A 144,179-nucleotide genomic window follows, 5' to 3' on the forward strand; every position below is an offset into this window, starting at 1 on the left:
GTGTAATCCCCTATTGGCCAGAGCTCACATACCTTACATTTCCAAGACCTTGTGTAACACCCTGATTAGCAGAAAGCCAAATATAAAGAAATCCTCCCACCTGACTACATGGCTTTCCCACCAAGCAGTGTCTTTCTGCTGGTTGGAGCCACCCTGGGGCTTCTCTCAATAAAACTTTTATTGTTGCCAGCCATTTGGCCTTGTCACCCACCTTTCTAAACAAACTATATTTGGTCCAGAAACCTGGGAATGTGAGGTAATACTTTCCTTTGCCATTTAAACATCAACACCAACCTCTTATCCAGCCTAGGGGTAAGCCATCTATTTAAGCCATGAATTTCTCTTCCATGCTGTACTTAAAATCCTAAGATGAGATAGAGAATGTAAGGTGGGAATGCCCCCTCATCCCAGATCCGTCCAGGAATAATTCTCTTCTTTGGACCTTGAGGGTGAGTCATAAGGATGTCTGTGTTGTTCATCTCATGTCCACTGAACTTAAAAGGTCATTCTTACCTTCAGGCTCCCCTCAGGTCTCCTTATGTGCAACACATCCTCCATCCCACCATGGAACACCCCCATAGGTTGCCTTGTAAATGCATGGGGTCAATGTTGTCTGGCCCAATACAAATTAAACAATATCTCTAAGTTGCCTGAAAATGGTCCCTTTGATTCCCAAATTCTCACTAACCTTGACAGATTCTGTCAACAGAATGGCAAATGAAATGAAGTTCCATATGTCCAAGTTACCACTGAGATAAGCCACTGACCCTCCCTCTACTCCTCCTGCTCCACCATCCAGATATTCTTCAATTTCCCCTTCCAAAACATTTCTCTTCTCTAAACCCCTCACCTGTTTCAAGCCCTCTTAAAAAACTCCTCAGTCTGTCCTCCCATTGCAAGAAGTGTTGGGACTACAGGGGCTCACTGGCATCCCTGCTCAATTCTCTCTTTCTGGCCTTTACCAAATTAAGAAATGCCTAGACTTGTACCCTACTGACCCTACTCAATTTCTTTAAAAAATTCAATAACTTACGTGTTTTATTACCTCACCTGGTGAGATCTCCATGTCATTCTCTCTACCTGTCTCACCCACAAGGAAAAAGAACAAGTATAGCTAGCAGCTCAGACTCATGCAGACAACTTAAATAGGCAGGACCCCAATAATAGCCCTGTTAAAGCCACCACAGTGCCTCAAGAGGGACCTGATTGGAATTATCAGGATGGAAACCTAGCAGTTTCACAACCTTATAACAACTTGCCTCACTAAGAGACTGCAGATGGCCATACATAAAGAAGTTAATTATAATAAACTGAAAAAAACTCCCAATAGAACAATGAAAATACAGCAGCTTCTCTGGCTAAACTTCAAAAAGCCCTACAATGCTATACTAACCTCAACCCAGACTAATAAAAAAATTTAATTGATGTAACCTATAAGGTCTTTAACAATAGAAATGTAAAAAGCCCAGCAGGAAACCATACCACCAAAGGGAGCTAATTGATGTGACCTTTAAGAACTTTCCTAAAGGAAAACACCACTGGGAGCCTGTTTTAAATGTAGACAGCCAGGGCACTGGCCAAGTAATTCCCAAATCCCCAACCCCCCTCCCAGGGCCATGCCCTTTCTATAAGCATGAGGGTCATTGGAAGTCTTACTGCCCCTGGGCCCCTCAAGGTATGGGAATATCAGTTACCCACTCAACTAAAGCCCCTGGCTTCAATCTCTCAGAGCTCTTGGGACTAGCAGCAGAAGACTGAAGGGACCAGGGGACCCCACAAGGCCCTGCAATGATCTCTCACACAAAACTTCAGGTAACTGCTTCAGTAGCAGACAAGCCAATTTCATTTCCTATACACACAGGGACCACTTACTCTGCTCTCCCTAAATATAAAGGTCCAACAAACCAATCTTCCCATCTGCTGGGAAGACCAGAAAGTGCAAGGGAATTTTAAGACTTCTCAGAACCTCTGCTAACCTTATCCCAGGCCAAACAGAGCTGCTCTACATCCCCTACAAGGGGAACAAGCTCTGTTTAATGAGAAATATGAATAACCCAACGTTTAAAGCAGTGCTTTAAATCCAACAAAGGTCTTGCTGGCTACTGAAAAATGGAATACCACTTGGAGCCAGCAGAACGGTTTTACATGAACACACAGATCTTACTATGGTGCCCAGCGCATAACCCCCAGAGGCAGACTGCTGTGGGTGCAGAGTTTTGGGGAGAGACTGTGGGGCAGACAAATCTGACATGTGGACAGCAAGGGAGACATATAGGCAGGGCAAGACCCAGAATAACAAGAGTCAAAAATTCTGATCAGTTAATCAGAAGCTATGTTAGAGGTCTAGAATATGTTAAGCTGAATGGCAAAGAACAGATAAAGAAAAAAAAAACAACCAACCAGAAAACCATAGGTAAAAGTGTGGAAACAACTTCTAGAATAAACTAATCAAGGAAACCAGATACCTGGAAAAAAATAATTATGAGTCACACTAAGAAAATTGTAGCTATGGCAGTAAAAGAACAAACTAACACTTCAAATGAGATACAGGAGTTGAAACAACTAATGAAAGATGTTCAAATGCAAATGATAAATCAATTCAAAACACAAATCAGGGAGTAGAGGGAAGATATCACAAAATAGATGAAGGAAATAAAGAAGACATTCATGACTGAAACTGTGGTACTGTGGACCATAAATTTCTTGGAGGTTATTAATGTGACAATTTTTTGATGCATGCTTTGAAAGTTGTAACTTTTTTGCATGTATGTTGTGTTATGCAGTGAGGAGGTAGATGAAACTGTGGGACTGTAACCCATACCATTCATCTAACTTTGCTTTCTGACTGCTTTTTGAAATGCACTTGGAAAGCTGTCAATTCCACAATAAAGAAGGATTAAAAAGTAATAATGAAAAGGTAATATTGGGCAAATATAAAGAAGAAATTGGATGTTTGAAAAAACAAAGGCAGAATTTTGGTAATGAAGTGCAAAATAGAAGAGATGAAAAACACAATGGAGACATATAACAGCAGATTTCAAGATGCAGAAGAAAAGATCAGTAAACCAGAGGACATGTCATCTGAAATCCTATCCATAAAGGAACGGAGAGAGAAAAGAATGGAAAAATATGAGCAGGGTCTCAGGGAATTGAATGATAACATAAAGTGCATGAACATGTATGAGGCATGGGTGTCCCAGAAGGAGAGGAGAAAGGAAAAGGAGCATAAGGAATAATGGAGTCAATATTAACTGAACATTTCTAATGCTTTTTGAAAGACATAAAATCACAGATCCAAGAAACACTGTAGAATACACCAAAGAGAATAGACAGTAATAGAACTACTCCAAAACACTAATTAGATTGTCAAATAACAAAGACCCAGAGATTTTAAAAGCAGCAAGAGAAAAGCAACCTATCAGATACAAAGGAAGCTTGATAAGGCTATGTACAGAAACCATGGAGGTGAGGAGTGATATGATATATTTAAGATAATGAAAGAGAAACACTGCCAACCCAAAATTCCATATCTTGTAAAACTCTCCTTCAAAAGTAAGAGAGAGTTGAAAATATTTTCAGGCAAACAGACACAGAGAGAGTTTGTGAGAAAAGAGACTTGCTTTACAAGAAATTCTAAAGGGATTGCTACAGGCTGATAAGACAGTACAAAAGAGAGATATGCAGAAGAGTGTAGAAATGAATGCTATCAGGAAGAGTAAAAGGACAGGGAGAAAAAAACGTATGACATATAAAATCCAAAACACAAAATGGAAGAAGAAAGTACTGCCCTTACAGTAATAACACTAAATGTTAATGGATTAAACTACCCAATAAAAAGACATGCACTGGCAGAATGAATTAAAAAGCAGGAACAATCTACATGCTGTCTACAAGAAACTCACTTTAGACACAACAAAAATAGGATGGAAATGAAAGGTTTGAAGAAGATATTTCATGCAAACAACAACCAGAAAAAAGCAGAAGTAGCTATATTAAAATCAGACAAATTAGACCTCAAAAGTAAAACAATTAAAAGTGCCAAAAAGGACACTATATATTAATAAAAGGGTCAATTTATCAAGAAAACATAACAATCATAAATATTTATAGACCTAGCCAGAGTACCCCAAAATGCATAAGAAAAACACTGAGAACACTGAAAGAAGTAGATACATCTACAATAATAGTTGGAGACTTCAATACACTGCTCTCAACAATGGACAGAACATCTAGACAGAGGATCAATAAGGAAACAGATGTTGAGTTGTACAATTAAGAAACAATCATGAAAGCAGAGAAACCAGCTTTTCAGACAAGGGCTCTCATCCCCTGGATTTGCATATGTGCCTGATTCTGTATGAGCCCTGCCCATCTCAGTATTATGTTCACTGGACCACCAAAAAGTCTCTGTTTCTATATTTTGGGTTTTTTTTTTTTCTTCTGTTTTTGCTAGCCTCATCTCCTGTCTGCCAGGCTGACTGTTCCCAGATTCTCTGGTGTCTGCTCTTAGTTTATCTGTGGCTGAAATTTTTGTTCAGGTGTCTGAGTTTGTTAATCAGTGCTGCCACGGCTGTTCTCCCTTCTGGTTCTGAGCACCAATGGTCCCTCCTTCCTTGGGATTGTACCTTGCAGGGAAGGGCATGGGCTCCCTGGCTGGGAGAATTTACAGATTTCACTAAGCTCAGCTGCTCCATGTGTTTGTGAGTGTTGTATGAAGTATTTCTAACTCAATTTCCTCTGCAATGTCTGGTCCACACAATTCCTGACTTTCTACCAACTGCCCTGGAGGAGTAACTAAAACACACACCTCGCCATCTGCCATTTGCCTCACCTGCTTCCATTGTATTTTGATTATTATGGCTTTGTAACATGATTTAAGATCAAGAAGTGTGAATTCTCCAAGTTTATTCCTATTTTCCAAGCTAGGAATTATTTATTTGGTTCCCCTTAATCTTCCAAATAATATTTATGATTGGCTTTTCCATTTCTGAAAAGAAGATTGTTGGAATTTTGATTGAGATTATATTCATAAATTGCTTCATGTAAAAGCAATAATGACATATAAAATCCAAAACACAAAATGGTAGAAGAAAGTACTGCCCTTACAGTAATAACACTAAATGTTATTGGATTAAACTATCCAATAGCATTTTAATGACTGTTTTAGATTGCAAAAGCAGCTGAAATGCATTAAATGATAAATGGGTTAACATTTACTATAGGGATTTTTTAACTTGCAAGCTTACAATTCTATGTCTGACAAAAATGTCCAAATCAAGATGACATAAAGTTAATACCTTCTCTCTGAAAGCAGGCTGCCAGCTGTCCTGGACTGCTCTGTCAGATGGCAAGGCATCTGGTGGCATCTTCTGGTCTCATCCTTCTCTTCCAGGTTGCATTCCTTCTAGCTTCTGGCTACAGTGGCTTCCTCTGTTTCTGTGGCTTTCTTTCCCAGTGTTGTGTCTTTTTTCTTTGTGTTACATCCTTTTATAAAGGACTCCAGTAAGAGAATAAAGAACCACCAGGATCATGTCTCATCTGAAATAATCTAACCAAAAGGGCCCATCCACAATAGGTTTACACCCACAGTAATGGATTAGCTTTAAGAACATGATTTTCTGGGGCCATTCAATTTCAAGCTACCACAACAATAGTTAGTCTTCCAAATTCATGAACATTGAATATCCTTTGATTTATTTATGTCTTCTTTGATTTCATGTAACAGTGTTCTGTAGTTGTCTGTGTACAAGTAATTTACACACTTGGTTAGATTTATCCTAGATATTTCATACTTGGGGTGGCTATTGTGAATGGAATTTTTTCTGGATTTCTTTATGATTGTCTATTCTTTGTTTATATAAACACTATGGACTTGTGTGTAGATCTTGTACCCTGTCACTTTGTTGAATTCATTTATTAGCTTTCAAGTTTTTGCTGTGGAGTTTTCAGGATTTTCTGTACATAGGATCATGTCATCTTCAACTTCTTCATTTTCAATTGGGTGCCTTTTATTACTTTTTCTTGCTTAGTTGCTTAAGCAAGAATTCCACTGCAATGTTGAACTATAGTAATGAGAGTAGACATCCTTGTTTGTTCCTGATAATGGATGGAAAGTTTTCAGTCTTTCATCATTAAGTAGAAAATTATCTGTAGAATTTTCATATATGGCCTTTATTATGATAAGGAAGATTCCTTCTATTCCTAGTATTCTAAGTGTTTTTATCCAGAAAGAATGCTGAACTTTGTCAAACAACTTCTCTGCATCTGTCAAGATGGTCATTTCTTTTCTCTTCATTGTGTTAATGTGGTGGGTCATATTAATGGAGTTTTTATGTTGAAACAACCTTGCCTACCAGGGAAAATACCACTTGATAATGGTGTATGATTTTTTTTTTAATATGCTGTTAGATTTAGTTTCCTAGAAATTTGTTGAGGATTATTGCATCTATATTCATAGGATATTGTTCTAGAATTTTTCTTTTCATCTGGTGTCTTTATCTAGTTTTGTTATGAATGTAATATTGACCTTGTAGAATAAATTATGAAGTCTTCAATCCTTTACAATTTTTTTTTTTTGGAAAGTTTGAGTAGAAAGAGTTTTGACTTCTTGGAAGTTTTGCTAGAATTCACCTGTGAATCCATTTGCTTCTGGGCTTTTCTTTGTTGGCAGGTATTCTAGTTTGCTAATACTGCTGGAATGCAAAACACCAGAAGTGGATTGGGTTTTATAGAATGGGGTTTATTTGGTTACAAAGTTACAGCTATAAAGTGTCCAAGGTAAGTCATCAACAGTTGGGTACCTTCACTGGAGGATGGCCAATGTTGTCTGGAAAACCTCTGTAGCTGGGAAAGCATGTGGTTGGCACCTCTCCAAAGTTCTGGTTTCAAAACAGCTTTCTCCCAGGACATTCCTTTTTAGGCTGCCATTCCTCAAAAATGTCAGTCATAGTTGCTCTTGGGGCATTTGTCCTCTCTTTGTTTCTCCAGAGCAAAAGTCTGCTTTCAGAGGCCATCTCCAAAATGTCTCTGAAGCTGAAGCTCCTCTCAGTTCCAGTGCATTCTTCCAAGTGCCCCTCTTGGCTGTAGCAAGCTCACTCCTTCTCTCTGAACTTATATACTTCTCAAGTAATCAATGCCCACACTGAGTGGGTGGGGCCACACCTCCATGGAAATTATCTCGAGTTACCACCTACAGTTTGGTGTGTCACCTCTCCATGGAAACACTCAAAGGATTCCATTCTAATCAGCACTTAAATGTCTGCCTCACCAACAAGATTGCATCAAAGAACATGACTTTTTCTGGGGGACATAATACATTCAAACTGGCACAGCAGGTTTTTGATTATTGAGTCAATCCTGTACTCATAATTGGTTTCTTGAGATCTTCTATTTCTTTTTGAGTCAATCTATTTAGTTTGCATGCTTTGAATAATCTGTGCAATTCATTGAGATTGTCTAAATTATTGGTGTACCTTTGCTCATACTATCATCTTATAGTCTTTTTTTTTCCAGCATGGTAAGTAGTATTGTTTCTCTTTTAATTTCTGATTTTCCTTATTTGTATCTTTTCTATTTTTTTTTTCTTTCTCAGTCTAGGTAAAGTTTTGATAATTTTATTCATCTTTACAAAGAACCAATGTTTGGTTTTGTTGATTCTATTGCTTTTTTTTTGTTTTGATGCTATTTTCTATTTCATTTTTCCTCTCTGTAATCTTTGTTATTGCCATTCTTCTGCTCACTTTGGGATTAGATTCCCTCAAAAAATTTCCTCATATCACTTGTGAATTCCTTTTTTACCTTATGATTGTTTAAGTGCATGTTATTTAATTTCCACATATTTGTTAATTTACCATTTCTATTTCTGTTATTGATTACTAGCTTCATTCCATTATTGTCAGAAAATTTACATTGTATGATTTCAATATTTTATTAATATATTGAGACATATTTTGTGACCTAAAAAAATGGTCTATCCAGGAGAGTGATTCATGCATACTTGAGAATAATATATATTATTTTCCCTGTTTTTTTGGCAAAGTGTTCTATATCTGTCTGTTAATTTCAGTTTGTTTAGGGTATCATCCAAGTTTGTATTTCATTATTGATTGACTAGATATCCTATATATTATGGACAGTGAGGAATTAAAATCTCCTACTATTAATACAGAACTGTCAATTTCTCCCTTCAAATCTATCAGTGTTTGCTTGATATATTTTGGGGATCTGCTGTTAGGTGCATTTATATTTATAATTGTTGCATCTTCTTTTTGAATTGACCCCTTTATTACTTTGTAATAACTGTCTTTGACCCTCATAATTTGTTATGACTTAAAGTATATTTTATCTGATATTACTGCAGCTATCCCAGCTCTTTTTTTTTGTTACTTCTTGCATGGCATATATTGTTCCATCAATACTCTTCAAATCTACTTGTGTCTTTGAATATAACTAATCTCTTAAATCCAGTATATAATTGGGTCCTGGTTTTCATCTATTCTACCAATCTCTGTCTTTTGACTAGATAGTTTAATACATTTAAATTTAAAGCCACTACTGATAATGCCAGACTCTCTTCTACCATATCAATACTTGGCATATTTGTGTCTTATAACATTTGTGTCCCCCAATTCTTCCATTAATGCCTATATTTTTATGTATTTTCTGTGATTTACCATTTTATAGTTAGGGTTCTCTATGGAAATAGAATCAACAAGAGATATCTAAATATATGTATTCTAGTTTGCTGATGCTACTGGGATGCAAAACACCAGAGATGGATTGGCTTCTATAAAAGGGGGTTTATTTGGTTACACAGTTACAGTCTTAAGGTCATAAAGTGTCCAAGGTAATGCATCATCAATCAGGTACCTTCTCTGAACGATGGCCAATGGTGTCCAGAAAACCTCTGTTAGCTGGGAAGGCACGTGGCTGGCATCTGCTCCAAAGTTCTGGTTTCAAAATGGCTTTGTCCCAGGATGGTCCTCTCTGGCAAGCTTGCTCCTCTTCAAAACGTCACTCACAGCTGCACTGAGTTCTTTCTCTTTGAGTCAGCTCATTTATATGGCTCCACTGATGAAGCCCCACCCTAAATGGGTGAGGCCATGCCTCCATGGGAATATCTCATCAGAGTCATCACCCACAGCTGGGTGGGGCACAGTCCAAGCAAATCAAATCAGCAACAAATTGTCTACCCCACAAGACTACATCAAAGATAATGGCATTTGGGGGACACAATACATTCAAACTGGCACAATATGATTTTATAAAAGTGTCTCACACAACTGTGGGGATGAGGAGTCCAAATTCCATAGAGCACACAATAAAATGGCAACCCTGATGAAGGCCTTCAGTGAACTCCTCAGGAAACACTTTGCTGGCTAGCCAAAGAAGAAGTGAAGGTCTTCTGTCTGTCTTGCTTAAAAGTCTTCAACTGATTGGATTAAATCTATCTGATTGAATTCTCTCATTGTGGAAGATGTGCCATACTTTGATGTAATTAGTCACAGCTGCAGCCAACTATCTGATGATTTAATAAACCAGCCTTTTGGTTTATTAACCAGCCACAAATGTCCTTACAGTAATGGTTAAGCCAGTTTTTGTGTGACCAGACACCTGGGTACCATCACCTGGCCAAGTTGACACATGAAACTAACCAGCACAGTCCTCCCATTGTCAACTTGGCAGTCAAACACATCAATTTAAGCCATACTTTATCTCTAACTAGAGAACAATAACAGATATATATTTCACCTAACAATACTCTGCTGTCCTACATACAACTGGAAACGTACTAAATCTCTCCAGAATAGGGTGCAAGTCCTTGGGTGATATTAACTATCAAAATTGACTTCCTTTAACATAAATATTGCAAAAAGAACAATACAGCTTATGTAATATGATAAGGGGATAAGATAGAGGAGAAAGCAAAGATATTTGTTTTACAGAAAATTAAAACATACTCATAACCAAACAAGGAGGAAATATTTATGCCATTATTGTCCTAATTTCTGTAACTGGTCACATGGTCATAGTTCATATTTATCACAACCTTCTTCTACTACCAATTCAATGTTCTCTTTACCTTCAGCAAGCACTTCAGCTGCCTGTGGTTCTTTGTGTGGTGGAGTGACCCAAACCTTCATTCCTGAAATTTCTTGGCCATTGGTAGTCCTGCCTGGATTGGGTTGTTTTACTTTTCCAATGACATTAATTACAGGGCATGGTAGTACTAACAGATGCCCTAGGGGATCTCTTGTGTTCTAGGAAATCTCTTCTTTACCAACATTGTATAGTTGCAATGCTATTTCCCCTTGATAGTCAGGATCAATCACCCCAGCCAGTGCAGTAATCCCTTTCCTTGCCTGTTGATTCAGAGACACAAGAAGCCAAAAATGGCCAGGTTGCAGTCTTAACTTCCAGTTCAATGGAATTATTGTAGTGTTTCCTGGTGGAAACACTTGTCCTTTTGGAACCAAGACTTGTAGACAAGCAGAGCTTAAGCTTGCAGGGGCAGGATGCAAAAATTATCTTAGTGGATCACTAGGAGTGATAGTGAGTAGTGCCACTCTTGTTTCCATCCCTTGATTTCTGGGCCCATGAAACCTGGATATGGGAGAACAGCACCATAGACCAGATGTTGATTCAGAGCATACACAGTCTCCTGGAGAACACTGACCCAGACCTACAAGTATGGCCACCTAGTTGGAATTGTAATTGAGTCTTCAACAGGCCATTCCACCATTCTATCAACCAAGCTGCCTCTGGATGATGGGGAACCTGGTAAGACCAGAGAATTCCATTAACATGTGCTTATTCCCTGTCATCATTTGCTGTGAAGTGGTTTCCTTGTTCAGAAGCAATGCTGTGTGGGATATCATGTTGGAGGCTAAGGCATTCTGAAGGCCAAGGATGGTAGTTTTGATAGAAGCATTTCATGCAGGGAAGGCAAACCCATATTTGGTGTATGTGTCTATTCCAGTAAGAAAAAATCACTGCCCAGTCCACGATGGAAATGGTGCAATGTAATCATCCAGCCCCAAGGTAGTAGGCTGATCACCTCTGAGAATGGTGCCATATTGGGGACTGAGGGTGGGTCTCTGCTACTGGCAGATTATACACTCAGCAGGGGCTGTACCCAGGTTGGCCTTGGTGAGTGGATGTACATGTTGTTGAACCCATGCATAACTTTCATCCCTACCACCAGGACCATTTTTTTCATAAGCCAATTGGGCAATGACTGGAGTGGCTAGAGAAAGAGGCTGATTGGTATCCACCAGACAGGTCATTGTATCCACTTGATTACTAAAAACTTCTGCTGAAGTCATTCTCTGGTGAGCATTCACATGAGACACAGATATCTTCACTTTTTTATGCCCACTCAGAAAGTTCTATCCACATACCTCTTCAGCAACCTTCTTTGTCACCAAATTTCCAATTATGTTCCTTCCAAGTCCAGCTAAACCATTAAGCAACAGCCCATGAATCAGTATACAAACACATCTCTGACCATTCTCCTTCAAGGCACAGAGAACAACCAGGCTCACTACTCAGAGATCAGACCATTGGAAGGATTTCCCTCACCACTGTCCTTCAGGAACATCCCAGAAAGGGGCTGCAGAGCTGCAGCTCTCCACATTTGGGTGGTGCCTGCATATCATGAAGAACAATCTTTAAACCAAGCCTGTGTTTTCTCTTCCTCAGTCAACTGATTGTAAGGAACTCCCCAAGATGCCATAGCTGTGGGCTGGGAAAGAAAAGGTAATGCAGCAGGAGTGGGGCAATGGGCATTTGGGCCACTTCCTCATGGAACTTAGCTGTGTCTTCAGGACCTGCTTGAGCTCTCATTTCATCTCATATATACCATTTCAATTTTATGATGCAGTGCTACTGTGCATGCCCAACTTTATGTCTTGGTGGGGTAGACAACACTCAGCTCATGATAGGTAACTCAGGTCTCATGGTAACTTGGTGGCCCACAGTTAAGTGTTCTGTCTCTTCTAAGGCACAGTAGCAGACCAAAAGATTTTTCTCAAAAGGAAAGTAGTTATCTATAGAGGATGGTAAGGCTTTACTCCAAAATCCTAATGAACTGTGTTGTGATTCTCTATAGAAGCCTGCCAAAAGCTCCAAACAGCATCTCTATTTGCTACTGACACTTCCAGCATAATTGGATCAGCTGTATCATACAGTCAAAGCAGCAGAGGAGCTTGCACAGCAGCCTGGACCTGTCAGAGAGCCTCAACTTCTTCTGGTCCCCACTGAAAACTAGAAACTTTTCTGGTCACTTGGTAAATGGGCTTGAGTAGCACACCCAAATGAGGAATATGTTGTCTCCAAAATCCAAACAGACCAACTAAGCATTGTGCTTCTTTTTTGGTTGTAGGAGGGGCCAGATGCAATAGCTTATCCTTCACCTTAGAAGGAATATCTAGACATGCTGCATACCACTGGACACCTAGAAATTTTACTGAGCTGAAAGTCCCCTGTATTTTTTTATTTACTTCCCATCCTCTGACACACAAATACCTTATCAACAAATCTAGAATAGTTGCTACTTCTTGCTCACTATGTCCAATCAACATGATGTCATCAATATAGTGGCCCAGTATGATGTCTTGGGAGGGAGAAATGATCAATAACTCTGCAGACAATGTTATGACATAGGGCTGGAGAGTTGATATACTCCAGAGGTAGCACAGTGAATGTATACTGCTGGCCTTGCCAGCTGAATGCAAAGTCTTTCTCATGGCCCTTACTAACAGCTATTGAGAAACAAGCATTTGCCAAATCAGTAGCTGCATATAGGGTAGCAGGGGTTTGGTTGATTTGCTCAAGCAATGATACCATATCTGGAACAGCAGCTGCAATTGGAGTCACCACCTATATAAGTTTATGATAATCCACTATCATCCTCCAAGACCCATCTGTTTTCTTCACAGCCTAACTAGGAGAGTTGAATGGGATGTGGTGGGACTCACCACCCCAGCATCCTTAAGTTACTTAAGAGTGGTATTAATTTCTGTAATCCCTCCAGGAATCTAGTATTGCTTCTGGTTTACTATTTTTCTAGGCAGGGGCAGTTCTAGTGGCTTCCACTGGGCCTTTCCCACCATAACAGCCCTCATTTCATAAGTCAGGGACACAATGTGAGGATTCTGCCAGTTGCTGAGTATGTCCATTCCAATTATGCATTCTCAAACTTGGGAAATAATCACCAAATGGGTCTGGGAACCACTGGACCCACTGTGAAATGGACCTGAGGTAAAACTCCATTGATCACCTGACCTCCATAATCCCCAAATCTGACTGGTAGACCAGAGTGACACTTTGGGTCTCCTGGAATTAATATCACTTCTGAATGAGTGTCTAATAATTCCCCAAATATCTGATCATTTCCTTTATCCCAATACACAGTTACCCTGGTAAAAGGCTATAGGTCCCCCTGGGGAAGTCTGGAGGAAGATTAACTGGATAAATTTTTGGAAGTATAACAGGGTCTTTCCCCAAGGGTACCTGGCCTTCACTTCATACCAAGGGCTCTGGAACTGTAAACTGTCTCAAGTCTGGAAATTGATTAAGGGGAATCAAGGTAGACCTAGAATTCTGCTGATTATACACTCAAGCAGGAATCTAGTTGACTGTCCAACTATTTTACTGCTAGGTACACCATGATCTACTAGCCAATGCCATAAGTCTCTGAAAGTCAGGTTATTTTGACTGCTGTCTTGAGCCTGTTTTCCATTATGGTAGCCATGCCCACCATGTCTTTGATAATTAACTGCTTCCACTTGGCTTCTGCTGACTCAGGATCCAACTACTCCATTGTGTTTAAGGATTCCAGCTCAGTGCCACCAGTTCCCACAGTAATATCTGGCCTACAGAGAATGGTGACTACAGAGTTCTTCAGAGATGATGGAGCTAGTCTGACAAACTTATTCCTCACATACCTGGTAAAAGGTGTGTCCTCTGGACATTCCAGGGTTGTTTGATCAGGTCTTCCATGATAAATCCATTCTAACATTCCAATCTCTCTAAGCCTTTGAATTCCCTCCTCTACATTATACCAGGGTAGTCCTGCCATTTCAACCTCAGGTAACAGCAGCCAACTTTTGATCCATGTTTCAGCCAACCACCCAAACAATTAATGCCCTTTCTAACACCTCAAGTTAAAACACTGAATGAAGAATCTCTGCTTAGTGAGCCCATAGCAATAAATTCAGCCTGATCCAACTTCATATTCCTTCAACCATTATCCCACACACTTAATATCCATTCCCATGCATATTCTCCTGATTTATGTCTGTTTAAATTGGAAAACACACAGTTCTTTTGGAGTGTACCATACTTCCTCATGGGCCACACTTTGTACCTCACCCTAGAGGGTCTGTTGGGACTTTAGTCTAGTTATAGGTCTTGAAGCAAATACTGATGGTGGGGGGGGGGTCATAAAAAGGATTAGAAGAATTCCTCAAGTTATTTAGTTCAGGACATTCCATGACAGTTTCATCTTGTGAAACAAGATTAATCTCTCCAGAGGAGTGAGAGCTGCTTCTTGAGGAGAGGCAATTATAGGTTTATAAGACACTGAAGGGTTAATCTCTTTAGATGGTGATTGAATGTCAGTCTCCTCAGGTCAGACTGGATGTTGGGTAGCAGTCTTCTCATGGCAGACTGGAGGTGGGGGTCTGTTTCCTCAGGATAGACCACTACAGGTATATCTAACAAAGACTCAGCAGAATGCAGGGTTCCAATGTCTTCACTGCCATTATTATCAATCCATATGTCCCAATCCCAAGTTTCAGGATCCCATTCTTTTCCAATCAATGCCTTTACTTTAGCAGACCCCCTGTAAGTTGAGATTTTAGTTTATGGTGTAAATCTGCTACTCACACAATGAGACTCTGGGTCTATTTTTCAAGAATCTCAAGTCTGCAGCCAAAAGAAATAGGATTCCCTTTCAGGTCACAAATATAAACATTTACATCTGTCATATGGCACTTAAGTTTCAAATTTGAAGCCTTTAGCTCATCCCTTTCTCTTATAAATTTAACCAGTGTATCTAACAGCAAACAGCCAACATCATTATGTTTCTTAACTCTGAAAAACTCTGTTAAGGTGTCAAAAACACTGTCACCCATAGCCTTGCTTCATACAGGAGTATGATTAGGAGAATCATAAGGTGATATTTTGCATATCTCCATTGCCAAGTCACATCGTGGGCTGTCAGTGCTATCTTGATTATTGAAAATGGTGTCATTACTGCCTTTGAATCTAATCAGAGAAGAAAACCAACAGTAAAATGTCATTTTAAGATTCTGTTTCTCAAGAACCACTCTTGGTACCAAGTTGTATTAGTTAAGATTCTCCAGAGAAATAGAATCAATAAGAGATATCTAAATATAAGATTTTATAAAAGTGTCCCATGCAACTGTGGGGAAGATGAATCCAAATTTCATAGGGCAGTTATCAAACTGGCAACTCCAAAGAAGGTGTTCAATGAATTCCTCAGGCAGTAAACTGGCAATTCTGATGAAGGTGTTCAATGAACTCCTAGGAAATGCTTCACTGGCTAGCTGAAGAAAAAGTGAAGGTCCTCCATCTGTCTTGCTTAAAAGTGTTCAGCTGTTTGGGTTAAATCTAGCTGATTGAATTCTCTCATTTTGGAAGGCACAACCTTCATTGATGTAATCAGCCACAACTGTGGCCAACTGACTGATTTAATAAATCAGCTGTTCCAGTTTGTTAATGCTGCCTTTTGGCAAAATATCAGAAATGGATTGGCTTTTATAAAGGTGGTTTGTTTGGTTGCACAATTACAGTCTTAAGGCCATAAAGAGCCCAAGGTAAGGCATCAAAATAGGGTACCTTCACTGGCAGATGGCCAATGGTGTCCTAAAAATGTCTGTTGACTGGTGTCTGCTTGCTACCAGGCTGCATTGCAAAATAGCATTCTACAAAGTGTTGCCTTTGGGATGTTTTGTCCTCTCTTCAATGCAGCTGCTCTTCAAAATGTCATTCTCAGTTGCTCTCCAAAATGTCACTCACATCTGCTCTCCAAAATGTCACTCTTAACTTCTCCAAGTTCCTTCTGTTTGTTAGCTATTTATGTGGCTCTAGTGACTTAATTCAGACCCTCCCTGAATGGACAGGGTAGCACCTCCATGGAAATTATGCAATCAAAATCTTGCCCACAGTTGGTTGAGGCACATCTCCTTGGAAACTCTCAATCAACAGGTTCCAAGCTAATCAACACTAATATATCTGCTCCCACAAGACTGCATCAAATATAATAGTGTTTTGGGGTCCATAATACATCCAACTGCCACATTCCACCCCCTGAGCCTGAAAATGACTGGATCTTTCCATATACAAATTACATTCATCCAATCACAATATCATAAAAACTTAAATCATTTCAGTAACAACAGGTAAGTACCAGATCCTAACAAAATCAGTTACAGTTGTGTTCTGTCCTAAAGTAAAATTCCCCTCTGGCTGTAGATGTGTGAAACTTAGAACAAGTAATCTGCTACCAATATTCAAGGTAGGAAAAATCATAGGGTAAACATTCTCATTGTCATAAGGAGGAAGTGAATGGAAAACAGGGTTCACAGTACAAAAATGGTTCCTAAAACACACAGGGCATATTTCATTTGATTTCAAAGTCTGAGAGTCATTTATTAAACCATGTTGTATCATTGGGGCTTGAGAGCACAGGAGTCCAATCCTTTCCAAGGGCCTTCATGGCAGCCCTTTTTTTCACTCGGGTGAGTGCTCCAACATATCCACACATTAGGGAAACCACCTTCTTCTTGGCTTCACTCTCCTCAAACATTGGGGTGTCAACCAGACTCTGCCTTTCCAGGGCAAAGGCTCTCCCTCTCTGAGCAGTGAGGTGGCAGCCAGGCTTTCCCCAATCCCCAGGGAATGTGCTCAATGCACTCTGGGGACTGGGGTGGAAGCACTCTTCCTGAACATTGAGGTGGAAGGCCTGACCTCTGCCTCTGGGGCAAATACTCTTTCCATCTGCATGGAACACTCCTCCACTCTCCCAGCCTTGGATCACTTGCCTCCAGACTTCAACTTCTATGGCTCTGTCTTTGAAGAAAATTTTCCTTCAATTTGTTCCTTATTCATTTCCTCCAGTCCAGACCAGAATAGTTCCATTCATCAAATTTGACAAAAATTCTATAGGCTTGGCATTTTACAAGTGTCAAAATCATCAGACAAAAGGACTTTCCAAAAATTCTTTCTGGATACCTCCATCTCCAATCCTGGCTTGTACTGAAATGATGGTTGAGTTCCATGTTTGGTTAAATCCTCACATGGGGCTGTAGCTTCTCAGGTCTCACTTTGCAGAAGCCCAGAATCTTCCAAACCACCAGTTTCTGGTTTATTTGTACCCAAGAGTTCAGATCTTAGCTTATCTCTCTCCACTCCCATTTTACTATAAGCTGCAAGGAGAAGCCGGGCCACACTCTCAATATTTAGTGTTGAAATCCCTTCAGCTAAGTACCTCAGGTTGTCATTTTCAAATTCTGCCTCCCTTACAACATGAGGATTCAATTTTGCAAAATTATCTGCCACTTTAAAATAAGGATCACCTTTCTTCCAGTTTGCAATGAAACATTCATCATTGCTGTTTGAGACCTCATCAGAAGTATCTTTAGAGTCCATATTCCCACCAACAGTCTCTTCAAAGTTGTCTAGGCCTTTTCTATCATGCTCCTCACAATTCTTCCAGAATCCTCTCCTAATCCATTTAAAAGCTGTGCCAACATGTTTGGTATTTGCAAACTCAGCAGCACCTCACTTCTCTGGTACCAAAATCTGTTCTCATTTGTTAATGCTGCCTTTTTGCCAAATACCAGAAATGGATTGGCTTTATAGAGGGGGTTTATTTGGTTTCACAGTTACAGTCTTAAGGCCATAAATTGTCCAAGGTAAGGCATCAACTGTTGGGTACCTTCAGTATGGAGGATGGCCAATGGTGGCCTGAAAATATCTGTTAGCTGGGAATGCAGGTGGCTGCCATCTGCTTGCTCTCAGATTGTGTTACAAAATGGCATTTTCCAAAGTGCTGCTCTTGGGGGCATTTTCTCCTCTCTTAACTGCAGCTGCTCTTCAAAATGACATTCTCTGTTGCTCTCCAAAATGTCACTCACATCTGCTCTCCAAAATGTCACCTGGCTGCTCTGAGTTCCTTGTGTTTGTCAGCTTTTTATGTGGCTCCAGTGATTTAATTCAGACCCACCCTGTATGGGCAGGGTAACACCTCCATGGAAGTTTTCCAATTAAAGTCTTGCCCATAATTGATTGAGTCACATGTCCATGGAAATAATTAATAGGTTCCAACCTAATCAACACTAATATGTCTGCTTCCACAGGATTGCACAAAGATAATGGCATTTTAGGGAACATAATCCAAACTGGCACATCAGTCTTCTGGTTTATTAACCAGCCACAAATGGCCTTGAAATAATGTTAGGCCAGTGCTCACTTGACCAGACACCTGGGCGCAACCACCTGGCCAAGTTGACACATGAACCTGTCACAACCATATTGAGTTGTTTCTTTTTCTATCTGGATACACTTTACCATCTATTTCCTTTGGGGTTACTAAGTGGTTTAAATTTGACATCCAGGTATATAACAATCATATTTATTTTGATACCCCCTTAACTTTAATGGCATACACATATAATTTACCTATACCCTTCTCTATTCACAGCTCTTCCTTTGTGCATGTTAGCACATATACCTTTTGTGCCAGTTTGAATGTCTTATGTCCCCCCAAATGCCATTATCTTTAATGTAATCTTCTGTGGGCAGACCTATCAGTGTTAATTAGATTGTAATTCTTTGAGTGATTCCATGGAGATGCACCCCACCCAACTATGGGTGGTAACTCTGATGAGATCATTTCCATGGAGGCATGGCCCCACCCAATTAGGTTGGGCCTTGATCAGTGGAGCCACATAAATGAGCTGACAAACAGAAGGAATTCAGTGCAGCTGTGAGTGACATTTTGAAGAGGAGCTACAGCCAAGAGGGACACTTTGAAGAAAGCACAGAAGCTGCAGATGAGAGACAGTTTGAAGACAGCCATTGAAATCAGACTCTTGCTCCAGAGAAGCTAAGAGAGGACAAATACCCCAAGTGCAACTAAGAGTGACATTTTTGAGGAACTGCTACTTAGAAAGGAACATCCTGGGAGAAAGCCATTTTGAAACCAGAACTTTGGAACAGATGCCATTCATGTGCATTCCCAGCTAACAGAGGTTTTCTGAATGCCAATGGCCATCTTCTAGTGAAGGTCCCCAATTGCTGATGTGTTACCTTGGACACTTTATGGCCTTAAGACTGTAACTGTGTCACTTTTATAAAAAGCCAATCCATCTCTGGTGTTTTGCATTCTGGCAGCATGAACAAACTAGAACATCTTTGTACTTTGTATATTGCAACCCATAGATTTATCATTACTTGTTATGTATTCATATTTTAGCACATGTAGGAAGTAAGAAATGGAGTTACAAACAAAAAAAATATACTGGCACCACAATTCTGGCATTATTCTTACCCAAATGTTTAATTTATCACAGGTATTCATTTCTTTGTGGCAGTTAATACCACTGCTTAGTATCTTTTCCTTCTCATGTGAAGAACCCCCTTTAGCACTGCTTGTGGGACACCTCTACTGGTGAGGAACACCTTCAGCTTTGGTTTATTTGGAAATGTCTTAATCTCTCCCTCCTTTTTGAAAGAAAGTTTCTCCTGACAGTTCTTTGTTGGCAACTGTTTTCTTTCAACACATTAAGAATTTCAGCTCACTCTCTTCATTCTTTCATGTTTCCTGATGAGAGATCATCAAGCAATCTTATTTGGATTCCCTTGGTCATAACTCATTGACATTTTCTTGAAGCTTTCAGAAGTCTCTTTTTGTCATTTGCATTCAACAATGTATTGATCACTAAATGAGTGTGTATTTCTCATTGTGACTCTCATGATTGGTATTCTCTGAGAGTCTTGGATGTGTATATTCATGCCTTTTGCTCAACTTAGGAAGTTCTCTCTCATTACTTCTTTGACTATTAATTCTGCCCCTTTCTTTTTTCTCCTTTTGGGACTTCTATGATTCATACATTGATACACTTAAAGTTGTCTCCATGATCTGTTAAGCAATTGTCACATTTTATAATTCTTTTCTTATGCTTGCTCCTCTGCCTGATTTATTTCAATTACCTTGTCTTTGTGTTCACTGATTCTTTCTTCTTCCAGTGCTAGTCTTCCATTGAAACCCTTCTGGAATATATGCATTATCATCTTCAGCTCCTGTACTTTTGTTTGGTTAGCTCCTTTCAAAATCTGTATCTTTGCTAAGATATTCATATTGCCTAATCATTGTTTTCCTGCAACCTTTAGTTCTTTCTTTGTATTTTCCTCCATCTCCTTGAGTACTTTAAGAACATTTTAAATGTTTCATTTGTTATGTCCACATTCTGGCTTCTTCATTATTGGCTTCTGAAATTTTATCCTTTTCCTTTGGATGGAATATCATTTCCTGTTTGTCTTGTACTCTTGTTGCACACTTCATATTTTAATATGTTAATTCTGGTATTTATTCCCTGAGGTGTCTGTTTCTTGTTTTTGTAACCAGTTGGTAATGAGACAGATTTTCATGAGCATTGGTCCTCTTATCAGGAATGCCTCCAGAGAGTGAATGCAGTGTGTATGGTTTTCCCTGTCTTTCTGTGATTGTGTCTTGTCCTGTTCTTTACTTGTTAGTTGTTTTGTAGTTCTCCTGTTTTCAGGAGTTTGTACCCTCTGTTTCCCAGAAGGCAGACATCCTGCTCCTAGGTATTTGAGGTCCACAAGCTATTGATTCATAATATCTGGCTCTATAGCTCTTACATGCCTTTCACTGCCTCAAGCTCCTATTGCAGCTGGGTTGAGAGGCACATTAAGGAGGACTTTCTTGTCAATCTTTTCTGCTGTAACAGGGCCAGTGACCCATGTAGGGTGTGCAGACCAGGTCCCAAATGTCCTGGTTTGAGAATCAGAAAGGGCATTGAAAGCTTCCTTCACTGTTCTGAAAGCTGAGCTCTATTGACCTGCCCAGAAAATGTATCCCTTCATCTAACTGTCTCCTGCAGCCCTGAGGAAGGGTAGTTTCTTCAACTCACCTCTTCCTCCCAGAGTGTGTTGAAATAATGGCTGCCACCATTACCTTTGTAAGTGTGGTTTGTGAGAGTAGTCACCCTTAGTACTGTGCTCCAGCAATCCAAAGTCATCAATCAAAAGCTGCAATCAGTTCTTTGCCATGCATTTCCTTGGTCTTGGGGAAGAGGATTTTTGTGTCCCCTTCTGTCACCAGAAATCTAGCTAGGGGTTGGGCCCCATGATGGAACATAGCAAGAGTGGGATAAGGGTGTCAGTAGCCACTTTTAGGGGAGAGTAATTTTCTGTTCTTTATTAAAATTAGTCAGCCACTTCCTTCTGCTCTTCCTGGATGCTGTACAGTGTTCTTCTGGCCTATGTAGATCCAAAATAGCTGTTTTAGATATTTCCTGTCTGTTAAATAGATTTTGTAGTGGAACAATTGAGTCTTGGAGCTCCCTATTCTGCCATCCTCACACAGTCTTCTGGTCACATGTACCTATTTTTGATCCAGCAATCTATCTTTTGCATGCTTGAGAATAATGAGTATCTAGGTCCATGAAACTCAAGCATAGCAATTTTAAAGAAAGTGTATTTTTCATAGTAGCTAAAACATGGTAACAAACAAAAGTCAACTATTAGGAGAATGAATATCTAAAATAAGAACAATACATCTGATGGAGCACTCCTAAAAATGTTCCATAAACTCACACTGAATAGCCTGATTTACAGATGGTGATCAAAAAAATCAGCTACAAAAGAATATATATAGTATATGATTCAATTTTAAAGAAGGTTGAATATTCATGGTATTCAGTGTTTAAGGTCAAAAGAAATATATATTCAGATGAACTAAAACAGAAGAATATCAAGACCAATAACATGTTGCTCTCTAAGTAAAGGATTTTTCATACATTTTTTCATTGAATACTCCATAAAAAAAATTATCTCTTGTCCTCCTAGTGTTTCCTTCCCCTGGTAAAGACCTTTCTGTCTAGTTTCCTGGTTTAGAAGCTATTCTTACTCTGGGCTGTGCTTGTATACATGAAGGCTGGAGCTCAGATGAAATCTACTATCGGTAATTACAGACATAGAGCTCCTCCCAGGACAGTGCAATCATGTTATTTAAGGATAGATTGTAAATAAAGGCATTTACACACTGATTACTTTGACAGAGAAGTACACTCAGGTGTAAGTTCTTTCATTTTTTAAAAGATCATACCTGTAGCTAAAGACTCTTCCAAATGCACATTTTTAATGAGTTCTTTGATGTTTCCTAATGGAAGAATTATATCTAAAGGTTTTCCCACATAGGTGGCAGACATATGGTTTCTCCCCAGTGTGACTTCTCTCATGTTGTGTAAGGTGAATATGTTGACTGAAGGATTTTCCACAAACATTGCAGACATATGGCTTCTCACCAGTGTGAGTTCTCTCATGTTGTCTAAGGCTACCACATGTACTGAATGATTTCCCACACAGAGGGCAGGCATACGGTTTTTCTCCAGTGTGAATTCTCCCATGTTGTCTGAGGGCAGAACTATCAGTGAAGCCTTTCCCACATTGATGGCAAAGATATGGTTTCTCCCCAGTGTGAGTTCTCTCATGTTGTATAAGGTGAATACGTTGACTGAAGGATTTTCCACAAACATCACAGACAAATGGTTTCTCCAAAGTGTGAGTTCTCTCATGCTGCCTAAGGTTACCACAAAGACTGAAAGATTTCCCACACAGAAGGCAGACATATGGTTTCTCTCCAGCATGATTTCTCTCATGTCTTTTGAGGGAAGAAATATCAGTGAAGTCTTTTTCACATAGATGGCAGACATATGGTTTCTCTCCAGTGTGAGTTCTCTCATGTAGCCTAAGGTGTTGATGTTGACTGAAGGATTTCCCGCATACATAGCACACATATGGTTTCTCTCCAGTGTGAGTTCTTTCATGTTGTCTGAGGGTAGAACTATTAGTGTAGTTTAGCCCACATAGATGGCAGACATATGGTTTCACCCCAGAGTGAGTTCTCTCATGTTGTCTAAGGTGAGCAAGCTGACTGAAGGATTTCCCACATAGATGGCAGACATATGGTTTCTCTCCAGTGTGTGTTCTCTCATGTTTTCTGAGTGTAGAACAATGAGTGTAGTCTTTCCCACATACATGACAGAGATATTTTTTCTCCCCAGTGTGAGTTCTCTCAAGTTGTCTGTGGGTAGAACCATCAGTGAAGTCTTTCCCTCGTAGATGGCAACCATATGGCTTCTCTCCAGTGTGTGTTTTCTCATGTTCTCTAAGGACAAAATTACCTCTGAAGACTTTTCCACATAGATGACTGTCATATGACTTATGTCCAGTATGAATTTGCTTATGTTGGCTAATGAATGAATGGTAATTGAAATTTTTTTGAAATTGTTTGTCCTCATAGGGTTTCTTTCCCTTGTAAGTCAATGTAGACAGAATGAAATCTCCTAAATCATTATTTTCAAAGTGATCCTCTCCAGTGTAAGAAATCTGCTGCTACAAATGAGAAGAGAGATGGTTAAAGGTATGATCACCTATATGAATTAATTCAATTCTCTAGCCTAGTCATTTATTGAGTCTCCAGTTAAAATTCACGTTAGTTACATGCACTTGCTGTGCTATATTTTTGTATGCAGAGATTTTCTCTTTTGTAGCATCTCAACAGCAGAGCTACCTAACTAATTTTGGAAACTTCATTATAATTCATAGAATAGGTCTACAAAACCCATTTATGCACTTGTGCTTTTATAATACTTCAGGTTATGGTTTTCAGCTCAAGTTAATTTTTCCCATAATTGAAACTGTCCAAAAGTATTTGATGGGGAAGTGTTTAATCCTGTCTTTAATTACAGTCAGATGATTTTTCTGAACTCCTAAATTATTCACCCCAGCTCTCTATCTGGAAGACCAATGTTCATAGTCATGAAACTCACCTTTGACTGGATGGTAGAAGTCTCCTTCTTGCAGATATGTTGCATGATTATCATTTCTTCCTTTTTATGGTCATTTTCCCTGCCTGAAATAATTTTAAAAACAAAGAGTGGCATTAGCAGAATGAAATATTTGAAAATAAACCGCCAGTGTTTATGTGCATATAGTCCAAATATTGCTACTTAGATGAGGAAAGAATGTAACATTAAGCTGTACTCTAGAAAGTAGCAACACCTTTCTAGAAACTGACAACTAAAATTTTTTCAGCATTAAAGTAAGGGAAAATTAAAAGATGTGATTTCAGGTAGTAAAGAGAGGGAAAATACTCAAAAAGGAAGACCAGAACAAGGGCCAAATATGAAAATTTAACTTCTAAAAGTATATGGGGGGGGCGGGGCAAGATGGCAGACTGGTGAGCTGTATGTTTTAGTTACTCCTCCAGTAAAGTAGGTAGAAAGCCAGGAACTGCGTGGACTGGACACCACAGAGCAATCTGACTTTGGGCATACTTCATACAACACTCATGAAAACGTGGAACTGCTGAGATCAGCGAAATCTGTAAGTTTTTGTGGCCAGGGGACCCGCGCCCCTCCCTGCCAGGCTCAGTCCCGGGGGAGGAGGGGCTGTCAGCTCCGGGAAGGAGAAGGGAGAACTGCAGTGGCAGCCCTTATCGGAAACTCATTCTACTGATTCAAACTCCAACCATAGATAGACTGAGACCAGACACCAGAGAATCTGAGAGCAGCCAGCCCAGCAGAGAGGAGACAGGCATAGAAAAAAAACAACATGAAAAACTCCAAAATAAAAGCGGAGGATTTTTGGAGTTCTGGTGAACATAGAAAGCGGAAGGGCCCTGAGGCGCATATGCAAATCCCGAAGAAAAGCTGATCTCTCTGCCCTGTGGACCTTTCCTTAATGGCCCTGGTTGCTTTGTCTCTTAGCATTTCAATAACCCATTAGATATCTGAGGAGGGCCCGTTTTATTTTTTTTTTTTAATCCTTTTTTCTTTTTCTAAAACAATTACTCTAAGAAGCCCAATACAGAAAGCTTCAAAGACTTGCTATTTGGGCAGGTCAAGTCAAGAGCAGAACTAGGAGAGCTCTGAGACAAAACACAATAATCCAGTGGCTGAGAAAATTCACTAAACACCACAACTTCCCAAGAAAAGGGGGGTGTCTGCTCACAGCCATCATCCTGGTGGACAGGAAACATTCCTGCCCATTGCCAGCCCCATAGCCCAGAACTGCCCCAGACAACCCAGTGTGACGGAAGTGCTTCAAATAACAGGCACACACCACAAAACTGGGCATGGACATTAGCCTTCCCTGCAACCTCAGCTGACTGTCCCAGAGTTGGGAAGGTGGAGCAGTGTGAATTAACAAAGCCCCATTCAGCCATCATTTCAGCAGACTGGGAGCCTCCATACACAGCCCAGCAGCCCAGAACTGCCCTGGGGGGATGGCACTCACCTGTGACATAGCACAGTCATCCCTCAACAGAGGACCTGGGGTGCACGGCCTGGAAGAGAGGCCCACTTGCAAGTCTCAGGAGCCATACGCCAATACCAAGGACTTGTGGGTCAGTGGCAGAGACAAACTGTGGCAGGACTGAACTGAAGGATTAGACTATTGCAGCAGCTTTAAAACTCTAGGATCACCAGGGAGATTTGATTGTTAGAGCCACCCCCCCTCCCTGACTGCCCAGAAACATGCCCCATATACAGGGCAGGCAACACCAACTACACACGCAAGCTTGGTACACCAATTGGACCCCACAAGACTCACTCCCCCACTCACCAAAAAGGCTAAGCAGGGGAGAACTGGCTTGTGGAGAACAGGTGGATCGTGGACGCCACCTGCTGGTTAGTTAGAGAAAGTGTACTCCACGAAGCTGTAGATCTCATAAATTAGAGATAAGGACTTCAATTGGTCTACAAATCCTAAAAGAACCCTATCAAGTTCAGCAAATGCCATGAGGCCAAAAACAACAGAAAATTATAAAGCATATGAAAAAACCAGACGATATGGATAACCCAAGCCCAAGCACCCAAATCCAAATACCAGAAGAGACACAGCACCTAGAGCAGCTACTGAAAGAACTAAAGATGAACAATGAGACCATAGTACGGGAGATAAAGGAAATCAAGAAGACCCTAGAAGAGCATAAAGAAGACATTGCAAGACTAAATAAAAAAATGGATGATCTTATGGAAATTAAAGAAACTGTTGACCAAATTAAAAAGATTCTGGACACTCATAGTACAAGACTAGAGGAAGTTGAACAACGAATCAGTGACCTGGAAGATGACAGAATGGAAAATGAAAGCATAAAAGAAAGAATGGGGAAAAAAATTGAAAAAATCGAAATGGACCTCAGGGATATGATAGATAATATGAAACGTCTAAATATAAGACTCATTGGTGTCCCAGAAGGGGAAGAAAAGGGTAAAGGTCTAGGAAGAGTATTCAAAGAAATTGTTGGGGAAAACTTCCCAAATCTTCTAAACAACATAAATACACAAATCATAAATGCTCAGTGAACTCCAAATAGAATAAATCCAAATAAACCCACTCCGAGACATATACTGATCACACTGTCAAACACAGAGAGAAGGAGCAAGTTCTGAAAGCAGCAAGAGAAAAGCAATTCACCACATACAAAGGAAACAGCATAAGACTAAGTAGTGACTACTCAGCAGCCACCATGGAGGCAAGAATGCAGTGGCACGATATATTTAAAATTCTGAGTGAGAAAAATTTCCAGCCAAGAATACTTTATCCAGCAAAGCTCTCCTTCAAATTTGAGGGAGAGCTTAAATTTTTCAGACAAACAAATGCTGAGAGAATTTGCTAACAAGAGACCTGCCCTACTGGAGATACTCAAGGAGCCCTACAGACAGAGAAACAAAGAAAGGACAGAGAGACTTGGAGAAAGGTTCAGTACTAAAGAGATTCGGTAGGGGTACAATAAAGGATATTAATAGACAGAGGGGAAAAATATGACAAACATAAACCAAAGGATAAGATGGCTGATTCAAGAAATGCCTTCACAGTTATAACGTTGAATGTAAATGGATTAAACTCCCCAATTAAAAGATATAGATTCGCAGAATGGATCAAATAAAAATGAACCATCAATATGTTGCATACAAGAGACTCATCTTAGACACAGGGACACAAAGAAACTGAAAGTGAAAGGATGGAAAAAAATATTTCATGCAAGCTACAGCCAAAAGAAAGCAGCTGTAGCAATATTAATCTCAGATAAAATGGACTTCAAATGCAGGGATGTTTTGAGAGACAAAGAAGGCCACTACGTACTAATAAAAGGGGCAATTCAGCAAGAAGAAATAACAATCGTAAATGTCTATGCACCCAATCAAGGTGCCACAAAATACATGAGAGAAACACTGGCAAAACTAAAGGAAGCAATTGATGTTTCCACAATAATTGTGGGAGACTTCAACACATCACTCTCTCCTATAGATAGATCAACCAGACAGAAGACCAATAAGGAAATTGAAAACCTAAACAATCTGATAAATGAATTAGATTTAACAGACATATACAGGACATTACATCCCAAATCACCAGGATACACATACTTTTCTAGTGCTCACGGAACTTTCTCCAGAACAGATCATATGCTGGGACATAAAACAAGCCTCAATAAATTTAAAAGGATTGAAATTATTCAAAGCACATTCTCTGACCACAATGGAATACAATTAGAAGTCAATAACCATCAGAGACTTAGAAAATTCACAAATACCTGGAGGTTAAACAACACACTCCTAAACAATCAGTGGGTTAAAGAAGAAATAGCAAGAGAAATTGCTAAATATATACAGACGAATGAAAATGAGAACACAACATACTAAAACCTATGGGATGCAGCAAAAGCAGTGCTAAGGGGGAAATTTATAGCACTAAACGCATGTATTAAAAAGGAAGAAAGAGCCAAAATCAAAGAACTAATGGATCAACTGAAGAAGCTAGAAAATGAACAGCAAACCAATCCTAAACCAAGTACAAGAAAAGAAATAACAAGGATTAAAGCAGAAATAAATGACATAGAGAACAAAAAAACAATAGAGAGGATAAATATCACCAAAAGTTGGTTCTTTGAGAAGATCAACAAGATTGACAAGCCCCTAGCTAGACTGACAAAATCAAAAAGAGAGGAGACCCATATAAACAAAATAATGAATGAAAAAGGTGACATAACTGCAGATCCTGAAGTAATTAAAAAAAATTATAAGAGGATACTATGAACAACTGTATGGCAACAAACTGGAGAATGTAGAGGAAATGGACAATTTCCTGGAAACATATGAACAACCTAGACTGACCGGAGAAGAAATAGAAGACCTCAACCAACCCATCACAAGCAAAGAGATCCAATCAGTCATCAAAAATCTTCCCACAAATAAATGCCCAGGGCCAGATGGCTTCACAGGGGAATTCTACCAAACTTTCCAGAAAGAACTGACACCAATCTTACTCAAACTCTTTCAAAACATTGAAGAAAATGGAATACTACCTAACTCATTTTATGAAGCTAACATCAATCTAATACCAAAACAGGCAAAGATGTTACAAAAAAGGAAAACTACCGGCCAATCTCCCTAATGAATATAGATGCAAAAATCCTCAACAAAATACTTGCAAATCGAATCCAAAGACACATTAAAAAAATCATACACCATGACCAAGTGGGGTTTATTCCAGGCATGCAAGGATGGTTCAACATAAGAAAATCAATCAATGTACTACAACACATTAACAAGTCAAAAGGGAAAAATCAATTGATCATCTCAATAGATGCTGAAAAAGCATTTGACAAAATCCAACATCCCTTGATATCCCTTGATAAAAACACTTCAAAAGGTAGGAATTGAAGGAAACTTCCTCAACATGATAAAGAGCATATATGAAAAACCCACAGCCAGCATAGTACTCAATGGAGAGAAACTGAAAGCCTTCCCTCTAAGATCAGGAACAAGACAAGGATGCCCGCTGTCACCACTGTTATTCAACATTGTGCTGGAAGTGCTAGCCAGGGCAATCCGGCTAGACAAAGAAATAAAAGGCATCCAAACTGGAAAAGAAGAAGTAAAACTGTCATTGTTTGCAGATGATATGATCTTATATCTAGAAAACCCTGAGAAATCGACGATACAGCTACTAGAGCTAATAAACAAATTTAGCAAAGTAGCGGGATACAAGGTTAATGCACATAAGTCAGTAATGTTTCTATATGCTAGAAATGAACAAACTGAAGAGACACTCAAGAGAAAGATACCATTTTCAATAGCAACTAAAAAAATCAAGTACCTAGGAATAAACTTAACCAAAGATGTAAAAGACCTATACAAAGAAAACTACATAACTCTACTAAAAGAAATAGAAGGGGACCTTAAAAGATGGAAAAATATTCCATGTTCATGGATAGGAAGACTAAATGTCATTAAGATGTCAATTCTACCCAAACTCATCTACAGATTCAATGCAATCCCAATCAAAATTCCAGCAACCTACTTTGCAGACTTGGAAAAGCTAGTTATCAAATTTATTTGGAAAGGGAAGATGCCTCGAATTGCTAAAGACACTCTAAAAAAGAAAAACAAAGTGGGAGGACTTACACTCCCTGACTTTGAAGCTTATTATAAAGCCACAGTTGCCAAAACAGCATGGTACTGGCACAAAGATAGACATATAGATCAATGGAATCGAGTTGAGAATTCGGAGATAGACCCTCATATCTATGGCCGACTGATCTTTGATAAGGCCCCCAAAGTCACCGAACTGAGTCATAATGGTCTTTTCAATAAATGGGGCTGGGAGAGTTGGATATCCACATCCAAAAGAATGAAAGAGGACCCCTACCTCACCCCCTACACAAAAATTAACTCAAAATGGACCAAAGATCTCAATATAAAAGAAAGTACCATAAAACTCCTAGAAGATAATGTAGGAAAACATCTTCAAGACCTTGTATTAGGTGGCCACTTCCTAGACTTTACACCAAAAGCACAAGCAACAAAAGAGAAAATAGATAAATGGGAACTCCTCAAGCTTAGAAGTTTCTGCACCTCAAAGGAATTTCTCAAAAAGGTAAAGAGGCAGCCAACTCAATGGGAAAAAATTTTTGGAAACCATGTATCTGACAAAAGACTTATATCTTGCATATATAAAGAAATCCTACAACTCAATAATAGTACAGTCGGCCCAATTATAAAATGGGCAAAAGATATGAAAAGACAGTTCTCTGAAGAGCAAATACAAATGGCCAAGAAACACATGAAAAAATGTTCAGCTTCACTAGCTATTAGAGAGATGCAAATTAAGACCACAATGAGATACCATCTAACACCGGTTAGAATGGCTGCCATTAAACAAACAGGAAACTACAAATGCTGGAGGGGATGTGGAGAAATTGGAACTCTTATTCACTGTTGGTGGGACTGTATAATGGTTCAGCCACTCTGGAAGTCAGTCTGGCAGTTCCTTAGAAAACTAGATATAGAGTTACCATTCGACCCAGCGATTGCACTTCTCGGTATATACCCGGAAGATCGGAAAGCAGTGACACGAACAGATATCTGCACACCAATGTTCATAGCAGCATTATTCACAATTGCCAAAAGATGGAAACAACCCAAATGTCCTTCAACAGATGAGTGGATAAATAAAATGTGGTATATACACACTGATGGAATACTACGCGGCAGTAAGAAGGAACGATCTGGTGAAACATATGACAACATGGATGAACCTTGAAGACATAATGCTGAGCGAAATAAGCCAGGCACAAAAAGAGAAATATTATATGCTACCACTAATGTGAACTTTGAAAAATATAAAACAAATGGCTTATAATGTAGAATGTAGGGGAACTAGCAATAGAGAGCAATTAAGGAAGGGGGAACAATAATCCAAGAAGAACAGATAAGCCATTTAACGTTCTGGGGATGCCCAGGAATGACTATGGTCTGTTAATTTCTGATGGATATAGTAGGAGCAAGTTCACAGAAATGTTGCTATATTAGGTAACTTTCTTGGGGTAAAGTAGGAACATGTTGGAAGTTAAGCAGTTATCTTAGGTTAGTTGCCTTTTTCTTACTCCCTTGTTATGGTCTCTTAAAAATGTTCTTTTATTGTATGTTTGTTTTCTTTTTAACTTTTTTTTTCATACAGTTGATTTAAAAAAGAAGGGAAAGTTAAAAAAAAAAAAAACAAGGAAAAAAAAGAGATGCAGTGCCCCCTTGAGGAGCCTGTGGAGAATGCAGCGGTATTCGCCTACCCCACCTCCATGGTTGCTGACGTGACCGCGGACATAGGGGACTGGTGGTTTGTTGGGTTGAGCCCTCTACCACAGGTTTTACCCTTGGGAAAACGGTTGCTGCAAAGGAGAGGCTAGGCCTCCCTATGGTTGTGCCTAAGAGCCTCCTCCCGAATGCCTCTTTGTTGCTCAGATGTGGCCCTGTCTCTCTAGCTAAGCCAACTTGAAAGGTGAAATCACTGCCCTCCCCCCTACGTGGGATCAGACACCCAGGGGAGTGAATCTCCCTGGCAACGTGGAATATGACTCCAGGGGAGGAATGTAGACCTGGCATCGTGGGATGGAGAACATCTTGACCAAAAGGGGGATGTGAAAGGAAATGAAATAAGCTTCAGTGGCAGAGAGAATCCAAAAGGAGCCGAGAGGTCACTCTGGTGGGCACTCTTACGCACACTTTAGACAACCCTTTTTAGGTTCTAAAGAATTGGGGTAGCTGGTGGTGGACACCTGAAACTATCAAACTACTACCTAGAACCCATGAATCTCGAAGACAGTTGTATAAAAATGTAGCTTATGAGGGGTGACAAGGGGATTGGGAAAGCCATAAGGACCACACTCCACTTTGTCTAGTTTATGGATGGATGAGTAGAAAAATAGGGGAAGGAAACAAACAGACAAAGGTACCCAGTGTTCTTTTTTACTTCAATTGCTCTTTTTCACTCTAATTATTATTCTTGTTATTCTTGTGTGTGTGCTAATGAAGGTGTCAGGGATTGATTTAGGTGATGAATGTACAACTATGTAATGGTACTGTGAACAATCGAGAGTACGATTTGTTTTGTATGACTGCGTGGTATATGAATATATCTCAATAAAATGAAGATAAAAAAAAAAAAAAAAAGACATAATACTGAGCAAAATAAGCCAGGCACAAAAAGAGAGATATTGTATGTTACCACTAATGTGAATTCTGTGAAAAATGTACAATGTTTTATACTGTAAAATGTAGGGGACCTAGAGATACCAATTAGTGGAGGGGGAATGATAATCTAATAAGAACAGATAAAGTATGGAGGGTAATCTCAATGTTATGGGAATGCTCAGGAATGATTATGGTTTGTAAACTTACTTGGATATAGTAAGATCATGTTGGAAGCAATAGAGTTATTTTAGGTTTTTTTTTTTCTCTTATTCCTTTGTTTTCTTAGGGGTTGTTAATTTTATTGGGGTATGGTAGGAACATGTTGGAAGCAATGTAGTTATTTTAGATTATTTGTTTTTCTTACTCCTCTGTTTGGATATGGTTTATTAATTTTCTTGGGGTATGGTAGGAACATATTGGAAGCAAAGTAGGTATTTTAGGTTATTTGTTTTCCTTAATCCATTGCTTTGTTTGAAATGTTGTGGGGTTTTTTTGGTTGTTGTTTGCCTGTTTGTTTTTAATTTTTTGATAAACAAAGTTAAAAAATTGAAAAAAAATCAGTAGAAAAATGGGAGTAAAAACTAAATGACAAATAGGGTGGGATGAGGGGAGGGTTTGGGTATTCTCTTTTCACTTTTATTTTTTATTCTTATTCTGATTCTTTCTGATGTAAGGAAAATGTTCAGAAATAGATTGTGGTGATGAACGCATAACTATATGATCATACTGTGAACAGTTGATTGTATACCATGGATGACTGTATGGTTTGTGAATATATTTCAATAAAACTGAATTAAAAAAAAAATATTTGAAAAGAAAGAAAAAATTAAAAAAAAAAAAAGTATATAGGTATCACTTTCTCTAAACCAAGGACAATCACAGATGGATTGTTGACTAGAGATTGATAAAGGTATGGAATAATTACACATTTGTGGAGTTTTCCCCCAAAGTCATAGCCCACATTTCAGAGAATATCATTCAATTAAGAAAACCTTCAGTAGATATTTCTAAGGACTTTCTATTCATTAACCAAGCCCCTCCTCATATTGAAGCATGGGGTCCCAGAACTCACCTGTACTCTGTCTTTGGAGAAATCCTGATCTTTCTCTCCACAGTTTCTCTCCTTGTTCCAACTGGGAAACTACTTCCAATTTGCAGAGCTTATACCCTATTTATGAGAAACAGAAGCATATATCTTGAGTTTTGTACTGATACAAGTTCATGACCATCAAGTCCAAGGCAGACTATTAGGAACAATAAGGTAAGCTCTGAAAAGCAGCGCAAAGAAGTGTAATTTAAACACAGTATACTGATAATCCTTTTCCAGCAAAGGATGACTCTTGACCTTCAGACAAAGACATTAAGAACATGTTGATGCCCATGGCTAAATTCATAGACTACAGTATTCTTAGTCTTTTCATACAAGGAGAAATTATGACTCCACAGTAGTTGAAGAGTATTTTATAAAAGAATCTAAGAAACATAAGGTCAACCAAAACAATCTATATTCTGTGTGGAAAAAGAGTGTGACTCATTTTTCTACTGTGTGCTCCACAGCCCCTAGAGGATAATAGTTATCTAGATAAGATGTATTTTATCAATAGAAATAATATTCATTGAGTTTTCACACTGTTCTGAATTTTGGAGATTGAGCAGCAAGAAAGACATGAAATTTTAGTCAGGAAGATCACATCTCTGGTATAACAAAAGAGATGTAAGGAAAAAGTGAAAAAGCAAAGTTTCTTTCAAGCAGTCATAAAATGTATGAAAGATTCAGAGCAGATCTCAGAGTGGCATATGGGGAAGTTGCTTAGACACTTGAATAAATTGATGATAGATTAAATAGATCAATGGCTGGGTAGATGGATGGAAAGACAGATATCTAGATACATAGATGCAAAAATGATAGAGAAAATATTGAGAAACTCACCCACAGTGACCAGATGATTTATATTCTCCAACATAACATCTCTGAACAGCTTTCTCTGGGTTTTGTCCAGCAAGGCCCACTCTTCCCTGGAAAAGTCTATAGCTACATCACTGAAGGTCACTGATTCCTAAACATAAAGGCATTTGGGTTCAGACAATTCTGTCCTTATAAATATCCATAGTAGATTGGTTAAAAGAGAGGGTTTTGTATATATAAAAATGTTAAACTGTGTTTGGGATTCCAGTTAGATCATTCTTAATGCTAACCTGGCATCTATCCTTCAGATACATTCACAGAGACGTACACACTCAATACATAAATCTTCACTGTAAGGCAATATTGCATAACATGATGTGATACAACCTGAAAGTTTGCCAGGAAACTGATAATAATGACTTCCAGATGGTGATCATGCAATTTGCTCTTGAGCATCCATAACTAAATCTCCTCCATAAATTTGAAGTAAATCCACAGATCCATCATAAGGGAAGCATTATTCATCATCTACCACTTTCTAACATAATGATTGTTAACTTATCCCCCTCTGTCCTATGAAAATATTTTTGTATTCTGCCTTAACATCCATGTTAGTTCACCAAGCCACTTGCTTAAACATTGATCTGTGGTGTAGTTCACAGTTTTCCATCCCAACAGACTAAACTCCCCAGAAATAAAACCTACATATTTGCTCACCACCTCCATCACTGGCATGCCTCACTGTGAACCCACAGGGGGTTACAAAGAGTAAGGTAACTATCTCCACAACCCTGGGACCCCAAGTACCCTTCCCTTTTCACAGGTATTTGCTTTCAACTAACCAGTCACTGACTCCTTTGGAAAATATACTGACCTACACCTCTGACCCATATTAAAAGCACAAACCCATGGTTCCCTTTTGCTCTGCTTGTGTGCTGCCCACACACAATCATGGCTGTTCACACTTTCCAACAACTCCACATGGCACCCATCTCACCCTAGTGTGTGGGAATAATAAACTACTTTTTTCATGTATTTTTTGTCTCATTCTCCCATTGTGTGATATCTGATCTCCACCTGGACAAAAATTGAAAATCAAACTTAACCAAATTGAGGCACATGCAATGATCTCAGTTTCCTTGTCTATGAAATGGTGAATAAAATGTAACAAGTTTTGAAAAATCCAATGAGCTGATGATTCCTATCTAACCAAGACTTGTTAAGTATAAGTGATAAATCTGTTATTCATTAAAAAGGAAGAAAGACTTGAAGCAATGTACATACTTCTGCAGAACTATATAGGCTTTACACAGAACTTGGGATCAGTAGGTTCTTCCTCTTTCAACTCTAAACTCAGGTTTTTATTATGAAATGATGGTAGGCTCTTCAGCCACAAAATTCAGAGCCCCCTGTGACTGTTATACTAAAGAATAGTCCTAGGCTGCCTCTTCCTGTTTTAGGAGGCCTCCCATACTCAATATCCTCCTGGACATCCAAACTAGTTATCATTTTGTCTCTTGTATATTCATCTTGACTGTCTGTTCAAGGATAAATAGTCTTTTCATTTGTTCTGGTCTCTCTATCACTAGATCCTCAAATATTTTCACTGGTCCTAAAATTTTACTCTACCTACAATACTCCTCCTGTGTGCACAGTTTAAAGTAAGGAAGGAAACATTATTACCTGTTCATTGCTTCCACTTACCAAAGTTGTACAAATATTGTTTAAAAGAAAGAAAAGGTGAACTGGGGACAAGATGATAATGAGAATTTCAAACATCTTTTCAAAATATGAAAATATATTCTATGAAAACTGTAAGTTTACTATTGGATAAAATAAATACATTAATTTTCATTGTCTTTTCTTGTGCTCTCCTTAACGTGGCATAACCCCCAGCACTCATAACACTGGACTGATCAAACTCACCTGACAAATTGCCTCCTTATTAGAATGTTATGTTGTGCAATTACTCTCTCTATCCCTTGAATTCACCACAATGCTAAGCACATTACTACCACTAACATGGTGAATGAGTGAATTACTTCCCCAGTGAGGTCATAGGCTGCATGAAGGAAACAAATTCTTTTACACCTCTTCTGTGAATATACAGCCTTAATAGAGAGAGGCTAGAAGAAATTAGTGTAAATGGTAGTGAGAAGATTGTTTCTTACTCACTTCCTGGCCCACCATAATTATACCAGAGTCCTGGGTATACTTTAGTGGACCTCAAATATGTGAATATCTCATGAGTATACTTAGAATGTGCCAGGCCAGTAGGTAAATTCTGCATATTTCTGTCAAGGTTTCATTTCAGTAGAAATTCCCTACTCACCAGTGACTGCATTGTCAATAGTTCCACAATCAACAGTCTTCCTCCAGTTTTTCACTCTCAGGCAGTCTAAGCACTAAGCATCCAAAGCTGAGGATGGAGAAATAAGCCATGAGGCTCAAAACTTGTCCACAATTTCCAGACCCAACTGTCACGTGTTACAAAACCTTCACCTGAAAGTACCCCTTCTCCCAGCCCAACCAACAGAAACATGCAGTATTCTCTAAGAGAAACAGGGGAAGACATCTCTTAAACTCAAATATATGAAGGCTATGGCTCATGTTTCTAATGAAAATGTGAATAGAGATATCTCACAGCTAAGAAGATGAAAATCAGTGTGTTTCATTTGTCAATTATACAATGGTGCTCAGAGTTTTTAAATCCCTAACATGATTCATAAATAGGTATATATAAGTCCTACCATGTGGATTTTGGTCTTCCCCTGCAGGTAAATATTGTGTAAATTCTCAGATTTACATATTCTTGGTTTATGCTCTATCATTGGTTCTCCAACAACTATCCCTGCCCTCTGGACCCTCACACACTTCCTGCTCTATCCTGCACCTGGCCTTCCCTATGGAATTGCCCTAAATTATCTTCATTCAACTTCTGAGGGTTTCTGGAAAGATCACTCCTTCAACTCCCTCAACTCTTACTTTCAGATCTTTCCCTAATGGATTTGGATATCTATCATGTAACTTCAAAATTATTTCATGATGGGGTTAATCAATTCAAGTACTCACTTCATTTGGAAAGATCAGTGACATACATTCTCCAAATCAAGACCTCAAAATCCCTTGTGTAAGAAAGTAACAGAAACATGTGGGTCATAAATGTTCTGTCATGTCCCACAATCCTCAGGTGGCAAGGAGACTCATAAAATATATAATGATGGGGTTTGTGAGGGTATCTAGTTGCTCCATCTCATACTTTAGTAAAGTGGTTGCTGTAGTCCTGTCCCATATTGATCATCATTTGTGGGAGCATCCCTGTATTTCTCTTTCTCTCTCTGTAAATGTGGTGTGTGTGTAGGTGTGTGTGTGAATGAAAGCATTAATCATTTATAACCAGTAATTATCCCCTAAAACACTGCTAATGATTGTGCCAATTTGGATGTATTGTGTCCACCAAAATGCCATGTTCTTTGGTACAGTCTTGTGGGGGCAGATGCATTAGTGTTGATTAGGTTGGAACCTTCTGAGTAAGTGTTTCCATGGAGTTGTAACTCAATCAACTGTGAGTGAAACATTTGATTCGATAATTTCCATGGAGATGTTATCCTGCCCATTCAGGGTGAGTGTTAATTGTATCACTGAAGTCATATAAAGGAATTCACAGACAGAAGGAACTTAGAACAGCTAAAAGTGACATATTGGAGAGCAACTGAGAATGACATTTTGAAGAGGAGCTGCAGCTAAGAGAGGACAAAACCCCAAGAGCAACATTTTGGAGAATGCCACTTTGAAATGAAATCTGGGAGCAAGCACACACCAGCCATGTGCCTTCTGAGATAACAGAGGTTTTCTGGGTGCCATTGGCCATTCTTCTGTGAAGGTACCCTATGGTTGACACCTTAGCTTGGGCATTTTTATGGCCTTAAGACTGTAACTTTGTAATCCAATAAACCCCCTTTATAAAAACCAATCCAAATACTGATATTTTGCATTCTGGCAGCATTATCAAATTAGAACAATGATTAAATATATTTCATGGACAAATGATGATAATTTTTATTATTTATATATATATATATAAATATATATAATATTAAAATAATAATAATTATTATTAACTTAACTCACCAATTTTTATGTGAGGCCCAGAAAAAAAGAAAAAATAGGTGTATTAAGTGTAACTCTGCTTGGTGATCAACTGTATTTGCTTATTTAATTATCACAATAATCCTGCTGCTTATGGTTTATTTACCAAGTTAACAAATGACATGATCGGTTGTTAAGAAAATTTCAGTATCATTACAAAATTACATGCCTATAAAATTATACAGCTGGAATTAGAATTTTGCTCTGCCTGTCTGCCAACCTTAAATTCCCATATTGTTACATACAACTCAAAAGTTTTTACATAGAATGTCCCTTTCACATCAAACATCAGAGGTCCCACCCTGTGGCCACAAACTTCTTTCCTAGTTTTTCCACAAAAATACTCCCTATACCGAGATTCTCCTGCATGGGACCTACAGTGCATGACCCTTCTCAACAATCATCTTCTATCTCTCAATTTTTACTGTATAGTTCAGTCCACAGTTTGTAATTTCAACAGATACTTATCAAGATCAATATTATGTCCCTCTTTTTACCACACCTATCATTCCAACCCTCAATACTCAGTAACTCCAAATACATGCAATTATCCATGACTACATCTGGCACAGTACTTGAGTAAGGTATTGATCCAGATCTGTGTTAATTAGGGTTCTCTAGGGAAACAGAATCAATGAAAGGTGTCTCTGATTATCAAATTGTAAAAGTGACTCACACAACTGTGGGTATGCATGAGTTCAAATTCTGTAGAGCCATCAACAAACTGTCAACTCCAAGGAAGATGTCTGATGAACTCCTCAGGAAATGAACCGGCAACTTCGAAGAACTCAGGAAATGAACTGGGATCTTCGACGAACATGTTTGATGAACTCCTCAGGAAATGAACCGGCAACTTTGATGAACTCCTCAGAAAATGCTTCACTGGGCAGCCAAAAAATTGAAGGTCCTCTATCTGTCTTGCTTATAAGTCTTCAACTGATTAATTGGATCAAATCCAGCCAATTGCATTCTCTCATTGTGGAAGGCATGCCCTTTGATCAGTCATTAGTCACAGCTGCAGTCAATTGACTGATGATACAATAAACCAGCCTGCTGGTTTATCAACCAGCCTCAAACATCCTCACAGCAATTGTTAGGCCAGTGTTTGCTTGACCAGACAGCTGGGTCACCTGGCCAAGTTGACACATGAACCTAACCATCACAAGGTCTAAACACAGATTCACATCTCCTAGAGGTTTTCAATTTTACCCAGCAATCATAGTATCACTTACTAATTAAATCATTCCTGCATACTCCATAAGTAATCCAAATATCCATACCTTTTGAATCTCATGTAATATTATCATTTCCTTTCAACAGATGAGATTACCTCCTCCTAAGCATATGGATTATGTAACTTACCAAATTACATGATAATACCATAATGTCTTCAATAACCCCAAATACATACACATTGGTTACTCCTTCTCTCCTATTAAATAGAAAAGCCATGATACCTCTGGCTAAGTCCAATGTCTCCAATTGATATCAATCTAATGTTTTGTTGTAAACTATAATATTGATTCTAAATTAAACCTCCTTTAACAGAAGCCTCTCTTTTCTTCACTTTCCAGCTCACCATTTAAGCTCATTTTTACTCTCCCATGTTAAAAATATAGCAAAACTCCTCTATATGTATTTCCTTTCAAGTTCTTGCTCTCCAGACCCTCCCTTAATGAACTGAAAGAGTGCTAACCATATCCTCACATGCATCTCACCCTTTGACTCACAGAAACCAACACTGATGTCCTCATTCATAAAACTTGGGAGATAATTAATGATCTCCCCATAAATAAGCTGTTACTTGGAACCAAAGAATTGGACCATGATCTCCATTTTGGAACTTTCCTTCTCCTCACTTTCTCTGACATCACAGTCTCCTGATTATATTCAAGCCACTTTAGACCCTCCTTCCCCATGTCCATTCAAAGAACTCCTCAAACAACAGTATTGGAACATCTTGAAACTAAATCATAACCCCTTTTCTCTCCTTATTTTATGCACTGCACTGGTCTGTTCACACATTTATTCAATTTCATTAATTCTTCCATTGTTATCTCTAAATTGAAAGTGCCAAAACACTTATCTGGATTCCGTTTCTGAGCTATCATGGCTACTTGCTTAATTAAATGCACCTAAGATGAAATATAATGCAAGACATTACCTCTCTTACCCCCAAAATATAAATATTACTCCTCCCTAGTCTCCAAACTTAATTAAAGTCTCCATCAGGCATTCAGAGTTTGATTTTCACATGTCTTCCTGAAACCATCAAGTAAAATTAAACATTGCTATTCTCTCTACTACTATTTTCATTCTTATTTCCACCCCAATCCACAAACATACCTTCCCATCCCATACTCACTGTCTTTCAATCACATTCTAAATATCAATTCCTCAGAGATCACTTCACTAAATTCCAATCAAAGTTAGCCTTTCTCTTACACTTAATCACTATCCTATTACTCCTTCAGGCAGCTTGTTGAATTTCCCATTTATAAGTCTGTCTGTCTCTCTGTCTGTCTATCTATCTATCCCTCCATCCAAATATTTATGTTCTTCTGTTCCAAATGCAGAAAACAGTTCCACTGTTCTACATGAAGAAAAATCTACCGCTGAATGGTAAGATCAGGCAAGTTTCCATTTGACCGCTACTGATACATTTTAAATTCCATGAAATATCATTTTACAACACTCTAACGTACTCTCAGAACCTACCTACACCAAATGTCTAAGTCAGATTAAGCAATTACCCTCTAGTTATATTTTTATTTATGTTAAAAGGAGATCTATTCCTCCTGGTAAAAATTCTCTCTGACACCCACCGGAATTCAAATACATTGGGAAAGACAATGAAGCAAACTCTTTATTGAGTATACAGCATCTACTGTGGAGCTCAGAGCTTCTTTCTTTCTCCAGCAAAAACACTGTTTTGAAGGCAAACTCTTTTTATGCCATTGACAACTTTAGGAGACAAAATCTGAAAACCCTCCTTGATTAACTGGGATGGCAATCATGATAAGTCTAATGAATTTTTGTGTATTTTATAAAATATTTACCCTCTAATTAGGTAAATTATGTAGATGAAATAAAGGAGAATAGATTAATTACATCATTCTTCTAATGTCCCAAAGGCAAGCTGTATCAGGGTTCTCTAGGAAAAGAGAATCAACAAGAGATATCTATAAATATAAGATATATAAAAGTGTCTCATGCAACTGTGGGTATGCATGAGTCCAAATTCCATAGGGCAGACAGCAGACTGGCAACTCCAATGAATACATTCAATGAACTCCTCAGGCAGCAAAATGGCAATTCTGATGAATGTGTTCAATGAACTCCTCAGGCAATGAACTGGAAACTTCAATGAACTCCTCAGGAAATGCTTCACTGGTCAGCTAAAGAAGAAGTGAAGGTCTTCTATCTGTCTTCCTTAAAAGTCTTCAACTGATTGGATTAAATCCAGCTGACTGCATTCTCTCATTGTGGAAGATTCACCCTTTGTTGATTTAATCAGTCACAGCTGCAGCCAATTGACTTCTGATTTAATAAACCAGCCTTCTGGTTTATCAACTAACCACAAATGTCCTTGCAGCAATGGTTAGGCCAGTGCTTGCTTGACCAGACACCTAGGTGCCATCACCTGGCCAAGTTGACACATGAACCTAACCATCACACAACCCTTATGTGATTTCTCAGCAGCCTCATTGTTTTGTGGATTTTGGTGGTTCTGAGCAGTAATATAGACAATCTGCAGAAAAAGAATCCTTCTAGATTTTTGTTTTTCTTCCTGTTAGAAGACTCACATTCTACCAACTTTCTGTCAGGATGTGGGCATCAGTGTGATTCTCTATAAAGAGAAATATATTTGTGCTGAAAGAGTATATTCAAGGAAAAACTATATTACACCATTCTAGAGTGTACATATTTTACCAAGAAAAAGAAAGAACATTCAGTGTGCGTCCTTCAAGTAAAATTTAGCTGACATCCTAAGGACTACAAAGCCTACAAGCTTCAAAATATCAGGGATTCTTGGGGTAAATGAGGGCTTCATTATTGATTTTCCTACAACTAGGATGTGTATTAATAAATATTTTAAAAAAATCACACAATTTAAAAATCAGGATCTCTTTAGATATAAAGAATATATCATTTCTTAAGAAAAAGTCAAAAAATGTATTTTCATTTTAGCCACTGGCATTTGATAGTGAAATGAATAATTTGTCATTTTATTTTTTAAATGCACTCTTCTGAAACTAACAAAAAGTAGTATGATTATTTTACTAACAAGGATTTTAGGTCATCAAATATTAAATTTCCATGGTTCTCTTATATGTTCCACTGTTTTGTAAGCCTAGTTACTCTGCAAATTGCTTTAGACAAGTGATGGCCCCCTTTTATCATAAATGAATATATGATAAGGCATAAATGAATATATGTTTCAGGTCAACTCTGGGGAGAGAGATGAAGTAAATAGAGAAATAAGAACAGGCAATAATAAAATTTAAAGATTTTGAGGTATTGCTTTGAGGAAAAAATGTTTGAAGAATGACAGGATGTATAAAATGGGAATTAGTAAGGCTGGTTGACATCTAAATTAAATGGTGAACTTACCAGAAACTAAATTGTAGGAGCCAGTGAGGTCAACTAGATTCTGAAGTGGGTTCCTCAGGGAAACAACACTTTGCTCTTCTTGCAAAGTCCTGTATTGTTCAGCTTCGTCTTCTCTGGTGAAATGCCACCTCTGTTGTCTCTTCCTTTTATATAAGGGTAAACATTAGAGGGTACACACCCTAATTACACAGATATTAAATCTATTCAAGGCTTCATTCTGAGGGACACACCCTGTTCCTTTGATTGTATTTATCAACTAAAAGTGTAAATCTCATAAAATGTTGAACATATTTTTCCTTTATTCATTCAATAAATACTTTTGACTGAATTCTGTCTACCAGGAAATTCCTAGAACCTGAGATACAGCAAAGAATCAGACACATTGGAATTTTATGGACAAAACCCTGTAACTCCCTGGAGGAAGGGTGTAATTAAAAATAAAGGGCAGGAGAGTCCCCTTGAGTCCCCTTGAGAAACAAGGTGAGCAATTCCTTCCTTCCCACTTTCTAGCAAGACTAAGGTGTTAGGCAAAACTCCCTACCCCCAACACATACAAAACTCACCTTTAGAAGCTTTCCCACAACACACAGAACTGTTTACAAAAAACCCACTCTTAGCTAACAACAGTCTGAGCAAGAACAAAAATTTTCCATTATGTAATAATCTCCCTGAAGTCAACTCTTTATCCTACCGTGAGCAAACCTATCCCCTGACTCAACTCCTTACTTCTCTCTGTACCCACCAACAGTTATTCCCCCAAGCCCCCTCACAAAAAGCTATAAGACCGTACTCCCATCTTTGTTGGGGGCTGTTCCCACTATTAGGCTTCAGCCCGCCTGCACAACTCTACAATAAAACTTTCTCCAATTGATCTTTGATCTCTTCTCTTCCTGGTCAAAAAAAAATTAACATAAGGTTTGTTGGTGATTTATATATATTTAAATTTCTGTTCTTCCAGCTCTAAGCGAACAAACGAATACCCTTGAGTATCCACCAGGAGGCGCCGGTGGTGGCGGCGAGCTGTACCTTCACGGTTAGAAAGGCTGAGATGGATGCAGCAGGGATAGCGTGGGGCTTCCTTTCTTAAGGATTAGTGTGAAGGAATAGAGCTGAACCACGTTATTTTAGGGAGGCCTTACCGCACTGCCCCTCCCGCATGTAGGTAGCGTCTGGTGTGTTTGCGCACCACTCATCGGTCTCATGGAGAGGCGCTGCCTGCATCTGGACTCCGATCGCTGCTGCAGCCCAGAGTAACCGACATTTGGCGGCACCGGGACACAAGTGAGGCAAGGGAGAGAGGCGAGCTGCGAACAAAAAAGCCTGTTGTGGGCGGATTCCGGAACTTGCGACTCCTCAAAAGGGCGGGGCCTCAGCCGTGGTGCACCCGGTGCCGGAAGAGAAGGCGGGAGCCTAGACTGTCAGCTCCGAAGCGTACACAGCCGCCGCGTTTGTGCGCCGTGATGCGCAGGGCGCCCAGCAGCCGGCGACCTCCTTGGCCTTGGCTTCCCCGGCTGTACCCCACAAGGCCGAAGTTCCGTGTGCGGCAATAGAAGTCGGGAGGCGGGAGCAAACCCCTCAATGGCACAACAGCGACAGTCCGGAGGCAGAGGGTAGCTGCTAAGTGCTGATCAGCCCCTTCCCCGGCCCCCTCGCCAGAAGTTTGCCCGCTCTGCACCTTCAAACCCTTGGAGCTGTTGCCGCCAACTCCGTGGGGCCGTCCACTGTCGGACCTGGTGCACGAGAGCCGGGGCTGTCCCATGGGAGTGGCTACTGGACTGTACGAGGCGGAGGAGGCAGAGCGGCATGCCAAGCTGCAGCAAAGCGGAACGAGCACGAGAGGATCATTTAGGAGGAGAAGCAGCGCCTCTTCATGCCCCTGGGTTTTGGGCCGTTGTGGCCTCCGGACCTCGGCCTACAGTGCGAGCAGCAGCAGCAGCTGCAGCAGCACTAGCCTCCCAGCCTAGCCTGCACTGTGTGGCCTGCAAAGCCTTCTCCACCCCCTCCCCAGCTCGTGGACAGGTAGGAAGAGCCACTCCCAGTACTCGCTATCCCACCTGCATGAGGGCGCCCTCAGCTCAGAGTCCCGCGCCTCTTGTCCTACAGTGGAGAGAGTCAGCGGGAGCTGAGCTGGCCACAGGGGCCCTGGTCTGAGATAGCTGCCTTGCCGATTTAGCATCCTCTGCCTCCAACCTTCTAGGCTACCTGTCTGCCCTGGCCCGGGTTCCACTCAACAGCTACAGCTTGTCTTGGGTGACCAAAAAGGGACCTCCCACTGCCTTTAGTGCAGCCCTGATCTTTGTCTCTTTGGCTGCGGGGCTCTCCTGGACTCCTTGGCTCTGTGACTAGCAGCTGCCCAGAAATTTTCCTGGAGGGTCGAGACTGTAGGGTCCAGGTGAAGGTGCCTGCAGCAGACAGACATGAGGCATATCTGGGTGAAGATGACTTTGCAATCAAGACTTTCCCGGTGCTGGGTAAGTTTGTGATCTTTTGTTTGCTGTGTCCATTTTGCTTCCTTTTGGTTCAATTAGTCTGTTGTGTAATAAGGCTAATTGAGTTGATCCTGGGGTCATGCATGCAGACTTGGTGGGTTTGAGCCCCAGTATCTGTGATCCTGGATTTGTGGTTCTCCTTTTGAATTTTGTACAGTTTGCACAGTTTGTATTTGTGTGGGGAACCAGTTGTATTTGAGGAGCTCCTGCTCTGTTATTCTGTCTTCATGATTTCTGTCGGTATTGCCCAGCCATGGGAAATTCTCAAAGTGTGCTGGCTACCTCTCCCTTGGGAACTATTCTTATTGATTGGGTCTAAATTTGGAGAATGTCATTTAAAAAAGGAATTGTTAATATATTATTGCAAATCTGTGTGACCACAATATAAATTAAGTAAAGAGGTAGAGTGGCTAGAGAATGGAATTCTTGACCTCCAGGTTATTATCCGATTAGAGACATACTGCAAGAAAAACAAGAGATTAGAGGAAGTGCCTTATATTCAACCATTTGTGGGACTGTGTAAAGATAAAGACATTGTAAAGACATGTAATTTATGTACCTTGAGGATTCAGATGGCGCTATATGGGAGGAGCCTGTTGCAACAGAGAAGGGACCTATAGATGAGGCCTTAAAACATCATGAGGTATTTAAAAAGAAGCCCCTTGATGAGGTCCAAGGGGAGAAGAGATGGATATTAAAAGCCTTGCATGAAATCCTCACTTGTGAGCAGGACCTGTTGGATGACTTTCTTTCCTCCCCATTCCCTCCAACTCCTTTACCTGTTGATGCAGAAAGAGTAATGCATACAGTCTCTGACATCTGGGGGAGCAGTGACACCTCCTGGTGCAGGTCTGGCAGCAGTGCCATCCCCAACTGCAAGCTCAGCCAATGCAGGCCTGATGGCAGTGCCATTCCCACCCCCTTCACTGCCTGGCTGAGCTCCCTAGCACTCCTCCTGCAACCCATATGATACTGTTGGAGGAATGACCTCCCCATCTCATACCCATAGTGGTGTGCAATATGGACAGGGTGTTACCTCTTCTGGGTCAGGCCAATTTTCATTGCATCAGGTCCCTTTAGGAGTTGATGAGGAGGGAAACTATTCGGGAGCTATGTTGGTCCACATGCCATTTTCAGCATCTGACTTATTAAACTGGAGAAACAACACACCTGGTTATAGGGCTGATCCAGACCAAATGAAAAGACTGTCCATTTTTGCCACACACACCCTAAATTCAGCCGATATTTTCATTGATGAATGTGTTGCTAAATTCAGAGGAAATACAAATGGTGTTAGATAAAGTGAAGCAGGAGGCAGAATGCTTAAGAGAGTTGTCTCCCCAGGACTCCATTTATGTTGTCCCAAGTGCCCCCCATCCCTGATGTGGATCCTGGCTGGGATCCTAATGACTCTGGGGAGCATGCTCCTTTAGAGCACTATAAAATGTACATTTTGGCTGGCCTTAAGAATGGGGCTCCTAAACAAAAATCTATGAACAAAATATGGGAGGTGCAGCAGGAGTCTAATGAGAACTCCTCTGCTTTCTTAGAATCTTTGAAGCATACCGCAGGTATTCTGATATAGATCTGGAAAGTCCAGAAAATACCATAATAATTAACATGACATTTATTAGAGTGTTCCAGACATTTGGCATAAATTACAGAAACTAAAGGGTGGGCTTGGACTGCCCATGGCAATGCTTATAGATGTTGCTTTTGAGGTTTTCAACAATCGGGAACAAGCTCACCAAAAATAGCAGATGAAGCAACAGACTGCCCTTCTGGCAGCTTTTCTAACTGGAAGCCAGGCACATGGAGGTCATGTTAGAGACAAAACAAGAGAAACCTAGTAAAGATAGTGTGCTTACTACAGGGAGGAAGGACATTGGAAGAAAACTTGTCCCAAACTGACAAATAAGAAAAAAGAAAAGAATGAAATGGCATTAATGGCCCGTGGATCTGGGCTAGAAGATTCTGATTAGGGGTACCTGAGGGCATTGGCAGCATTTTCTTCTGGCATACCTATATCCCAGCAAGAACCTCAGGTAAAGATGAAGGAGGGAAGGAAGCAAATTAGTGGACTAAAGCAGCAATTAGCCACTGAGATAAATGAGCAAATTATGATCATTGGAATTAAATGGCCAAAATACACCTAAGGTGCCCTACAACATTTACATTGTAAAATTGGAAAGGAGTATTTGCAGCATCAATTTCTATATGTGCTTGAATGCCCTATACTGTTGCTGGGAAGGGATTTGCTCACTAACTGAAGTGCTCAAGTTGTGTTTTCAAAAGGAGAAATAGCTATCTGAGTGCCTCCAAAGGGCTGCATCTGCAGACTGCCCTTTTACAAGCTGAAGAACTTGAAAAATAACCAGTCCTCACTCACATACTAGAACATGTTGCCTCTGAGGTATGATCATCTGGCACTCTGAGAAGAGCTGTAACTGCCCATCCAGTAAAATTTGAGCTCAAGGGAGGATCAAATCAACCCAAGTTATGTCAATATCCTTAGTGAGAAAAGGCATTAAACCAGTAATAGAAACTTTGAAAGAAAGTGGCCTCATTTGACCTTGCCGGTCTCCATATAACATGCCTATACTCCCAGTCTTAAAATCTGGCACTAATGTAGAATATAGATTTGTCCAAGATTTAAGGGTTATAAACAAAATTGTGAAAGACATTTATCCTTAGTTGTGCCTAATCCTTACACTTTATTGACAACTCTGGTAACTTAAAATGGTTCTCTGTACTAGACTTAATGGATGTTTTCTTTTGCATACTTGTGGCCCTTGAATCCCAAGAACTATTTGCTTTTCAATGGGAAGATCCAGACACTAAGGTTAAGGAGCAACTTACATGGACTCTTTTACCACAAGGATTTAAGAATTCTCCCACACTCTTTGGAGAATTCTTAGCAAAAGAGTTGCATGATTTCCAACTGTGTCAAGGGGTCCTTTTGCAATATGTAGATGACATTTTAATTTATAGCCAGCAAAACTGCTGAAGATTCAGATGCAAATACTATTAAGACTCTGAACTTTCTAAATGATAGGGAATATAAAGTGTCTCAGAGGAAAGTTCAAATTACTAAGCCCTGTGTAAAGTATTTAGGATATTTGCTCTCCTGAGGTCAGAGAGCCCTCCTGCCTGATATGCACCAAGTTCTAATGAAAATTCCAGCCCCTAAGACAAAGAAACATTTACAGGAATTTCTAGGAATGACTGGTTTCTGCTGCATCTGGATCCCCAATTTGGGGCTTATTGCCAAACTCTTGCACATCACTGTGCAGGGATCAGACAGAGAATCCCTGTAATGGACTGCAGAGTGTAATCAGGCCTTTCATCAAATTAAAGAAAAGCTGAACACTGCTCCAGTCATGGGGGGGCTGCCTGATGTGTGCAAGCCTTTTGATCTGTTTGTACATGAAAGGCAGGGAATAGGACTTGGTGTTCTCACACAAAACTTTGAGGGACTTCATATCCTGTAGCATATTTTTCAAATAAACTAGACAGTGTCATAGGGATGGCCATCTTGCCTTTGAGCTGTGGCTACCACTTATGATTTTTTACAGAAAGCTACAAAATTTACCTTGGTTCAGGAGGTTATAGCACACACTCCACAGTGTGCTCTCTCTGCTTCAGCAGAATGGAGGTTACTGGCTAACTGCTGGCAGGCTGGGAAAATATCCAGCTATGTTATTAGATAACACTTATGTGCAACTCTTGAGTTCTACAGTTTTAAGTCCAGCTAAATTGTTACCTGAATCTGAGGGGCTTGCTTTGCATGACTGCATCCAGGTGATTGAGGAAGTGTTCTCTAGTCAACCAGATTCAGGGGACACTCCTCTAATGGAAACTGAACTGGAAATGTTCTTGGATGGGAGCAGTTTTATGGACAATGGACATTGATGTTCAGGATATGCCATAGTAACCCTGACAGTGGTGCTAGAAGCCAAACCCCTGCCACCAGGTACATCAGCCCAGAAAGCTGAACATTGCCCTGACCTGAGCCTTGATCATTGGACAAGGTAAGAAAATAAATATTTATAAAGATTCTCTCTATGCCTATTCTGTATTGCATGCTCATGGTGCAATTTGGAAGGAAAGAGGAATTTTAACCCAAATAATAAAGAAATTAAGCACCCAGAGACCATAATACCTTTATTAGAAGCTGTAATGCTGCCATCAGAAGTTGCCATGATGCATTGTTTGGGGCATCAGAAGTCAAACAGCTATCTAGCAAAAGGGAATCATAAAGCAGATTTGGCAGAAAAGGCAGCTGCCAGGATACTTCTCAAACCCCAAAGCACCAAGGAATTAGCTCTTATCCTGACTACAGACCTCTCATCATTCACCCCACTTTATGAAACAAAATACTTAGAGCTAAATAATGGGGATTTAATATCAAGAAAAAAAAGGATGTTTGCAATCAAAGTTAGGCCAAGTTTTAGTACCTTTGTTGTCATAGTTGCACCAGAGGATTCACTTTTGAAAAGAAGCTTTTGCAACCTGGGTCAGAGGGCACATTGCAGGACCAAAAATCCAAGCAACAATCCATAAGGTGATGAGCAAATGTATCCTATGTCATAAAAATAACCCAAAAGCTAGCAGACCCCCTTTGACAGTAGGGGTGATGTCTCCTGGGTTCTCACCTGGAGAAGATTGGCAAATAGAATTTACAGTGATGCCCCAATCAGCTAGATATCTGCTACCTCCTAGTATTAGTTGACACATTTTCAGCATGGGTAGAAGCCTTCCCTCCCACACTGAAAGAGCAACCAAAGTCACTAAAGTATTGATAAAAGAAATAATACCTAGATTTGGGGAACAATTCACTCTTATGAGTTATAATGGCAGTGCCTTTGTTTCAAAAATAACTGAATAAATTTCATAGGAACTTCAGATAAAGTAGAAATTAAATGCATCTTGGAGATCTGAATCAACTGGGAAGACTGAAAAAAATGAATCATACTCTGAAAAAACTATTGCTAAGATATATCAAGAAATTAACCTGATCTGGGACAAGGTAGTGCCTATTGCTCTCCTCAGAATCCAGGTTGCCCCTAGAAGTGGACCAGATTTGAGTCCTTTTGTAATGGATTATGGGAGACCCTTCCTCAAAAATGCAGTTGCGAATATGTCTGTGCAAACCCTGTATGATATATTGCAAAGGGATACAGTCATCTCTCTGGGAAGTACTATAAAGATTTCTGAGTTTGGTGATAATCAACTTTCTTCTCCTACAGATACAGTCTTACATCCTTATGAGCCAGGAGACCAAGTGTTATTGAAAACATGGAATCATAAACACCTTGAGGATCAACTTACCCCCAAGTGGGTTGGACATTACATTGTGTTTATAATCCCTCACTCTTCTCTCAAACTGCAGGGTATTAAGCCATGGATTCACCATTTGCAAGTTAAGCCAGCTCCAGAGGAGAAAGAAGTAGAAGAAAACACCACCTTCTCATGTACCCCTAATGCTGATTTAAAATTACCCTTCCATAAATTGCCTAAAACAGTATGATGATTAGGATTAAGTTATACATCCTTTGCCTTTTTCTCCTATTCTATTTTGTGTAAGGCAATATTTTCCTAAAATGAACTGCAACAGTAGCAGATATCCACCAGAGAAATGATAGTTGGATTTGTACTTATTTACCTACTGCTGGAAGTTCAAGTTTGCCCTGGGCCATCTTACCTTTCTCAACACAAAATTGGTCTGATTGGTTAATCCTAATTTATCCTACTATCCCACATTTCTGTACATGGTGTTACCTTCCAACACCCAGCCTGGGCACTAATATAAGCCCTTGGGAAAGTCTTAGGTTTAATTTCACAGCAGCCCAGGAAAATTACATCCTAAGTTAGGAAACTATTTCTCATCACCCCTCTTGTATATGTCAGTTTGGGATGGGAAAGTGTGTCTAATAGCAAAAATGGGGTGCTATATGGTAATACCTCCCTTTATGTAGAACACTGAAACACTTCTGCCCAAACTAACTTTGTAGGAGACATCCTCCAAAGTATGATAAAATCATCTATCCTTGGAAAGATGAATGGCCCAGCATGAAGCCATTAAATCCATGGAATCTAATCTCACAGGTAGCCTCTGTAGGAAAAGAGTTACCCATCTATTTGCCCCCAGCTGGATCCAGGTGGCTCTGCAGTTCTAACTTCTGGCCATATTTGCCATGTAATTGGATACGGAGATGCACTATTGGATACTCCTTTTTGCCTGGACAAATATTTAAAAGTCTACCTGAAACACCAAGTAATGTAAAGGCCTTAAAGGTCCATTTAAGTTTGCATAAGAAAGCCTTATAATCTGCAGATCTAAGAGAGCCTTGTGGTAGTGGGAATGGCCTTTATCTGTCCTCCTCCCAGAAGGGGGTGCAATAGATGTTCTTGGACAAGTTATTGCCCTGGCTAAGGTCACAGCTCAGTTTATGCAAAACACCAAGCAAGGGCTCAGTCTCTTAAATGAAGTTGCTCAAATGAAAAAAGTTGTTCTTCAAAGTAGAATGGTTTTAAATCTACTGATAGCAGCTCAAGGAGGGACCTGTGCTCTCATTGGCATTGTGTTGCACCTATATACCAGATGAATATGATAATATCTCAATATTAAATCATATAAAGGATGATATTGATAGTGTTAAAGATTATAGTAAACCGGACTCATTGATAGTGTTAAAGATTATAGTAAACTTACCTATGAAATGGAGAGTACCCCTTATTAGCATGATGTTAATTCTGCTTGCCTTATGTTTGTCTTGTTGACTGTATTGTATCTGTGGGTTTATGTACAGAGAATCTTCCAGATTAATAGAAGAACATCTTTGCCTTTGTTCAGCAGTAAGCAGTTACCCAAGCTAGACCTTTGCCCACTTTCCTTTTTATAAGAGATGCTCATAAGATACTGTTTCTTAAGAATAAGAAAATGTCTCATAAAAAGGGATTTGATAGTTGGATAAGTAGAAAATACTCAATATAATTCTTCAGCTGGAAAATGCTTAGTATAGTCTTCAATTGCCAATAGGAAAAAAAACCTGTTTATTAAGATCACTTCATTCAAGCAACCTTGAGTTATTCTGACCATAAAAAGCCCTTGTTAAAATAACATGTTGCTGCTCTAATCTCAACAACAACAAAAACTTGCTGTCTGCTCCCAGAAACTTTCCTAGTGTTGCACACTAGAGGAAACCAACATATGGTTTGATAAAGCACTGGCTTTTTGAAAAACAAACCTGAATGAGGGGAGGACTTCAAGATTATAAGGAAATGCTAACAGAACAGCTTTCTCTCCTCCATTATTTTTTCCTTTCTGCTTTCTTCTGGCTTCTGGCTATTTATTTGTCTGCTTGGGGTTATAAAAACCAAAACAATTCTTCTCAATCTGGACTGGACTTGGAAGGATTTTCTTTCTCCCAGTTCCTTGCTGATGCATCTTAAACTCACATTCTCACCAAAGCAAAGAAACTTGTTTCTCTGTTTGATGCAGGACAGGTGGGCCTATCTGGGACCATGTCTTCTAATGGTACATTAGCATCTTAGTATTACAGAAATAATATTAACCTCACAGAACTCTGGGAAGGGTCCTGGGGACAAAAGACTACACTTTTATATTTATTGGTTATTCTAAGAATATTTTCCCTGAAGGTGATTTTTAACTATTTTCACTTTAATGGGCTCTCTTTCATAAAACTTACTAAAACACACATGCACACACAATGTGATACAAAGTGAGGGCTGAACAAATCATCTGGAATATAGTCATTTTCTGCTGCTCTTGTGAAAAGGTAGAAACTATGAAGCCACAGCAGGGGAAGTTGAAAGACAAAAGTCATAGGAAACCTTATTTGCAGCTCCAGGAATCATCTGTGAGAAATTTCCATACAATTTTTTAGTAAACAATAAATCTCTGGAAAAATATCTCTTTGACATGTCTGAAGCAATAGGAAGGGCCATGATAGTTGTCCAACTGTCCATGAGTGACTCTAATATAATCCTGATGAACCTAGGATATTTTTGAGTAAATCTAAACATTTCTTTCCTACTGGTCACTTTGAAAATTATGTGTCTGTTTATAGTATGTCACACAAATGAACCAAAACTTAAACATCCAATAATAGATTAGTTAAGGTGGATAATATAGCTATGATGGGACTCTATGCTTGTTCAAATGATGCTGAAGAGAAATATTTATTTCTATGGAATGATTTTGAAGCTACATGTCATAAGAATTTTCCTGTTAATATAATAAACTCCACAAGTCTCAAAATTCTTTTGAAAGACCTCAATGAGATGTTTCTTCCCTGTAAACTTCAGTTTCTCAAAATCACTTTTCCAAGAAGCTTTTTTTGACTTCAGTATGATACATAGAGTGGACATGTTACTGGAGCCTGATTGGCACCCAAGGTAAGCTCCAGTGCAGGCTCATTTTCTTGTCTCAAGAAAGAATTAAGGGACAAGAGGAATACTAGCAAGCAGCAAAGTTTATTTGAAAAGGCCACCACACATGGGGAAATAGCAAAATTTGGTAAGAAGGAATACATGCTGGAGAGGTCAGTGCAGGCAGGCCCCAAGAGGGGGGCATGCCATATTGATCTATGTCCAGGTTTTATGTTAGCCTGTTGCTAGGCTTCAGGCTAGGGTTGGGGTGGAAATTCCCATTCTCTCTCACCCTGGCTTAACCCCTCCTTTTCTTCCATCTGGATATCTCAGCCAATTCTAGGAATTAGGGTTTCTCCTTTCACCCAGCCCCTCCTTTTTTCCTCCACCTATTTCAGCTGGTAGGTTTGGATCACTCTTTGGCTTGGCCCCTCCTTGCTCTCTCTCCACCTGCTTATCTCAGCTGGCACTCCATCTGGACTTCTATGGGTTGATGTTGGCTCTTGATCCGAACTGACCAATGCCCCTGGCCTGCTCACAGTGCCCTATTCTAGCCTGCCTAAGACTTGGAGACTTCAGTTCTACCCCAGGCTCTACTACTCAGGAACATAGTGACTGTTTTAGTTTCAATTTTATTACTTTAAAATAAGGAGGAATTAGATAACTATGAACAAGCTTTCATGTACCATTCTGATTTATGCCTTCCCCGAGGGCCACAAATCCAACACAGTGTCCTGGAATTCACTGTCCCCTCAAACTTTGGGCTGGGCCTAGTGTAAAGTTTAATTAAGCCTTAATGAACTCTGACATGACTGTCTAGTCTGCTGAGAGTGGCACAAACTAAAATAATAATTGGGCACCATAATCCCAAATCAGCTACTTTTTGTCTGTAGCAAAAATAACAAGATGCCATAAACCTGAAATCCTCATATGAGCAGGGAACACTTCCAGCCAGCCTGGTGCTTTTTTGACTAATTTGGAAACCCAGATACCAGCAATCCATCAGAGGCATTATATCAGTTCCATAATATGGAGCATGGGTGAATCCCAATTTTCATCTTTTAAAAAAATCAGTCCTATTTTACCTCTCTAGAGACCTTTGGTCTGAATAGGATTCCCAGGTTTCTAGTGAAAATTATGACTGAAATCTCAATTTGAGGTTTCAATTTACATCGTTCTCTTTAACAGTCATCTGAAAGCCAAGTTGGAGGATGGAGATGGAGGTTAATTAACTTTTTGACACCAGGGTTCTGACGAGGTAAGGTTAGGGGTCACTACACTCCACAGTTCCATCCTGTGCTCAGGGACAAAGACTGTAGATTTCAGTGTGGGAAAGGGAATGGACTACAGAATATAACAAATGAAATTTAAATCCCTATTCATTTATCTCCTAATGTGGCAATACTGAACAAATCAGTTTTTCTCTCCGAACTTTTAGTTGAATATTTATTATATATATGTAAATATATATGCATACATGTTATGTACTGTATATGTAAACACATGCACACATCAGTTTTCATTATGGGAAGTGTTGAGGAACTTTTGTCTCTGTTGGTTAAATGAGCCAATGAAGAAAAGAATGGTATGCCTTGTAAACTCAAAGCAGCTCACCTGTGAGAATTTACCATACTTTATATACTATCCTATTTAATACAGAACACAACGATGCTAAAGGTTGTATGTTGGTGTCACAAGAGTTAATAATAGCCACAATTAAGAGCTGAGTATCTGAGGCATGCAGAGATAAGCTGCCCATTTACCGACAGGCACTGGCTTTTGGGCCCAGGTCCCTCCTGGTACAGAACGGGAGGTTTGAGCAGCCAGCACCACCGACCCCACCACCCACACTGGGTGGATGGAGGGTCCAGGTCAGGCACAGCCAGGCCCAAGGCTCGCTATTCTGCTCTGCTCACCACCACCTCAGGCCTTCGAGGGCCGTCCTGCCAGAGGAGGAAGGAGAAGCAGCCACTGTCTGTCCTGGCCCCTCCCCAGTTCTCTCCGGATGCCTACAAGACCCCCTTCCCCAACCCTCCCCTGAACTCTGCAGCAGCCCTTCACCAGGCCATGCCCTGACCCTTTGCTGACCCCTCTTCCTCATCTTGGAGGCGTGGTGGCTCCCAAGGCCCCTGAAACCACCCGGTCGTGGAGAAGTATCTGCTCCTTCACACATGAAGAGGCTCAGCCTCTGCTCCCGCTCCTGAGCTGTGCCATCTGGCCCTGCCCTGAGCCCCTATGGAACCCGGGAGGCTCCAGAGCCCTCAGGGCGCTGCTGCCTGAAACAGAGGTGGTGACAGCGGGAGTGCGCTGTGGTGGCACATGAGCAGAGAGAGCCTGTGGTGGCAGGGGTGGGGTTGGTTGACAGGCTCCAGCTGCTGGGGACTCCAAGAGGCCTGGTCCTTTCCACATCCACAGCGATGGCTGATCCTGATGCCACCACACCCTGGGGCCTTGAAGACAGAGGGCTACTGTGAGGTGTTGTGATGAATATTGGTGAGAAATTTAAGTAAAGTACCTGGGAATAATCTTGTGTTATACTCAATAATATCCTTTAACAGGTGACTTTATCTTAGGAATGCTAGCTTTCAAAATTGTGCAAACAATACATGAAGCGTGTAGTAAAATAGAAAATATGTATAAAGTAGAGTGAAAAGATGGGTGCCATACACACCACCTCCAAAAAGAAAATGAAAAATCTTGATGTTCGATGCACACACTTCTAAAAATTTTACATGATTGTTATCCTAATGGTATAACATTTTGTAACTGTCATTTCACCTTGGAATATATACTGATTCTCTTTCCTGGTCAGTAACTTTATGATACAAATTTACTCTTGTCCCAACAAAAGAAATGAGTTTTCATGCAAAATCATTAAAAATATTTTTTTACAATAAAATTAATTTTAAAATGTGCAGGATCCATATAGGGATATATAAATATATATGCCTACATATACCTACTTTATATGTAAACACATACACACACATGCATCAGTTTTCATCATGTGAGGGGTTGGGAAACTTGTCTCTTGCCAACCTAGAAAATCCTCTCCACAAATGCAGAAAAGAATGAAGAAGTTTTATTAATGAATAAGAATTAAACCAGACTGCCATGTGCATCACAGGCAATCTGCTAATGAGCCTCCATACAGAAATATCCCTCTTTCTTACAGCCAGACAAATTCACAGGATGAAAGATAACTTTTCCTCAACTAAGAGGACTTAACAGCAACATTTGCTACATATTGACGGCAACATATTGCAATATGCTACATATTGACAGCAAATGACTTGACAGCAACATTTGCTACAAATTCACCTAATTGGAGCAGCCAAATGTGTTAGTTAATTGCCCCTATTGAAATGAAAAATAAAACTTTGTGTATCTTTCAAGACATGCATGTACTCACAACTTGTAGCCAGGCATGTACACTAAACTCTCATACAGACAAGGAGATGGGGGTGCTCTGGCTTTCTTGATGTTTGCATTTCAAAGACATGGTGCTGAGGCTATAAAGAAAGACATTTCCTGGATTGTAAAATTTGTAAGAGCCTTTTTTTACCTTCACATAACTCTCAAAGGAACAGGGAAAGGATTGGCAATTGCAAGTTTTCTTAAAGAAATGCTCTAAGAAAAGTGATGTGGAAAAAATTCTCTTTGCCTTTTAGCACCAACGAAAATTCAATGTGGTTTCAGATTTGTATTCACCCTTACAGAGGACCCTGTAAAACTTACCACAATTTCAATGAAAACCTTAATAATATACTTTGTTGGAGAGCTTCATTTGGAGGTTGGTTATTGTTTTTTTAACTTGACAGAACAATTTCTAACTTCCTCAGGAAATATAAAAGCCCTTAGAAGAGCCATTTGTTTTTTGTTTGTTTTGGAAAGGCAAATTATTATAAAAACCTGGAAATCTTGGTGCTGACTTCAGAAAAGAAAAGAAACATCCAAATATACATAGAAATTGAACATATGTTAAAATTTCATTTCATTCAGCAAATGGTGTTGAAAAAATAAGACTAGATCTTTATTTTCAACATTATAATAAAAACTGTTACATGAATTTACTATTTGAAAAGTAAACCATCAATTAAATGTAAATAAAGATTTTTAATATTACATAATTTGAGATAGCCTGAAACAAAAAGCAGAAACCATAAAGGATATAAACTAGTAAATTTTACTATGAAACTTTTAAAGTCTAACTTCAAAACATATATACACAAAGTTAAAACACAAATAAACTGAGAAAATATATTTAAAAACTACGAGGCTCAGATTTCACACTCTTAATAAGACAAATAAGTGGGAAAATATGAACATCCAACATTCAATAAAAAGAGATTAAGAAAATACCTTTGCTGCTTCTCATCCAATCTAGAAGCCATGAATTGCCAGATGCATCATTATTTTTTTTACTACTGTAAAAGAAAATATATGGCTAACTAAGCTAACACATGGTATTGACTATAAGATACATCATAAGATGTAATTTCAGAGCTGTTAAATATGAAAAAAGAAACAAGTTTTGAAATGCAGTTATAGGAAAGAAATTAAGCCAATTAAGCCAATAAATACATGAAAAACATGTACCATCACTAGAAACCAAGAAAGAAATGCTGAATGAAACATGAAGCTATTTTATTCTATTTCACATTTCATTCCCTTTCAGATGTACTGCATTGGCTAAAAACACCAAATAGAGTTTTGCCCACCTTTACTTCACAGCATTTAGCACAGTGGTCCTAGGAAGAGGGTAGGAAGTTGACCTAGGAAATGAGGTTGAAGTAAATTTGCAGAATGATGTTATTCATGGGGCCATTTCATTGTCAGGGATTTTTGGCATCTGTTCAGAGCATTTGAGTCTGATGCATTTCTCCAGTTTCTGGATCCCTCTACACTATCCTTTCTGCCTGCTCAGCAGAATTGGTTCAAGTTTACTGAAGATCCAGCCTCTGAGAAATGTAAAAATTTGGAGCTGTTGGTTAAGATTAAAGGGTGAAGTGAATTTTTACTTTGGTTTTAGGCATAAACTCCTCACCACAGAAATAAAACTTATATTTTGAAGTAAGGAGGAGGACCTCCTAGGGGACCATCAACCTTATCTGAGACCTCTCACCAAATATCCAGGAAAGAAGTCCCAGAGAGGAAGAGATTCTAGAGTTGTTATACCCAAATCTATTTTTACCTCCTTGAAAAACAAAACAAAACAAAAGTTTATTAAATAAAAAGAAATTACAAAAATGCATGTCATGTCTTCACAGATAAGTGAATTACAAAAGCAGTTAACACAACCATGTACTCACTAAGAGTTCAAACAGTATCAGCACCTGAAGCTCCCATTCTCTATTAATACTCCCTGCTGCAGCCTGACTCAACCCCAAGACCAAAGAACACACCAGGCAAAGTTATCCATGAGTTTAATTAGGGACTTACAGGGGGATTTTTCCCAATGACCCGTGGTTAGGAAATGGAAGTCAATGACCCAGGCAAACAAGAGGAAGAGGAGTGCCTTATATAGTTAAGCATAGCCTTGTTAGATTTGGAAACCTTGGCTGAGTCTCATGAATGTTTATTTCAGCAGTGCCTCATAAGAGTTGGATACAAGAAACGTCAGCTGAGCCTTGTGAAGATTGAGTATCAAGAGTGACTAGGCTAAATGACCTTCAATGTCTGTGCTCTGGTCATGGGAGTTGCTGTGTGCTCAAGGTTCCACCCTTGTCCCTAAGGGAGGGGGTTTTCAAACACTGGGCTGCCTCACTCTCCTTCTCAAAATTAGTTGTTCCTGACTTCTAACACCAAATACTAGTTTTGCCATTTATCCAAAGAATTTATTATCCCATTTATTTTGAAATAATTTTTAACTTAAATTTGCAAAAACAGGACAAATAATTTTCATATATCCTTCACCCAGAGTCTTCAGTCTTAATATTTTGCCACATTTATTTCATCAGTCTCTATTTGTATATTGTACATTTCTATTTCTGAATCACTTGAGAATAAGTTGTAGACCTCATTCCCTTTACTTCTAAATACTTTGTATATTTCCTATGAGAAAGGAAAAATCTCTTATAAAACCACAGTATAATTTTCAGAAACAGAAAATTTAATGTGAATAAAATATGTGTACTCTTCAACCCATGTTCAAATTTGCTGGTTATCTCAATTAAGGCATTTATCACCTTTTTTTCTGATTTAAGATCCAAACCAGGGACTTCCATTTCTGACCACAGTGGGGGAACAGGGACTAGATTTACTCTCTTACCTGAAACAACCAAGGAATTAGACAAAAAGATATGAAACATTGTTACAAGAGATGATATCAGGAAATGAACAATGATTCCTAAGAAACAGGATAAAGGTAAGTGTGTTAATACCAGACAAAGGCTGTGGATTCTCTGCCTGTTGCACTCAAATGACCAATTCCTGAGATACCAGGGTTTCAAAGAGAGAATGAGTTTATTGGTAGGCAAATAGCAAGAGATCAGATTGTCTTTCAGCCTAAAAAAACTGTCTACCTAAGCCCTAGTAATTCTGGAGGTTTTGCAGTATCAAAAGATGGGCAGATTTTATGGATAGTTAGCACAATGGCTCCAGATGATGTAATTAGAGGTGATTTAATCATTGACTATGTGCAGATTGATTACATCCTTAGTTGCAGAATGTTTTTAAGTAAACGGCAGCCTTAATATGATGATGGGTGTGATTTTTAGTGTTATAATGAGGTCTAGGGCAATTATAGATTAAAGGTTAAGCTACTGTATGTGTCAGACAGGCCTATTTTGGCTTGATTCAGCTTCATTTAACCAGATAACTATGGACTTGGGGTGGGTTAGTTCTGGGCTGACCTAAGACAGTTCAATAATAAACATTAGGCCTGCCTTTAATGATGACAAGTCTCCAAAGCCACAAGACTGGATAAAATGGTTACATATGAGTGTCAGTCACAAGCTTTTTGCAATCACATGATAAAGGTTACAGTCATCAAAGATCAAGATAAATAGATTACAGTTTGACAATTTCAGGTATTTCCTTCTGGTTATTCTAATACAAATAGAAAGTAAAAAGAAATATCTATATAATGATTTAATAATCATAATAATTTGTTAATTCATAAGTTCTTGGTTACATAGTTTCCTAGGCTACTCAAAGCCAATACCAGGAAATGGGTTGAGTTAAAAAATGGGAATTTATTCACTCATGGTTGATGCTAGGAAAATAAAATCAAGGCATCATCATGGCAATGCTTTCTTCCCAAAGACTGGCTGCCAGTGACCCTTGGCTACTCTGCTACATGGCAAGTCACATGGTCTTGTTGGCTGGTCTCTCCCTTCTCCTGGTTTCATTGCTTTCCACTTGCTTCTGTGGCCTTTTGTTCTGTGTTCATTCCATTTATAAAGGACTCCTACAATAGGATTAAGACCCATTCTGGTTGAGGTAGGACACAACTAAAGTAACCTCATCAGAATGTTCTACTTACAATGGTTTCACAACCATAGGAAGGGATTAGATATAAGAACATGTTTTTCTTGGATACATACAGGTTCAAACCACTGCACTAAGCCTGTGCATGTCCCTGCTTACTGCTTTGAGTTTCCTGGCCATGGCATAGAGAGGGGGAACCAAGGATGAGCCCAGTGGACTCCTTAAATTGAGGAGATGCAACTGAGAGTCCTGGGAGATCAAGGCAGCCTGAGTTCAAAGGCAAACTACCAAAGAGGAGACAGATGCACAGAAAGAAACAGGAGACTTTTGGAGGGTCTTCCCTTGGGCATTCAACAAATTACTGATATAAACATGTTAGGAAACTTCCTGAAATCAGGGAAGAAGCATCTGAAGAGATTAAGGGGAATAGAATCCAATAATCACACAGGCCTTTGAATAGTACCTCTTCTCACCAACCAGAGTAAAAAAGTAACTCATGATACATAGGCCTTGGGTAGAGTAATCAATAGGTTCTTGCCTTAGTAGTGAGGGAATAATTAGCCTTAGAATAGACACTACAATTTTTAAAAGGAAGACCCAACAGATCAAACTGTTACCAAGTAAATTAATTGCATCATAGGAAAAATCCCTAAGAATATTCATAAGAATACAAAACAATTTAGCATCCAATGGGGTAAAAGTCACAATGTCTGGCATTCATTCATAGATTACAACTTTGCAATGAAGCCAGAAAATATGACTCATAGTTAAGAAAAAAATAAAAACTGACAGAGATGTCAGAATTAAGAAGAAAAGGACATAAAAACTATTATCTTGAGTGTATTCTAGGTATTCAAACAGATAAGTAGAGATGTGGAAGATAACAAAAGACTCAAATACCTAGAGATGAAAACTATAACTCTGAGATAAAAAATTCATGGGATAGGATTATCAGCAGATTAGAAATTACAGGAGAAAAGTTTAGCAAACTTGAAAACATAGCAATACAAACTATCCAAAATGGAATGCTGAGAAAAAGACAAAATTAGAAAGAAAAAATAGTGATCTGTGGCACAGCTTCAAGCTGCTTAATATGCATGTAATTAAAGTCCATGAAGAAAGGAGACAACAGAAGGCAAATATTTTCTAAATTTGATGAAAACCATAAGTTCACAGAAACAAGAAATGCAAACAATCCTAAACACAAGAAATATTTTTTAAAAAACTGACTGCACAAAAGCATCATAATCAAACTGCTGAAAACTAGTGACAAAGAGAAAATCTTAAGAGTAGCCAGAGGAAAAAACACACTTTATGTTGAGAGGAACAAAAATAAAGATGATGGTATATTTTTTCATAAACAATACAACTGAGAAGACATTGCAGCAACATATTTAAATACTGAGAGAAAAGAAACCTATCAACCTAAGATACAATACACAGCAAAAATATATTTCAAAAATTAAAATGAAATGACATTTTTGCAGATGTACAGAAGTGGAAGTAATCCATCACCAGTAGATGCACACTGTAAGAAATGTTAAAAGAAGTCCTTCAGGCAGGGAAATGGCACCAGATGAAAACATGAATCTACACAAAGAAATGAACACAAGAAATGATAAAAACATGGGTCAATATAAAAGATTTTTCTTATAATTTAAATGTCTACAGCTGAGTGTATGCTTTGTATGACTTCGTGGTATGTGAATATACCTCAATAAAATTGAATTTAAAAAGATAATTGATTGCTTAAACAAAAATAATACATTGTGGGGTTTAACAACACACATATGTATAGTTATATATAAAATAAAATATATGGTAACATTAACATAATGTCCATTAAGGCAGAAAAGAAAGCAGACCATTGAAACACTATTATATTACACATGAAATGGTAAAATAGTACTTAAAGTTTAAAGGGAGAATTTGGTAAGTTAATTATATTATTCCTTTTAATTCATTTTTATTGAGATATATTCATATACCATGCAATCATACAAAACAAAGTGTACATTCAATTGCTTACAGTACCATTATATAGTTGGGCATTATCACCAAAATTAATTTTTGACAATTTCATTACCACACACACAAAATAATAAGAATAAAAATTAAAGTGAAAAAGAACAATTAAAGTAAAAAAGAAAACTGTGTGCCTTTTTTTCTCTTCCCCCATTTTTCTACTCATCCATCCATAAACTGGACAAAGGGGAATATGGTCCATATGGCTTTGTCAATCACATTGTCACCCCTCATATGCTACATTATTATACAATTGTTTTCAAGATTCATGGGTTCTGGGTTGTGGTTTGATAATTTCAGGTATTTACTTCTAGCTATTCCAATTCATTAGAACCTAAAAAGGGTTGTCTATATTGTGCGTAAGAGTGTCCACCAGAGTGACATCTCAGCTCTTTTTGGAATCTCTCTGCCACTGAAGCTTATTTCATTTCATTTCCCCCTTTTGGTCAAGAAGATGTTCTCCATCCCATGAAGCTGGGTCTAGATTCCTCCCCAGGTGTCATATTCCAAGTTGCCAGGGAGATTCACTCCCCTGGGTGTCAGATCCCATGTAGAGGGGAGGGCAGTGCTTTCACCTGCCAAGCTGGCTTAGCTAGAGAGAGAGGGCCACATCTGAGCAACAAAGAGGCATTCAGAAGGAGGCTCTTAAGCACAATTATAGGGAGGCCTAGACTCTCCTTTGCAGCAACAGTCTTCCCAGTGGCAAGTCCTGTGCTAGAGGGCTCAGCCCATCAATCCACCAGCCCCTATGTCTGTGAGCACATCAGCAACCATCAAGGTGGGGAAGCCCAACAACCCTGCATTCTCAACCAGCTCCTCAAGGGGGCTTTGCATACTTTTTTCATTGTTTTTTAATTAACTTTTTAATCAATTATATCAAAAATAAGTTTTAAAAAACATACAATAAGAAAACATTTCATACAAACCATAACAAGGGAGTAAGAAAAAGACAACTAACCTAAGATAACTACTTTACTTCCAACATGTTCCTACTCTACCCCAAAAAAATAACCTAATATAGAAACATTCCTGTGAACTTGTTCCTACCATACCCATCAGAAATGAACAGATCATAGTCATTCCTGGGCATTCCCAGAACATTAAATTTAGCTTAATTGTTAACTGTTCTTATTGGGTTATCATTCCCCCTTCCTTAATTGATCTCTATTGCTAGTTCCCCTACATTCTATATTATAAATGATTTGTTTTACATTTTTCAATGTTCACATTAGTGGTAGCATATAATATTTCTCTTTTTGTGCCTGGCTTATTTCACTCAGCATTATGTCTTCAGGGTTCATCCATGTTGTCATATGTTTCATGACATCATTCCTTCTTACATCCACATAGTATTCCATCATGTGTGTATACATTTTATTTATCCACTCATCTGTTGAAGGACATTTGGGTTGTTTCCATCTTTTGACAATTGTGAATGATGCTGCTATGAACATTGGTGTGCTGATATTTGTTCATGTCACTGCTTTCAGATCTTCCAGGATATAATCGTACTGTGAACAATTGCATGTACTCTTCATATGACTGCATGGTTGTGAATACATCTTAATAAAAATGAACTAAAAAATACTTTGGGCCAGGTGTACTTTGGAATTCAGAATTTTAAGACTTTAAGAACATGTACAAGGGATGCACCATATAATCTGTTCCATGCCAGCATCACTTGGCCTGGCATCCCTTTCTCAAATGCATGCTTTTGTTACAAATCCTCAGAACAGTGGGTAAATAAAGGTGATCAGTAGTTTCACATCAAAACAGTTGGGTTTGCTGCCAAATGAGGACAGGGTCTTGGGCCCCAGATGTCCTAAATCTGCTGGACCCTTCCATCTGTGTTCAGGTACTGCTGCTTTCTCCACCCTCCAACCCCTCCACCCCAGGCCTACCTCCAGGAGCCAGTGGGCATCCTGGGGCTGCTCCTGCTGGAACACCACATGCACACACACCAACTCCATGTCCTAGCCCTCCAGCAGATGCAGGCAGAGCCCACTCTCCTGGAGGGCCTCCATCAAGGGGTCTGCCTGGATGAGGTCATTCTGCAGGTCCTGGCACAGCCATCTCTTGAGGGCCACCAGTCCCAGCACTGGTGGGCAGGCATCCTTGTTCTCCTGTAGCAATGCCAGGAAGCTTTGCATCATCTTGTGGGCCAGGGACCCAAACTACCAACAGAACAGTCACAATAGCAGCAGCCAGGTGACCACACAGTGTGCATGGCACTGCCCACACCATTCCCATCCTCAGACCAGCTCTACATTGTGCCTAGGAGTGAAAGGAGCCCACCAGAGAAAAGATGAGGGCATAGGGCATCAGATGTCCTAGAGAATTTCTTCCCAATTCCCCAAAGAATGCTGTCTTCCAGGAACTCTGGCTGGGCATCACACAGGTGTCCAGGGCCACCTTCCACAGCTTGCCTCTAACTCTGAATATCTCCTCTGCCCCCTTTGGCCACACTGGCCCTAGTGACTTAGGGGTCCATCCTGGGCACCCTGTCCACAAGGCTCCACCAGGTCACTCTCTCCTAGCACTTTACATCATTCCACTTGTCCTCCAATTTGCAACTGGGCTTTGATCTGACTCCTTTTGTGGGTTCTCAGCTCAATGGGGGCCATGTCTGCCTCACCAGGACTTCCCCAGCATCTGCCACAGAAGTCACATGCCTTCCAGAGCACTTAGGATGTGCCCTGACTAGGGGTGGCAGGTGCCCTTTCTATTTCAGCAAAAAGCAACTAAAGCAGCAGGACTAATGTCACTGCCTGTTTTAAGCATTTTGATTTTGGAAAAAGAAACAACAAACTTTTGCTTGACAAATAGTGGGAAACACAAAGAAGTAAAACCTGCCCTGATCCAACCAACAAAAACTAGGCCAAGGGGAAAAGGCCTCAGTTAGGAGCTCTGTTTGTGGGCCCTGGCATGGACAGGACCTGTATGTGCACCTTGGCTCACTTTCCTTCACAGGAATGTGCAAAGCAGCTCTAGGGCTTCCCCACTTGCCAGGTGAGACATCCAACTCAGAGAGATGTACAACTGCCACAGTTTGCAGGGTGGTGACCCCAGCAGGATGGCCTCTGTGCCCAAGCACCAACCTCAGCTACATGCAGAAGGCCACCCCACCACCTGAGGAGTCATGGATTATGTCACACAAGGCCCTCTAGTTGGTTCTTTCACAACTAAGTCCCAGCCAGTTGGACTCCCAGGATTTCTGAATTCTTCCTCAGTTTATACAAATATAACTCTGTGCACATACACCCATTTTAACATCATACAGGCCCATTGCCTGGGCCACATCCCATCTGCCTGTAATTACACGAGTCCTTGCCCATGAACTCAGTGCTGCCACAAGTTCCATCAACAGAAGACAAGAGGTAGTTGAAATGGGTCCCATCACAGACCCTTAGGTGGCATCCTAGCACCTGTCTTTTCAAAAAGAACACCTCTGTTCACAACTGAACTATTATTTCCACAGTATGGTCTTCTAGAAATGTAATTAAATTGATATGGGATATGGACATAGAATTTTTCATCCACACCACCAAATTGCATTCCAAAGTTCTGTAAGAATGTATGTTTCCAAAGAAGGCAAATGGATGACCCTGTCTGTCCCACTGACCCAGGGGTCTGCTCTGACTTTCTTTCTATCCTGGCTGTCCCTGCACATTACCCTTGGAATTTCTGAGCTGTTTCTTGCCAGGCCCAGTTGGTGCTTTTCTTCCTCTTTCCAAGCTGCCCTCACCAGGGAGGCTCACTCTAATCTCCAGACCCTCACCTCCCAGATTTTACTGGTTTACCTTTCCCCAGACCCTGACTCTGGTCCTTCAGTGCAGGCCCAGGGACACCATGATGTTCCCTGCACCCCACTGACTGAAGGAGGCTCTGAACTTCAGATAAGGGGCTGAAAACCAGCCTCCCCTTCTCCAAGGAGTGAAGCTTCCAGAACTTTCACTGTGGGGAGGGCTCCTCAGGACCCCTGTTTCCTCCAGCAGAGATGCCAAACCATTAGCCTAGGGTGAGGCTGGGGTGGGCCTGGGGAGGCAAAGTTGGAGGCCAAAACTGCACATGGGCAGTCTGGCCTGGAACCCAGAACATAAGATCTGAAAGATTCATCTGGGGTGCCCCTGGCTTTGATTTGGAACCTGGCCTTTCCAGATCTGTGTTTAGGGAGAGGAACAGAGTGGAGAAAACCTGCTGGGCATGCACACTGAGTGGGACCCCACCTGTCCAGCACCCCAATACTTGTCAGTGCACACTCACACCTCCACAGGGACTCACCTGGGCTCCTGGACTCACTACTCCCTGCTGCCATTTCTGGACCTGAGCATATGCTCCAGGCACATCTGCCCTCACAGCCACAGGCAGAGAGGCCCAGGCACCAGGCTCAGGGCCGTGCCCATGCTCCAAATCCTGCCCTGGGGCACCACCTCTGACCTTTGGTCTGGGTCTCCAGAGCTTCCTGTGCAGAGGTGTGGGAAGGTGATGGTGGGGGTGGTGTTGGAGGAGGCATTTGGCAGTTTGCTGGCCCAGTGGAGTTGGGTTTCTAACTGGAAGGGGTTGGGCCATTCCCATAGGATTCCCCTGATTCTGAGGTGAAAGCACACTGAGCAGCCACTCCCTGCTGCACCACACAGCCTCCTGTCCCCCTCTGAGTCCTCCCACTGCACACCCTTGTGCAGGCCAAGGCAGGTGGGAGGTGCATCCTCAGGGCCCCCAGGATGTCACAGAAGTACACACATCACAGCTAGATAAGTTAATAAAATTCAAAGATCTCAAATCAATAATGTAGCTTCACAATTTGAGGAAGTTTATCAAGAAAAGAAGACTAAATCCAAAGTTACCAGGAGGAAGGATACAAAATTAGAACATAGATAAAGGAAATACAGAATAGAAAAACAATTAAGAGAATGTGTAAAACTAGAATTTAATATTCAAAAGATTAAAATTAAGAAGCCATTAGTTACACAGCACCCACCCCCAAAAATGAGAAAAGACCCCAATAACTAAAATAAAAAATGAAAGCAGTGGCTCACATTCTGACCTAATAGAAATGAAAGGATTATAAAAGAAAACAGGCTGGAAGGAGGTAAATGACATGGTGGAACTGTAGCCTGTAGCATCCTTTGGGGTTTGCTCTATAGCTGCTCATTGAGTTTTTTAAATCACTTTTTTTATTGTGATTGTTCACATATCATACAATTCTCCAAAGATCCAAAGTATACAATCAATTGCCCTCAGTACTGTCAAAAAGCTGTGCATCCATCATCAAAATTAATTTTTTCAATTTTTAGAATTTTCATTACTCCAGAAAAGAAATTAAGGCAAAAAGAGGAAACTCAAGTCCTCCCATATCCCTAACCACCTCTCTTGATTGGTGACTCATAGTATTGGCATAGTACATTTACTATTTATGAAAGAATGTTAAAATACTATGAGCTGCAGTATATAGTTTGCAATAGGTATATATTTTTCCCTATATGACCCTCTATTATTAACTTCTAGTTATAGTGTCATACATTTGTTCTGGTTCATGAAAGAGATTTCTAATATTTGTACAGTTAATCACAGACATTGCCCACCACAAGGTTCACTGTTATACATTCCCATCTTTTAACCTCCAACTTTACTTCTGGTGACATACATGACTCTGAGCTTCCCCTTTCCACCACATTCACACACCATTCAGCACTGTTAGTCTTACAATGGGCTACTTTCACCTCTGTTCATTTCCAAACATTTAAGTTCAACCCAGTAGAACATTCTGCTCATAATAAGCAACTGCTCCCCATTCTTTGGCCTCATTCTATGTCCTGATAATTTATATTTCATGCCTATTAGTTTACATATTATAATTAGTTCCTACAAGTGAGACCCTGCAATATTTGTCCTTATGTGTTTGACTTATTTTACTCAGTATATTGCCGTCAAGATTTCTTCTCAACACATGTTTTTAAGGTGGTTTTTTTCACACACTGTACCTTCCATCCTAAGTAAACAATTGATGGTTCCCTGTATGGTCACTTATTTATGTATTCACCACCCTCACCACTATCTATATAAAGACATCTCCATTTCTTCCACAAAGCAGGAAGAAGAATCAAAGAAAGTATAGAGGCAAAATTAAAAAAAAGAAGGAGAGAAAAACATTACAGCTAGGAAGCAGCAAAAGGAAAGATAGCATTAAACTAAAGTAGAATAAAGAGTCAGATAACATTGCCAATGCTGAGTCCCATATTACTTTATGCCCCCTTTTATATACATTTACCTTGATATATTGCATTTGTTCATTAAAGGAAGCATAATACAATGTTTCTGTTAATTATAGTCTCTAGTTTACATTGATTGTATTTTTCCCCAATACCTCCCTATTTTTAACACCTTGCAAGGTTGACATTCATTTGTTCTCCCTCATGGAAAAACATATTTCTACCTTTTATTACAATCATTGAGCACCCTAGGTTTCACTGAGTTATTTAGTCCCAATCTTTATCTTTCTTCTTTCCATCTGGTGTCCCACATGTTCCTAACCTTCCTCTTTCAACCATATTCATAGTTATCTTTGTTCAGTGTACTTATGTTGCTGTGCTACTATCACCCAAAACTGTGTTCCAAACCTCTCACTCCTGTCTTTTCCTATCTGTCTGTAACGCTTCCTTCAGTATTTCCTTAGAGCAGTTATCTTGGTCACAAACTCTCTCATTGTCTGTCAGAGAATATTTTGGACTCTCCCTCATATATGAAGGACAGTTTTGCCAGATAGATATAGGATTCTTGGTAGGCAGTTTTTCTCTTTCAGTATCTTAAATATATCATACCACTTCCTTCTTGCCTTCATGGTTTCTGCTGAGAAATCTGCACAGTCTTATTATGCTTCTTTGTATGTGATGGATTTCTTTTCTCTTGCTGCTTTCAGGATTCTTTGTCTTTGATGTTTGATAATCTGATTATTAGGTGTCTTGGCATAGGCCTATTCAGATCTATTCTATTTGGGATATGCTGCACTTCTTGGATCTGTATTTTTTTAACTGACACTTCCAAATCTCTCATTTATTTGGAGTTCTAAATCAACAGAATTAGGCTACAAATTAATTCATTAGTGCAAACAGTAGAAAATGAAGTCAGGATTATTAGGAGAAGAATAGACAAGTTGTGCCAATTTGAATGTGCCAGAAAAAGCCATGTTCTTTGATGCAGTCTTGTGGGGCAGACATTTTAGTGCTGATTTGATTGGAACACTTTGGGTGTTTCCATGGAGATGTGCCCCACCCAGCTGTGGGTGGTGACTCTGGATGGTTTCCATGGAGGTGTTGCCCCACCCATTCAGGGTGGGTCTAAATTAAATCACTGGAGCCATATAAGTGAGCTGACAAACAGAAGGAACTCAGTGCAGCTGTGAGTGACATTTTGGAGAGCAACTGAGAGTGACATTTTCAAGATTAGCTACAGCCAAGAGGGACACTTTGAAGAATGCACAGAAGCTGAGAGAGTAGCTGCAGATGAAAGACAGTTTGACGATGGCCATTGAAAGCAGACTTCTGCTCCAGAGAAGCTAAGAAAGGAAAAATACCCCAAGAGCAACAAAGAGTGACATTTTTGAGGAATTGTAGCCCAGAGAGGAATGTCCTGGGAGAAAGCCATTTTGGGGCCAGAGCTCTGGAGCAGAAACCAGCCTTCCCAGCTGATGGAGGTTTTCCAGACACCTTTGACCATCCTCCAGTGGGGTACCTGATTTTTGATGACTCACCTTGGACACTTTAAGGCCTTAAGACTGTAACTTTGTAACCAAGAAAACCCCTTTTTAGGAGCCAATCCATTTCTGGTGTTTTGCATTCTGGCAGCATCAGCAAACTAGAACACAACGAGATAAATTGATCCATAGTCAGATATACAGGTTGATCCCTGAAACTCAAAAAATGTAGTCAACTTTCTCCCTCTCTCTTAATTACATGCCCACAAGCTTTCTTCTGTCAGGTCTGGAAATCTTGGGGGCTTATTTCTACACAGTGTAATTATGTTTCCATATCTAATGCTGTCCAATTTTGAAATGAAATAAACAGTAGGAACTAGTCACATTAGCAAGTGTAGCCACCAAATTACATTCATTAAGATATTGTCCAATTACAGAGTGCAAACCTCCAGTGACCCTATGAAAGTGAAAATTCAGTTTACAATTAAGGATCTGTGGTACTTAATAAATATACATACTATTTTAGAAAAATGCACACTTTCCCCTCTTACCAAAGGGAATGTAGATCTCAAAAGGGCTTGGATAAAGAATAATTACACATTGATGAAAAGAAACTGAATTCACTTTGATCTAAATCAGGTTAGTAATTATCCAATCTAATGCATTATAATGATCCTTTGGATTTATATTTATAAACCTTCAGGGGAGACTCAGTGCAATTCTAATGTAAGAGCAAGGTAACAAACAATGTTTCCCATTTCATTTTCCACAACATAAAGCACAAGTCTATACTACTGAATTACTGGCCTTTTTTTGCTAACTTTTTATTTTGAAATAATTTCAAACGTAGAGGAGAGTTGCAAAAATAATACAAAACCCATTCAGGGAACCCCATTCCCCCAGATCCACAAATTTTAACATTCTACATATCTATTACCCAGTATTATTCTATCTCCCCCTTCTCTCCCTCTCCCTCTCTGTATCCCATCTATTTTCTTACAGTTGAGAGCCAGTTGCATACATCATACTCCTTGAACACATAATACTTTGATGTACATTTCCCACAAACAAGGATATTCAGTTATGTAATCACCTTAAGTGCAGTTATCAAGTTCAATAATTTTAACATATATAAAGCTTTATTCTATATTACAGTTTTTTCTTATGTCCCAATAATATCCTTTTTTTAATTTTAAATTAAGTTTTATTGTGATATGTTCACACACCATACAACCATCCATGGTGTACAATCACGTGTTCACAGTACTATCATATAGTTGTGCATTCATCATCTATTTTTGAACATTTTCCTTATACCAGAAAGAATCAGAAGAATAAAGAAATAAAAAGAAAAAAAGAACACCCTAATCAACCCCCTATCCCACCCTATTTTTCATTTAGGTTTTGCCCCATTTTTCTACTCATCCATCCATATGCTGGATAAAGGGAGTGCAATCCACAAGGTTTTCACAATCACATTGTAACCCCTTGTAATCTACATTGTTATACAGTTGTCTTCAAGAGTCTACTGGTTCGGAGTTTGGTAGTTTCAGGTATTTACTTCTCGCTATTCCAATACAATAAAACCTAAAATGTATTGTCTATATAGTGCATAAGAATGTCCACCACAGTGACCTCTCAACTCCATTTGAAATCTCTCAGCCACTGAAGCTTTATTTTGTTTCATTTCACACCCCCTACTTGGTCAAGAAGACGTTCTCAATCCCATGATGCTGGGTCCAGTTTCATCCTTGTGAGTCATATCCTGCATTGCCAGGGAAATTTACACCCCTTGGAGTCAGGTCCCACATAGGAAGGAGGGCAGTGAGATCACCTGCCAAGGTGGCTCTGTTAGTCTGCTCATTGAAATTTGCCTTGAATGTCTTCACCTTTCTATATATATGTTCTATTGCATAATAGGGAAGGGATGGGACTGAGGTTGTGGAACTGTAATCCATAACAATTTTGGAAATTACCTATATAATTGCATGTTGAGCTGTACATCAAGAGTTGATAACTTTCTGTATATATGTATGTTATATTTTACAATAATGGAAATGGCTGAAGTTGTGGAACTGTGACACATGACATTCTTTCAAATTTGTTCTCCAACTACTTGTGAAATCATACTTTAAAAGTTATCACTGTTATGTATATATGTTAAAGCTCACAATAAAAAATAAAAAGTGCAAAAATACAAAAAAGAATATAATGAACAATTGTATGCCAACAAAGTAGATAATTAAGATGAAATGGACAAATTCCTAGAAAGACAAACTACCTAAACTGACCCAAAAAGTAATTAAACTCCTGTAACAATTATAGAGATTGAATCAGTAACCAAAAAATCTCACAGAAAGAAAAGTTATGGACAAGATGATTTCACTGTTGAATTCTAACAAGTAGTTAAAGAAGAATTAACACAAAATCTTCTCAAACTCTTCCAAAAAATTGAAGAGGAGGGAACACTCACTAACTCATTCTATGTGGACAGCATCTCCCTCAAACTAAACCAAAGAGAGCACAATAGAAGAAAAATATCTACCAATTTCTGTCATGGACAGAGATCCAAAATTCCTCAGGAAAATATTAGCAAGCCATATCCAAAAGCATATTAAAAGGATTATATACAAAGACTAAGTAGGATTTATCCTAGGGATGCTACAGAGTCTCAACATAAGAAAATCAATGTAATACACGTAAACAGAATAACAACAACAAATTCAAACAATACATGACCATCTCCACCACATTAATACAATAACAAAAAAACCCAGAACACATATCATCTCAGAAAAACAGAAAAGGAATTGTCAAAATTCCTAACAACTTCATGTGGAAAACCCTTCTAACTCTAGGAAGGGAAGGAAACACCCTCAACATGATAAAGGCCATTTATGAAAAGCTCACAGCTATCATACTCAATGGTGAAAGACTGAAAGCTTTCCCCATAAGATCAAAAAGAAGGGAGGCGGGGCAAGATGGCAGACTGGTGAGCTGTATGTTTTAGTTACTCCTCCAGGAAAGTAGGTAAAAAGCCAGGAACTGCGTGGACTGGACACCACAGAGCAATCTGTCTTTGGGCATACTTCATACAACACTCATGAAAACGTGGAACTGCTGAGATCACCGAAATCTGTAAGTTTTTGCGGCCAGGGGACCCGCGCCCCTCCCTGCCAGGCTCAGTCCCGGGGGAGGAGGGGCTGTCAGCTCCAGGAAGGAGAAGGGAGAATTGCAGTGGCTGCTCTCATCGGAAACTCATTCTACTGATTCAAACTCCAACCATAGATAGACTGAGGCCAGACACCAGAGACTCTGAGAGCAGCCAGCCCAGCAGAGAGGAGACGGGCATAGAAGGAAAACAACACAAGAAGCTCCAAAGTAAAAGCAGAGGATTTTTGGAGTTCTGGTGAACACAGAAAGGGGAAGGGCGGAGATCAGGCCTTGAGGCGCATATGCAAATCCCGAAGCAAGGCTGATCTCTCTGCCCAGGGCACCTTTCCTTAATGGCCCTGGTTGCTTTGTCTATTAGCATTTCAATAACCCATTAGATCTCTGAGGAGGGCCGTTTATTTTATTTTATTTTTTTTTTTTTTTAAATCCTTTTTGCTTTTTCTAAAACAATTACTCTAAGAAGCTCAATACAGAAAGCTTCAAAGAATTGAAATTTGGGCACGTCAAGTCAAGAGCAGAACTAAGAGAGCTCTGAGACAAAAGGCAATAATCCAGTGGCTGAGAAAATTCACTAAACAACACAACTTCCCAAGAAAAGGGGGGTGTCCGCTCACAGCCACCATCCTGGTGGACAGGAAACACTCCTGCCCATCGCCAGCCCCATAGCCCAGAGCTGCCCCAGACAACCCAGTGTGACGGAAGTGCTTCAAATAACAGGCACACACCACAAAACTGGGCGTGGACATTAGCCTTCCTTGCAACCTCAGCTGAATGTCCCAGAGCTGGGAAGGGGGAGCAGTGTGAATTAACAGAGCCCCATTCAGCCATCATTTGAGCAGACTGGGAGCCTCCCAACACAGCCCAGCAGCCCAGAACTGCCCTGGGGGGACGGCACTCACCTGTGACATAGCACAGTCATCCCTCAACAGAGGACCCGGAGTGCACAGCCTGGAAGAGGGGCCCACTTGCAAGTCTCAGGAGCCATACGCCAATACCAAAGACTTGTGGGTCAGTGGCAGAGACAAACTGTGGCAGGACTGAACTGAAGGATTAGACTATTGCAGTAGCTTTAAAACTCTAGGATCATCAGGGAGATTTGATTGTTAGGGCCACCCCCCCTCCCCGACTGCCCAGAAACACGCCCCACATACAGGGCAGGCAACACCAACTACACACGCAAGCTTGGGACACCAATTGGGCCCCACAAGACTCACTCCCCCACTCACCAAAAAGGCTAAGCAGGGGAGATCTGGCTTGTGGAGAACAGGTGGCTCGTGGACGCCACCTGCTGGTTAGTTAGAGAAAGTGTACTCCACGAAGCTGTAGATCTGATAAATTAGAGATAAGGACTTCAACTGGTCTACAAACCCTAAAAGAACCCTATCAAGGACAGCAAATGCCACGAGGCCAAAAACAACAGAAAATTATAAAGCATATGAAAAAACCAGACGATATGGATAACCCAAGCCCAAGCACCCAAATCAAAAGACCAGAAGAGACACACCTAGAGCAGCTACTCAAAGAACTAAAGATGAACAATGAGACCCTAGTACGGGATATGAAGGAAATCAAGAAGACCCTAGAAGAGCATAAAGAAGACATTGCAAGACTAAATAAAAAAATGGATGATCTTATGGAAATTAAAGAAACTGTTGACCAAATTAAAAAGATTCTGGACACTCATAGTACAAGACTAGAGGAAGTTGAACAACGAATCAGTGACCTGGAAGATGACAGAATGGAAAATGAAAGCATAAAAGAAAGAATGGGGAAAAAAATTGAAAAACTCGAAATGGACCTCAGGGATATGATAGATAATATGAAGTGTCCGAATATAAGACTCATTGGTGTCCCAGAAGGGGAAGAAAAGGGTAAAGGTCTAGGAAGAGTATTCAAAGAAATTGTTGGGGAAAACTTCCCAAATCTTCTAAACAACATAAATACACAAATCATAAATGCTCAGCGAACTCCAAATAGAATAAATCCAAAAAAACCCACTCCGAGACATATACTGATCACACTGTCAAACATAGAAGAGAAGGAGCAAGTTCTGAAAGCAGCAAGAGAAAAGCAATTCACCACATACAAAGGAAACAGCATAAGACTAAGTAGTGACTACTCAGCAGCCACCATGGAGGCGAGAAGGCAATGGCACGATATATTTCAAATTCTGAGAGAGAGGAATTTCCAGCCAAGAATACTTTATCCAGCAAAGCTCTCCTTCAAATTTGAGGGAGAGCTTAAATTTTTCACAGACAAAGAAATGCTGAGAGAATTTGCTAACAAGAGACCTGCCCTACTGGAGATACTAAAGGGAGCCCTACAGACAGAGAAACAAAGACAGGACAGAGAGACTTGGAGAAAGGTTCAGTACTAAAGAGATTCGGTATGGGTACAATAAAGGATATTAATAGAGAGAGGGAAAAATATGGCAAACATAATCCAAAGGATAAGATGGCCGATTCAAGAAATGCCTTCACGGTTCTAACGTTGAATGTAAATGGATTAAACTCCCCAATTAAAAGATATAGATTCGCAGAATGGATCAAAAAAAATGAACCATCAATATGTTGCATACAAGAGACTCATCTTAGACACAGGGACACAAAGAAATTGAAAGTGAAAGGATGGAAAAAAATATTTCATGCAAGCTACAGCCAAAAGAAAGCAGGTGTAGCAATATTAATCTCAGATAAAATAGACTTCAAATGCAGGGATGTTTTGAGAGACAAAGAAGGCCACTACATACTAATAAAAGGGGCAATTCAGCAAGAAGAAATAACAATCGTAAATGTCTATGCACCCAATCAAGGTGCCACAAAATACATGAGAGAAACATTGGCAAAACTAAAGGAAGCAATTGATGTTTCCACAATAATTGTGGGAGACTTCAACACATCACTCTCTCCTATAGATAGATCAACCAGACAGAAGACCAATAAGGAAATTGAAAACCTAAACAATTTGATAAATGAATTAGATTTAACAGACATCTACAGGACATTACATCCCAAATCACCAGGATACACATACTTTTCTAGTGCTCACGGAACTTTCTCCAGAATAGATCATATGCTGGGACATAAAACAAGCCTCAATAAATTTAAAAAGATTGAAATCATTCAAAGCACATTCTCTGACCACAATGGAATACAATTAGAAGTCAATAACCATCAGAGACTTAGAAAATTCACAAATACCTGGAGGTTAAACAACACACTCCTAAACAATCAGTGGGTTAAAGAAGAAATAGCAAGAGAAATTGCTAAATATATAGAGACGAATGAAAATGAGAACACAACATACCAAAACCTATGGGATGCAGCAAAAGCAGTGCTAAGGGGGAAATTTATAGCACTAAACGCATATATTAAAAAGGAAGAAAGAGCCAAAATCAAAGAACTAATGGATCAACTGAAGAAGCTAGAAAATGAACAGCAAACCAATCCTAAACCAAGTAGAAGAAAAGAAATAACAAGGATTAAAGCAGAAATAAATGACATAGAGAACAAAAAAACAATAGAAAGGATAAATATCACCAAAAGTTGGTTCTTTGAGAAGATCAACAAGATTGACAAGCCCCTAGCTAGACTGACAAAATCAAAAAGAGAGAAGACCCATATAAACAAAATAATGAATGAAAAAGGTGACATAACTGCAGATCCTGAAGAAATTAAAAAAATTATAAGAGGATATTATGAACAACTGTATGGCAACAAACTGGATAATGTAGAAGAAATGGACAATTTCCTGGAAACATATGAACAACCTAGACTGACCAGAGAAGAAATAGAAGACCTCAACCAACCCATCACAAGCAAAGAGATCCAATCAGTCATCAAAAATCTTCCCACAAATAAATGCCCAGGGCCAGATGGCTTCACAGGGGAATTCTACCAAACTTTCCAGAAAGAACTGACACCAATCTTACTCAAACTCTTTCAAAACATTGAAAAAAATGGAACACTACCTAACTCATTTTATGAAGCTAACATCAATCTAATACCAAAACCAGGCAAAGATGCTACAAAAAAGGAAAACTACCGGCCAATCTCCCTAATGAATATAGATGCAAAAATCCTCAACAAAATACTTGCAAATCGAATCCAAAGACACATTAAAAAAATCATACACCATGACCAAGTGGGGTTCATTCCAGGCATGCAAGGATGGTTCAACATAAGAAAAACAATCAATGTATTACAACACATTAAAAACTCGAAAGGGAAAAATCAATTGATCATCTCAATAGATGCTGAAAAAGCATTTGACAAAATCCAACATCCCTTTTTGATAAAAACACTTCAAAAGGTAGGAATTGAAGGAAACTTCCTCAACATGATAAAGAGCATATATGAAAAACCCACAGCCAGCATAGTACTCAATGGTGAGAGACTGAAAGCCTTCCCTCTAAGATCAGGAACAAGACAAGGATGCCCGCTGTCACCACTGTTATTCAACATTGTGCTGGAAGTGCTAGCCAGGGCAATCCGGCAAGACAAAGAAATAAAAGGCATCCAAATTGGAAAAGAAGAAGTAAAACTGTCATTGTTTGCAGATGATATGATCTTATATCTAGAAAACCCTGAGAAATCAACGATACACCTACTAGAGCTAATAAACAAATTTAGCAAAGTAGCGGGATACAAGATTAATGCACATAAGTCAGTAATGTTTCTATATGCTAGAAATGAACAAACTGAAGAGACACTCAAGAAAAAGATACCATTTTCAATAGCAACTAAAAAAATCAAGTACCTAGGAATCAACTTAACCAAAGATGTAAAAGACCTATACAAAGAAAACTACATAACTCTACTAAAAGAAATAGAAGGGGACCTTAAAAGATGGAAAAATATTCCATGTTCATGGATAGGAAGGCTAAATGTCATTAAGATGTCAATTCTACCCAAACTCATCTACAGATTCAATGCAATCCCAATCAAAATTCCAACAACCTACTTTGCAGACTTGGAAAAGCTAGTTATCAAATTTATTTGGAAAGGGAAGATGCCTCGAATTGCTAAAGACACTCTAAAAAAGAAAAACGAAGTGGGAGGACTTACACTCCCTGACTTTGAAGCTTATTATAAAGCCACAGTTGCCAAGACAGCATGGTACTGGCACAAAGATAGACATATAGATCAATGGAATCGAATTGAGAATTCAGAGATAGACCCTCAGATCTATGGCCGACTGATCTTTGATAAGGCCCCCAAAGTCACCGAACTGAGCCATAATGGTCTTTTCAACAAATGGGGCTGGGAGAGTTGGATATCCATATCCAAAAGAATGAAAGAGGACCCCTACCTCACCCCCTACACAAAAATTAACTCAAAATGGACCAAAGATCTCAATATAAAAGAAAGTACCATAAAACTCCTAGAAGATAATGTAGGAAAACATCTTCAAGACCTTGTATTAGGAGGCCACTTCCTAGACTTTACACCCAAAGCACAAGCAACAAAAGAGAAAATAGATAAATGGGAACTCCTCAAGCTTAGAAGTTTCTGCACCTCAAAGGAATTTCTCAAAAGGTAAAGAGGCAGCCAACTCAATGGGAAAAAATTTTTGGAAACCATGTATCTGACAAAAGACTGATATCTTGCATATACAAAGAAATCCTACAACTCAATGACAATAGTACAGACAGCCCAATTATAAAATGGGCAAAAGATATGAAAAGACAGTTCTCTGAAGAGGAAATACAAATGACCAAGAAACACATGAAAAAATGTTCAGCTTCACTAGCTATTAGAGAGATGCAAATTAAGACCACAATGAGATACCATCTAACACCGGTTAGAATGGCTGCCATTAAACAAACAGGAAACTACAAATGCTGGAGGGGATGTGGAGAAATTGGAACTCTTATTCATTGTTGGTGGGACTGTATAATGGTTCAGCCACTCTGGAAGTCAGTCTGGCAGTTCCTTAGAAAACTAGATATAGAGCTACCATTCGATCCAGCGATTGCACTCCTCGGTATATACCCGGAAGATCGGAAAGCAGTGACACGAACAGATATCTGCACGCCAATGTTCATAGCAGCATTATTCACAATTGCCAAGAGATGGAAACAACCCAAATGTCCTTCAACAGATGAGTGGATAAATAAAATGTGGTATATACACACGATGGAATACTACGCGGCAGTAAGAAGGAACGATCTGGTGAAACATATGACAACATGGATGAACCTTGAAGACATAATGCTGAGCGAAATAAGCCAGGCACAAAAAGAGAAATATTATATGCTACCACTAATGTGAACTTTGAAAAATGTAAAACAAATGGTTTATAATGTAGAATGTAGGGGAACTAGCAGTAGAGAGCAATAAGGAAGGGGGAACAATAATCCAGGAAGAACAGATAAGCTATTTAACGTTCTGGGGATGCCCAGAAATGACTATGGTCTGTTAATTTCTGATGGTTGTAGTAGGAACAAGTTCACTGAAATGTTGCTATATTATGTAACTTTCTTGGGGTAAAGTAGGAACATGTTGGAAGTTAAGCAGTTATCTTAGGTTAGTTGTCTTTTTCTTACTCCCTTGCTATGGTCTCTTTGAAATGCTCTTTTATTGTATGTTTGTTTTCTTTTTAACTTTTTTTTTCATACAGGTGATTTGAAAAAAGAAGGGAAAGTTAAAAAAAAAAAAAAAAAAAAAAAAAAGAAAAAAGACAAACAAGGGGAAAAAAAAAAAAAAAAAGATGTAGTGCCCCCTTGAGGAGCCTGTGGAGAATGCAGGGGTATTCGCCTACCCCACCTCCATGGTTGCTAACATGACCACAGACATAGGGGACTGGTGGTTTGATGGGTTGAGCCCTCTACCATAAGTTTTACCCTTGGGAAGACGGTTGCTGCAAAGGAGAGGCTAGGCCTCCCTGTATTTGTGCCTAAGAGTCTCCTCCTGAATGCCTCTTTGTTGCTCAGATGTGGCCCTCTCTCTCTGGCTAAGCCAACTTGAAAGGTGAATTCACTGCCCTCCCCCCTACGTGGGATCAGACACCCAGGGAAGTGAATCTCCCTGGCAACGTGGAATATGACTCCCAGGGAGGAATGTAGACCTGGCACCGTGGGACGGAGAACATCTTCTTGACCAAAAGGGGGATGTGAAAGGAAATGAAATAAGCTTCAGTGGCAGAGAGATTCCAAAAGGAGCCGAGAGGTCACTCTGGTGGGCACTCTTATGCACACTTTAGACAACCCTTTTTAGGTTCTAAAGAATTGGGGTAGCTGGTGGTGGATACCTGAAACTATCAAACTACAACCCAGAACCCATGAATCTCGAAGACAGTTGTATAAAAATGTAGCTTATGAGGGGTGACAATGGGATTGGGAAAGCCATAAGGACCAAACACCACTTTGTCTAGTTTATGGATGGATGTGTAGAAAAGTAGGGGAGGGAAACAGACAGACAAAGGTACCCAGTGTTCTTTTTTACTTCAATTGCTCTTTTTCACTCTAATTATTATTCTTGTTATTTTTGTGTGTGTGCTAATGAAGGTGTCAGGGATTGATTTAGGTGATGAATGTACAACTATGTAATGGTACTGTAAACAATCGAAAGTACAATTTGTTTTGTATGACTGCGTGGTATGTGAATATATCTCAATAAAATGATGATTTAAAAAAAAAAAAAAAAAAAAAAAAAAGATCAAAAAGAAGACAAGGGTGCCCACTTTTGTCACTGCTATTTAACATTGTACCAGAAATTCTAGTCAGAGCAATTAGAGAAGAAAAAAAAAGGCATCAAAGTTGGAAAGGAAGTAAAACTGTCTCTATTCCCAGATAACATGATCCTATATATGGAAATCCCAAGGCATTCACAGAAAGCTACTAGGGTAACAAATGAATTCGGTAAAGTTTCCAGGTAAAAGATCAACATAAGACTCTATTGTGTCTCTGTATCCTAGCAATGAACAATCTAAAATGTAAAATTAGAAATTAATTCCATATATGATAGCATCTAAAGGAATAAAATATCTAAAAATGAATTTAACCCAGAAGATGAAAGACTTGTATACCGAAAACTACAAAACATTGCAGAAAGAAATCAAAGAAGACCTAAATAAATGACAAGGTATCCTGTATATGTGGATTGGAAGACTTAATACATTGCTAAACTGTCAGTACTACCCAAAGTTATCTGTAGATTCAATGCAATCCCTATCAAAATTCCAGTAGTCTTATTTTGCAGAAAAATATGTGATCCTCAGGTTCATACAGTATTGCAACTGGCTCCAAATAGCCAAAACAATTTTTTAAATGAAGAATGAATCTGGAAGACTCACACTACCCAATTTAAAAACTCTCTACAAAACTACAGTAATCAAAACAGTGTAGTGCTGGCATATGGATACACATATAGATCAATGGAATAGAATTGAAAGCCAGAAACAGTCCCACACATATATGGCCAATTGATTTTCAACAAGGGTTCCAAGTACATACAATCTGGAAAGAATAAGCTCTTGAAGAATCATGCTGTGATAACTAGATATACACATGCAAAAGAATGAAATTGAACCCCTATCTCTTATCATACACAAAAACTAATTCAAAATGGATCATGACCCTAAATATAAGAGCTAAAACCACAAACTCTTAGAAGATAACATAAGTGAGAATCTACATGACCCTATATTTGGAAGAGATTCTGAGATATGACACCAGAAGCACAAGAAATAAAACTAAAAAGAGTTAAATGGGCCATTGTCAAAATAAACATTTTGTTCATTAGACATTATCAATAAAGCAGAAAGACAACTCACAGAATGGGAGAAAATAGTTGGAAATCATATATCTCATAAGGGCTTAATATCTGGAATATATAAATAACTCCTACAATTCAATAACATAAACAAAAACTAACCAATTAAATGCTGGGCAAACACTCAGCAGGTAAACTTATATAAATAATAATAAATTTATTATTTATCCAATAATGGATCTCCCTGGCAACATGGGACATGAATCCTGTGGATGAGCCTGGACCCAGCATCATGGGATTGACAAAATCTTCTTGTGCAAAAGGGGGAAGAGAAATGAAACAATATAAAGTCTCAATAAAAATTGGAGGGTATCTTATGCATTATACAGATATACCTTTTTAATTTTTAGTGTATTGGAATAGCTAAAAGGAAATACCTGAAACTATTGAACTGCAACCCAGTAGCCTTGATTCTTGAGGGTGACTGTGGAACTATGTAGCTTACATGGTGTGACTATGTGATTATAAAAATCTTGTGGCTCACACTCCCTTTATCCAGTATATGGAGAAATGAGTAGAAAAATGGGAATGAAAATTAAATGAATAATAGAGGGGGATGGGATGTTTTTGGTGTTCTCCTTTACTTATATATTTATCCTTATTTTTATTTTTTTGAAGTAATGAACATGTTCAAAAATTGATTTTGGTGATGATTGCACAACTATAGGATGGTACTCTGAGCAACTGATTGTACACTGTGGATGACTTGTAGGGTATGTGACTATATCTCAATACAATTGAATTGGGAAAAAAAATGCTGCACAAAGGGCTTGAACAAGGTATTTCTCCAAAGAGGGCATAAATGACCAAAAGGCTCATGAAAAGATGCTCAGCATCATCAACCATTAGGGAAATGCAAATGAAAACCAAAATGAGACAGCACTTCATACTATGATAAGTTTCTCTTTAATGGAAAATAATGTGTTGGTAAGGATATGGAGAAATTAGAATCCACATGCATTATTGATGGGAATGTAAAATGGTGTGGTCAATATGTAAAACAATATGACATTCCACAAAAAGTTAAACATAGAATGATCATATGACACAGCAATTCCTTTCACAGGTATATACTTAGATGAACTGAAAACAGGAACTCAGATATTTGTGCACAGTGTTCACAGTAGTATAATTCACAATAGCCAGAGGTGAAAACAACCCAAGCATCCATTAACAGTGAATGGATAATTGAGGTGTCATATACACATCCCATGGAATATCATTCAGCCATAAGAAGCTATAAGTTCTGATATAAGCTACAACATGGACAAACCTTGAAATCATTATTTTGTGAAATAAGCATGGAACATAAGGAAACATAATATATGATTCCAGTAATATATCTAGAAGTAGCAAGTTTATAAAGACAGAAAGTAGATTAGAGGTTACCCAGAGATGAGGAGAGGCAGTAAGTTGCATTTGTTATTTGGAGGGTACAGCTTTTGTAAATTTTAGAAATTTTGAAACTAAATAATAAAATCCAAACCCAGCTCAACTACTGACTAGGATTGAGCCCAGCTCCCATGTCAAAGGCATAACAGAAGAGAAGTGCTACTTGTGAAACATAAATACTATTCATCTCACTTTTTACCATCCTAAAGAATATGTCTGGTTTTTGGCCTAATTTTGCCACTAAAAAAAAGAAAGAGGGAAAGAAACATCATCAAGAGAGAAAGTGATTAACAAAACTAAACTCAGATCCCAAACCCAAATTTTAGAACCATCCAACAGGGAAATTAAAATAACTATATATTATGTTAAAGGCTTTAGTGGGAAAGATGGAAACAGCAACAAGAAAGTAGAAATGTAGGAAAAAACAAACAACTCCTTCACTCTCCCTCAACATGCCAGAGATGAAAAATGCCTTCTATGGCTCATCTGGAACTTCAGCTCAGCCATGGGAAGAATCAGTGAATATAGGTCAATAGAAGTTACCCAAAGTGAAATACAAAGAGAAAAATTAAAGTGAAACAGAACAGGACTTCCAAGAGCTATGAGATAAGATTAACCATTAGGGAAATGCAGATGAAAACCAAAATGAGACAGCACTTCACACTATAAGTTTCTCTTTAATGGAAAATAATGTGCAATTGGGATCCCACAAGGAGAAGAGCAAGAACAGAGCAGAATCAATATTTGGAGAAGGCTTAGAAATTTCCAAAAGTAACAAAATACATCAAACTACAGATTAAAGAAACTCAGACTCACCAAGTGGGATAAACCTCAAATGCACAGACACACACACACACATACACCTATACACACCTAAACATGCCTTCAAACTGCTGACAACATGACATACAGGGGAACAAGGGTAAGGATTACAGTAGACTCTTGTCAGAAACTATGCAATTTAGATGACACTCTTTCAAGTGATTAAAGGAAAACCACTTTAACCTAGCAAAAAAAATCTTTCAAAAATATAGGAAAAATGAAGACTTTTCAGAAAAGCAAAACCATTTAATAAAGCAAGGTTAGATAAAACCCTGCAGATTCACACAAGACATGTTGAAGTAATTCTACAGGCAAAGGAATTACACCAGTCCAAAAATTGGATACACATAAGAAACGAAGAGCACAGGAAATGATGAAAATGAAGGTGAACATACAACTCACACTTAATCCTTTTTAACCACACTAAAAGATAATCAATTGTATAAAGAAAACCATGGCAGTTCATTGTGCATTATGGCATAAGTAAAAGTCAAAAATATAACAGTAAGAGCACAAAGGATGGGAGTGAGTACTTGGATGCACACTGTAAGACTCTTACACTACACATGGATTGGTACAATGTTCTTTGAAGGTAGAATAGATGTGTATTGTAAACCCTCAGGTAGCCACTATAAAATGAAAAGTTAAATAGCGGTAAATGGGCAGAGTCAATATGCAGATTGGGTGGCCTGAACACAGCATCTGGCACAAATGCCCAATAAACAGAAACAGGGCTCTATGTCCTGTTTTCTGCCCCACATCTGACTTAGAACCAGAGGGAAAGAGGGATTACAGCCAGTGAAGGGGCAGTATTCCATGAAGGACAGAGGGTTTGAGTGCAGCACTGCTGCTCTGCTCCCTTGGAGCCTGAGCCAAAATGAAAACTCAGTAGTGCTGATCCTGTTTATAGTTAGCATTTTGATATTTTTTCATCATGGATTTTTAGCATTAAGTTCAGTTTCTTAAATGCTGCATCAAAATATTACTTATCTTGATTACTGAGTTTTTAATGCCTCTCTCACCTCACCCTAGTCCCAGCACAGTTGGGGAGAAAATCATCCAGGGAAACCTGGTCTGAGCCTTGGGGACCCAGGCTGCAGGGAGTGTGGGCTCCCACCTGCTGTGTCATTTCTCTGAGGGGTGAGGCTGGATCCCAGGGTTTTGGAGGAGGAATTTCTAGGGGAGCCTGGACCCTAACCCAAGGGAGAGGCATTATGGGCCCTGGTCTCCTCAAAAGAATGTGTCTTCAACTGGAGGCACAGACTTATCTGACACTCTCAGCAGGGTTGTAATTCTGAATTGCTTCTGCTACAGCAAGAAAAAGGGCTATTCCTGACTACCTCTGTTTCAGTGTGTTGTGGCTACTCTTTTTCTATTCCCTGTTCCCACCCCTCTCTGCCTTCTATAGACACTCTCTGGTCCTGAAGAAAGGACTGACTGAACCACTCTTGCAAGCTCCCATTTATGTCTCCTCTGTCCCTCATGGGATACTACCCAGGACATTAGCCACTCCTTTCCTGTGAGGTATCTGCTGTACCTAGAGCCACCCAAAGCCTGGCTCCTAGGGATCCTGTTCCAGAAAAGCGTCCAGGGGGACTGGTTCCCAACACCTGTGAGCTCTCCTAATATGCAAATAGATATTAGAGAAATCTCCCCAAGAGGCACTAACCCGGGGGCCATTGAGAAGCCCTTGTTGTGGGCAGCTGGGTCCGGGGCTTCCTCAGGGGAGCCCCTGTGAACTGAATTCTGTGGAGTAGAGAGGGGGATCATTAGAAGGCAGGTCTAAATGTTTTTGCAAACTCCTGCAGATCAGGAGTTTTAAAAAACTGTGTTCTGCTAAATATGGTGGAAAGTGCAGGAATTGCCAGATAGTTTCTATAGATGAAAATGAATACAGGGGCACTCCCCCTACCAGATGTGAATGTATTAATAAAACAATAACAACCATCACCTCAAATGTCTCAAACCAGTGAGACAGATCTTATTTTCCCCAGCTTGCAGAAGACAGAAGGTACACAGAGGATCAGTAAATTGCCCAAGGACACACAGCTATTAAGTAACTGACATAAGAATCAACCCCAGATCTAGTCTGGCTTCAAGTGAGAATAGGAAATTCAGAAGTAGGCAGATATGCTTAAGATGTGCTAAAAATGGTCTTTCACCTTACAGAGCCTGGAGAAGAAGGAGGAAGACCCTATGTTTACAATGAGTATTGGTTAAACACATGTGGGCACTACCTTTTGCTGGTATACCAAGCTCCATTAGATATGAAGGTTATACAGCATGTCCTGCTTGCTTTAAAATACTTAAAATTAGACTTCTGAGAAAATGGGAGATTGGGTGAGGCAGAGTGGGCTGCTCCTCATTGATGAAAACTAGAGAGGGACCAAAGGATGTCTGGGACCATGGATTCAGGGTGTGACCAGCCATAGAGGGGACCCTACAGTGCATGGTAGGGACAAGGACAAAAATGCAGAGGAATTGTGTCTCAAGGGACAGGGTGAATTTGTTCAGCCAGTACTGCCTCCAGGGCCAGCAGTGGTGATGGAGCCACCAGTCAAGGGAATGAGCAGTGGCTCTCCACTCCCATGTACCCACATTAACAATTAACAGGTGAGATAATCCCCCACAGTCACATGGCCAGGAGCTCCCATGAGGGCCCCCAGGGAAACAGCAGATGAGCATTGACCTCATTTACTCTCTCCCACACAGGAGTTCAGGGGGTGCAAAGGCAAGAAGCAGGCACAGGAAAGGGTGCCACATAGATGCTTCAGGAGCCCCTCCCATACCCCAGAGACTCACAGGCACACAGCAGGTAGGGGGGCACATCTCCACTGGGACAGAAAAGTCTCCTTAACAATTGGGGCTGGAATAACTGGAAATCTATATCCAAAAGAAAGAAAGAGGAAGCCTACCTCACACCATATAGAAAAATTAAGTCAAAGTGGATCAAAGACCTCAATATAAGTTATAGCACAATCAAGCTCATAGAAGATGAAATAAGGAAACATGTTCAAGACCTAGTAATAGGCGGTAGCTAGTTAGACCTTATATCCAAAGCACAACAAAAGAAACAACAGATACATGGGAACTCCTCAAAATCAAAAGCTTCTGTGCTTCAATAGACTTTACCAAAAAGGTGAAGAGGCAACCAAGTCAATGGGAGAAAATATTTGGAAACCATGTATCTGTTAAGAGACTGACATCCTGCACATATAAAGAAATCCTAAAACTCAACAATAGTACAAACAACCCAATTTTAACAAGGACAAAAGGTATGAAAAGATATTTTTCTGAAGAGGAAATACAAATGGCTAAAAAACACATGAAAAATTTTCAGCTTCACTAGCTATTAGAGAAATTCAAATCAAAAGCACAATGAAATACCATCTCACACCAGTAAGAATGGCTGCCATTAAACAAATAGGAAACAACAAATGCTAGAGAGGATATGGAGAAATTAGAACTCATTAATTGCTGGTGGGACTGTATATGGTGCAGCCACCATGGAAGTCAGTTTGGCAGTTTCTCAGAAAGCTAGATATTGATTTACACTACAGTCTAGCAATTCCACTTCTTGATATACAGCCAGAGGGTCTCAAAGCAGTTACATAAACAGACATTTGGACACCAATGTTCATAGCAGCATTGTTCACAATTGCAAACTGGTGGAAACAATCCAAGTGTCCATGAACAGATGGGTAGATAAACAAAATATGATATAAGCATATGATGGAAAACTGTGCAGCAGTAAGAAGGAACAAGATCCTGAAACAGATGGCAACATGTATGAACCTTAAAGATATAATGCTGAGTGAAATAAGTCAGACACAAAAGGAGAGAGATTGTAAGTTACCACTACTATGAACTCCCTGAACAATGTCAAATCAAGGCCTTGTAATGTAGAATATTGGGGACGTAGAGAGAGACAGAAGCTAGTAAATGGGGAGTAATAACTTAATAGGTTCACATATGTTAGTGAGGGTAAATTTAAAGGTATGGGAATGCATAGGGATGATAATTGTTAATGGGATTATAAGTATCAGAGCTGCATTAAAGGTGAACAGGATTGAAAGGGATTGTTTGAAGGCATGTATCCCACAGATCAGCACTACAAATATAGATAGATGCTTGCATAATATATTTCTAAGCTATGACACAGGTACAGAGAGTTGACAACAGAGTGGTATATGGGAAAAATGTAATTATTGCATTCTAGGAACTTAATTAATAGGAAAACTTAACTAGTATCACACAAATACTAGGGATAAATAATTGAGGGCTAAAAAGTCATATGGGATGTTTTGGGTAATGAGAATTGTTTAAAATGGTGAGTGATGAGGATTGTACAACTAAGGGATGATAATGTGAGATTTTGATGGATTATCATGGGCAGAACATATGCCATGTGAAATGAGGTACCCCCTACTTTATAAATCAAGCCCTCAATTTTGAGGGTTGCTCTTCTGAAACTTATGGTTGTAAAGGAGATGCTAAGCCTACCTATAATTATGCCTATGAGCCACCTCCAGAGAAACTCTTTTGTTGCTCAAATGTAGACATTCTCTCTCTAAACCCTACTCTGCAAATAAATTCATCACCCTCCCCCTGACATGGGACAGGATCCCTGAGGTGAGTGAGTCTCCCTGGAGATATGGGACACAGAATCTGGAAATGAACCTGACCCTGGCATCAAGGGCTTGAGAATCCTTTTGACCAAAATAGGGAAAAGAAAGGCAACAAATAAGGCTTCCATGGCTAAGAGATTTCAATCATAGTCAAGAGTCTGTCCTGGAGGTTACTCCTATGCAAGATTCAGCTAGATATCCCAAGTGGCCACAGTATGGTAAGCCCAAGTCAACAGCAGTCCCCAAAACCCTAAAGAATACATGGGTCCCTATCTGAGACTATAAAAGTTTCACTAAGTTTATTCTTTGGAAACTTAAAACATTCAGACAACTCCTGTTCCAGCTAATTCCCCAAACCTAGAGGCAACATTCTCTTTGAGAACATCAACCAGTTGTGTTCCCTTTTCCCATAATATCAACACTCATTTCAACATGAAGAAGATAGGGTGTCACTGCTTAGACATCCCTAAAGATTGGGGAAATGATTAAACTAGAGGAAGAGGTAGCAATAGACAAGAGGGAATTTAAGAGAGGATTATGAATATTGAATCTATATAATTTTCTTTTTCTTAGTTGCTAGTGCATTAGAATAGCTAGAAGGAAAAACTGAAATGGTGTAACTGTAACCCATAACATTTTTGAAATTTGCTATATAGCTACTTGTATTATAATTTGAAAGTTATCACCTTTTTGTATATATGTAATATTTCACAATAAGGAAATAACTGAAACCATGGTACTGTAACCCATAACATTCTTGGAAATTTCCTATATTTATACTCATTAAATTGCAATTTATACTTGTTAAATTGCATTTTGAAAGTTTTCACCTTTTTGCATAGTTATATTTCACAATAAGTAAATAGCTGAAATTGTGGAACCATAACTCATAACATTCTTTGAAATTTGCTTTCTAACTACTTGATAAATTGTGCTTGGAAAGTAATCACTCCTCTGTAAATATGTTATATTCTACAATAAAAATATACTTACTATTTAAAGACTGAAGTGCTGAAGTTAAGAGTCTGGGCTTTAGAGTCTGACAGTCGTGGGTTCAAAATCTGAGTTGCCACTTACTGGCAGGGGTCTTTTGGAAGTGTTTTAGAATTCACTGGACCTGTTTCCTGATTGTAAAAAGGCAACAGCAAGCCCAGCTCAAAGGGACAACTAAGGCACCGTTTGCAAAATGAAACAACTTACCTGGGACTTACTGAATGTACAGCAACACAAAAAAGTAACTGATTTTAAAACAATGAAAATTTAGAATCATAGAATTTGTATAATTACTTTAAGATTTAATTTAATAGTACATCATACTTTACTTGATATTTTTGACAGGTTACATTGCATATTATAATTTATTAGTGTTTTGTGGGTAATCAGGAATATATTCACTGGGCATCCAGTGAGTCATAGAGAAAGGACCCGTGGCTGATTCCCAAAAATATCTCACTGTAAGTGGCAGATTTGCTGCAGCAAAAGAGATGCTCAAATGCAGACTTAAATTCTCTAACTTCCATCCATTTCCCCTCATCCCAATTGCTCCAGCCTCAGTAGGCTTGGTCACAATCTCACCAACCCAACCCTATTAACACCTCTGTATTGTCTTTCCACTCTTTAAAAATAGAAAACCATGAGATTATCACTTTATAAAAATTAGAAAATATGGATAAACACAAAGGAGAAAATTAATAGGCCTTAGTATTTTATCTATCCCTCAATGTATCAGGGACATCCTTCAGGCCTGTGAATGAGCATCCAACCCACTCTTCCCACAGTCACGGTTTATTTGGCAAATCTTCCACCAGTCCCATGGAGTGTTTCAAGATTTTCCTTGAACTAATGAAATGTTTATCTTCCCACCTATTTCTTTGGAATAAGTAAAGCCACAAAGTCCGAATTCTTTCTTTCCAGGTAGCCCTTGACCACCCTTTAGAAGTCAATGCAAAGTCTCCATCTCTCACCTTGAGAACTTCTTCCCTGCTTCCTGTGGCTGACAACTAGCCTTTGATTTGCTCCCCAAAACTGCAAGTTCCACAAGAAGAAAGGCTGGTATTCACTGCAAGGCTCACCATTCAGGTAGTCACTAGAAGTGTCTCAATCCAGGATTTAAGCAGCTTGTTAAAGGCCCAATAATTATTTCATCCTGGTCATGGAGAACCGTGAACATACCTACAGGATCTTCAAGCCTCAATCCCTTTCTCTCAACTGCGCAGCTTTGCCAGCAGACCCAGGGTGACAGTGAGGTCAGGCCTGCAGGGGGCCAGGGCCAAGGTCAAAAGCTCTAAGGACCGCCCTGCAGTTCTCCTGATCAGGAAGTCACCCCCACCTGGCAACCTCCAATTCCTTGTTCAGGGAACCCTGGGGTGGAAGAACAAACATCCCCAGAAGGGCCTCTCCTCAGACCAGTCCCACCCCAACTTGGAGGCCTGGGTTTAAGAGGTGTTGCCCCCTCCAACAAGGTCCTGGAAGCCAGAGGTGGGGGCGGGAGTAGAAAGCAGTGGGTGTCAGGGGCTACGGTCAGAGGATTACGTACCCCAGGCCCCTCTGCAACCAGCATCTCCAGAGCCAGCCTTGGCTCCCAGCGTAACTTGGGGCCAAGGTAGTGGGGTTGTCAAAGGCTCATCACGTCCCCGACCCACCGGCAGCTGGGATAGGGGTTCCGGCGCTCCCCGCCCTCCTTACCGCTGGCTAGGATGTGGGCACTTCTGCTTACTGAGGGCGCCAAGAACGTAGCTTCCACCCGCAGGATCCTGACCTCGGAGGACTCAGGGGTTCCCAGGGTGGGGATGCAGAGAGGGCGCAGGGTCCAGGGGCTCCAGTGGGAAGCGGCCGATCCCTTCCAGACTGAAACCCAACTCCACAAGCTCTGCAAACTGCCAAGCCCACCCCTCGCTCCCCCGCCCCTCCCAGCACCGGAAGCCCTGAGACCCGAGCCGAGGAGTGGGGCCGACCCTCTCCCGCGGGCTTGGAGCGCAGGCGCAGCCCACACTGTAGGGCCTGCGATCCCGTGGCCCCGCCCCTGCCACTACGTTGGCGCCCAGGCCTCCACCGATGGCAGCAAAGTTCCCTAGGCTGCGGAAATGGCGGTGGGGAGTAGCCAGGCGCTGGAGACCCCAGTGAGTCCGGACACGGGGGGCTGTGTGAGCGTGTGGGGTGGTGGTGGCCATCACAGCATCCAGAGGTAGGAGCGCCCAGGCCCGGTGCAGCAGGGCTGAGCTGCGGGCGAGCCCCACAGGTATTGCTGCCAGGTGGGTGGGGGTCCTCTCCCCACACACTCACAGCAAGTTTCCTTTACTCTATCTCTGCCATAAATACCCAAGTCAAAACCAGAGCAACCCCAGATGAATCCATTTCTGATCTTAAATTCCGGGTTTGTGATGAGACTGCCCATGCGCAGTGTAGGCCTGGCCTCCAGCTTTGTATCCTCATCCCCCCTCTAGCTGCTCCCAAATGTCTGGTGGGGAGGAGTCTGTGCTGAAGGAAGCAGGGTCCTGAGGAACCCTCCCTGCAGTGGAAGGCCCTGGAAGCTTTGCTCCTTTGAGGAGGGGACCTGGGGTCTTTGGCTCCTTATCTGAAGTCTAGAGCCTCCTGCAGTCAGTGGGATACTGTTACTAGACAAAGGCAATGGATTCTTTTACCCTATGTGCTCAAATGACCAATTCCTGAGACACCAGGGTTCCAAAGAGAGAAAGACTTTTATTGCTAGGCAGGAAGCAGGAGAACAGATGGCCTGTCGGTCCAAAATCTTTATCCCCAAACTGCAGTAATTCTGATAGTTTTAAAGAATCAAAAGATGGGCAGGTTTTAGAATAATGAGTATAGTGGCCCCCAGATTATTTAATTAGAGGTGATCTAATTATTAAGCTTACACAGAATTGATTACATGTTTAGTCACAGAACATATGTAAGAAAATGGCAGGCTTAATATGATGATGGGTGTGATTTTTAGTATTATAATGAGGTATAGGTGACTTGTAGGTTAAAGTCTAAGCTACTGTGCATGTCAGGTGGGCCCATTTTGGTTAGATCCAGCTTCCATTACCAAGATAACTTTGGACTTGTTGTGGGTTAGTTCTTGCTGACCCAAGACCCTTCATTAACAAACACTAGGGGCTGTCTTTTGTGGTCATAAGACTTTGGAGTAAAAAAAAACTGTATAAATGAGTGGAAGTGAAAGTTAGTCACAAGGTTTTTAGAATCATAAGGGCACAAGATAAGGGCTATACAATCATTATCAGAGATCAAGGCAACTGGATTACAATTCAGGTTTCAGGTATTTCCTTCTGTCTACTCTAATATACCAGAAAGTAAAAAGCAATATCTATGTAATGATTCAGTAATTATCAGTCCTTAAATCTTAACTTCTCAGTTGCAATGTGTGGGCCATGGTGGCTGCTAAAAGCCCTGAGTCAGGGTCTGGTAATTGTTGGCCAGTGAAGTCTGGGAAGTGGGGTATCTGGAGACTAGTGAGTCTCCCTCATGGGGGTGAGATGGAGAGGGAAGGGGGAGGACCAGCAGGGCCTGGAAAGAACCAACCTGGGAATTCCAAGGGCAGTGTGGAGGGACAGCCAGGATGGAGAGAATGAGAAAGAGCAGACCACTTGTGGCAGCAGAATGGACATGGCCTGCCACCTGCCCTCTTTGGACACTAGGTTCTTGCTGCCTTTTGAAATGCAGTTTGGCATTATCAATGAAAACTGTTGATGTCCATATTAATTTTGTCAATTCTCCAGTTTAATTTCAGTTCTGCAGGTCTTCTGTGGAAATAGTTCAGTTGTGAACAGAGGTATTGTGTTTGAAAAGACAGGCACCAGGATGCCACCTAGGTGTCCATGGGGGGAGGGACCTTCTTCAACCACCTCCAGTCCTCCATTGATGGAACACATGGTGGGACTGTGTTTATGGGCAAATACTCATGTGCCATTGTCAGACAGACTGAGGGTGGCATGGGCAATGGCCTGACTCTCTGAGGTTAAAATGGGTATATGTGCACAGAGTTAGATTTATATAAACTGAGAAAAAATTCAGAAATCCTGAGAATCCAACAAACCAGGGCCTAGCTCTCAAGGAGCCAAGTAGAGGGCCCATGGGGGAGAACACATGACTCTCCAGGTGGCAGAGTAGCCTTCTGGGTTTAGATGAATTCTGTGCTCAGGCATGGAGGCCAGCCTGCTGTGGTTACCACCTTGCTAACTTTGGATGTTTCCATGATTCTCTGAGCTGGATGTCCTCACCTGCCAAGTGTGAAAGCTAGGAGTCACCTCACATGCTCCTGTGAAGGAAACTGGATTAAAGCTCCCATGCAGGACCTGTCTCTGCCAGGAGCCACAAGCAGCACTGCTAACTGGGGCTTTCCTTTCTTGGCCTATCTACTTCATTGGTTGAACCAGGGCAGCTTTTACTTCCTCATGTTTTCCAGTACTTGTCAAGTAAAATTTTGTTGTTTCTTTTTCCAAAATCAAAATGCTTATATGCAGATGGTGACAGTAGTCTTGCAGCTTTGGTTGTTCCCTTGCTGAAATGGAAATGGCATCTGCCAACCCTAGTCAGGGTGCTTTCTGAGTACATGGGAAGGCATGTGACTTCTGTGGCAGATGCCAGGAAAATCCTGGGGAGGCAGACAGCAGCCCCTATTGAGCTGAGAGCCCAGAGAAGGAATCAGAGAGAAACCCAATTGCAAACTTTAGGATGAGGATGGAGGATGTGAAGTGCAAAGAGTGTCCAGGTGGAGCTGTGTGGTTAGGGCACCAGGGTCAGCATGGCCAACAGGGGCAAAGGAGAGGTTCAGAGACAAAGGTGAGCTGTGGAAGGTGGCCCTGGTCACCTGTGTGATGCTCAGATAGAGTTCCTAGAGGACTGCATTCTTTAGAAGATTGGGAAGAAATTCTCCATTACATCTGGCACCCCTCACCCCTATCTTTCCTCAGGTGGACTCCTGTGACTCTGAGGCAACATGTGCAAATGGTCTGAGGATGGGGAGGGTGTGGCTGGTGCCATGTGCATGGTGTGGTGATCTGACTGGTGATGCTGAGACTGTTCTCCATGTTGGCAGCATGGGAGCCTGGCCTTAGATGTGTTGCAGAGCTATCTGGCACTGCTGTGAGAGAGCAGAGATGCCTGCCTACCAGCCCTGGAGCTGGTGGCACTTGTAGGAAGGTTGTGCTGGGACCTGCAGGATGACCTGGTCAGGGTGGAGCCCTTGGTGGAGGCTCTGCTGGAGAGCTGAAACTGCCTGCACCTAGTGGACAGTGTGGACATTTTGTCAGTGTGCACATGCATGCGGGCCTGGCAGGAGCAGCCCCAGGTTGCTTGCAAGCTCCTAGACATAGGCCTGAGATGGATGGGGGAGGGCAGAGGGGAGCAGGGCTGCCCTGAATGCAGGCCAAAGGGTCCACAATGTGTCTAGGTAGCTCATCCCAGGTCCCAAGGCCCTGTTTTCACTTGGCAGCAAACTTCACCTGTGCTGGTGTGGCACTATTGATGGTCTCTACCCTCTTATCTTATGATTTACACACTTATGTAAATAAGTGTGGGGTGGACTAAGGGATGCTGGCACAGGTGATGCTGGAGTGGTGCAGGTTACATGGTGTATGCCTTGTATACCTTCCTCAAATCTTTTTTAAAACACTTTTTATTGTGAAATATATATACAAGAAAAGTAATAAATTTCAAAATGTAGTTTAACAGGTAGTTATAGAGCAAATTTCAAAGTATATTATGGGTTACAGTTCCACAATTTCAGGTATTTCCTTCTGGCTGTTTTAATACACTAGAAACTAAAAAAGAAATATCTGTATAATGATTCAGTAGTCATTTAGTAAGCCCATCTCCCCTCACATCAACACCAGCAACCTAGAGTAAAAGCTGCTTTGGCTGTGAGAATAGCAGAAGGGAGAACAAGAAAAATAGGCTACTATTGAGAACCAAGGCATATGTGTTCTGTGCAGATTTGCACTGTGGATATGAGGAGGCTGGTAAGCTAGTATGGTGGACAGACTGCAGGAGGCTGGAATGATTCCCTCCTGATGCTTTTCATGACCTTTTTATTCCCTTCCCAGAGTGTGGGTGGGACCTGTGACTTGTAGCTCATAGAATATGGCAAATGTGAAGTAATTTTACAGATAGAATTAAGGTCCCAGATGAGTAATTTTGCTTTACTCAAAAGTGAGATTGCACTGGGTTAACCAGAGTGAATCCATAAAAGCCCTTCAAAGAGGGCCTGGTACCTTCCTGAAGGCAGAAACAATTGAAATCCTCTTTCCAGGAGGATACCTTCATTCTAAACTCAAAAATTTTTTGGAGATCAGTAATCAGCATACTCTGAATGATAAGGAGGCATACAAAGAAATATATGCATTTTAAAAGGTTTTGGTAACCTTATTTGAAAATTGAGTCTCAAAATTTTGAAGTTTTTAAATGTTTTAACCAGGAAGCATCCTCTTACTTATAATTTAGTTGTGAAATATTGAATTTTATTGAGGAAAATAATATTAAGATGACACAAAATATATTCTTATCCATTTAATAATATTTCTTTGAGGTACTTTTACAAGCATCCTTGAAGGCCTTATTAGAAATGTTGCTTAAAAACATTCATAAATTCAATGTACTTGAGAACATAACAAAAATAGCATGCTTTCTATCAAAGAAAAGATAAATTAAAAACCTGATGCAAATCAAGCTTTATATGTAAAAGGGATTTTGAAAAGACATCTCTTGAGGATCATGACAGATGATATCCATAATTTCCTGCTTTTCTCTCATTTCGTTGCTGGGAATGGGGTCCTACACCTTGGCTTAGTCCCTGGAATGCTGATGACCACTTTACAATTCTACTCTCCAACTTGAGAAGGCCTAGGCCCTGTACAACTCTTGAAGGCTTTAACCCTGATCTCCCTACTCTCTACTCTGAAATGACCCTTTGAAGCATTGGATGCATAAACTGATATTGCTATGATATAGTGATCTGAGAAAACATATTTCAGCAATTTTACAGAATGCACTGTATTTTAATTAGTACTCAAATTATCAACAAACCATACTGTTGGAAGGAAAACCACTTTAAAAAATTCCTGAGATGAAAAAAAGTTAATTAGACATGCAGTTAAACTGTTTTAAGCAGCTTTCTTGTTTAAGCTGAAAGGAATTGGATTTATAATATTAAGTCATTCCAAGATATTTATACAGAATTTGAATCTATGTTGGAAAACTAAGAAAAAATTAACTTTGTTCTAAAGTGTTTTTTCCTAACATCCTTTGTTGGCTACAATATGATATAATTAAACTTTGAACTCCATATTTCAGGGATGTAATCTTGAACATGCCCCAAACATTCAAATTTGTTATAGCTATCTTATTCCATCTGATCATCTAGCATAGACACTATAATGGAAGTAAATATCATACAATGCAGTGATGACTATGGAGTATAAGCAAGATACTTATCTTTATTTTTTATCATTTCATGTATGCATAAGTTTCATCTTCCTGGGGATTTATCAATTCAGAAATATATCTGGATAGTTTAGTATATATAAAAATATATAGTTTATATATATATAAATGTATATATACAAGTATATAAAGTATTTATAAATATACATATTACACACATATATACATATTCATACACACATATAGAAAATCTAATTTAGTCTTAATATGCAAACAACTTAATGGTATAATTTTATTAAATCCAGATATGCCAGTCCAAAATACATGAAATTTTTTGAGTTCTTGCAAATATCATAAACTCTCTCCAGGGAGGCAATAATTATCTTCATATATGTTTGGATGAGGTTTACAAAGATGTGCATTTACAAAACTCTGAGAATACCAAGGTTTTCTACTCAATAAGAATGTTCTGTCTTATCTTTTTTGTTGTTCAATCAAAATTTGGTCATTGTAGAATAATCAAATAGAAAAAAAGAACAGTTAACCAGAAAGAAGCAGTGGCATTATCCTGTTGTCTCACCAGAGATCTTGCTTACAAATTGTCTGTTTTCCTGTAGATGTAACATCCATTTAGTTTAGTGGTCTCACATTCACTGTATTCTTAATTTATTCTGAATCTGAGGTTATGCATTGTTCACAATGTACTACATATGTGTTTCTTTCTTCTCTTTCTCTCTTGATGTACATTGGAGTATATTGGTTATTTAAAGAAATTAAATAGATCTGCATCTTTGTTCTATTTAAAGAATCTTATTTTATGTAGATTTATCAATTATTTATCAAGCTTCTAAACAGTATCCTAATATCATGGTCTCATTATTTCCCTGCTATTCTTTTCTCAGTTTTTTCTTGTTATTTTACTCTCTTTTCCTCCACATGTGCTGCAACTCTCACTTAATCCAGTTCTTTTACTATTATGTCTTCCATGCAATCTTTAAGTATGTTTCCATGTGGGCATAAATTGTGATTTTCCCTCTTGTTTTTATAATTTTAGTTCTTTAAGTTAGATTTTGGGAATAGGGTACTGATTTTGTAGTTTCTAAATGTCATTATAAATATTATGAATATTGATTTTTAATTTTTATTTGTTCATTTTACAGATAAACAGAAACTAAAATATTTATAGCATTTAACAGTTTTATGAAGCTCCAAGTACTAAACCATTACCGGTTTTGTTTTTATAGATGTAAATCCCAGCTTCCTCCCAAACTCCAGCCATTTTCCCAGAGTTTATGAAAATTTAGCTTCAGAGTAAAGCAGGCAAGTGTATTGATTAAAAGTAGAGAGAGAAAACTAGAGAGAGAGAGAGAGGGAGGAAGAGAGAGGAGGTGACTTATTGGATCTAGTCTCTATTTGGGTTGATGGAAAGGTTTAGTAATGGATGATGGTTGTGATAGCACAACATTGTGAATACAATCAACAGCAATGAATGTTATAATTGAATGTGGTTAAAAGGGGGATGTTTAGGTTTGTATGTGTTACTAGAACAAAAATGTGAAAATAGAAAGAGGACAATACAACATAGTGAACCTTAATGCAAATGATAGACAATAGTTAATAATATAATTATAAAAGGTTCTTTCATGAATTGTAATAGCTATACCTCAGTAATGTATAATTTAAATAATAGGGTGGTATGGGGGAACAACTGTACTTTATGCATGAGCTTTTCTGTAAATCTACTACTTCTCTAATAAAACAAATGAAAAAGGTAATAGGATTCAGATAAAAAGGAGGAAAAAGATTTAAGGGGATGATTTAGAGAATAAATAGGAGAAAATATATAATTATTGTGTATCCACAGCTAAGTGGTCTTATTTTGTGGTTTAGCTTATGTTCCTTGGATTCTTTTTATATTCCAGTCACTGTGCTGTGTTTACATAGAAAATATATTTTAATCTTTTTAATAATCTTATTAGATAGATGAGGAAATTGATATTAAAGGAGGTTCATAAATTTGCCTAAAGGTAAGGAAGAATTCAATGCAGTCATATTCTACCCAAGATTGGCTGAAGATGGAAAAATAGGCACAGGTTGTGGATTCGAAGTTTCAATGTTTGGGGAATAACTGGAAATAGAAAAAAAATAAGGATGTAATATCTCACACTTTCTTCTGTGTTTTAGGCTCAGCTGGCTTTGAAGGTTGTTGTTCCCATAAGTATGATACTTATGTGCATCAAACCACATAATAAGTATACTAGGCTCTAGAAAATATATGTCTACAATTTTGGAATTTCTGACATGTAAAGAAGGGATTTCTAGTGGGAGAAGAAGCTCAGGTAAAAATTTGATACTGGGATATTAATGCATCTAAAATCTCACTTATTCCCTGTCTCACTGTTTTAGAAAGCATCTTATGATTAAATTTCAGATATTTCTTCAGAAGTATTTCATTGCCCGTTTTATTCACTGCACAGTGCTCTTCTTTATACCTTATACTCTGAGGACAATGCCTCACTGAACAAGGGTCCCTAAATTCATTAATCCATTGAAGAAGTTGAGTTCATATAAAAATGCTACCATACAGAGTAATGAATGCTGTGTTAGTTTGCCAGGCTGCTATAATAAATACCACAGACTGGTTGGCTTCACCAACAATTTATTGTTGGCAGTTTGGGAGACTAGCAGTCCAAAAGCAAGGTATTGACAGGCTATGCCTTTTCTGATGTCTGTAGAGTCCTGTTGGTGACTCACAGACATAACTTAGACCCTGAACCATGTCATGTGGCAGTCTGTCCTCCTCTGTCTCACCTCTGGCTTCTAATTCTCCTGCTCAGTCATCTGTGTCTCTAGTTTCAGGGGTTCATTTCTTTACACCTCATGCCTATGATCTCTGTTAGAAAAGGCCTGAGCCTAATCAGGTCCTGATTTAATAGGTTTGGGCTTCACCAAGTTACCTCCCACTCAAGTGTATTAGGGACAGGCAATTGTTTAAAAGTAAAGAGCACTTTAGAAAGGAATTCACCTTTAACACATTTTTACTAAAGGAGCACTTAAACTAAAAGAAACAAGTTTACAATGTAAAAATTGATTGATACATTACCAAGAGAGGGAGCCCTACTCCTCCAGACAAAGCTGGTTTTGAGACTAGAGAGAGCTCCTTTTTGTTTGAGTTACAGACAATTTATAGCATCTTGATTTAGAGTAACTTTGTTATATTCTATTTTTACATTAAACGATGCTTCATGAACATGAATATCATTTGAAGCATCTTGATCCATGAGTGTCAAGATCAAAGGAGGTTATCCACATTATCAGAGACTTAGCCTTGAATGCCTATAAAACTCTACTGATAATATTTTTACTAATGAAGCTATGATTTCTGTAAGACCAATATAATATACTTTTACTTGATAAAGACTAAAAATTGCAAAAGAGATTCCTGTTGCTTGTTTCTAACTTATTATAAAGCCTTTTCATTTCATTCTATGATTATTTAGCCATTTCATCATACTGTTAAACACATATTTGATTAGGACTCTACTTAACCTTGCTACATTATTTATGACTTATTTATGGTTAAAGTAACAACTGCAGCTCCATCCTGTTTTCACAGAGGACTAGGTGATTACATGTTATCTATATGTAAGAAGGTTGAGAGGGCCTTTCTGCTTTCTTGAAAATATTCACAGGTTTTCTAACTGTTTAGCTTCTCCTTCAAGTTCTAATATGGGACTTGAAGTATAGAAATCATCTGTTCCAGTTAAAATAGGAACACCTTTCTACTTTTTGTCATTTGGAAACTGTACTTGAGTGTTTTTAGGTAACGGTTCTGTTAAATATGCTTCTATATCATGAGTAATAACTGGTTCTTTACTATCAGGACAGAAAACATCAGGTGGTATATGAGAGCAGCATGGATAGAAGGGATCAGCATTTCCATTATCAGATTTCCTAGATCCTGTGATACCCTCTCCCACCAATTTCTCTCTCCAAATTCTATATAACTCATTCCATCATTAATTTCATTAATATCTGGCTCTCCTTGTTCTCCAGTGTTCATTCCATAAGAGCCAATCAACATTGCTCTCTGAAATTCTTGCCCTTTCAGAAATTGCCTATACCCACGGGTAGGATGTATTCAATTAGGGTCAGTAGCCCATTTATTCAAAATATAGTCTTGCATTATCCATATGTTCTGACAGTAGAATTCTTATACCTGGATTAAAATCTAAAGGATATTTACAGTATTCTCTTACTGGTTTATTTAATTCAGTGATTAAAGTCCAAATGCCATATAATTACTTTGTTCCCCCTTTGGGGAATCTCCAAAACTGGTAATTATAGTATGCAGCAAAACATTGTTTAGGATTACATTTAAACTTTCCACCACACCAAGTGGTGTTTTTATAGCAAAGATAAATCAGAGTTCCACGTTGATGCAAAATTATAACCACATCCCCAAGTCCTGGTGAGTTGAAGGTTACTGAGGCTGTCATCCTGGAAGATCTCCTCCATGGTGATGGTTACAGGATCTCCTTCCTGGCTGCATGGGTGTTCTGACAGATCAGAATGCTCAGCAGACATGGTACCTTGCTCATCAGTGGAAACAGAGTTGTTGCTGGGATATACATGCTTAACAGCTGGTACCAGTCATGCTCCTTTGCAAAGCTCTGTGCCTAGTTGTCTGTTCTTTTATCTCCTATAGCTCTTACTAGAAGGAATAGGTGATGGTAAGGCAAAGTGTACATTAACTCTTGAATTGTAATATGGTTGCTATATTCTGTTTTTATTGGAAGGAAGCACTCAGAATTTGGATCAGTATCATAAAACAATTATTTTCTATCCAGGAACTTTTCTGCACATATTTTACACATATATTTCAGGCTAAGTTTGTTAGTCTTGGCTACAAAAAGATAATGTCAAAATTATGCATTATATTCCTAACAGTATGAGAGTATACAGAGTTAATAGAGCAGATTGAAGTTTCCACTTACATTCTTCACTAGAAATGCCTTGTAGTAAGATTTTATGAAGATGCTGTAAAGCAGCAGTATTGCCTTGTCTCTCCATTGTCACTTACTGTTCCTTCATTTTCTCAGAATTTGGAAGCCAATTCAGAATCCTGAAAATCAATACTATAAGTATGGTAATTATTAGGATGACTATGGGCTTAGTATAAGTTAATATATCAATTATTCCACCAAAGATGCCTTTGGTAGCAGAACTCACAAAGCTGGCAATTGTTTTAGTAGCTAAGGCAGCAGCAGGCGGGATATCCTCCAATGCTTCTTCTCATTGCTTGATCCACTCTGGAGTGTCCTCTTTATGTAATTCAGTCTGAGAAGGTCAGACTTTGTATCTTCTATCTGCTCTTCAATGCTAGCCCTTATATCAGTGGACTTGACTTCAATCTTCAGCTTAGCTAAGATTCCAACCAGGTGTGGTAACCTCAGTTGTATTTTTTTTTTTTGAATATTTCTTTTTTTATAATAAATTTTATTTTGAAATAAGTTCAGTCTTACAGGAACAGTTGTAAAAACAGTACAAACCCCATACATAGAACTCCATCATACCCCGAGCCCCCTCCCTCGATACCCTGATCCATCACCTTTAAGATCCTGTCACATCACTGTCTATTTCTTTCCTTCCCTCTCTCCCTCCTTCCCTCCCTCCCTAACACCCATCATCTATTGCTCTGTCCTCTGAACATATGAGAGCAAGCTGCACATATCTTTGAACAAACAATATAATTCACATATACCTTTCCCATGTACAAGAACATTATTTTATGCAATCTCATTAAATGCAGCTAACAAGTTCAAGAAATTCAACATTGATATAAAGCTTACATTCTATATTTCCTTTTTTTTTTCTTGTGTCCCATCTGTGTCCCTTTGAGCCTCCTCTCCTCCAACCTCAGATCCCATCCAGGATCATCCTTGGCATTTAATTGTCATCTATTTAGAATCTCTTATTTTTTTTCAATTGTGGAAAGATACATATAGTCTAAATCTTCCTATTCCACCCCTCCCTAACATTCCCTTAATGGGATTAATCACATTTAGAATGTTGCAATGCTATCACCTCTGACCATCCATTTCTAGAAGTTTCCCTTCACCCCAAACCAAAACCCCTACTCTCATTTCTTAACTCCCCAATGCCCCTTCCCCCACTTCTTGGAACACCTACTCTACTTTTCATCTCTTTGGTCATATTCTCTGATACTTTCTTTGTCTTTACCATGGGGCTTAAATTTAACCTCTTAAATCTATAACAATCTTGTTTTTCTTTGATACCAACTTAACTTCAATAGGACATGTAAACTGTGTTCCTATACTCCTCCATTCCCCCACCTTTATGTAGTTCTTGTCAAGAATTACATATTTTACATTGAGTCCAAAACCACTAGTTTATCATTACAGTTTATGTATTTTAGATCCTGTAGGAAGTAAATAGTGGAGTTATAAATCAACAATACAGTGGTATTGGTCTTTATATTTACCATGTGATCTTTATTGGAAATCTTTATTTCTTCATGTGGTTTTAGTCAATTGTTTAGTGTCCCTTCCTTTCAGCCTGCTTAGGACTGATCTACTGGTGATGAAGTTCCTCAGCTTTTGATTGTCTGGGAATGTTTTCATCTCCCCCTCATGTTTATCCTTCAGGTGTTTGTGAATTCTCCAAGTCTCTGATGGTTATTGATTTCTATTTGTATTCCATTATGGTCAGAGACTGTGCTTTGAACAAATTCATTTTTTTATTTTCTATTTTATTAAAGCTTGTTTTTATGTCCCCACATACAGTCCATTCTGGAAAAAGATCCATGATCACTAGTGAAGAATGTGTGTCCCAGTGACCTGGGATGTAATATTCTATGTATGTCTGTTAAAAGTCTCTATATATCTCTCTCATTTCTTTGTTTCTCTGTCGGTAGGGCTCGCTTTAGTATCTGAAGTAGGGCAGTTCTTTTATTAGCAAACTCTCTCAGCATTTGTCTGTGAAAAATTTAAGCTCTCCCTCAAATTTGAAGGAGAGCTTTTGCTGGATAAAGTATTCTTGGGTGGAAATTTTCCTCACTCAGAATTTTAAATATGTTATACCTCTGCCTTCTTGCCTCCATGGTGGCTGCTGAGTAGTCATTACTTAATCTTATGTTGTTTCCTTTGTATGTGGTGAATTGCTTTTCTCTTGCTGCTTCCAGAACTTGCTCCTTCTCTTCAGTATTTGACAGTCTGATCAGGATATGTCTTGGAGTGGGTTTGCTTGAATTTATTCTATTTGGAGTTCACTGGGCATTTATGCTTTGTGTATTTATATTGTGTAGAAGGTTTGGGAAGTTTTCCCCAACAATTTCTTTGAATACTCTTTCTATACCTTTACCCTTCTCTTCCCCTTCTGGGACACCAATGAGTCTTAAATTTGGATGTCTTATTTTATCTATCATATCCCTGAGATCCATTTCAATTTTTTCAATTTTTTTTCCCCATTCTTTCTTTTGTTCTTTCATTTTCTGTTCTGTGCTTCTCGAGGAGGCTGAGTTGTTGTTCAGCATCCTCTAATCTTGTATTATTAGTATCCAGAGTCTTTTTAATTTGGCCTACAGTTTCTTTAATTTCCATAAGATCTTCTATTTTTTTATTTACTCTTGCAATATATTCTTTATGCTCTTCTAGGGTCTTCTTTATGTCTTTTATATTCTGTGCTATGCTCTTCTTCATCTTTTATATCCTGTGCCATGCTCTCATTGCCTGTCTGTAGTTCTTTGATTAATTATGCCAGAAACTGTGTGTCTTCAGATCTTTTGATTTGAGTGTTTGGGTTTGGGTTCTCCATGTCATCTGGTTTTATCATATGCTTTAAGATTTTCTGTTGTTTTTGGCCTCTTGGCATTTGCTTTACTTGATCTTTAATTTGTTAGAATTGCAGCTTGGTGACATTCACTTTCTCTAACTAACCAGCAGATGGCATCCATGAGTCACTTATTCCCCTCAAGTCAGTTCTCCCCAACTTTGTGGTATGTGGGGATCTGATTTTTTTGGGGTCCAATTGGTGCACTTATTTTGTGTGTGTTGTTGGTGCTGTCTGCCCTCAATGGGGGGCATGTGCCTGAGTGGTTAGGGAGGAAGGGCAGGTTTAACAATCAAACCTCCCAGGTGTTCCTGGAGATTTAAGGCTCTTCTCTTCCACTGACACAAAAGTCCTTGGTATTGGCATAGGTTCTGTGGGATTTATGAGTGGTTTCCCACTCCCTGCTGTGCTTTTCCAGGACATCTGCTGAGGGTGGGAGGGCCATGCCACATCACAAGTGAGTGCTGGCCTCCAGGGAAGCCCTGGGATGCCAGGCTGTGTAGGGGCATTCCCAGCCTGCTTCAAAGATGGTTGAATGGGACATGTTAACTTCCCCCTTTCCACACAGCTCCACTCTCCCAGCTCCAGGATAATCAGCTATGAGTGTATTCAAGGCCACTGTCCATGGCCAATATTGTGTCATGTGAGCAGTGCTGTGGGAAAGGTTCCCTGTCAGGCTGGGTTTCTTGGCTCAACTCTGTGCTGTGTGTTCAGCCCTGGGCAGGAGTAGCCCTGCCCACTGGGGAGACAGCTGCAAGTTGTGCATCTCCTCTTTGCTTCCCTGGACCTGAGACAATCAGCAGTGGGTGTGGGAAGGGGTATCCTCCACCCGAGACACTGAGGCATTAGTCCAGACCACTCCTATCTTATCTGCAGCTGTTCCTGGGCTTCTTTATTAAAAAGAAAAATAAAACAAAAAACACCAATCCACCATTTCCCCACACTGCAGCATGGCCAAGGGATTCAGCCTACTCACTCACTCATTTCAGAATGTATACTCCTGGTTTCACCAAGCGCACATTCCCTGTGGCTTTAGCAGAACTTGTCCAGCTGGTGCTACTCTGGAAGTGGTGTTCTGGGTCCTTTCTGGTTCTTTATCTAGTGCTTTCCATGGAGGTGTTTTTTTCTCTGTCTCACCTAGTCACCATCTTATGTTCCTCCTCCCTCGGTTGTATTTTTGGTATATGAAAGTTACCCAAAACAACAGTTTACTCTTTAGGCATATGTTTCTTTAATATTTTTTCAGAGCATGCTACTGTATCATTGAAAGTCAAAATTGAAGATTGATATGGAGGTATGTTACAGTCTATAGCATATGACATAACTACATAACTGCCATTCTTTAAAGCAATAAATTCTAAGTAAGGAGATGAAACTGATTTTCCAGATGAAACTGATTTTCCAGATACTGGACATTTACTTCCAGTTTTATTGCCACAAGTTTGATGTAGATTCATTTCTTCACAAATAAGCTAATCTGTTTGTTCACATCTTTTAGTCTCTAAAGAATATAACTCAGAACATTTTTGACTAATATGTGTATAAGGTTGATGTATCTTCATTAAAGAAAGCTGAGTTCCTGTTTTTACTAAATGTCCAATGTTTAATACTTGCCAGTTAGTATAGAACACTTTGTTAGGTAGAATTATTCGATAATAAATCTCTATTTCCCAGATACTTTTAATTGGAGATGTGTAAGTTTTCTTTATATCATATATTTTGCTGCATGACATTCACTTAACTATTTGCATACCATGATGAGGAATATTAAGACCTTCATTAATCCATGTTCCATTTAATATTCTTCAGTCAATTTTCTCTGCTGCAGAGGGTATTCTGAAATTTTGTATATAAAATAGTATCAACATAGCTATAAATTCATCTACATGCTAAGTGTCCTTCATGTTGGCTTCCAAGAAAGTCACCACATAGTCTTTTAATATATGTAATCCATCAGCAAACACATACTCATTTAAGTCGGAAAGTTCAGATACTGTTGCTGTTGAATTAGCCATCATAATTCTTACTTTCTCAAGTCTTTGAGTGTTCGGCTTTTTCATACTCATTTTAAGGGACAAGGATTTACTTCCTTTTGTTTACTCTTAATTTATGTATTAGACATATTTGACTTCATTAACTAACCTCCATCTCTTATCTTCAGTTGGAAGTTCTTTAATATTAATAGTATTATGCTCTATTTGAGTTATAAAAAGTTCACTTAATTAGCTACACACTCTCTACATGTTTTTCAGCTTTGGCTATGCATTTCTGATAGTGATTTTACCTTATATTTAGGCACTACAATTTTCCTTTCCTGTTTACATATTGGTGCAGGGAACTTTTTAGAGTATGCTAATTGTCTCCAATCCCATTTAATTTCAGAGACAGTCTATTTTGTGTAATAAAGGCAGAATTCACCTGGAGGAGATTGTGATTCATATAGACATTTAACTTGTTCTTCTTGTATATTGTCTCCAAAATTGACATGTATAAGGATGAATATTCTTAGTTTTAATAAGGTTACATTCAGGTAATATGCTGCTTACATTCTTTTGAAAATATCCACAATCTCCTTCCCATAAGGAATAAGTAGTATATTTGTTATTTAGGAAGTGTCAGAAATAAAGTGGTAACTGTAAGGGAACAAATGCTCACTTGGTTCTGGAGGAGAAAAGAATTTATTTAAAATCTTGCAAGATAGGGCACACAGCCAGAAATGTGGTGGGAAGGTGCATGGGAAAAAGAACTTGACAATCTTTTAAACTCCTGTTCCTAATGCACATGTCCCTCCCCTGTTTCCCCATTAGCTGGGTACTACAGAGGTTACAGCCTATCTGAGGGAGCTAACTAGCTCATCTTTGAGATTTTAATTTGTACAGCCTATCCAAGAGAGCTAACTAGACCATCTTTGAGATTTTGAATTGTACAGCCTATCCAAGAGAGTTCATTCAGTTTAAATTTACTGCTGGGAGTTTCTGCCTCTGATAATACCCCATATCCCTTTACATTCCAGTAACCCTGGTTATTTTTCCATATAAGGAGCTGGTGCAGATTTTAGGCTTAGATCATGGCTCTCTCTCTCTCTTCCCTTTCCCACAAGGCCTGTTTAAGCCAGTTTTGCCATCATTTCCCCTATTTCATGCTGCCTTTATGTGGAAAACTAAAACTTAACCCTTTCTTACAGATTCCATCCTCTTTCTTTTTTTTTAAACCTCTTTAGTTTTTCACATTTTAATTTCTCAAATTTGCTAAGAGATTTTTCACATTCCTCATCATAGGGATCTTTCTTCTTAAGACAGGTACAGATTGTTCTGCTGATATCCTTGATTACAGTATTTTTGTTGGGTCTCTGAACTAGCCTCTGGACACACAGGATGATGTAGCACCCAGCTGCAGCAAATATTCTGGCTGAAATGATAAGGAAAGTTAAAATAGATGTTACAATTCCTTTCCATTCCCTGAACAAATTTTTCAACCATTCTGTGAGTGGGTTAATGCCAGACTTTTTGCTACTTCCTGAAATAAGGCTGTTAAGCCTTATAGAGCTTTGGTGATAGTTTCATCAGGTGCTGTATTATTGGGGATGAATGTGCAACAACTCCCCAAAGTATAGCACAGACACCTCGTTTTTTCAGATAGCATCATGTCTAGGGCCATTCTATTTTCTCATGACATTTGGTTAGTGGCATCTAACTGTTCTGCTATTCCCTTAATGACATCTCTGGTATAGTTGCTAAATATTAGCTGATGACCACATTTTTACTGATGGTGACCTACCAGAATAAGAATGATGCAAATCCTGCCACTACTTGATTTTGAGCTTTAAACTTATGAGGAACTTCCCAGGGAACCCCTATACTATCTACATAAATTCTTCCATTGATGGAAACAGGTAAATTTTATACATTTCTCTTTTCTCCTTTGTCTTGGGTTGGTACCTTTTCTTTACTTTCATATGCCAGGGTGAATGAGATAGCCAACTGAACCAGAGCACAGGTTCCTCCCCACTTTTCAGGTAGTGTTGACTAGAGGACACCCTTCCTCCAGTAGGTACCACCAGAGGTTTGCTCAGGGTATAGTTAGGCTGGAGAAGTTGTCAGTACTATCCTTGCTCAGATTCCACACTTGTGTACACAAAGCCATGGTACCAATATCCTGGAGCCCTTCTTCCCATCTGGAGAGACAGGCAGAGTGTTTTCTGGGACCAAGGTGAGAAGCTGATATGGCTGTGACACTTCCCTTCTGGACTGGAGGGAAAAGGGAGGACAATGTACTACAACTTTCACCAGGAGTAGCATTTTGAAAGAGGAGTGTTATACATTTAAACTCCTTTTCATGCTTTTTCATTCCCAAGGGGAAAGGCACAATCTGAGCAATAGGTTAACTGGTTGCACAAGCATAACAGCCACTTCTGTTTAGACTCTGGATGGTATATTTGACCCATTCTACCCAGGCATTTGTATTTCCATATCCTTTCTCTATTTTTATGGTCTGCTTTAAGTCTCTGGCCTTAAGTATTCTAATGACCTTGGGGTCAATTTGAACTGGAGAGTTAGAGGCCAGTCAAGTTTCCCTTAATGGTTTTCCCTCCAGCCTGGATGAAACCCATCCTTTATACTTTGTTGTCCACCAGTGTTCTAAGAATAACAGGGATCAGGTGACTCATAAGTTATACTCTCAAATGTTTGCCCCCAACAATCTTGCTCTCTATTTGAACAGTCTGCTTACATACTTATATTCCTCCCTCAGTTGTCACTGATGTTTTAGATTTCTACAGCTAATTACTTGACAGATGTCAAATTGTACAGTTTAGGACTCTATCTTTGACTATACTTATAACCAGTTTAGCAGAACCTGTTACTCCTTGAATATGGAACATTATGATCAGTACAAGAATTTCATGATTAAGCTATATGCAGAGCACAATGCAAACATGAGGTTTACCCAGCCCTTCCTCCCTCCTAGTATGTTCTTTCAACTATTGTCTTTTTAGAGTGATCCTTAGAGAATTGGAGGTGGGAGTCAGTCTCCAGGATTTGGGTTGAGTTGCTGGATACTTATTGTCTGGTTCAGGCACTGGTCCCTTTACTCATATGTAATGAGTCCAGCCTCTTTCTGCTGTTCAGACTGCCATCTCAGTCATCAGCAAGACTTAATAGTGTCCCTCCCAGATTGGTTTAAGTTTGGATTCTCTCCATGACTGGGTCATAACCCAGCTGCTGGGCTGATGTTGATAGGCAACAAATTCAAGAGGTGGGGTCTGAGCCAGCAATCCACAGTGCCTGAGAGATGATAGAGTAGAAGAAAAGGCCAGTATGTAACTCTTAAGGAAAAGATCTTTTGTGTCTAGAGAGGGGAGCTCTCCAATCCTCCTGGGGAAAGGCAAACCAAAAAGCATTTCATAAGGGGAAATCCTCAGTTCTTTTCTAGGGACAGTCCTGATTCTTAGTAGAGCTATAGGCATGCACTTGATCCAGGGTAACTTTGTTTCCAAAACCAACTTAGAAAGATGTTTCTTTATGGTTTGATTCATTCTTTCCACTCTCCCAGAGGACGGTTGATGCCAGGGAGTGTGGAAGTACCAAATGACACCTTGGCTGCTCATGACATTCTGCAACACATGGGAAGTAAAGTGACTTCCATTGTCAGAGTCTATATATTCCATTAACCCATAATGGGAAATGATAACTTTAGAAGTTCCCAATGCTGTAGTTGAGGATAGAGGGTAGGCTTCCACCCATCTGGTGAGGTAGTCTACAATTACCAAACTATACTTTAAATGACCTATTGGGGGCATTTCAGTGCTCTGGAATGGTCTGAGGCCTGGCTCTCTTCCCCATTGTACCTGTTTTCTCAAGAACATTTTATTAATCTTCTGACAAATTATGCACTTTTCACATATTTGTTTACCAACTGTATAAAGGCCTACACCTCCAAATTGTGTAAGTACTAAATCACACATGACTTGTACCCCACAATGGCTCCCCTGGTGTAAGACTGCTATTACCTCCCTCATTTGTTTATTCAACATTTGTCTGCCATCTGGGAGAAACTGTTTCCCCTGATCATTTAAGGTTGCTTCTAACTGTTCCAGCTCTTTTACTTCTTTGGCAGAAAATGTAGGGACCCCAAACTCTTCAGGGATAGAGGGTGTCATGACCATTAGTTTTAAAAGGGGACAGAGAGAGGCCTCTTTAGCCTTCTCATCAGCTAACCTATTGCTTTTTTATCTTTTTATTTTCATGGTATTTCCGAATAACTGAATTTGGAACATTTCCCTGTTTTTATTATCTCACCACTGAGTTTTTTGTGTTTTTTGTTTGTTTGTTTGTTTTTTACATTTTGTTTTGAAATAAATTCAGTTATAGGAACAGTTGCAAAAACAGTACAAACCCCATCCACAGAACTCCAGCATTCCCTGAACCCTCCGATACCCCAATCCACTAACTTTAACATGTTGTCACACTGTTATTTCTTTCCCTCCCTCCCTCCCTCCCTCCCTCTCTATCATCCATCATCTATTGCTCTGTCTTCTGAACATATGACAGCTAGCTGCACACATCCTTGAACAAACACTATAATTCACATATACAATTCCCATGAACAAGAACATTCTTTTATGCAATCCCATTAAATGCAGCTAAGAAGTACAAGAGATTCAACAATGATACAAAGCTTACATTCTATATTTCCTTTTCCTTATGTCTCAACTGTGTCCCTTTGAGCCTCCTGTCCTCCATCCTCATATCCCATCCAGGGTCATACTTGGCATTCAATTATCAGTTGTTTACTTTTTTTCCCCTCAATTGTGGAAACATATATACAGCCTAAATCTTCCCATTCCATCCCCTCCCTAGCATTCCATTAGTGGAATTAATTACATTTAGAATGTTGTAATGCTATCACCTTCCCACCATCCATTACTAGAAATTTCCCTTCACCTCAAACAGCAACCTACACTCATTTCTTAACTCCCCATTTCTCTTAACCCATATTCTGCTTTTTATCTCTATGGTCATATTCTCTGATAATTTCTTTGTGTTTACTGTGGGGCTTAAAATTAACCTCTTAAATCCATAACAATCTTGTTTTTCTTTGATACCAACTTAATTTCAATAGGACACATAAACTATGTACTTATACTCCTCCATCCATCCACCTTTATATAGTTCTTTTCAAAAATTACATATTTTACATTGAGTTCAAAACCACTGATTTTTCATTAGAGTTTATTTCATATCATGTAGGAAGTAAATAGTGGAGTTACAATTCAAAAATTATTGACTTCTATTTGTATTCCATTGTGGTCAGAGAATTGCTTTGACTATGTTAAAATGTTTTCTTTTTTAAAAAAAATTTATTGAGGCTTATTTTATGTCCCAGCATATGGTCCTTTCTGGAGAAAGATCCATGATCATGAGAGAAAAATGAGTGTCCTGGTGATTTGGGATGTAAGGTTCTATATATGTCTGTTAAAATTCTCTATAATCTCTTTCTCCTTTCTTTGTTTCTCTGTCAGTAGGGCTCCCTTTAGTATCTGAAGTAGGGCAGGTCTTTTATTGGCAAACTCTCTCAGCATTTGTTTGTGAAAAATTTAAGTTCTCCCTCAAATTTGAAGGAGAGTTTTGCTGGATAAAGTATTCTTGGGTGGAAATTTTTCTCTCTCAGAGTTTTAAACATGTCATGCCACTGTCTTCTTGCCTCCATGGTGGCCACTGAGTAGTCACAATTTTGTCTTATGGTGTTTCCTTTGTATGTGGTGAATTGCTTTTCTCTTGCTGCTTTCAGAACTTGCTCCTTCTCTTCAGTATTTGACAGTCTGATTAGAATATGTCTCAGAGTGGGTTTATTTGGATTTATTCTATTTGGAGTTTGTTGGGCATTTATGCTTTGTGTATTTATATTGTGTAGAAGTTTTGGGAAGTTTTCCCCAACAATTTCTTTGAATACTCTTTCTAGATCTTTACACTTCTCTTCCCCTTCTGTGACACCAATGAGTCTTAAGTTTGGATGTTTTATTTTATCTATTGCATTCCTGAGATCCTTTTTGATTTTTTTTTATTTTTCCCCATTCTTTCTTTTGTTCTTTCATTTTCTGTTCTGTGGACCTCTAAGACACTGAGTTGTTGTTCAACTTCCTCTAATCTTATATTATGAGTATCCAGAGCCTTTTTAATTTGGCCAACAGTTTGTTTTTTTTCTGTAAGACCTTCTATTTTTTTATTTAATCTTGCAATTTCTTCTTTATGCTATTCTAGGGTCTTCTTTATATCCCTTTTATCCTGTTCCATGGTCTTCTTCATTTCTTTTATATCCTGTGCCATGTTTTCATTCCTTGATTGTGATTGTTTGATTAATTGTGCCAAGTATTGTGTCTGTTTTGATATTTTGATTTGGGTGTTTGGGATTGGGTTCTCCATAGCATCTGGTTTTATCATATGCATTAATCTTTTCTGTTGTTTTTGGCCTCTTGGCGTTTGCTTTGCTTGATAGGTTTCTTTCAAGTTGTAAAAAAAAAATACCTATCTAATTTTTCAGAAATACAAGTTGGTGACATACTTTCTCCAACTAACCAGCAGATGGAGTCTGTGAGTCACCTACACCCCTCAAGTCAGTTTTCCCCAACTCTGTCTCTGTGGTGTGTGGGGAAATGATTTTTGTGGGATTCAGTTGGTGAACTCAATTTGGGTTTGTTGTTGGAGCCATCCACCCTGAACATGGTGCATGTGTCTGGGTGGTCAGGAAGGCAGGGTGGCTTTAATAATCAAACCTCCCAGGTGTTCCCAGAGATTCAAGGCTGTTGCAAGAATCTAAGCCTTCATTTCAGTTTTGCCCCAGCTTTTCTCTGTTGCTGACCCACAAACCACCAGCATTGACATAGCATCCCTGGGTTTTCTGAGTGGGCCCCCCTTCTCAGCTGTGATCTTTCAGAACCTCTGCTGAGGGAAGGCTGTGCTATGTCACTAGTGTGCATCATTCCTCAAGGGAAGCCCTGGGCCACTGGGCTGTGCAGTGGTGCTCTCTGCCTGATGCAGAGATTAGCCTATAATTCTTGACCAGTGTAAGTTCTGAATGAAAGGCAGGTAGTAGAGCTGGGCCCCACCCCTTTCCTCTTAGAGAAGATAGACACCCTAGGGGGAGGTCATTAGCATTTCAATGGTCTCTCTCTGCCTGTGCCACATCCCTGTCTTGGTTACAGAACTGGGAACTGAAAATGGCTGAGGCTTTCTCCACTGAATCAAAAAAGGAACAGAACTAGTCCAAAGTGCCCCTCTGGCTCTCCAAGGTCAGTCATCACCCAAAGCCTCTGTCTACTTGTTGGGGATTTGTACCTCATAGTGACCCGTTCACACTCACTAATTAAAACACCAGTTGGATCTCAGCTGAGCTATATTTGCTTACTGGGAGAAAGCTTCTCTGGCACCATGAGGCTTTGTAGCTCAGGCTGTGGGGGAGGGGTCTCCCAATTTGGATCTTCAGTTCTTACTTACAGATTTTATGCTGTGATCTCAGGCATTCCTCCCAATTCAGGTTAGTGTATGATGAGTGGATGGTCACATCTGTCCCCCTGTAGTTATTCTGGATTAATTACTAGTTGTTTCTGGTTTTTTTAGTTGTTCCAGGGGGACTCCTTAGCTTCCACTCCTCTCTATGCCTCCATCTTAGATCCTCTCCTAACCTATTGCTTTTTCTGTCAAAAGTAGGGTCCTTCTGATGTCTGTTTATATGCACCACTGATATTTCTCTAGGTAAGAGTAGATTGGTTAATACTTGTTTCACCAATTCCCCATGAGCCAGTTCTTTTCCTTTGCTGTTGATTAATCCCCTTTCTTCCCAGATGTTTCCAAATGTGTGGACTATCCCAAGGGCATACTTAGAGTCAGTGTAGATTGTACCATCCTTTCCTTCTAATAATTTGAGGACTTGATTTAGTGCATACAACTCAGAAGTTTGAACTGACCACTTATTGGGCAATTGGCCAGTTTCTTTCACTTCACAAGTTACCCCATCTACAACTTCATAGCCATTGTGCCTTTCTCCTTCTAGGACTTTAGAGGATTCATCTATGAACAATCTTTTCCCTGAATACAGAGAAAGATCCCTTAGGTCAGGTTTGACTCAGTTTTGGTATTCAATTAGGTCTAAACAGTCATGCTCAGGGGTCTCTACTTGTTTAGGCCCCTTTCAGAGGAAGGAGTCTGGGTTTAGGCTATGATCTGTTGTCAAGACCAAATCATCTTTTCCCATTAGGATTGCCTCATATTTCAGGATTCAGGAATCAGTCAACCATCTCCCTGCCCTTTGAGACAGAATAGTCCTCACTTGATGAGGGGTACTAGCTACTAATGCCCCTCCAAAGCTCAACTTCTGCTTTCTTCTACTAAAAGGGCAGTTGCTGCAAAGGCTTGAACACACTCAGGCCACCCCCTAGAGACTGGATCTAAAACCTTTGAAAGGAAAGCTATAGGTCTTCTTTGGTCTCCCCAAATTTGGTTTAGGACCCCTAAGGCCTTTCCCTTATCTACTGTAACAAGCAGGTGAAAGGGTTTCTTGAGGGAAGGAAGTGCTTGAACAGGAGCTTGCACCATTGCCTGCTTGAGCTCATTTGAAGCCTCCATTTGCACTTCCTCCCACTCTATATTGTCAGGCTCTTCCTTTAGTAATTTTTGGTATATCCCCTTAGTTCAAGATGCAAAAGAATCTATCTACAATCTACAGTACCCTACCAATCCCAGAAATTTCCTTGGTTCCCTTTTTGTTTGAGGAAGAGGCAACTTGACTATGGCCTGGATATTTTCTGGATGGATTTTTCTTTTTCCTTCACTTATGAGGTGGCCTAGGTACTTAACTTCCCTTGCTACAAACTGCTGTTTACTTTTAGATACCCTTAATCCTTGATCTCCTAAAAAGTTCAGTAGATTCTTCATAGCTTGAGCCACTGATATTAATTAATCATCTATATATTGCAGAAGGGTGATCTCAGGTGGGATGGGAAATTTTTCCAGTACCCTTTCTAACTCTTGCCCAAAGAGATTGGGGGACTCCATAAAACCCTGAGGTAAGTCTTTCCATCTGTATTGCTGCTTTTGCCCATTGAAGGGAAACAAGTCTCTACTTTCTGGATCAAGGGGACAGGCCCAGAAGGCATCCTTTAAATCTACACCAAACCACTTATGATGGTAGTGGATTTTATTCAGGAGAGTGTAAGGATTAGGAACTACAGGGTGTTGAACCTGGACAATTTGATTAATGGCCCTTAGGTCCTGCACCATTCTCCAGCTACCATCTGGTTTCTGGATGGGGAGAATGGGAGTATTAAAAGGGGACATACAGGTCTCTAAGAGTCCATCTCAAAGGAGACCCTCAATGATGGATTGTAATCCCCATCTTACTTTAAGGGGAATAGGATATTGTTTCCAGCACATGACCTCCCCTTCCTTCTTTAGCTTGATTTTAATTGGTGGAATTCACAACCCTCTGCTGTTTCCTTCTGTTTCCCATGTCTCCTCCTTAATGTCCTTTTCATCTTATTCAGTGAGTAGGGTCAAAACCTCTATTTGTTCATTCCTCACCTCTAAATCGATTCCCATAGATATTATTAGGTTTCTTCCTAATAAATTATTCCTAGCTTCTGGGATGTGCAACAAGGGAGCTATAATTTGATTATTTTCCCAACAAATGTTAGTAGGCTCAAGAATGGGAACTTTAAATCCCTCCCCTTTTACCCCTGAGATGGTGAGGGAACTGCCAGAGAGACTGGCCCCCTTTTGAGAATCATTTACAGAAGATTGAACTGCTCCAGTTTTTACCAAGAATGTAATTTCCTCTTGATCTGGGCCCACCTTTAAATTTTCTAAAGGCTCACAGTGGAATTCTGAGATGAGGAGCCTCTGACTATCCTAGTCCTCAAAATTCATTAGGGGTATAACTCAGCCCTCCTTCTCTAAGTCTGGGCACTCCCCTTTGAAATGGCCAGGTTTTCCACGGTGATATCATCCCACAGAGTTCTGCATTGTCCTTGCTCCTTTATTTAAGTCAGTCCAGCCCACTCCCTTATCTTGCCTCTGTCTGCTTCCTTCATTCCCTGCTTCTAATCTTTTCTTGACCAAGTGGTTGACAGTGGTCATGACTTTAGCCTGTTGCTTGTGCTTTTCATCCTCCCTTCTTACAAATGCTTTCTGTGCTTCCCTTAATAACTCCTCCAATGGCTTGTTCATCCATCCATCTATTTTCTGGATATTTTTCTGAATATCAGGCCAAGACAGCTTCACATAGCTGAACTTTAACATTCCCTGGGCCACAGGGTCATCAGGGTCCATATCTGAATATCCTCACTTGATCTCTCAGTCTTTGCAGATAAGCAAAGGCAGACTAATTTTTCTCTTGGTTCACCTTAAAAGCCTTATCCAAATTTTGAGATTTGGGTTTAGCCAATTTTATCCCCTCTATAATGAGGTCTCTGAGATCTTTCATTTGTGTCCTATCCTCCTTATCATTGTTATCTCAATTGGGATCACTACTTGGAAATTTTTGCTCTGCAGCTGTCACCCCTTGCCCTGGCAGCTGTTGCCTTTCCCATTCTTTCATAGCTGCCCCTCTCACCATTCCTCTCTCCTCTTCCATAAAGAAAATGTTTAATATGGACATAATTTCAGACCATGTGTATAGGCTAGAGCCTAGGAATTTGTCTATTTGCTCAGCCAGCCCCATTGGGTCCTCTATTAGTGATTTCATCTCCTTAAAATTCCTTACCTCTGCACTCATTAATGGGGCATCTACATACCTGACTTCTTTAGGCCCCATAGTCACCTCCCTCAAGGGGTAAAGGGATTCAATGGGGTGATGTTCCCTTACTCTCTTTCCTTCAAGAGTTTTCAGAAATGGAAAATTCTATATATCCTTTTTGCACTGTGCTAATTCTTTCCTCAACAATTGATGGATCATATCTGGTGGGGAAGTTGGTGCTGATGGGCCTCCTGGTTACCCTAGAACCTGTGTGGACTTTAATAGGTCCTCAGACTCTAACAATTTCTGCCCTGGGAGAGGAGGGGAATAGTAGGGAGGAGGAAGGCTTAATAAGGGGTCCCAGGGTTTAGATTCTACCAACTCAGCTTCTGAGTTTGGATTTTTATCTTTCACAGGATAGAGGGAAGTTTTTTGTTCTTTAGCCAGCACGTGGCATAATCAGACTCCTCCTTAGAAAAGGGTTTCTTCTCATTACCATAAATTACAAGGTTAGCACAGAGCCAATCCTCCTCTGTCCCATACTTTGGCCAGAATACATCTGGTGGTGAAATGCTTTCTTTGGTCCAAATGTAACAACATTTAATCATTTTTTTTTTTGTCCTTTCCCTTGGTCTGATTGCTATTGGTCCAAAATTTTAACATTCTACCTAGTAGTGGTCTATCTGGAGGGATGTCCCTGAGGGACTCTATAGGTGCCCCCTTTTCTTCCTACTTGGCCAGCCAACTGTCTCTATTCCCCATTCTGAGTCTTGTCTGGCCTTCTTTCTCTCAATTCCTTTTGCTTCATCCATCTCTGGCCCTTTCCCTCATGGAAGAAGAGAACGGCAAATTGGGACTCTGCACTCACTTTGCACAGTATGTCACATGTCTCAGTCACACACAATCAGCTTCAGACTTATCAAGAATTCCTGACTACCAAGGTAATATAATATTTAATAGTCCTCTTTCCTTACCTTGGTCCATGCATGGACTTGCCTGGGCAACCAGAGACAGGCTTTCCCTTTCCCCTTTTTCTCATCCACAACTGGCAGATCCAAATATCTGGTCTTGGGCCCTTCAGCTGCTAGAGATGGGTCCCAATGGCAGAGTCTGAGACTGCTCAATTGGTGGGGCATGCCTTCCCTTTGTCCACCTTCGGGGTCCCCCTCTGAATCTCTGGATCCCAGATGAGCTCCCAAGTTGTCAGAAATAAAGTGGTACCTTTAGGGGAATAAATGCTCACTCAGTTCTGGAGAAGAAAAGAATTTATTTATGATCTTGCAAGATAGGGCACACAGCCAGAAATGTGGTGGGCTGGTGTGTGGGAGGAAGAACATGGTGATCTTTTAATCTCCTATTCCTAATGTGCAAGTCCCTCCTCTGTTTCCCCATTGGCTGGGTACTACAGACATTACAGCCTATCCAAGAGAGGTGACTAGCCCATCTTTCAGATTTTGAATTGTACAGCCTATCTGAGAGAGTTCGTTCATTTAAATTTCCTGCTGGGAGATCCTGCCTCTGATTATACTCCATATCCCTTTACATTCCAGTAACCCTGGTTACTTTTCCATATAAGGAGCTGGTGCAGATTCTAGGCTTACATCATGGCTCTCTCTCTCTCTTCCCTTTGCCACAGGGCTTGTTTAAGCCAGTTCTGCCACCATTTTCCCTATTCCATGCTGCCTCTATGTGAAAGCTAAACTTAACCCTTTCTTACAATCCTGATCTATATGTTTTGTTGGATCTGTTTCCCTGGAGAACCCTGATTAATACACCATTAACTAATATCCCATCAGTAGGAAATTAGATATACAGTTTATGCTACTTCATATATTAGATGATTACTAAGAAATATACTAAACTACTTATAGAAACAACATCCTTATCCTGAATGAAAGAAGCCTTTCTTAACAAGAGCCCATGTTGTTTGCTTCCATTAATATGAAATTCTAGAACATGCAAAACTTATCCAGGGTGGATAAAAACATTTGGACATTGGTGTCTTTGTGGGAATAGAGATGGGAATTGACTAGTGTGGTAAATCAAATTAGGTGCTCCTGTTTTAGATGTGTCAGTCTTAATCTACATTGTTCTGGGTGTAGAACCAATTGTAAATAGAAACAATTTTTGTTAAGGAATGGTCCAATGCACTGAGGTTTGGACTTGATCCATATTACTGGAGACCTCTTTATAAAAAAAAAACACCCTCTTTGTAGCAGAGCTCAGTGTGGGAGGCTTGATGTTTGCTGAGTATTGGTGGCTCTGGACCCTCCTGGACATGAAGAATAATCACTGTAATTTTGTTCATATCATTCAATTCCAAGAGAATGAGCCCAGGTGAAGGGGAATCCTAAGCAGAGATAACATCAAAGACAACAGGAAGGAGGGACCAGCAGAAAGAAAAGGAGTCAGGGAGATGTATCCCTGCCCCCAGTCCCCTCTGTCCACAGCAGGACCCTGCCCATTGGCCAATCCCTGGCTGAGGCTCCAGGTGCCTCTCACTGGGATGTGTGTGACATCCTGCCAACAACCACCACACCGAAGTTGACTTACTCCCTCTGCAGAGGCCCACCTACTCAGGGTCCTCCCTCCTCCATGCCACACACACTCTGCCCCTGTCCAGCATGAGATGCCCAGTTTATTAGTGAATTTATTGAGGATCAGGGACAGTGACTCATAGAGGATCAAACTGCCACCTCAAATCAGGGCAGACCCCACCCGGTTTCCCAGATCATGACCTAGTGAGGAGCAGGGGTCTCATAAGTCTAGCAGAGGAGCTGCCTATAATGTGATTGTTTTTCCTCTCTCACTGCCTTAAATCCTGCCCCTTGAATTCACATTCCCCCAAACACCCTTGCATTATTCCCAGTGCAAGAGTAACTTTTTAAATATAACTTTAAAACTGTAAGCAAACAGAAAATTGTAATCTAAGCTGCAAACAGGAAACAATGGAAGTACCTATTCTCACAAAGGAGAAATTTGTAAATGTAAAGTGTGCAAGCATATGTAAGTGTAAAATTTACATGTTTCCCAGGTGTCACCTAGGAAACAGGAGATAACATATTACTGAAGTTCTCCAAATGTGTTACATGTTAACTAAGATAGGTGGCTCCCTTTGTCCCTAATGGGTTTAGCCAGTTAAGAATCACTGGGAGACTGCCCCAAGCCTCCCATATAGATGGACCTTTTGTCTATCATTCTTGTTGCCTCTTAGCTGAATAATTATCTCTGTTTGTCTCTGCACCTGGGTATAAAACCAAATTGGAGGAACACTTCAGGGAAGCAGATTAGGGAAAATTTCCCCTGCTTTCTTCCAGCATAATAGACCATCTTTCCTTTTCAGGTGGGACTTCTATTAGCTGCACAAGCAACAGAACTGTTAGGTCCAGAGTCATCCAGGGATCCACACAATGCAGTGAGTCAAAGTTTAGAGTTTACTTAGAGGAAGAAAGTGGGTGGGAGCCAGCAGGAAAGAAAGAAAATGGCTCCAGGCTCCCTGCTGGGAGCCACATCTTTTATTTATTTATTTTTTTAATCTTCATTTTATTGAGATATATTCACATACCATGCAGTCATACAAAACAAATCGTACATTTGATTGTTCACAGTACCATTACATAGTTGTACATTCATCACCTAAATCAATCCCTGACACCTTCATTAGCACACACACAAAAATAATAAGAATAATAATTAAAGTGAAAAAGAGCAATTGAAGTAAAAAAGAACACTGGGTACCTTTGTATGTTTGTTTGTTTGTTTCCTTCCCCTATTTTTCTACTCATCCATCCATAAACTAGACAAAGTGGAGTGTGGTCCTTATGGTTTTCCCAATCCCATTGTCACCCCTCATAAGCTACATTTTTATACAATTGTCTTCGAGATTCATGGGTTCTGGGTTGTAGTTTGATAGTTTCAGGTATCCACCAGCTACCCCAATTCTTTAGAACCTAAAGAGGGTTGTCTAAATTGTGCGTAAGAGTGCCCCCCAGAGTGACCTCTCGGCTCCTTTTGTAATCTCTCTGCTACTGAAGCTTATTTCATTTCCTTTCACATCCCCCTTTTGGTCAAGAAGATGTTCTCCATCCCACGATGCCAGCTCTACATTCCTCCCCAGGAGTCATATTCCATGTTGCCAGGGAGATTCACTCTATAGGTGCCCCCTTTTCTTCCTCCTTGGCCAGCCAACTGTCTCTATTCCCCATTCTGAGTCTTGTCTGGCCTTCTTTCTCTCAATTCCTTTTGCTTCATCCATCTCTGGCCCTTTCCCTCATGGAAGAAGAGAACGGCAAATTGGGACTCTGCACTCACTTTGCACAGTATGTCACATGTCTCAGTCACACACAATCAGCTTGGGTGTCTGATCCCACATAGGGAGGAGGGCAGTGATTTCACCTTTCAAGCTGTCTTAGCTAGAGAGAGAGGGCCACATCTGAGCAACAAAGAGGCATTCGGGAGGAGGCTCTTAGGCACAATTATAGGGAGGCCTAGCCTCTCCTTTGCAGCAACCGTCTTCCCAAGGGTAAAGCCACATCTTTTAATGAAAAAAAAGGAACCCACGTTGGGAAGAGTGCCTGCTGTGGTGTTCTTTGCCTTGGTTGGGTAAGTGTCTATCAATTTTTGGGCTGATTGGTTGCTAGGGTTCTGAAACATTATTTTTCTTAGAAAAGCAGCTGTGTTATCTATCTAGGGAGAGCAGGTCTTTCTGTTTGGTCATCTTATGGACATATCTGACCTTGACTTTACCTGCCTTTTGAGGTTAGGGAACTAATGTGGTTGGAACAGCCTTCAACACCCTTCATTCTTTAGTTTATGGGGTACCTATTTTCTGTGAGATAAGCTGCAGGGGGTCCTGGGTTAGAAACTCCTTCTACATGTCAGTTTCTTTTTCTGGGATCTAACAAGAACCATATTTAGGAACTGCCCCTTCTTCAGTTTGGTGACCATGAAGGGATGAAAACCTCTGAATGACATGCTCCTCAGTGGTCTCCTGGACCCCTGAGGTAAGACATTCATGAGCCTCAGTTCTATTGTCAACAGAGACACTTTTCTCTGAGAGCTGGATGAGAGAGCTTCTTGCTTCAGAATCCAGGACCCCAATGGTGGATGGCCATGGAGGAAAACAGGTCTGGTGAGTGAATGTAGTTTGTGAGTGAGTGTGGATGTATTGTAAGCATGCACAGGCCTTGTTTTCTTTTGTTTGTGGGCCTGTTTGTTTCTTCTTCAGTGAAACAAACTCATGCTGGAGCTGTAAGTGGGAAACCAATTGGTTGGGCACTAGTTAGCCATAACTTTAACTAAATCATACTTTTGTAGTTGTATTGAGTTGCTGATAGGTCATTCTATAAATACATTTTTTAACCATTATGGGAAAAGTCTTTGTATAAAGTTTCTATTTCTGTGCCTACAGTGATGAGATTCACCCACCTCTACTTAAAGGATACCCAACTACAGCAGTAAATCTCATGGGATCCTTTCCCATTGCCCTTACTCCCACCCCCTTCTATACAGTCTCTCCATCTCCCTGAGGTCAGCTATGGCCTGAGCAAGAAGGGAAATGTGCTGTCCTACTAGCAGACTTAGGATAGATATGAGAGGCCCATAGTAATGGTTGACAGCACCATGCAATACCATGTTTTCCATTCCTGTGGTAAAAGCTTCACTGTCAGTACCTACAAAAGCTATGGCATAAATGGTGTGTTTCATTCCAAACCCTCTTAAAATGTCTTGTACCTCCTCCATAGTTTTCCATTGGGGGTATTGTGTGGATATATCCCTTTCATTGGGTCATGTAGCCTTACACATGTCAATCAGCCACACCAATAAGGAGGTGATTCTCACATTGGCTGAGTTAGCACACAAGCATTTTTGTACAGAAGGGTGGGTGGAAATAGATGCAGATTTACTCATCTCTACCCCCAGAAAGCATTTATTCCCTCTGTTCTGGTCCCCCATAAATTCAGAAGCCATTTGGATAGGGACTCCCCAGATTTTGTCTATACTGCTGCATCAAATTTTCCAATTCTTCCATGGTACACTCTCTTATAGTAATGTGTAATTTCTGTTCAGGAGGCTGGAATTGCTGAGCCCAGGCAGTTGATCTTGTGATGCCTTCATTTCTGTTGTATTATGACAACAACTTTCAGAGCTCATCTTCTTCCACCTCCCATCCTTCCTGCCCTTCCAATTCTGAGAGGAGTCTATGGGGTCCCATGCTTTGGGGTCCCATCTGGAGTAACTAAATTCCTCCAGACTTTAGCCCCAGGAAACTTACAGCCATTGACTTGAGCATTTCTGCATGCCAGAGTCTTTAGCTGATTGTCCACTCAGAGCAGGTGATCAGTTAGAAAGTCCTTCATTTCCACCTGGGCACATCTTTTCCTTGTTTTACTTTCTCCTCTAAATAACATGAAGTAGCTTTCACTGCTTGTTCTGCCTTGGTAGCCATCTGTGGGGCTTCTAAATGGGGCCATGCTATGACTGCCAGTATTTGAAGACCCTTTTCTTTTTTCTCAAATTTAATTATCCTGCTGTCCACTGCAAAACAGTTAGCAGCCCTGCCAGTTTCTAGGGTACTCCCATACTCTCACAGCAGCCCCATTCATCTAGTAGGGCAGCCACCCCCCCCTTACATGTATGATAGGGGCAAATTTGGGATTGCCTCCATGGATTCCCCCTTCCCAGGACCCAGGCCCACTATTGCCATGGCTTTTGGGCCTCCTGCCTGGCTCACCAATTGTTCCAACACAGCTTAGCCCTAAGACTGAAGGGCACACCAGACACAGAAGGAGATATTGGTTTAATTGGGACTTTACAGGGCATGATGGATTCACGGTTGTGGCTGGCTATGGAAAGTGAAAGACAAAAGAGAAAGAGAAGTGCCAGAGGGGGTGGCTTAGAAAGACTTAGTCCACAAGGTGTGACAATGGAATTTCACCATGGTCTCATGAGTTCTGAGAATTAACACTGATCAAGGGAAGGGAGTTTTTCTTCCCCCAACCCATGGGGAATTGGTTGACCTTGACATGTGTCCCATTCAGGTAGGTGGCTGCATGCACTGAAAATGGAGGAGGGCAAGGGGCTGTGGGACCTTACACACCCACACCTAGTCCCAACTGATTAATCTGAAAGCTAGAGATTACAACTGTACTAGTGCATTGTATAGGATTAGCAAATGCATCATTTTATTACAGACAAACAACATCCTGGGAAGGACACATGAAAGTTATGACAGTGGTTGGGTAGGAAATGGAGCCTGTTGAATGGTGGGAAAATGATGACAGGAATGGAAAATTTATATGGTATACCCTTGTTTACTGCCAGAATTTTAACCCTGTGCATCAAGCAGCTTTCAAGAATATGATTATAAAAAGCATTGAGAAAAGAATAAAAGTCCAAGGAATGTTATAACAGCAAAATGGATCTGCACTGCCAACCACAGCCCCCACCCTGTATCCAGAGGCAGTTTCACTGTGCAGGCCAGTGCGGTAGGGTGGCTCCCCACAGCAGAAGATGAAGAGGGTGTGATGGAATGCATCAACCTGGCAGGACACTGGAGCATACAGCTGCAGCACATAGGCCAGCAGGCACCCACACAGGCTGAAGACCAGCTCCACATGGCCATGTTTCAACCTGACTTAACCTTAGAACTGAAGAATACACTAAGCATGGAGTTAGACATGAATTTAATAGGACTAACTTAGAGGAGATGATTTGTTCCACAGCAGTGGAGGCTGGGAAAGATGGAAGTTAGTGCTTTGCAAAAGCAGGGGCTGCCAGGTGGTGGTTTATAAAGGTTAGGACAAGGAGGATGTAAGAACAGGGTTTAGGCAAGCCCTTGTGACACAGGGTGTGGAGATTTGTTATCAACAGTGATCAATGGAGGGCAGTTTCAGTGCTTTGTTTACAATATATTTTTCTTCCCCCAGGGAGGTTGATGAATTTTAGCACATTTCCTGGTCAACTAGGAGTCTATGTGAAATCACTATGAAAAGGAGGGGTCCAGGCCCTGGGTCCCCACAGCCTGGCAGCCCCACCTTCACCAGCCATGCCAGCTGCCCATCCAACTTGCTGGGAAAATGCTCACTGTGCAGGTGCCTCACCAGGGCCTCCTCTGTGAACCACAGCTCCTCTAGATCTGCAGGAGTGGATGCCATGGGGGAAGACATGGGATTCGGACATGCAGAATGTAAAGTTTGCTGAGGGAACATAGAGGTGCAAAGGCAGACTTGCACAAAGTGCCCAGACAGCAGCATGAGGAAAAAGATCAAAACCAGAAAACAGTACTCAACAGGAAGGACAGACATGAAACAATTTGAAGAGAGGTGAGAAGGCAGGACAAATGGCATGAGCAGGCCTAGGGCCCACCCCTTCTACACATATCTGGCACACTTATTTTCACTGCCTAGAAATGCAGGGGCTGGGCCCAGGGTTACATGCAGGCACAGGGATGTTCCCAGTTCTCTGAGTTGTTGGGCATTTATAATTTATGAATGACTATGGTGAATTGTGGAAATTAATGACATATAACTGCAGGAATATTTTAATATTTGACTAAACTAGACTATGCTAGCTACTTAAAATGTATGACTCCTATGGAGTGAAATGACCAAGAGTCAAGGACAGATGGGAAATATGTCTGTGGAGGAAACAAGGCACAAGCTACACATTATCTCCTAGGGTACTGATGTTTCTTCTAAAACATATATCTATACAAGCATAGAAGGATGTGAAACTGGAGTCTGATAAGGAGAAGGAAAGAAATAAATTGCTCTCTAATTACATGGTTCCCAAGATGTGGCGCCTCCTAAATCCTGGTAAGAACCTTCTTTAGCCAAGGACAAAGGTCAAGAAGGTAAACAATGTCCCAGGAGGGGGAAGAATATAACCATAATGTAAAAGCAGCATTGATCATATCTTAGTCTGAAACACTAATCTTAGTAAGACATCAGGTTTTAGGTCCCTTTAATGAATGTAATAGGGACCCAACATCCTCATACTATATGGAATGTGTTGTTCTAAAATCACATTAACACCCTGCTACCCCCACACTCCTATTCCTCATGGAAGCACTAAACCTCCAGATCAGCCACCACCAGAGAACCTCTCCTGTCCATAAGTCCCAACACACCTATGTCTGCTTCTATACCTGGTGTGTTTTTCACTCTGTTGGTAGCAAATCCCCAAACTCCCCAGAGCTCTGCACAGACTTGGTCTGGGCACTACCAGCTCCATTGGACTATTACCACAATTATACAATAGGAATTTAATAATATTCAATGAGAAATGAACAATTATTCAGTAACATAAAATAAAGACAGAAGCAACACATGGATTCTAAAGGATATTCAAAAGGAGCTGGTCAAAAACTTTGTGGAAAGAGCATTCCAGAGAAGAAATTCTGACCCCAGGATAGGGATAACAGCAGATCAGCCAGCTGGGGTGGATAAGAGGGAAGACCAGTGGGCACCTGGAATGTGTCTATTTCCTGGGGATTTTGTAGGTTTCTTTCCTCTGCAGAGAGGCCTGGGAGGGGTTGAATGCCCCATGTGGTTTCTGGAGAGCAGAGGTCCCTGATTGTACTCAAAGGGGCTGGAGAAGTAGCTGGGTTTGTCCTATACTCTGGGACATGGAGTGAACAGGAAGACTGGGTAGTGTGGCCAGGTGCCAAAGCAACTATGTCCCCTCACCTCATCCCTATCATGCCAGGGAAGGCAGCAAAGTCCAGGTTGGGTGTGCCCATGATGTAGCAGGGTTTGAATGCAGATGTAAATGTACAGGGGTGGATGGCTGAGAAGATGTCTGGAGGGTAGGGGGTCTTGAACTTGGCCCTAGGAATCATCAGAGCCCAATGTATGCCAGGCCTGGGTTTCTTCTGGGTTGCTGCAAATATGGATGTGCTGGGTTGCAGCCATCTGCCTGCCTGTGCTGCCTGTCCTGGGATGGCAGGAACTAGGGCAGTGGAGGTGTCCATGTAGGTATTCACCTGTGGTAGGAGGGCTCCAGGTATTCACAGGGTGGAGCCATGATCTGGGTGGTGGCCAAAAGAAGAAGCAAGGGAGCAAGGGGACTCAATGTGCCTGGCAAAAGCCTACAGCACCTGGTATTCCCAGATGGCCTCCCATCCAAATAGTAACCAGGCTTGAATCTAATTTGCTTCCAGGATCAGACAAGAAACAGTGTGTTCAGACAGTACAGCCTTCCAAGGACCACCAGCACAGGACAGCACTGCCCTGCCCAGTTCAATCCCTAGAGGGACCCCACTAACCCTAACATCATCCAGCCACCCTGTGCAACCCTTTTAAAACCCTACCTGCCCGCACATGCCCAGAACCTGCTTTCTCCAAAGTTCACTGAGGAAACAGTGAATAGACCTGTATTAGTTAAGGACATTGAGTTTGTAGTGAAAAACATTTGAGAAAAGAAAACTTCAGGCCCAGATGGTTTCACTGGTGAATTCTACCCAATATTTAATTAACTATTGATGTACTATCAATCCTATGCAATCTCTTGCATAGACCCTTGTAGTTATGGTAGCCATTCTTTGCTGATATAAACTTGGGAACAAATTCAATCTCTATCTGTCAACAGCATGGATTTCCATTCCATCAAGGTCACTCTGGTCTTCAAGGATGTGCCTATATTCCTATGGAATCATTGCATGGCAAGCTATTTCCAGAGATGGGTGTGTATATTGGATTGGATTGTACTGGCAACTCTTAATATTGTAAGAGATGCCCCAAATGTTATTCTTCTTTTTAACAGAAAAATCAATTTTATTATTTATATACTAGGAAACATATTTGGAAAAGGAAATGTAAAAATGCCTTTGCAGAGAATCAAAAACACAAAATATGAGGATAAAACTTAACAAATACATGCAAGATACATGGAAAACTCTAAAACATTGCTTTGGCTAATAAAGAGTGTAAAAACCAATGAATGTGAGGTTTACTCACCCAAGCCTGTGTTTTATGTGGAAAAACTTGTATTGCAGTCTGGTCTCCTTATTCTGACTTCTGTTTGTCATCAGGGGGATTAGGTGAAAAAGGGCCCAGAATAAGAATAGGACATGCTTTCAGGGAGAGGAGGGTGAAAATCAGCCACACATTTGATTATTTTATTCAAAGCATAGTCCTTTCGTTCTAATCATCTCATATATGTTATATGGTCTTTGTAGGTTGCTGGTCCTGGTTCAGACTGTCCATGAATATCACATACTTTGTTTAGGTTCAAAAAGTGATTTTGATGACTGTGCTAGTTTGGATGTATTATGTCTCCCAAAACACCATGTTCTTTAATGCGATCTTGTATTAGGGTTGATTTGGTTGGAACCTAATAATTGAGTGTTTCCATGGAAATGTGACTCAATCAACTGTGGACCAGACCTTTGATTGGATCATTTCCCATTCAGGGTGGGTCTTAATTAAATCACTGGAGCCATAGAAAACAGCTGACAAACAGAAGGAACTCAGTGCATCTGCAGCCAAGTGATACACTTTGAAGATGTATATTAAAGAATACACAGGAGCCAAGAGTGGAGCTGGAACACAAACTAGGTTCAGCAGGTGCCAGTCCCATGCCTTTCTAGCTAACAGTTTTTTCTGATGCCATTGGCCTTCTTTTGGTGAATGTATACTTGTGTTGATTGCTTCATTTGGACATTTACATGGCCTTTAGACTATAACTTTGTAACCATATAATCCCCCTTTATAAAAGTCAGTCCATTTCTGATATTTTTCATAATGGCAGCTTAAGCAAGCTGGAACAATGACATTCTTGACTACAGTACTTGGTATTAACCCACTGGGCCTGCGTGGGTTGTCACTCTACAATTATATACCAATTCAAACACCAAGCTTCTATATTCACAGATACTGGTGGAGAACCATTGCTGTCATTAGCTTTTGGATTTAACTAACACCTGCTCAATTTTAAGTTGCTCTTAAGTTTGAAACAAGGCTGAGACATTGGGCTCCTCCATGCACTAGCATGATAAGTGCTGAAGGGAACCTCAGTAAATTCAGGCAGTGCAGCCCTTAATATGACACTGGAGAATGTTTTTAAAGGAAAGAATCAAATAAAAGGAAACTTTATAATGAAGGAATTACTTAGGTGAGTGTTTATAAAAGACAGTGGCTGTTAGTTATTCAAAGTCTTTTGTTTGTTTAATAGTTTCAGGCCAAGAGGTTGAGGCAGTGTCATTGCCTTGAGCATTAACAGGCTCCATTTCCAGCTTGCTTGCTTGCTTGCTTTTCTTTCTTTCTTTCTTTCTTTCTTTCTTTCTTTCTTTCTTTCTTTCTCTTTCTTTCTTTCTTTCTTTCTTTCTTTCTTTCTTTCCCTTTCTTTCTTTCTTTCTTTCTTTCTTTCTTTTTCTTTCTCTCTTTCTTTCTTCCATCTTTCCTTCCTTTCTTTTGCCTGAGATAATGATTTTTGGTCTGCCGTAAATTCATAGTGACTGTGTTGTCTTAGCACAATTGAATAAAACTGGAAATCAATGACAGAAATTTAAGTGGCATTTCTAAGAACCATGGAAGAGCTTTTGATTTCCTGTAGCCATCTGGAGCCAATTGTCTATTTGAAATTTCACCCATGCTCTATTTTTTTATGCCAATGTTTACATACCCAGGGTTTTTCTCTAGTGTCATTGTTTCCATACATTTTAAACTAAAGCTGAACAAAGATGCCTGGTTATAAAACAGAATGATTTCTGCCATGGTCTTCATCATCCCAGGTGCCCACTCATCCTTGTCTGCACCTAAAATGTGACTGGATCTTTAACAGAAATTCCTCCTTGCCTCTCCAGTGTAAAAAAAAAAAAAAAAACAGTATTGTGTTTTATGTCATTCTCTTTCTCTTTTCCTACTCTTCATCCCCCTCCATGAATCACCCCACTTCTCTCCTGCTCTATTTTTTTTTATAAAATTGGAATAGAAAACACTGATTCAAAACACTTATTCAAAAAATAAGACCAGTGTATTCTTTATTATTCATTGAATTGAAAAACTCACTCCCAGAAGTTTTAAGCAGAATGGATAATTGTTAATGAAAGCACAGACTGCTTGGATGACAGCACTTAGTGAAACTGTTGCCAGCCAAACAGGGAAGAACCAGAGGGCTCTCCTTGCAGCAAAAATTTTCAATATACAGAATACTAATTTAAATGATTTAAATAATTTAATTATGATGGATTCTGTTTATCTTAAGAATTGGATATTTTATTATCTATTGATATTTCATTAATAATTAGAACAAATATCTACCTATTACCTTCTCTGTGGTAAATTCTGTGCTATATATTCAAGTGATACAAAGTAAGTAAATGAATCCTTGTCATAAAAATAAAATATGTACATGATCCCCTTATACATTTTTGTATAACATTATTATATAAGTGACTCACAGACTTTGAAATCTAATATTTTCCTGAGGGTTTTAGAAACTTTTGGTCCTGTGGACCCTGATTTCCTTTCAGTTTCTCCCTATGGCAATAGGAACCTTTATGGTATGGGTGTTCCTCCTTTTCATATTGGCAACAGATAACTTGTTCTAAGTTTCACAGGTCCACAGCTAGAGGGGAATTTTGCTTTAGGACCATGAGAACACCTGTGACCAATTTTGATGGGATCTTGTACTTACCTATTGTTACTGAAAGGATTTAAGTTTCTGTGATGTGATGGGATGAATGTACTTTATGTATGGAAAGTTCATGCTTTTCTTGGTTCCAGGGTGTGGAATGTGTCAGTGTGTTTATCTTATGTCCCCCAGAGAAGCTATGTTTAATGCAATTTAGAGGGGGCTGATGGATTAATTTTGATTTAGTGGGAAATTTTGGATTTGGTTGTTTCCATGGAAATGTGACTTACCAAAATCTAGGTGATAACCCTGTTTAGATTATTTCCATGGAGGTGTGTCCCTACCCATATAGCACAGGTCTTGAATAGCTTACTGGAGTCCTGTAAAAGCTAAGAAAGAAGGATCTCAGTGTTGTAGCTGAGAGAGGCGTTTTAGAGACAGCCACTGAAAACAGATTTTGCTGAGTCTTCAGAGATGTTAGCCCAGAGTTTGCCATGAGAAGCTAAGCCAAGAGACATTTTGAAGAATGCCATTTTGAAATGTAACCTGGGAGTGAGCAGGTACCATCCACATGCTTTCAGAGGTAACAGAGTTTTCCCAATGATAGCAGCCTTTTTTCAATGAAAGTACCCCCTTTTTGATGCCCTTGCATGGATACATTTTTAACTTTTGAACTGGAAACTTGTCACCAAATTAATGTCATTTATAAAAGCCAATCCATTTCTGATATTTGGCATAATGGCAGCATTAGCAAACAGGAAAAAAATTTGATTATTTTTCTTTCCCAATTTAATTTGAATTCTGATGACTATTTGAGAGAATTTTTGCCCGGATGATCAGACCTCCATTTTTTCATAAATTAAAATTTAGTCAGAAGATCATCATTTAATCTGACTTAGGTGTTTTTGGCAGGCATTCTAAGGGTAATTTAGGAGGTTGTAGCTTGATATTTCCCTGTATTTAAAATGTATCCCTAGTGGTCTAAATGTATCTTGCTAGATCTTAACATTCAGCATTTTAATGTTTCTGTGTTTAGACCAGTAGGGGAGAGAGACCATAGATAGGTAATTGGATGGAGGTATACATTGATAGATTGTTTTAATACTAGCAAATTGGTGAGTTGCCTGAAGGAGTAATAGGATAGTAATTAAGTGGGAGAGGGAGGGCAAAGCTAACTTTGGTTGTTCATTGAAGGAATTTCTGGGGAATTTTCATTTAAACTAAAATTGAGAAGAGATGAGTGTAGTATGAGAAGATATGCTTGTGGATTGAGGTGGAAATGTAGGGTGAAAATAGTCCTCAGTGGAGACAATAACAATGTTTAATTAGGCTTGCTGATTTCAAGAGGACATGTAAAAGATGAATCACTGAATGTCTGTTGGAGAATTTAACAAAGATTAGAGACAGGTGGAGGAGTAATATTTATATTTGGCTATTAAGAACATAATATCTTGTGGTATATTTCATTTTGGGTGCACACAATTAAGTAGTAGCTATGATAGCTCTGAAATGAAATCCAGAAAAGTGTTTTCTGACTTTCAGTTTACAAATATCAATGGAAGCAATTAATGAAATTGAATAAATATGGGAACAGACCAGTACGGCACATCAAATGAGGAAAGAAGTTAGTTAGGATTTAGTTGCAAGATGTTCTAATAGTGTTCTTCAAGGAGTTCTTTGCAGCAGACATGGGGAAGTGTCTAGAGTAGTTTGAATACAATCAAGAGATGTGATATCAGAAAAAGAAAGGAAAAAGGAAGTTCTAAAAAGGATATTGTGGTCCAATAATTTTGTTCCAAGTAAGTATTTATTTATGGGTAGATCATTAGTGATTAATGAGGACACCAGCCTTGATTTTTCTGAGTCAAAGAGTGAGGTGAATGTGAGGCCATGATAGGTGCACTTTTAGTTTGTCAAGGGAAGATCTGGAGAGTTAGAACTTGAGAGAAAATGTATACACAGTAGATTTGCCTTGTTTATATATTTTTTCAAAAATGGAAAAGTCAAAAATGAGCTTAAATGAGATTAATTGTGAAGAGACCAAGAGGTTTTTGATAAAGTCAATTTAATTTATAATCAATAATGTAGTATACAACAAAACATGAGATTGAGATCATTTGGAGACATTGGACTTGGCCAGAGGTACCATGACTTCTATTTAATAGGAGAGATGGAGTAACTAATAATGTGTATGGATTCAGGGATATTTGAAAATATTATGATATTATAGTGTAATTTGGCAAATTACATTTTCCATCTGCTTAGAAGGAGGTAATTTCATCTGTTAAAAATGAGGGTAGGAGAACCTAAGTTGGTGGCCAGGTGAGACAGGGCAAAAACACACCTCCATGAAAAATACTAGATAAAAACCGGAAAGTGACCCAGAACACCACTGCCTGCAATGCACCAGCTGGACAAGGTCTGCTAAACCCACAGGGAACATGCATTTTCTGAAACCAGGAGCCTGCATTCTGAAATGAGTGAGTGAGTTGGCTGAAAGTCCTGCAGCTGCACTGTGGTGTGGGGAAATGGTGGACTGGTGTTTGGGGACAGACTAGTACTTTTAAAAAAAAGCCTGGGAGTGGCTGCAGACACAATGGGGAGAGCCACACAGTGAAGCACAGCAGGAGCAGGCTGAGCTAATGCCTTAGTGTCTGGCATGGAGGATACCCCATCCCACACCTGCTGCTGATTGTCTTGAGACCAGAGGAGAAGAGGGGAGCCAAAAGGAGAAAAACACCACATTCCTTACAGCCATCTCCCCAGTGGGTGGGGGATGCTCCTGCCCAGGTCCAGACCCACAGCCCAGAGCCATGCCAAGAAACCCAGTGTGATGGAGAATCTTTCCCACAGCACTACACACAAGCCACAATTTCAGCCATGGACAGTGGCCTTTAATACACCCATGGCTGATTGTCCCAGTGCTGGGAGGGTGGAGCTGTGCAAAAAGGGTGAAGTTAATTCTTCTTATTCAACCATCTTTGAAGTGGGCTGGGAGTGCCCCTGCATGGCCTGGTGGCCCAGGACTTCCCTGGTAGGCTGGTGTGCACTAGTGATGTGGTGTGGCTCTCCCTCAGCAGAGATCCTGGAAGAGCACAGCTGGGAAGGGGAACAACTCAGAAATCCCAGGAAACCTACACCAATACCAAGGACTTGTGGGTCAGTGACAGAGATCAGCCTTAAATCTCCAGGAACACCTGGGAGGTTTGATTATTAAAGCTGCCCTACCTGCCTAACCATCCAGATGCATGCCCCACATTCAGGGCAGACAGCACCAACAACACACCCAAACTTGGTGCACCAATTGGACCCCACAAGAATCAGAACCCCACACTCTACAAAGACAAAGTGGGGGAGAACTGACATGAGGGGAATAGTTGACTCACAGATGCCATCTGCTCATTAGTTAGAGAAAGTGTACACTACCAAGCTGCAGTTCAGCCAAATTAGGGATCAAGTAAAGCAAATGCCAAGAGGCCAAAAGCAAAAGAAAATTTTAAAGCATATGATAAAACCAGATGATATGGAGAACCCAAACCAAAACACCCACATCAAAAGAACAGAAGACACACAGTACCTGGAACAATTAATCAAAGAATTACAGACAGGCAAGAGCATGGCTCAGACTATAAAGGACATGAAGAGGAGCATGGCACAGGATATCAAAGACATAGAGAAGACCCTAGAAGGGCATAAAGAAGAAATTGCAGGAGTTAATAAAAAATAGAAGATCTTATGTAAATTAAAGAAACTGTAGGCCAAATTAAAAAGACTCTGGATACTCAAAATACAAGATTAGAGGAAGTTGAACAACAACTCAGCCTCCTCAAGGATCATAGAAAAAATGAAAGAACAAAAGAAAGAATGGGTAAAAATTGAAAAAATCAAAATGGATCTCAGGGATACAATAGATAAAATAAAACATTCAAATTTAAGACTCATTTGGTGTCCCAGAAGGGGAAGAGAAGGGTAAAGGTCTAGAAAGAGTATTCAAAGAAATTGTTGGGGAAAACTTCCCAAACCTACACAATATAAATACACAAAGCATAAATGCCCAGTGAACTCCAAATAGAATAAATACAAATAAACCTGCTCCAAGACATATCCTGATCAGACTGTCAAATACTGAAGAGAAGGAGCAAGTTCTGAAAGCAGCAAGAGAAAAGCAATTCACCACATACAAAGGAAACTAAGACTAAGTAGTGACTACTCAGCAGCAACCATGGAGGCAAGAAGGCAGTGGTAAGACATATTTAAAATTATGAGAGAAAAATTTCCAACCAAGAATGCTTTATCCAGCAAAGCTCTCCTTCATATTTGAGGGAGAGCTTAAATTTTTCACAGACAAACAAGTGCTTAGAGATTTTGCTGATAAAAGACCTGCCCTACTTCAGGTACTAAAGGAGCCCTACCAACATAGAAACAAAGAAGGAAGAGAGAGAGAGAGAAAATTTTAACAGACATATATGGAATATTACATCCCAGGTCACCAGGACTCACATTCTTCTCTAGTGTTCACAGATCTTTCTCCAGAATGGACCATATGCTGGGGAATAAAAACAAGCCTCAATAAATTTAAAAAAAAATGAATTTGTTTAGAGCAAATTCTCTGTGTAAAACTCCAGGAATTTATGCTTGAGGAAAAGCAGAGAAACATTCTAATTCTAGCTGTGTAATTTTCTACCATGTAACTTTGTCATAATATTAAAATTTTCTGGAATTTCTGAATCTGTGATCTTGTCAGTTGTTAACTTTGTAAATAAACTGTAAATAGAATTATTATGAAGATTAAATAAACAAATACAGTTAAACATCAATAGCATCATGCATAATACATATATTTTTCTCTTTTTTTCTGGGCCGTGGATACAAATTGGTGAATTAAGTCTACCATTGTTTATGACAAATTATCACCATTTGTCCATGAAATACATTCTTAATGGTGTTTTAGGAAAAACTTTTCTCATTATAAAGATTAATACTTTCACACACACACACACACACACACACACACACATGCAAACACACATACCACATATAAAGAGAGAAAGAGAAATGTAGGGATGTTCCCACAAATGAAGATTAATATGGGGCAGTACTACAGCAACCATTTTATGAAATTATAAGATTGAGCACTGGATATCCTGACAAATCCATTCATTCTATATTTTCTGAGCATCCTCACTCCTAAGGACTGTGGGAGATGACATAAATATTATGACCATGTGTTCCTCTTACCTCCTTATAAAGGGGATTTGAAGAATTGATTTGGTGTGTGGACATCCCTGGTACCTACAAACAAAGGTAGTATTTGAATTTATTAACCCCATCATGAAATCATTTTGATATTGAATGAGAGATATTTGTGTTTTTTTTAAAATTTACTACAATTTATTCACATACCGTACCATCATACAAAGTATATAATCAATTGATCACACTACCATAATATAATTGTTTATTCATCATCCTGATCAATTTTTTTAACATTTTCCTTGTATCATAAAAAGTGAAAGCAAGAATAAATAAAACAAGAAAACAGAACACCCAAATTTTCTCTCCCATTCTTCCTTTAATTTTTTTTGCCCCCATTTTCCTACTCATCCAGCCATACACTGGACAGAGGGGAGTGTAATCCACATGGATTTCCCAATCACATTGTCACCCCTGATAAGCTATATTGTTATACAATCATCTTCAGGATTCAAGGGTTCCAGGTTGTAATTTGATAGTTTCAGTTATTTACTGCCAGCTATTTGAATTCATTAAAACTAAAAACAGTTATCTACATTGTGCATCAGAGTCCCCACCAGAGTGACTTCACCTCCTTTTGGTATCTCTCAATCACTGAAACTTATTTCATTTCATTTCACATCCCCCTTTTGGTCAAGAAGATATTCTCCATTCCACAATGCTGGGTCTAGATTCCTCCCCAGGAGTGAAATTCCACATTGCCAGGGAGATGTATACCCCTGGGTGTCAGATCCCATATAGTGGGGAGGGCACTGATTTCACCTACCAAGTTCACTTAGCTAGAGAGAGAGGGCCACATCTGAGCAACAAAGAGGAACTCAGGAGACCCTTAGGCACAGTTATAAGCAGGCCTTTCCTCTCCTTTGCAGTAACAGTCTTCCCAAGGCAAGTCCTGTGATAGAGGTATTGGCACATCAAACTGCCAGTCCCCAATGTCTGTGAGTACATCAGCAATCTTCAAGGTGGGGAAGCCCAACACCCCTGCCTTCTCCCCCAGCTCCTTAGGGGGCACCACATATTTTTTTCATTGTTTTTTTAAAAATTATTAACTATATCAAAAAATTTTTAAAACATACAATATAAAAACATTTCAAACAAACCAAAACAAGGGAATAAGAAAAAGACAACTAACTTAAAATAACTACTTTACTTGCAACATGTTATTATTCTACCCCAAGAAAATATACAGAATATAAGCCAGCAAAGGAATAAGAAAGACAGGTAACCTAAGATAGCAACATTTCCATAAAATTGTTCCTACCATACCCACCAGAAATTAACAAACCTTAGTCATTCCTCGGCATTCCCAGAATGTTAAATTTACCCAAGATAACTTATCTGTTCTTATTAGGTTATTGTTCCCCCTTTACTAATTGCTCTTTATCATTAGGTCCCCTACATTCTACATTATAAACCATTTGTTTTATATATCTCAATGTTCACATTAGTGGTAGTATATAATATTTCTCTTTTTGTGCCTGGCCTGTTTCACTCAGCATTATGTCTTCAAGGTTTATCCATGTTTAATATGATTCTGACATTGTTCTTTCTTACTGCCATGGGGTATTCCATCATGTGTATATACCACATTTTTTTTATCCACTCATCTATTGAAGGACATTTGGGTTGTTTCCATCTCTTGGTAATTGTGAATAATGCTACTATGAACATTGGCATGCAGATATCTGTTCACATCACTGCTTTCAGATCTTGCAGGTATATACTGAGAAGTGCAATTGCTGGATTGAATGGTAACTCTATATCTAGTTTTCTGAGGAACTGCCAGACTGTTTTCCAGAGTAGCTGAACCATTATACTGTCCCACAAACAATGAATAAGAATTGCAATTTCTCCACAACTTCTCCAGCACTTATACTTACCTGTTTGTTTAATGGCAGCCCTTCTAATTGTGTGTGAGATGGTATCTCATTGTGGTCTTAATTTGCATCTCTCTGATAGCTAGTGAACCTGAACATTTTTTCATGTGTTTCTTTTTTTCCACCCTTTCACTTTCAAATTATTTTTGTCCCCATGTCTAAGATGAGTCTCTTGTATGCAACATATTGATGGTTCATATTTTTTGATCAGTTCTGCCAATCTACATCTTTTAATTGGGGAGTTTAATCTATTTACATTCAAGATTATTACTGTGAAGGCATTTCTTGAATCAGCCATCCTCTCCTTTTGCTTATGTTTTCAGATATATTTTTCCTTCTCACAGTTAATGTACTCATAATGAATCTCTTTATACTGAAACTTTCTCCATATCTTTCTCTCCTTTCTTTGTTTCTCTGCCAGTAATATATTAAGTAAGGCAGGTCTCTTTTTAGCAAATTCCCTCATCATTTGTTTGTCTGTCAAAAGTTTAAGGTTTCCCTCAAATTTGAAGGAGAGCTTTTCTGGGTAAAGAATTTTTGTTTGGCAGTTTTTCTCTCTTGGAATTTTAAATATGTTATGCCATTGCCTTCTCACCTCCATGGTGCCCACTGAGTGGTCATTACTTAGTCTTATGCTGTTTCCTTTGTAAGTGGTGAATTGCTTTTCTCTTGCTGCTTTCAGAACTTGCTACTTCTCTTCAGTAATTAACTCTCTGATCATAATATGTCTGGGAGTGGATTTATTTGGATTTATTCTGTTTGGAGTTTGCTGGGCATTTATGATTTGTGTATTTATGTTGTTCAGAAGGTTTGGGAAGTTCACCCCCAAAATATCTTTGAATACTCTTTCCAGACCTTTACCCTTCTGTTCTCCTTCTGGAAAACCAACGACTCTTATATTTGGATGTTTTATATTATCTATCATATCCCTTAGGCCCATTTCAATTTTTTTCATTTTTTTCCCATTCTTTCTTTTGTTCTTTCACTTTCTATTCTGTCTTGTTTGAGGTCACTGATTTGCTGTTCAGCTTCCTTTAGTCTTGTGCTGTGAGTATCCAGAATCTTTAATTTAGTCAGTGGTTTCTTTTGTTTCTATAAGATTGTCTATTTTTTATTTACTCTTGCAATTTCTTCTTTATGCTCTTCTAGGGTCTTCTTCATGTCTTTATATCCTGTGCCATGCTCTCATTGTTTGTCTTTAGTTCTTTGTTAATTGCTCCAAGAACTGTTTCTCCTCTGATCTTGTGATTTGGGTGTTTGGGTTTTGGTTATCCATATCATCTGCTTTATATGCTTTAAAATTGTCTGTTGTTTTTGGCCTGTTGGCATTTGCTTAACTTGGTAGGGTTATTTTGGGATATGTAGGCTTATGCAAACACTTATTCCTAATTTGTCAGATCTACAGCTTGGTGGCATACCCTTTCTCTAACTAACCAGCATGTGGCATCCATGAGCCACAAATTCACCTCAAGCCAGTTTTCCCCAAATTTGTCTTGTGGTGAGTGGGGATCTGAATCTTATGGGAGTCCAATTGGTGCACCAAGTTTGTATGTGTATTTGGAGCTGCCTGCTCTGAATGTGAAGCATGTGTCTGAGTAGTTAGGGAGGGAGGGTAGCTTTAATAATCAAACCTTCCAAGTGTTCCTTGAGATTTAAAGCTGTTGTAAGAGTCTAAACTTTCAGTTGAGTCTCACCACAGTTTGTCTCTGCCACTGACCCTGAAGTCCTTGGTATTGGTGTATGGTCCCTGGGACTTCTGAGTGGGTACCTCTTCCAAGCCATGCCCTCCCAGGGCATCTGCTGAGAGAAGATTGTGCTACATCACAAGTGAGCACCATCCCCCAAGGGAATTCCTGGGCTCCAGGGCCATGTAGGTGTTTTCCCAGCCTGCTGAAAGGATGGCTGTATGTGGCATGTTAATTTCCTTTTTGCACACCTCTGCCTTCCTAGCTATGGGACAATTAGCTGCAGGTGTGCAAAAGCCTATCATCCATGCCAGATATTGTGGCATGTGCACATGTTGATTGAAATACTTCCCATTGTGCCAGGTTGTTTGGCACAGCTGTGGGCTGTGGTGCTGGCACCAGAGAGGATTGTTCCCAGCCTGCTGGCCAGATGGCTGTATGGGGTGTGTTTATTTTCCACTTTTTGCTAACCTCTGCCTTCTGAGCTCTTAGGCAATTAGTAGTGGATGCCTGAAAAGCTATTGTCCACACTAGATATTGATGCATGCTGACAGGTTGTGGGGATGCAGTACCTGCTGCACTTCACTGTGCAGCATTTGCTTCCATATATGCAGCTACTTTTGGGTTTTTAAACTAGTCCAACTGCAAATGCCAACCCCAGTTTCTTGAGACTGCAGCATGGCTGCTGGTTATCCAGCAGGCTCATGCACTTGTTTCAGAATGTGGATTCCCAGTTTTACCAAGTGCATGGTTCCTGTTGATTTAGAAGACCTTGTCCAGCTGATTCATCACTGGAACTGGTATTCTGGGTCACTTTCTGTCTTTTATATAGTATTTTTCATGGAGATGTTTTTGCTCTGTCTCTCCTGCCATCTTCCAGAAGCCTCCCTGGATTGGCTTTTATAAATGGGATTCATTAGGTTACAAATTTACAGTTCTAAGACCACCAAAGTGTCCAAAGTAAAACACCAAAAAGAGGATACTTTCCCCAGAGAAAGGTGGGTGGTATCCAGAACACCTCTGTCAGCTGGAAAGGCACATGGCTGGAGTCTGCTCTTCCTTTGCTCCTTGGTTCTGGTTTCAAAATAGCTTTCTCCAAATTGTCTCTGGGCATCTGTCCCTTGTAGTTTCTCCCTTTCAACTCCTGTGTATCCTTGCTCTTCCAGGGCATTTTTCTCTAAGCATCTGGGGGTGCTCTTTTAGCATCTTTGGCACAAACTCTATGCTTCATCTCTCATTTTAGAATCTTCAAATATACATTTATTTGCATCTCCAACAACTCAAGTTTCTGGGTCTGTGTGGATCTTAGCTGTCTAAAGGACTCTGGTGATCTAATTAAGACCTACCCTGAATGGATGGGATCACACATCCAGGGGAAAAAAAAAAAAAAAAACAATCAAGAATCTCACCCAACAAGACTGGATTAAAGATTGTGGCTCTTCTGGGGTCCAAAACAGTTTCAATCTTCTACAATATCCAAGGGATAGTTCTGAAAATCAATGTCAGGGGGGTTGAGAGAGTGGTCTTTCCAGAACCCCAAGGAATTGAACCAAGATGATTTACAGCAAGTGCATAAAAAAAGACCAGGGAAGAATAGAGCAAGAAAGGAGTGAGGTTCCAGAGGACATGGATATGTCTTGGAGGGCCTATGCTAGAGCATAAATGAAAAATACATAAATCTGAGAATTTGCACAATATTTATGTGCATGGGAAGACCAAAATCCACATGCTTATGAGTTAGAGATACCTATTTTTTTACTATTCTAATTTGCATTTATTTCATTAATAAAGTTAATTTTTTTTCTTTTTCCATTTCCCATTTGTATTTTTTCTTCTATTAATCCTTTCTTTATATCATTACCCCATTTTCTATTACAGATTATCATTTTTTCCTCAGTGATTTAAAAGAACACTTTAGGCCTCTGCTGCCTCTGCTGTCACCTCCTCCACCAGAGCCATTCACTGCTGTGTAGGAAGAGTGAGGCAGGGTTGCTGGGGCCACCATGGAGTGTGACTCAGTGAATGAGGACAAGAGAATTGAGCTCATGTTGCCAGAGTGTATTTTTGGTATTTTGTTGAAGAAAGCTGAATACCATAAACAGAAAGAATCTTGGAAGATACTTGATTGCTGTCTTTTCTCAGACTAGTCTGAAAGGGAATACACCCATTCATTCTGGATTGGTGGATCTGAAGTACAAAATATTTTCCAGATAATTAATGGAACATCATCTGTGATCATCTCCAGAAAAAGACCATCAGATGGAAACTATCAAAAAGAAAAAAGACTTGTGTATTAAATATTTTGACCAGTGCTCTGAATCAGATCAAGTGGAATTGGTGGAACCTCTTATTTCATGAATGTGTCACTATCAGCATGGATGTATTAACTCTTACCTGAAGCCCATGTTGAAGCAAGACTTTATTACTGCCTTAGCAGAGCAAGGCTTAGATCACATAGCAGAAAACATTCTTTGCTACCTGGATTCCAGGTCTCTGTGCAGCATAGCTGGTTTGTGAAGAATGACAATGAGTGATCTCAGAAGAAATGCTTTGGAAGAAGATGATTGAATGAATTTTACACACAGATCCTCTATGGAAGGGACTTTTGGAAGAAAGAGGGTGGGATCAGTGTCTGTTTAAAAACTGACTCACAGATGACCCTCCCAATTCATTTTGTAGGTCATTATACCCAAAGATTATCCAGGATATAGAGACTATAGAATCTAACTGTGGATGACACAACTTGCAGAGGATTCAGTGCCACTCTGAAAATAATAAAGGTGTCTACTGTTTATGGTGATGAAAAAATTATCAGTGGCCTATGAGATAATTCTACTAAGATTTGGGATAAAACCAGCTTGAAATGTTTGAAAGTGTTAATGGGACATACAGACTTTGTCCTTTGTCTCCAGTATGATGAACATGTCATTGTAACTGGCTCTTCAGTCTCTACAGTAAGAGTCTGGGATGTGAACACAGATGAAGTTCTGAATACACTGATCCACCACAGTGAGGCTG

General features: G+C 39.7%; 1 protein-coding gene, 1 long non-coding RNA gene and 1 pseudogene across 6 annotated transcripts; 2 read left to right on the forward strand and 1 right to left on the reverse strand.

Moving 5' to 3' along the window:
* Positions 1-19,409: 19,409 nt before the first annotated feature.
* On the reverse strand, positions 19,410-92,668 carry LOC119545445 (zinc finger protein 596-like). 3 transcript variants are annotated; one of them, XM_037850946.1, is made up of 7 exons: positions 92,483-92,668; positions 42,979-43,121; positions 36,548-36,634; positions 34,240-34,366; positions 33,382-33,477; positions 24,105-24,187; positions 19,410-23,667 (listed from the first exon to the last, which is right to left on the reverse strand). In XM_037850946.1, exons 3-7 carry the CDS (start codon positions 36,557-36,559, stop codon positions 22,411-22,413), a joined length of 1,575 nt encoding a protein of 524 aa, XP_037706874.1. In that variant the 5' UTR covers positions 36,560-36,634; positions 42,979-43,121; positions 92,483-92,668; the 3' UTR covers positions 19,410-22,410. The 3 variants fall into 3 exon arrangements, with proteins under 3 accessions (XP_037706874.1, XP_037706875.1, XP_037706873.1); XM_037850947.1 differs by lacking the exon at positions 92,483-92,668 and adding an exon at positions 44,118-44,757 and having other exon boundaries at positions 19,410-23,664; XM_037850945.1 differs by lacking the exon at positions 92,483-92,668 and adding an exon at positions 44,118-44,755.
* Positions 44,367-50,994, forward strand: LOC119545446. Of its 3 annotated transcripts, XR_005219084.1 has the most exons (3): positions 44,367-45,449; positions 49,269-49,498; positions 50,717-50,994. It is a non-coding gene; the product is annotated as an uncharacterized LOC119545446 (long non-coding RNA). The 3 variants fall into 3 exon arrangements; XR_005219082.1 differs by lacking the exon at positions 49,269-49,498; XR_005219083.1 differs by lacking the exon at positions 49,269-49,498 and having other exon boundaries at positions 50,860-50,994.
* Positions 92,669-143,164: 50,496 nt separating the features above from the next.
* Positions 143,165-144,179, forward strand: part of LOC119505196 — a 1,961-nt pseudogene continuing 946 nt past the window's right edge.

This window comes from Choloepus didactylus, chromosome 10 (assembly GCF_015220235.1).
Source record: "Choloepus didactylus isolate mChoDid1 chromosome 10, mChoDid1.pri, whole genome shotgun sequence".
Lineage (NCBI taxonomy): Eukaryota > Metazoa > Chordata > Mammalia > Pilosa > Megalonychidae > Choloepus > Choloepus didactylus.

Bases quoted from the DNA above. Each gene is read 5' to 3' on its own strand.
- LOC119545445 (XM_037850946.1), bottom strand. The intron at 24,188-33,381 runs GTGAGTTCTGGG...AAATTATTTCAG, and splicing joins TCTCCAAAGACAGAGTACAG to GCAGGGAAAATGACCATAAA. The intron at 23,668-24,104 runs GTGAGTTTCATG...TCTCATTTGTAG, and splicing joins CTTCTACCATCCAGTCAAAG to CAGCAGATTTCTTACACTGG.